The sequence below is a fragment of the Bos indicus genome, chromosome 21 (assembly GCF_029378745.1).
Source record: "Bos indicus isolate NIAB-ARS_2022 breed Sahiwal x Tharparkar chromosome 21, NIAB-ARS_B.indTharparkar_mat_pri_1.0, whole genome shotgun sequence".
Classification (NCBI taxonomy): Eukaryota; Metazoa; Chordata; class Mammalia; order Artiodactyla; family Bovidae; genus Bos; species Bos indicus.
The window spans coordinates 69,254,843-69,390,540 of NC_091780.1; the positions used below are offsets into that span (position 1 = coordinate 69,254,843).

The 135,698-nt window shown below is 62.5% G+C and overlaps 5 protein-coding genes and 2 long non-coding RNA genes across 15 annotated transcripts; 4 read left to right on the forward strand and 3 right to left on the reverse strand.

The window, feature by feature from the left end:
- Positions 1-17,191: 17,191 nt before the first annotated feature.
- Positions 17,192-45,248, forward strand: INF2 (inverted formin 2). Of its 6 annotated transcripts, none has more exons than XM_070775847.1 (23): positions 17,192-17,357; positions 29,180-29,579; positions 30,740-30,855; positions 30,931-31,090; positions 31,537-31,570; positions 32,349-32,490; positions 33,284-33,425; positions 33,588-34,313; positions 34,733-34,878; positions 34,955-35,016; positions 35,616-35,718; positions 35,814-35,899; positions 36,418-36,518; positions 37,462-37,532; positions 37,629-37,736; positions 38,060-38,130; positions 38,786-38,906; positions 39,408-39,572; positions 39,680-39,782; positions 39,906-40,067; positions 40,717-41,361; positions 41,794-41,850; positions 44,355-45,248. In XM_070775847.1, the coding sequence occupies exons 2-22, from the start codon at positions 29,189-29,191 to the stop codon at positions 41,847-41,849; spliced, it is 3,711 nt and encodes a 1,236-aa protein (XP_070631948.1). In that variant the 5' UTR covers positions 17,192-17,357; positions 29,180-29,188; the 3' UTR covers position 41,850; positions 44,355-45,248. The 6 variants fall into 6 exon arrangements, with proteins under 6 accessions (XP_070631948.1, XP_070631944.1, XP_070631945.1 ...); XM_070775843.1 differs by lacking the exon at positions 17,192-17,357 and adding an exon at positions 25,272-26,443; XM_070775844.1 differs by lacking the exon at positions 17,192-17,357 and adding an exon at positions 25,272-26,443 and having other exon boundaries at positions 40,717-41,352; positions 41,791-41,850.
- Positions 36,517-39,615, reverse strand: LOC139178279 (uncharacterized). Its single transcript, XR_011562750.1, has 3 exons — positions 39,486-39,615; positions 38,826-38,992; positions 36,517-37,198 (listed from the first exon to the last, which is right to left on the reverse strand). It is a non-coding gene; the product is annotated as an uncharacterized lncRNA (long non-coding RNA).
- Positions 45,249-45,629: 381 nt separating the features above from the next.
- Positions 45,630-50,197, reverse strand: LOC139178278 (uncharacterized). Its single transcript, XR_011562749.1, has 3 exons — positions 49,590-50,197; positions 46,859-46,993; positions 45,630-46,092 (listed from the first exon to the last, which is right to left on the reverse strand). It is a non-coding gene; the product is annotated as an uncharacterized lncRNA (long non-coding RNA).
- ADSS1 (adenylosuccinate synthase 1) lies at positions 48,216-65,948 on the forward strand. 2 transcript variants are annotated; one of them, XM_070775849.1, is made up of 13 exons: positions 48,218-48,472; positions 54,306-54,408; positions 57,365-57,427; positions 58,138-58,188; positions 58,390-58,456; positions 59,717-59,824; positions 59,911-59,992; positions 60,616-60,742; positions 61,223-61,377; positions 62,106-62,230; positions 62,742-62,839; positions 63,846-63,995; positions 64,067-65,948. In XM_070775849.1, exons 1-13 carry the CDS (start codon positions 48,281-48,283, stop codon positions 64,117-64,119), a joined length of 1,374 nt encoding a protein of 457 aa, XP_070631950.1. In that variant the 5' UTR covers positions 48,218-48,280; the 3' UTR covers positions 64,120-65,948. The 2 variants fall into 2 exon arrangements, with proteins under 2 accessions (XP_070631951.1, XP_070631950.1); XM_070775850.1 differs by lacking the exon at positions 59,717-59,824 and having other exon boundaries at positions 48,216-48,472.
- Positions 65,949-72,070: 6,122 nt separating this feature from the next.
- Positions 72,071-76,428, forward strand: SIVA1 (SIVA1 apoptosis inducing factor). 2 transcript variants are annotated; one of them, XM_070775859.1, is made up of 4 exons: positions 72,071-72,246; positions 74,305-74,499; positions 75,135-75,330; positions 76,238-76,428. In XM_070775859.1, exons 1-3 carry the CDS (start codon positions 72,129-72,131, stop codon positions 75,293-75,295), a joined length of 474 nt encoding a protein of 157 aa, XP_070631960.1. In that variant the 5' UTR covers positions 72,071-72,128; the 3' UTR covers positions 75,296-75,330; positions 76,238-76,428. The 2 variants fall into 2 exon arrangements, with proteins under 2 accessions (XP_070631960.1, XP_070631959.1); XM_070775858.1 differs by having other exon boundaries at positions 75,135-75,291.
- A 3,254-nt stretch (positions 76,429-79,682) lies between these two features.
- Positions 79,683-100,122, reverse strand: AKT1 (AKT serine/threonine kinase 1). The gene is made up of 14 exons (XM_070775857.1): positions 99,900-100,122; positions 97,100-97,239; positions 87,583-87,711; positions 85,136-85,247; positions 84,910-85,057; positions 84,444-84,575; positions 84,295-84,360; positions 83,201-83,269; positions 82,934-83,059; positions 82,565-82,693; positions 82,274-82,488; positions 81,877-81,964; positions 81,007-81,109; positions 79,683-80,635 (listed from the first exon to the last, which is right to left on the reverse strand). The coding sequence occupies exons 2-14, from the start codon at positions 97,143-97,145 to the stop codon at positions 80,556-80,558; spliced, it is 1,443 nt and encodes a 480-aa protein (XP_070631958.1). The 5' UTR covers positions 97,146-97,239; positions 99,900-100,122; the 3' UTR covers positions 79,683-80,555.
- A 4,676-nt stretch (positions 100,123-104,798) lies between these two features.
- Positions 104,799-109,109, forward strand: ZBTB42 (zinc finger and BTB domain containing 42). Of its 2 annotated transcripts, none has more exons than XM_070775860.1 (2): positions 104,799-104,994; positions 105,523-109,109. In XM_070775860.1, the coding sequence occupies exon 2, from the start codon at positions 105,540-105,542 to the stop codon at positions 106,812-106,814; it is 1,275 nt and encodes a 424-aa protein (XP_070631961.1). In that variant the 5' UTR covers positions 104,799-104,994; positions 105,523-105,539; the 3' UTR covers positions 106,815-109,109. The 2 variants fall into 2 exon arrangements, with proteins under 2 accessions (XP_070631961.1, XP_070631962.1); XM_070775861.1 differs by having other exon boundaries at positions 104,801-104,994; positions 105,701-109,109.
- Positions 109,110-135,698: the final 26,589 nt, after the last annotated feature.

Sequence of the window (135,698 nt, forward strand, 5' to 3'; positions counted from 1 at the left end):
TTATTATTCGTAAATCTTGAACTAGTCTCCATTTACCATTTGATTTCTTTATACCCAAAATAGGAGAGTTGCAAGGACTGTTACAGGGAATTAACAGTCCCTGCTCCTTTAAATTTTCGATGATGGGTTTTAACCCTTCTTTAACTTCAGGTTTCAGTGGATACTGCTTCTTATGTGGAAATACGTGTGGGTCTTTGAGCTTAACAACTACCGGAATAGCATTTTGTGTTCGACCCACAGATTTTTCATCAGCCCATACTCTAGGATTTACATTTTGTTTAACTAAAGGGAGAGAAAGGGAGGGCTCCATATTCATGAAAACAGAGGCATGGACCTTGCTCAGTATATCCCTTCCCAAAAGGGGTGAGGGAGATTCTGGCACGATCAGAAACTCGTGTGAAAACAGCACAGAATCCCAGTTGCAAGATAAAGAATAACTGAAATAATACCTTTTGGCTCGTCCAGACAGTCCCATTACGGAAGCGGATCGGGAAGAAAGTGGGCCAGGGGCTTCAGTAAGCACAGAATAAGTTGCCCCAGTATCTAAAAGGAAATCGACGGATTGGCCCCCCCACAACTATTAATACCCGAGGTTCCTCAGGTGTAATTAGGACGGGAGCTTGTGTGGGGACCCCCGGGCACCTTCAGTCCTGATTGTCTTGAGAGTCCGACCCCGGAGACCTACGCCTCTGGGACAGTCTCTCTTCCAGTGTGGTCCTTTGCAGACTGGACATGGAGCCGGGGGCGGCTTAGATGCCTGAGGGCAATCCCGCTTGAGGTGCCCCTCCTTTCCACAGCAGTAGCAAGCCCATCCCTTTTCACCTGGGCCCCTCAGGCTGTTTAAGAACGTTTTTTCATAGCCACGGCGAAGGCTTCCGCCTTTTCCTTTGTCTTTTTTTGCCTTTCTTTCTTTTCCTCATATTCCCTACCATAATAGACTGTCTGAGCCAGTTGTAACAGAGTATCTAAAGACTGATTTGGTCCATACGCCTGTTTTAATAGCTTACGGCGGATATCTGGAGCCGACTGAGAAATCTATCCTTTAAGATCACTTTTCCCTCTTCACTTTCGGGATCAATCTCAGTGAATCTGCGAAGGCCTTCTCTCAGTCTATCTAGGAATTTACCAGGAGCTTCCTTCTCCTCCTGTTCTATGTCTGCCAATTTGCCATAGTTTAAAGGCTTAGAACGCGCCTGCCTAAGTCCCTCAAGAATACATCTAACAAAATGACTCTGATCCCATCTTCCTTTAGCTGTGTTGTAGTCCCAGTCTGGTTCTGTAGTTGGGACCGCCTGATTCCCAGTGGGGAGGGCCGCTATCTCGTTCTCCCTCTTCCCTACTGATTCGTTACCAGGCCACTCATCTCCATAAGCAACCGCTTTTCCCAAAACTCGAGTCTTTGACTCAGGAGTCAGCGTTTGTCCCAAGATATACATCACATCCTTCCAAGTGAGGTCATAAAGCAAAGTAACACCTTTAAAAGCTCTGATATATTTTTCTGGGTCCTCTAAATAGTCTCCCAGATCCTCCTTGATTCTTTGTATTTCTTGATAAGAAAAAGGCTTATTAACTCTCACAGACTGATTATTTCTCCCGGTGGGTGTTTTCATAAAGAGGCAACAGCTTGTGTGGCTGTTCCTCAGTCTCTCTGGCTGCTCTGCGCATATGATCCCAGGGATAGATTGGAGAAACCTGTTTCTCCTCTTCTCTTTGTCTCCTGTCCTCCATCTCATCGCTTACTTCGATGGTCTGAGTTTCTACTGAAACCAGAGTAGTCTGAGGTCGTACTGAGACAGGAGTTGTTTGGACCTCCATGTGGGCAGTTTGAATCTCAGTTTGGATTTCCAGTTATGGGGGCAAAGTAAGAGGACAGGAGGGAGCTGAAGGTTTCACGCCCAAATCTATACCCTTAGGACATAAGTCTGGCATATTTCGCAGAGAGAAAAAGGGCAACACATATGCTACTTCTACCCATTTCCCCTGTTCCTTACAGAACCGGTCTAATTGCAGAACAGTATTATACTTAAGAGACCCTCCAACTGGCCACCGTTCGCCGTCCTCCAATGGATACCGTGGCCATGCAGTATCACATGGGAAGACCAGGTGTGTCTTCTTTAAGCCCTGGGGATCAAATCTATCCCAGTTTTTCAGGATACAGTTCAAAGGAGTGAGGCTGGAATTGTTAGCTCCCATCTGTAAGAGAGAAAAAAAGCGACCAGCGCCATTTTTCTACCGGAGGCGTCCCTCCCTGCTCTAGATGGGGGTGTAGACAGACGTTACACCAAAAGCTTTTCCTTCCTGGTCGGACTTAGTCTGTCCCTTACCAACGCAGGCGCCGTACTCGTCCCTCCCGGTTCTACCACCGGGATGGGGTGGGGATGTACCAGGGGTAGACTTGATAGCATCCCTACTTGACGTCCAGCTCTTCACCCTTAACCTTGCTTGTCTCTGATGTCACCCGGGGTGAATCAGAGTAACCTTCCGGAATGCCTCCCAAGCTAAGACCACTGTAGGAAACATTTGTCACCTGAGTGCCTGTGCACGACCCTGAGTATTTCCTGACTACAATAAGACCGACGCGAACATAAAACTGAGATGTTCTTTCCAAGCATGACCACACCAGTATAACAGCCTCTTCTGATCCACTAAGAGCCGGCGTTACCAAAGAAAAAAAAAAACCCATCGCAGTCCCAATCTGAGTAACCTTTAGCCTCAGAGATGTTCTGGGAGCTAGAGCTCCATCTAGCTTACGAACTTTCGATTCCTAGCGAGGCTAGACACTTTCTTGACTACCAATTCAAGTTTGGGACCTAAGCCACAGTACACAGTAACAGTATAGATCACAAGTCCCTTGAAAGTCTATGATCCGATAGATTAGGTTAGTACTTCTAATTCCCAAGGAGTTATGAAATGGTCAAAGAGACCGAAAAGTTTGACCAAGAAAGGAGAGTTCGGTCCACACGCTTTGCCCATTTCTGGTCGGTTCCCAAAGGAGACATTGGGTGCCTCTTGGCATTGGCAGGTCGGTATAACCCCCCGACAGGTTTCTGCCATAAGCTGTATGAGATCACCGTGGAACCGCAGAGCAGGGCTCCTTACTTGCTTCACGCAGGGCATGCCATTCATTCACACAAGCACACGGTAGAGTTAGTAAAGCACGGCAGAAAACGTGTTCGCTAAGAGAACAAAGAACTAAACCTCCAAGCATCCTTACCTTGTCCTGAAGGATCCCGGACGAGCCCCCAAGATGAAAGGTTGTTGTTGAATCACGCGAATACACCGGGATTCTTGGCCCCCGGAGGAGAAGAATTCAATCCGGGGCCAGAGACGAGGCTTGATCGCTCAGAGCTTTTGTGTAGTAAAGTTTTATTAAAGTATAAAGGAGATAGAGAAAGCTTCTGACATAGGCATCAGAAGGGGGCAGAAAGAGTACCCGCTTGCTAGTGTTAACAATGAGGTTATATACTCTCTAGTGAATCCAAAGAATGTCTGGAGGTTGTAAAGACCTCATCAGACCTACTCCCGTAATTTACATTTTAAGATAACACTGTCCTCAGGCAAGATACATCCTTGTAAAGACCAGGTCTACTTCCATAATTAACATTTTAAAATAACAGAAGGTTGAATCCAAAGACTGTCCTTAGGCAGGATACATTATTGGTATATAATCCTAAGGAATGTGGAGAAAGAAAAAAGTTTGTCCTTTCTTCCTCCTTGAGAATTCCAGACCCCTCTCTCTTTGGGGACCCCTAGACTCCCTATCAACCTGCCTAGGAAATGACTCTCTCAGAACCAGTCTCTTTTGTTAAAATATTTATCTGAAAGTCAGCAAGTCCTTCCACTTAAATCCAAATGAAGTTCAGCATTCTATTTTAGAGCGCTAAAGCTTTAGCCCAAGCTGGTTTTCAGTTATCTCCAACCTTCCGCTGGACAAATTTGTGAAGCAAGGTGTCTGGGATAGGACTGAGCAATGGAATGATGGCTACCTCTAACTGACACGGTTTCGAGTGACTTTCACAAACTTTCTTTTCTGTGGTTTTTGCATTAGTTTATATTTTAATAACAAGCATTTTTCAAAATGATGGATTTGTGCTTTTGTGCTCCTGGTCTGAAGTCCCCAGCTGAGTCACCCTGAGGAAGTTTCTTATTCTCCCTGAGCCTTGGTATTTACAACTTTAAAATGTAGATCATGATATTACCACATTCATAGATTTGTTTAAGGATTTCATTAGATCATTTTTCAAAGTGCCCATAAAGGAGGAGGGCTTCCCCGGTGACTCAGTGGTAAAGAATCTACATGCCAGTGCAGGACCTGAGTTCCACCCCTGGGTCAAGAAGATTCCCCGGAGAAGGAAATGGCAACCTACTCCAGTACTCTTGCCTGGGAAATCCCACAGACAGGGCAGCCTGGCAGGCTACAGTCCACCGGGTCGCAAAGAGTCAGACTGGACTGAGTGTAACAATTTTCAGAGAGGAGAGGCCTGTCCTGCACAGTAGCTGTAGTTCTTGGCTGCCCGGCATGAACAGGTCATAAAGTAACAAAAAGACTGAGCCCCTCCCAAAAGGAGATTATAATCCAGTAGCAAGAGGTGAGGGCAAACACCCAAGCCCAGCCCAATAAACACCTGCTACCTGGGCTGGCCAGCAGTATGAAGGGCAGAGAAAGCAGCGCCAGGAAGGAATGGGGCGGCGGGGTCGGTGGGGGGCGCAGCACGGGCCTCCTGGAGCACGGAGCACTCAGTGCAGGAAGTCAGGAATTCCTGGACCCAAATTCTCCCGGCCTGAGAGAGAGGTAGGGGGATCAGGCCCACTGGAGGGCCCATCCGAGGAAGTCACCGACACCCCCAGAGACTCCCGTGTGGAAATGGGTGCCCTGGACCCGTGCTCTGGCGCATGGATGGCATAATGCGAGACCCGAGCTTACCTCAGAGCTGCCGACAGAGACGCTGTTGGGAGGAGGCACCGAGGTGCAGCCAAGGGGCGGCAGGACTGATGGCTGACGGCTTCTGTGCAGAGGGAAGCGTTCGTCCCCTCAAGGAGCTTTGCCCCAACTCTCAGGGGCAGGAGGAGTCGCCCTCCCACCAGGAACGCTGATGCATCTGTCATCCTGCCTCATCTCACCAGCTCAAAGAGCTCCTCAGGCTGGAACTGCTAGATCACACACAGACCACCCGGTTAAGTCTGAATTTCAGATAGGCAACAAATAAGTATCAGTATAAGTATATCCCACGCAGTATTGGGGACATACTTATATCAGACATTGCATGTTTACATCAAATATTCATGTATGCGCATAAACATTGCATATGTACTTACAGTAAAGTATTCCTTGTTTATCTGAAATTCAAATTGAACTGAGCCTGTGTTTCCCTTTACTTCAGCTGGCAACCCTACCCGAGAGTGATGCTATGCCTCTGTTCACCTGGTATAACCAATATTAACCTCATGCCCAGCACATGGCGAGCTTTCAGTAAATGTCAAGCAGGTGGATGGATGGTAGATCCACAAGTAGATGATGAATGGTAGGTGGATGAATGGATGGATTGACAGACAGGTGATGGATGGGTGGATGAATAGGTGGGGGGATGGGTGGGCAGAAGGAAAGATGAATGGATAGATACATGCATGGGTGATGAATGGACGGATAGATAATGATATACGCATGGATACATGGATGGATACATGGATGGGTGTTGGATTCTATAAAGGGTTTAACACCAATCAGACTTAAGCACCTCATGACAGAGCCAGAGAGCAAAGGACGTGTCTGCTGATGGGACAGCTCTAATGCACCTCCCTGTCTCTGAGACCTCCTAGTCAGATTCTGTATGTATACATGGGAAGCCTCTGTCATGCCCCAGAACCCTGGTGTGCCAGGGCACAGACTGGATGTTCCTGACAAGGGGAGGGGCAACAGGACTTGCCAGCAGGCTTCACAGCCCTGCTGGGGTCCCTGACTTCCCAGCCTCGACCATCACACAAGGTGACCTCTCAACTCCCAAGACCACTGAGCTGCTCCCAGACTGCCGACCACCCTCATGGCCAAGCCCAAGCCCGCCAGTGTCACCCAGCAGCCCTTCTGAGGCCTCCTCCGTCCTGGTGTCCAGAGGGATACACCTCTCCCACCCAGGGGTCAGGAACCAGGGACACGGCACCTTCCCAGAGAGACCCACCTCCACCTGTCAGGAGGGGCCCCGTGGCAGGCGCACCTTGCCAGCTAGCTCTGCCTCCCCTCCTTTGCAGAGTGGGCCCTGCTGAACCCGGGCCTCGAAGAAAAGGTCTCCCATTCGCAGCACCCCATCTCCCACCCTCTTGGTGCCTCAACACAGACTGCCAAGGGCGGGTGTGGAACCCAGGCTGTCCGGAGAGTCCAACCCCAGGATTCTTCCTCTGAGGAATCCAGGCAAGGAGCTGCTGGGGTGGAGCTGAGCCTGGGGATGGAGAGGCCCTCCTGACCCCGCTCTCCCCCACCATGACTCCCGTCCATCAATTCCCATCAATTCCACCTTCTCTCTTCCACCAGGTTGGGGTTCTGACCCAGGCACCCAAAAGGCTCTTGACTATTTCTGCATCCCTGGACAAGAACCACACATGGTCCCTGGGGCCTTTGGGTCCCTGGGTCCCTCAGCTGCCTTAAGGGCCCAGAGCGCCATTTCTGCCTTCTAGCGGCTTTCCCAAGTCAGGCACAGCAAGGATCACCCTGACCGTCCTCTGCCTGGCCAGTCCCCCAAAGCCCAGAGAGGTGAGTGTATTCAGGAAGGGGCCCTACCTGTGCTTGCTCAAGGAGGTGCATGGCCCAGGGTGGGGTGAAGCTCAGCCCCTAGTTGCCGGCACCATCGGACAGAGGGGTCACCGCTGCACCTGTGCCTCATTCCCACGCCTTAGAACCCACTAGCCCAGCCCAGCTCCCACTTTTGCAGCTGGGAGAGACCTGCAGAGAGATGGGGGATCTGGGAGCCCCTTCCCCTCCGATGCCTCAGTTGCCCACCCTGCCCCACACATAACATGACAAAGGAAAATTGCCATAATTCCAGAAGGGTGGGAAAGCAGTGCAGCCTAATGGAGGGGGACGGGGGGCGGGGGGGGGGGTGCGGTGGGAAGCCATAAAGGGTGTCCCCTCCACCCCCGACCCGGGCCCAGGGAAGGGGCTGATGCAGAAGCCAGAGGAGGGCTTCAGGGTCTCCCCACTCTTAGGTTGATGGTCTCAGGGATGAGCTGCATGGGAGGCTGGGGGCTGCTCAAAGGCTCTGAGCGGAGGTTTCCCAGCCTGGGGACAGAAGCCATCGGTCACGGCTGGGGGCGGGGCATGCCTGTGCTGGGCTGGACTCATGAGAGCACTGAAGGCTCTGGGGTCCCTGGACCGAGCTGAGGGTGTCCCTGAAAAGTCCCTGGGCTGGAGCCCCTGGTGTGGCCTGGGTTTGCTGGCTGAGTATCAGATGCCCCTCCGTGCTGGCTTGTGGGGCCCCTCGGGGGAGCTAAGGAAGAGCGGCGTTGGAAAGAACCCGCAGCGTCCCAGGGCCAGGCAGGGAAGAAGGGACCGAAGCCCTTCCGCCTTCTCTCCCCGAGGAGACAGATGGCGGTAGGAGTGGCCTCCCCCGTTTTCCGGAGCATGACTCAGACGCAGCTGCCTCCTCAGCCCCACACAACGGCCTGCCCTCCCTCCCCCTCCCCCAGCAGGGGACCAGGGACCCCCAGCTCCACCTGGGGCACGCAGGGCAGAGGAGCTGGGAAACTCCCACCAAGACCCCCACCCCAGGCCTGGGCAGAGGGAGAGGGAGGCTGCCTGTCCCCAGTCTGCACTGACCCTGCGGAGCCCTCTCCCGCCCCCTGTTGGTACCACTTCCCCAAGCCCAGGTGGTAGGGAGACCGGCTTGTTCTGGGCCCCCCAGGTGTCCGCAGTGCGGGAGGGGTGGGGTGGAGGTGGGGCAGCGAAGACACTGGACCTGGAGCCCGGCTAAGCGGGTTCTCCCGGGGCGGGGCTGAGGGGAGGGCGGGGCTGAGGGGAAAGGGGCGGGGCTGAGACGAGAAGGGGCGGGGATTCGGGGTGGGCGGGGATTCGGGGTGGGCGGGGCTGCGGGACCCCCCCGGGGAGGAGGACGCGAGGTGTCCAGAGGCAGCAGGTGTGATGGGCAGGGGTCCATGAAGAACCGCGCTGTAGCCCCCGTGGAAAGCGGACAGGCCGGCCTCCTCCCAGGAGAATGTGGGCCAGAGGCGCTCAGGTCACCCAGGAATTCCCCCGCGGACACTGAGTTCAGGATAGTGTCCTGCCGCCCACCACGCCCTGCCCCTGGAAGCCTCCAAGGGCACTCCTGGGGGGAGCCTGGAACCTCTGGACCACCGCTAGGAGCCCTGCCAGCCCACCCCTCCTCCCCCGCCTGGCCTGGACGCTGGCGCACACATGTACACACGCACGCACACACGCATGCTCACCCTGAAAACAGAATTCTGTAGTTGGAAGGCCTCTTTCTGGAGCTCCACCCTCACCCCACCCCTCCAGTCCTAGCTGCCAGTGGGCCATGAGGAGGGCAGCTCGCCCTGCCCAGAGCAGCAGACCTGGCCCCAGAGGGGACCACGCGGTTCCCTCCACTGAATGTCCCCGCTTGTCCCCCATCTGCGCTTGTGCCCAGGACCCAGGCCCGTCCAGCCAGGTAAGGCCTCCTCTGGGAGGGCTCGGCACCTGACCTGAGGGTCACCTCCCAACCAGGAACACCAACGGTCACGTGTCCTCCTGGGTCCCTGGGCCTTCCTGCACCCCAAGGGCCCCCAAGAGCTGCGCCAGAGGCCTGCCTCTGCCCACTGGGTATCTCCAGTGCGGTCCTGCAGTCCCTCCCAGGCCTCCCTGACTGGGCTGCTTCCGGCTCCAGCCTCAACGTCTACATCTGTAGGTTGAGGACAACCAGACCTCACCCCTAGGTCCCAACCCAGCCTCTGGGAGGAAGTGGGTGGGGTGAGAATGTGAAGGGGTGCAGGGGAGGGGAGAGGGGTGCACAGAGGGGCATGGTCCTCCCCAGGGTGGGAGATGCCCAACCCAAGGTAGAGCTGGTGCTGGCAGGAGGACCCTGGCTATGGGCTCCAAGTCCGGCCATGGCACCTGCTCTCCATGGCCGTGAGCGCACCCTTAGCATCAAGGACCCCATCAGTCAACAGGTGACAGCTGCCAGCGGAGCCACACGAAGGTGAAGGAGGTGAGCCTCCGCAGGCGCCTGTGTCCAGCGCTCAGGGCCCTGCCAGCCAGGGCTGGCCTCCTGGTCTTCTCTGCCCACTTGGATGCCTGCTTCACTTTCTGGGGCCCTGGGCGCTGGCCCACATCCCTCAGTGAGGTGAACCACGAAGCCAGGCTACACTGAGCCATCCAGAAACAGCCAGAGAGGCACGGAGCTCTTGGGGTCCCAGGCCTGGTGTGTCATCCAGAGACAGCCAGAGAGACACGGAGCTCTTGGGGTCCCAGGCCTGGTGTGTCTCTGTCACTCTGATGGGTTTAAGCCCAGGACCCGTGGAAGAGCTAGCCACCCCAAGGGGCCTTTCTCTAGGCAGTCGGGCTGAACGGGGCCTGAGGCCCCAAAGGAAGGCAGCACTATGATCAAAACAGGTTCTCGAGCGTCCCCAGCCTTTGTAAATTGCCAGCTGTTCCCACAGGCCAAGCTGACTTCATCACCAGCGAATGCCAGGGGGCCTGGCCGCCTTCGCTGCTGGACACTTCAGTTTGCCCCCCTCACCTCATCCCAGTCTTCCCAACACCAGGCGGTGCGCCTTCTCCCCCTGTAGAGTAAAAGCTGACCTCCCAACACTCTCCCACATGTGCACGCCTGTCTAACCCCCACCAGATCCCCCATTACAGCCTCGCCTGGCCCTGCCCCACTGGGATCTTTCATGCCAGAAGTCAGGGTGCCCCACCCCGTCCCTGCTCAAACCTTGAGAAATGGAATATTTCCTGCCATATCTGTAAACAGAGGGTGACACAGTCCCTGGGGTCTGCAGCCCCCCACTGTGAGCTCACGCGCTCTGGGGAAACTCCGAAAAAGAAAACCCAGGAACCTGGCCCGAGACTGCTGCTGTGCTGATCAAAGGAATGGTTGCAGTGAGCCCAGACTCTTGCATGTTCCCATACACAGTAAAGCGCTAAATTCTTTAACTTGGATTATACGGGTTTCTTTAATTAACAATCATCTTTTGACATTCAGACTATCTACCCTTTGTTGCAAAACTTCTAGGTAACCTGGCTCCTCCCCTCATCCCCTCAGAGCAGTTCACTCAGGGTCACTTGAGATGCTGCCTCTCAGGCTTGAAGTCCTAAAGATTCCCACCAAATAAGACATAACTCTCGACTCTCAGGCTGTGAATAATCTTCCAGTCAACAGCCCCTTCGAATCCTTCCTGCTCCCACGTCTTCTTACCCTGCACGATCTCCGCCCTGACTCTGATCTCCACCAGCCAGCCTGGGCGGTGGTGTGAAACGAGATCTTAAGTACCTGCCCAGGAATTGAACCTGGGAATCCTGGGTGAACACCAGGAATCGCAGCCATCAGACCAGCAAAGGCTAGAGGCTAGAAGCTATTTTTCCCTGGATCTTTGTTCCCAGTTAAAAAAAAAAAACAAAAAACCAATGCATTTATCACAGAGGCAGAAACTGTAAACGCAGGCACAAAGTTTATTAGTAGAGACAAAGCCCAACAATACGTGGAAGAGCACACCGAGGAAACTGTGGAGATGAGCTGGCAGCAAGGCAGAGGCGCGCACCCGGACAGAAGGGTGTGAGCGCCCCGCCGTGAGGGGTGCGCCGCACAGAGGCCGTTAGGCCATTTATTTAGGTCAGTTCTTCTGGGTCTTTGCTTACCCTGAGCAAACTCTCTGATTTCTTTTTCCATACCTGACCTACCCTGGGACCCTCCCTGGGTAGGACCCTCACCTCAACCAAGATGGATCTCGAAGTCTCGAAATGAAGGTTTCTGGGAAGAGCAAAACTCATTATGACCTGGCGTTATTCCTTGACTTTTGACCCACAAGGAAACTTTCTGCACGTGTGTGGTGTTTCCCTTGCCCCAAAAAGGGGGGAGCGGAGATCCCGTAATTCTTTACTCAAACAGGGTCTTGCCCTTCTTTGTCCCTGACCTGACTGGTCCCTTGACTCTTGCTGTGACTATTACCTCAGGGTGTTTACAAGAGACAAAGAATGCCTGCTGACCCAGTTTCTATTGTGACTTCTGTTTTGGAGGCCAATCCAGAGGTTGATTGTAAATTCCTCAACTGGAGCCCACCCATTTCTGGTCTCAGGAAATGCTTGCAGCTGTAAGTATCCAGCCTGAAGCGCACTTCTTTGTGCCCATGAAATGCAAACAGGAGCCAGCAGTAAACGTCTAGTCTGGAGCCCATCTACCCGTGCCTCAGGGCTCCCTCTTGCCCGCCTGGCCTGTCTGGAGGAACTGTCCCTGCCCCAGTGAAGCTGCCTGGCACCGCCTCCCCTGGACTTGAGCCAGGGTGCCCCCTCACACTTCATGACACTGACAGAGGCACAGATGGGAAGGGGACCGCTCAGAGGACCCCCCCCCCACCACAGTGGGAATGTCACTGCTTTCCCCCTCAACGGGGGCGGGGGGCCCAGCTCTGAGCAGCCAAGGCCAGGCAGCTTATCAGCAGCAGAAACCAGATCTGGGCCTGGGCCGTCTGGCTACACGGCTCCTGGACTGGATTGCTGGACACCACACCCACCGTCTGCAGCGGTGTGCCTGGCTTCCAGCAGGCCGGCACAGGCCCAGAGCGCTGGAATTCTGCCCACGGGCAGCACACCCTGGCTGCACAGGGCCCAGCCCGCAGGCCCTGCAGGCCCCCAGCCCACACCAAGCCTGCCCATCCGCCACTCCCCTCCCCTTCAGCTGCTCTTCCAGATGACGCGGGCCTGAGTCAGCGGCTGCAGGAGGACATGGCCACTTCTCTGCCAACACGAGGTGGGGGGGTGAGTGGGGGGAACCAGAAAGGCCCAGGCTCTGTTAGCTGGGGTAAGCAGGGACCCTGGCCAGGGGCTGCCCATTCCCAGAGCCCTGTGTCCGTCTTCTGGGGAAAGCTTACACACACACACACACACACACACACACACACCCCACCCTGGGGCGAGCTGCAGCCAGAGGGACCACAGCCCAGCTGTGGAGGAGGAACCAGAGGCAGTGAGGCGGGGTCTTTCTGGGCTCCCCACCCACATGCCAGCCAATCCACACCCAGCTACCTGCCCATCACCCAGCGCCTCATGCCGGGCCCAGGAGCAAATGAGCAAACAGAGCTGTGCCTTGCAGGTGCCAGCCTGGGGAGGGGGGCATGGGTGGTGGGGACCCACAGACGGGAAGAAATAGCAGGGGGGTCAGAGCTCCCCAGATGCTGAAGAAGGGAGGGGGGCGTCTTGCTGCTGCCCTCCCCCTATACAGCCTGGTGAATCTGGTCTTAAGTAATGCGTTCAGGGTTCAGTAAATAAATTGATACAATTTAAAATGTGAAAAGTTAAAAAAAGAACATCCCTTGATAGCCATCAAGGGAAAGCGTGGCGCTGTGGCTGTCCCTCACCTCTGCAGTGCCAGATGTGGTTCTGGCTGCCTCCCCTGGTGTGGCCTGGAGAGGGTTGGGGTAAGACTCGGGGCAGGACGAGAGTGCCGGGCTTAGGGCATGGCTTAGCACCCAGCACCCTGCGCACCGTGAGGTCCCGCCCCCACCCCCCACCCCCCACGGATCCTCCCAGCCCAGGGCGCTCAACCAGCAATTGGCTGTCCCTGAGCGCTGCGAGCCGCGGTGCTCGGTCCGGCGCCGCTCGTCAAGTTACAGCTTGATTTCTAGTTACCTTGGCCAAAGTACCCAAGCATGCCATGTCCGAGGGCACTAAGGCTGTCACAAAGTATACCAGCTCCAAGTAAATATAATATGCCTAGCCGCTGTTAACGGAGAAGGCAATGGCACCCCACTCCAGTACTCTTGCCTGGAAAACCCATGGAGGGAGGGCCTGGTGGGCTGTAGTCCATGGGGTCGCTAAGAGTCAGATGCGACTGAGCGACTTCACTTTCACTTGGCCAAAGTATGGCCAAGGTAATCAGGACCTGATGGACGAAAGGAAATGGTGTGCCACCCAGGCAGCCACAGAGAGGAGGGCTGGGTGCAGAGCTAAGGGGGATGGAGGGCGCGCAGGCACAGAGAGCCTGGCAGGTTCGGAGCTGCACACGCAGTGGGAGCCCCAGAGGCAGAGCACGCAGGATTGGGGGTGGGGAGGCAGCTGGAGCTCACTCCTACCTCCCACCCCCACATCCTGGACACTCGGGGGCTGCTGGCACCCTGAGCCGCAGCCACTCCCCGACTGGAGCTCACAGTCCAGCCAGGGAGCCCGACGGCTGCCCCACAGGACGGGGCACGGAGGGCTGAGGTCCATGGTTCCTGGGAGAGGGGAGCACAGTGATCCTTCCAGGGTGGGGAGGACTGGAGTCGGAGAATCCCTGCAGAGGGGTCCTGGCGGGGGAGTTCTCTGGGAGGTGGGGGAGGGCAGTGCGCAGGAGTGGGAAAGACAGTGGAGTCTTAGACCAGGCACTGAGCAGGCAGGAGAGGTGGGTGCAGAGGATCATACTTGGGTTTGGGGTTATTTCTAACCCTTAAACCTCCCCACTGTTCTGGAGGGAAAAAAGGAGAGTTCTGCTGGGGTCAGGAAGAGGCTGAGCAAGGGGTGGGCCAGAAGGGGCGGAGACCCCCAACGGGGTGGGCAAGGAGGGGCAGGGGCAGAGATGTGTCCCGGGGCCTTCGGGGAGCAGAGCACCTCTGGGTGGCGGAGGGGCCACAGGAGCCCCTTCCTCCGCCCACTTACCCCCATCCCCTGCATGAAATCTATAAACTCTTCCTGCACGGGAAAGCTCAGATGCCAGCGGATTCTTCTCCACAGAGGAGAGGCTCAGAGCCTAATTCAAGGATGGCTGGGAGCCAAATGGAACCAGCTATTCTGGGCCGAGCAGGGGGCTGTGGCGGGGCGGGGCCTGGGGTCTGGAGGCGCGAGGGGTGGCTGCAGCGAGGCAGGCCAGCCGGGATCAGAGACCCGTGAGGCCCCGGCTTGGCCCTGAATCTCTGAAAAAGACAGCCCAGTGGCTAAAGCAGCAGCAAGGATTGCGGGTCTGGTCTGTCATGTTAGCCACTCAGTCGTGCCTGACTCTTTGCAACCCCGTGGACTGCATGCAGCCCACCAGGCTCCTCTGTCCATGGGATTTTCCAGGCAAGAATATTGGAGTGGGTTGCCATTTCCTTCTCGTCTGTAGAGTCACCACAAACACTGAACTATGGAGAACTGAGCCATCGCCCTGGGGGAGCCCAGAGTCAGGGTCCTCAGACCACGGCTGAAATAACAGCCAATCAATACATGACCTTGTTCTGTTTTCCTTACTGTTCAAAGACACTGCATTTGGTACATATTGTATTACTGGTTCAGGAGCCCTGAACCCAAGGCAGCTGCCCTGAAACTCACATGTACAGGAAACTCCTCAAACACACATGTTTTCTCTGTGAAACACACCCAGCCTTCCTGCACTTAGGGACACTGGACACATTTAGAGCTGGGCCAGGGCCACGTGAAACAGGACTGTCTCCCCCAAAAGCACAAAAATGTGGAAGACTGAGTGCTAAACTGGCCGTGTTTGCAGCGTGAGATTGAACAAAAAAGCCCAGAGTGGCTCCTTCTGACCTCAGCTGGGGACTCAGAAATTCTGCTGGTCTATGCATATCAGCAAATGATTGCGAGACAAGTACTGATTTTAGGGTTACAAATAGATTTTAGCGAGTAGGGAAGTTCCCAAATGCAGATCAGCAAATGATGAAAATCTCCTGAGTGTGTGAGTGACCCTCAGAGGAAGAGGCTAGATGTCACTGACCTACCAGAGCCTCTGACTGACAACCCAGCCCACCGTCCCACCAGGGTCCCCCCTCCCCTCCCCAGATCAGGGATGGGCCCTGGTCCATCCTCCTGCATGAGAGGATGTCCACTTCCTGCCCTGAAAGGGTGTTGAGGTTACAGCAGCTGGAGCTGCCGGGCTACAGAGGAAAGGGGCTGAGGCAGAGGAGCGGATCCAGGGCAGAGCCCGCTGCCCCACCAGAGCTGACCTTTCTGGAGATGAGCAGAGTGGTCAGGCCCCGATCAGCAGGACCAGAGGCAGAGCAGCTGCCCGGGGTGCCACGGCCACTCTGCAGCGGGGCTGGGTCCCACCGTTCTTGCTCACCAGGAAGACCTAGTCCTGGATGGATGAGTGGGTGGGTGAGTGGACAGATGGATGGATGGAAGGATGGATAAGTGGATGGGCGTAATGACTGGATGACTTGGTGGCCGATCCGCAGATTCCCAGCCAATGCCAGGCTTCCCTCTTCAGCCTCTGAGAGGGAGGTTCAGGACTCTGCCTGCTCCCCGCCCCCGGGTGGGTAAGAGTTGGGGATCTGGGGCACAGGACACACCCCTGCTCAGCACTGGTCTCACAGCTGGGTCACCCTCCCCAGCCCAGCCTGAAGGCTGGAAGGTCACTCCCCACCGTCTTCCCCTGCCCTCCTCCGTCCTCTGGATCCACAAACACACCCACTGACCACAACCGGCTATAGCCAGGCGCCAGGCTGGGAGACCCATGAGTCAGTGACTAGTGCCAACCCCCCCGCACTCCCCCGGGAGGGGCCAACTGCTGGATCCCAGGGAGCATGGAGAGGCCTGAAACCCAGCCCAGGGGAGCTAGGAAAGCTTCAGGAGGTCGAGGAGAGGCCCAGGGCGCCGGGCGGGGGTGCCAGCCAGCCTTCCAGGCAGCAGCACGTCTGCAGAGCTAGGATTTGCGCATTCCAAGAACGGCTGTCCCAGCACGGGCGGCCGCCACACGCACAGGTCACTGGCTTTACGGTGTCCAGGAGCCAGTGCACCCTCCTTGGTGGCTCACCTGGCACGCCCGGCACTCATTCCACACTGGCCTGTTGCCAGAAGCTGCTCCCACACCAGGGCGGAGCCAAGGAGACTCCGGGGGCTGAGGCCGCTGGACCGGCAGGGGCTGCATCCGCCAGTCTCAGCCCCGCCCCCGCAGGGGCGCGCTGGGCACCAAGGGGTGTGTGCTTGGCCCCAGGGAGAAGACGGAGCAAGGCTGTGAAGCCACCTGGACCCCTATCTGAAGGATCTGCTCCCAGCTGCCCACCCGCTGTGAGCCCTCAGCCCCCAGCCCCACTCCCCCAGGGTCCAAAGGCCGCGGTCTCGGGGGAGATTTGATAAGCCCAAGCCTTCAGTGCAGATGTTTCACCCACTGCGCTCATCTCACCAGTAAGTAACCTTTAGGCCGAACCGTCCATCTCTTTAACAGATGGGGAACTACAGCTCAGCAGTTCAGGTAAGGCCCTGCCAGTGCAGGACCCTGCGGGCAGGGTGGTGTCTCCCCCACCAGGCCTGGGGCTGAAGGCACCCCTGCCCTTCCCCCAAGGGCTGGCCTCCTGCTGTGCCATGCGGGCCTCCCCCCCACACCCTAGTCTGTAGGAGTGATGAGGCAGGACAGAAAGAGGGGGAGGCACTCAGGCCTGCTGCCTGCAGCCAGCAGCGTCCAGGCCCAGAGACCACTCAGACCGCATCTCTGCTGGGGACCAGGGACCAGGTCCTGGGCTGGCCCCCCCTGATGGGGGCGCTCTGGAATCCAGAAGACCAAGCTACCATAAGGGGACCCCAGGCGTCAGTTCGCGGGGTCAACTGGCCCGAGGGGGCTCCCACGCGGGGTTCAGCGAGCACGGCCCGGGAGGCTGGTCAACCTGCCGCCAGGCTTTGACAGGAAGCCTCAGTGGGTAAGCCGGTTACCTGGCGCGCTGCCAGGGGGCCCTGCAGGAGGTTTGTGGGAGGGGGCGGAGCAGCGGAGCCCAGGGAGGGTGGCGGGCAGAGAGGGCTGAGGCTGGGGGTCCACTTTCAGAGCTTTCCCGGGACCCCCACTCCCCGCTCCGAGTGTCCCACCCTCCAGAGCCACCCCCGCCCGGCAGGAGAGAAACTGGGAGGGCCGGGAACAGATCGAGCCCTGGCGTAGGTGGCGCGGGTATTTACGGGCTTGGGGAGAGTCCCTGGGCGCCCCGCCCGGGGGGCAGCGGTGTGCGGGGGCTCGGGCAGCGGTGTGCGGGGCCTCTCTAAGAGCCCCCCAGTAGACTCCGCCCCGGGCCCGCGCCCGCTCCCCACGTGGCCACCAGCGGGCGGGGCTGGGCGGCGCCTCCTCTTCCTCCCGCGCGCCCCTCTGAGCCTGAGCCCCAGCCCGAACCCGAGCCGTGCGGAGCCGCAAGGTGGGCCGGCAGCCCGCGGCCCCCTCATCCGACCCCGACCGAACGCTGGCCCCATCCCCGCCCTCGGCCGCCGTCCCTGTCCGGTAAGTCCGCGCCCTCTGGGCCGGCCGGGAGCCGCGGGGAAACTGAGTCGGGGCCGTGGGGCGCTTGCGGCTCGGGAGCGGAGTTGGGGTAGCGGCGTGTGCAGCCCGGGGGACGGCCCGCAGCCCCGCGGCGCAGGGCAGCTGGGTCCCAGCTCCCGGGCGGGGATCCCGCGGCGCCCCGGCCCCGTCGGCTCGCGCCCCGCCCCAGACTGCCGGCCCCGGCGCGGAGACGCCGCCCGAGCGCGCGCTGCCCGCGAGTGGTGGGCCGAGGGCCGGCCGGGCCGCCGCCCTATCCAGTGCCGGCAGGTTTCCCCCGCCTTGCGGCCGCCACATCCTGACCATGAATCAGCCACAGTTGGGAAAATAAACTTCATTTTCGCGACCGCCGCCCCGGTGACACAGGGCACGCGGTGGCCTGCAGCCCCGGCTGAGCTGCTGGGTCTGTAGGTGCCGGGGAGCAGTGGGCGCAGGGGCCTGGGCACCCCTCAGGCAGGCCTTGGGGGATTGAGCCCCCGGCCCTGCCCTCCGTCCTCCGGAATAGGGCTGGCAGTCTGGCCCCTACTCCTCCAGACCCACCCTGGGACCCCGTTCCTGGGGAAGAACCTGGGGAGTGACCACAACCTCAGGAGGGAATCTGTACCGCCCCCCACCCCCAGCTTGCCCGCCTGACCCCTGAGGCCCCAGGCTGCCCCTCCCCAGCCAGACACACCAGGAGTCAGAGGCCCTGTGATGGCCAAGCCCTTGCCCCAGCCAGGAATCAGGAACAAGGCCAGAGGTCGGGCACACCCATGCAGGATCAGGGGTTGGGAAGTCCCCTCCCCACCAGCCCTTCCCCCTTCTTCCTCTGGCAATGGGAACCGCCAGGACTCTGGCCTTCTCGGGCCTCAGTTTCCCTATCTTCACCCACAGAGTGGGGACAGTGGCTCAGGCCTGGACCTCCTATGTCGCCCAGCAGTGGAGGAGTTGGGGACCCGGAGCAAAGCCCTAAACTCCCTGGCATGGCTGCCCAGGGCAGGGGAGGGGGCAGGGGGGTGGCGTGTATGCTGCGGCCCTCCTGCAGCTGCTGCCAGGGCCTTGGGTCCCAGTCTGGAGTCTGAGACCTCACACCGTTCCCACCCACCCCTGTCCAGCCCAGCACCAACTTTCTGCTCAAAGCCCAGTTGGTACCGTCAGCCCCTCTCAACCACTGCCTAGGTCCACCCTCCCAGGAGCTGCCAGTGCCCAGCTTGGAGCTGACAGGTTATCAGGGCAGGTGTGGGTGGAGGGGGCGCTGGCGTGAACCCTGGTGACTGGTGAGGCTGCCCTCCTGTGACCCACGCAGGTGGCCATTTCCCCGAAGGCTCTGCTCCTTCGTGACAGAGAGTTAACCACCAGGTGAGGCCTCCACTGCGTGGAGGTGCTGACGGGCTGTCGGAGCTAATTGCACACGCCTCCCCCTTAAACCGGGCCCGGGAAGCTGTGCCCTGAATAGACTCCGTTTGCCTTTCGTCAAAGTGCAGTTGTCTCCCTGGTTGGAAAAGTGAGCTGGTTCGTGAAGGTGGCGGGAGGGAGGGATGGATCCTGGGCGGTGAGAGGGGCATGGCCCTGCGTGCAGGCATGACTAGCTGGCCTGGCCTGGACCCAGGCAGCAGTGTGCCCAGAGGTGGGCTCGAGCCCCTGGCTTGTGAGGGCGGCCAGAGGGGGATCCCAGAGGTGAAGTCCCCGCCACAGCCCGAGGGTCTGTGGGCCGAATGAATGGAGGAAAGGAATCGGTGAACTGGCCTGAACGTCCCCACCTGCTCTCTGACTATCACGCCCCCCGGGTGAGGGTTGCTTGTGTTTCACAGAAGAGGAGACCAAGACGGGGTGGTTGGTTGACAGGATCAGTGCCCGCCGTCCTGGAAAGAGGTGCCAATGAAGCCCCTACTGTGTGCACCAGCCTCTACAGGGGCTGGAGCGCGGTGTTCACCATGCTGGGCATGGGGAAACTACTGTCCCGAGGGGGAGAGAAGTGGGCAGCCCGGGGATCCAGAACCCGGAGGCCGGGCTGTCCCCCTGCCCCTCGTCACCCCCGCAGTCCCCACAGGAACAGCAGGCATGTGGGTACAGCCGCCTCAGGGTCCCGCCAGCGACGCTCTGGGAGCTGGGGGAGCTTCGTCCTGGCCGAGCAGCGCCCCCTGCCCCTGGGCCTGCAGTGGGGGGCAGGTGCTGGCCCACCCTCGGGGTACCGCCCTGTGTGACTCCAGAGCACAGCAGCCCTTGCAGACTGATGGCAGCGCTGGACGCCAGGAGCCACATGTTCTTCGAAGCAGCGGACCCTCCTAGGAGTGGGAGAGGGGGCAGACATGGGTGGAGGGCCCCCCTGAGCTGTCTGAGGACCGAGGGGCCAAGGGCGAGGGCGAGGCCACTTTCCTGCAGCCCCCGTCCCCCCACCCCTCCCTCACCCCGACTCTTTCCAGCTGCAGCTCCTGAGGGCCCCGCTCAGGCATCCCCCTGCTCATGGGCTAGTCCTGAACCCTCCAGCCCCCGACTTGGCGAGCTGAGTCCCCATCAGAGCACCCTGGGGCCTGATAGGGAAGGAGGCTGGACTAGGGGACCACCTGTTCCCACGAGGCTGTGCCTGGACCCCAACAGGGAAGGCAGACCCTCGGGAGAGGCTGTGCGGCCTGCACTGCTGGGAGGCCCGCTCGACTGGGGCCATCGAGCGGCGCCCTCCTTAGATGGGAAGCCAGCCTGTAAACATGCTTAGGGAGGTGTGGGAGAGCGTGTTTTGCACCCCTTCTGCAGATGGTGCCACTGAGACCTAGCATCAAAGGTGAGCGCTGTGCGCTGTGGGTCGGGAAGGCGGAGAGGGCCGTTCCGCTCTGGCCGCATGAACAGCCCTGGGTGGTGCTTTCCCAGGCTCCTCGGAGTCCGCACTGGGCTGCTGTGGGCAGAGGCCCAGCCTCTCGCCCCGCAGGCAGTGGTGGGCCCCCCCCCCCACACCCACGTACACACGCTCTCCCAGCAGACCCCGCTGCGGGGCAGGCACTGCTCTGTCCCTCAGCTTGGCCTTGATCCTCGCCCATGCTGGTGGATCCGGGCGTGGATACCAGCGTGGGCCCTGCCCAGCTGGGTGAGGGGGCCTCAGTCTCCCCGTCTGGCCTGGTGCCGGGTCCTCTGGGACCCTGGGACGCAGCCTCAGTGTGGAGCCTGCCTCCCTTCACCCATGCGCCTGGACCAGCGTCCCCGTTTCTGCTCACGCACAGCTCTGCAGGGCCGCCCGCGCAGCAGCCAGGAAGCAGACATCTGCTCTTTCCCAGGCCCCCGGAGCAGGGGGTGTGGGGGGCGCTGGCCATCCCCCTTTCCCGCCTGGCTCTGCCGCCCCACATGCACGAGTGTGAATGGCCTGAGAACACCAGCCCGGGGTGCCCAGATCAGCTGCTGCCCACTTTGGGGACACCCATGCCCACCACCCCGCCCCTGTGCTTCCGGGCTGTTCCCTGGGGGCAGGATCAGGCTGTCCAGATGGAGGCACGGCCAGGACCTGGGCGGTCACCTCTGAGAGGAGCGGGGGAGCTGGCCAGGTGGGCCCGGCCCTCTGTAGGCGGCAGTGACTCAGCCAACCCAGGTCCCTGGACAGCATCCTGGCCATTTTACAGATGCGAAAACCAAGTCCAGGGTGGGCCTGGCCCTTGGTGCCTGGCAAGGAACAGCATGCAGCATCTTGTGCCCAACACTCAGGATCCTGCTCGCCCGGTCCAGTCGGGCTGCTGGCACCGGCCACGTGGGTCGGGAGGCCCAGGAGTGCTGAGTGGGGCCCTGGAAGGCGGTGACCCTCCCGCTCAGCGTCACCCAGTGAGCCAGCCGAGGAGGTGGCAGTGGGCAGGGGCCCGCCCTTTCTGGCAGTGGCGGGCCTGCTTTGCAGCTGGCATCCACGGATCTGTTGGCAGATTAGGGGGTGGGGTGGCATCAACCTGCTTATCCCTGGGTGAAGATAGGAGTCAGGGCCCAGGGGTCCTGACGTCCGTGCCCAAGGGACATGGCTGGTCCGCAGCAGAGCCTGGTCTCAGCTGGAACCTGAGCTGTCCCCTGCCCCCAGGCCCTGGCCACAGCCCCTGGTGGTGCCAGGCTCTGGAGGCTGGGCCCTCCCCCTCCCCACTCTGCAGCTTTGTTCTCCCTCCTCTGGGCAGGCAGCCTGGACCGGGGACACAGGACAGGCGGGGCTGCGGCTGGGGGGACCCTGGGGCAGGCAGTGGGTGGCCTTCATGTCTAACCCCAAGACCCCCAGACAGGCACAGGGTGGTCAGTGACTGAAGCTGGCCTGACCCCCTCCTTTACCCAACTCCGCGGATCCTCCCTGAGCGGCCTTCCCTGCAGGGTGCAGGGGCCAGGGGAGGGACCTACACTTCCTGCCCTGAGCTGTGTCTGCTCTTCGGGGAGAGAACCCGGGCAGAGGGGACGCTGGCAGTGAGCCCCGGGTCTGCGTGCGGCCCAGCAGAGCCTGCAGGTGGACGCTGTGGCCAGACACCTTGCCCCTTGGGGCGCCACCAAGTTCCTCACCCTCTAACCGCAGGCCTGCACACGTCACTTCCCTCAAGCGCCACCGCTGACTCTGCGATAGAGGGTGGCGGTGGTGACCACTGTCCCCATCGGCCCCCGAGCCGCTCCCCATCTTTCCAGCCTCAGGCCCCCGGAAGCTTGACCAGAACCCGAGACTGGCAGAGGTGGCCAGGCCTCTGGGCACTCCCTGTTAGCCCGGCTTGTTGTGCACCCGGAGTGCTGAGCCCAGAGAGGGGGTGACAGCGGAAGGCAAGGACGGACGCGGCCCCTGTGAGCCCGCAGGGCAGGTGGAAGCGAAAGCTGGGCTTCCTGGTGTCAGGTGCCTCCACCCTTCCTGTTCTCTCCCTGCACCCAAACCCGAGCTGGCTCATCCTGGGGGAGGGGGACTCCCAGAGCCCCTCAAGCCCGTTCCCAAAAGCCAGCACCCGCAGTGCCTAGCTCAGGGTGGACCCTCCTCCCAGTGCGCCTAGCGCAGGGGCGGCACCACCCACCGCCCGCAGTGGCAAGTGTCTCCTGTCGAGTCGGTCCCCTACGAGGGGCGCCCTGTGGGGCCCCCACCAACTCCTGCTCCTAACGAGGACGGTGGGGTCCAGAGAGGTCTGTCTGTCACCCCAACCTGACCCAGGTCCTGGGGCACCAGGGACCGAGCCCCGGCCTGGCTCCCCCGACTGCTGGTGCAGCCCGCCCGGGCCCCGATCCTTCTCTGCTCACAGCGCAGGAGAGCCGGCTCCTGGCTCTGGTGACCGAGCTGGGGACAGAGCCGCTCGGAGCCCAGGTCTCCCTGTGAGATGCCGCCGGTCGCCTTCTGCCACTGTGCTTGCGGACTCCCTTCCTCACTGTGAGACGACCGTACGCCCCCTGGATGCAGCCTCTCTTAGCATCTGGCGTGTGTCCTGTGTGACACACGCCATTTCACGTGGTTGGAATCCCACAGTGCAACCAGCCGCCTGGTGGTCGTCTCTGTTTCGTAGTTCGGCCCTGCCCTGGACGTCTTGGTGCCCACCCGCCTCCCCAGTCCCTCTCTCCTGCTGCTGGGTGCCACGGTGGCCAGCCAGCCTCCTCACACAGTGAGGCTCAGGAGGCAGAGTCCTCGCACTCCATCCTGGAGACGTGGGTGGCAGTGGGCAGGAGGGCTGTGTGGACAGGAGATGGGCCAGGGAACCGTGGGACCCTACATGCCTGAGGCCCTGGGGGATGCGCCCAAGCACGGGTGGACGGTGGGCGGACACTCAGTCTCCTCCCTGAGGCCCCCTGTCTGCAGGACTCCCTACCTGGGACAAGCCCAAAGCAGGTGACCAACCCACACAGGTCAGTCGAGATCCCCAGAGGACTCGGGGCCTGGCGAAGATGACACAGAGAAGCAGAGATTCTGGAAAGGAGGGAGACAGGAAGTCACGGCAGGGCAGCCTCAGCTCCCCCTCCCACCGGGCAGGGCCTGGGCTGCCCCTGAGCTCCAGGGAGCTGCCAGGAATGTAATCCAAGAGTTGCCAGGCAGTGGAAAAATTTTGGTTTTGTAGGAGCTAAAAATATTGTGTGGCAGCCCCTGCCTCCCAGTTCCGGAACCCCGCTCCTGCGGGTTTACCGCCCACCCCCGGGGAGACGAGCTCACTCTGTGCGCCCCGCCCCCAGCCTTGCTGGCTCTGGGCACAGAAGCACCCCAGCTCAGTGCTGATGCCAGCAGGGCTGCCCCAAGCTGTCTCGCCAGCTGCTAGCAACCGTTGCCCGTCACAGGTGCCTTCCTTAGCCCTAGTCCCTGCCCCAGTCCCAGCCCCCTCACCCTGCACCCCTCACCAACAGGGACTGCGGAACAGAGAACCCCACCCACTTCCACAAGGTGAGAGGCTCAGTCCCATGGCTGGGCTGCCCACCCACCAGGCTGCCCAAAGCCCAGTGGGCCCTGGACCCCTCCAGGGCCTCCCAGCCGCAGCTCAGTGCCTGTCCAGGACACAGCCCAGTGTGTGCCCGGCTCAGCTTCTCCATCTGCAGGGGCTGGTCTCTGGGGTCTGGGAGGCCAACTTTGACCCTGCCCTCTGCTACACACACACACACACACACACACACACACACACACACACACACACGCAGAGTTTGATTATTGTAGGCAGAGGTAATGGCTTCCTGTTGGTCAGCACCACTGCCCAGGTATGAGGGCACCCAGGTGGAGGGGCCAGCATCACCATGCCAGGCTGGCCATGTGCAGGAGAGCCAGATGGGTGTCTGAGGAGGTGGCACCTGTGTGGGCTGGGTGATGCCAGTGAGCAGGACACCCAGATCAGTGAGTGGACCCTGGGAAAGCTCAGAGGGAGACCCTATCTTCCAGAGCCCCAGTCGGATGGGGAAGGCATGACCCCTTCCCAGAGGACACCCCACATTAATGGAAGAAGAAAGATGAACGCTAAGAATCTGTGGGCAACGTCCCACAAATGTCAGAGCCTCGGGGGCTTTCCCTACAAACGGCCCTTCCCTTTGTCCGCTGTAGATTCGGTGGGGGGTGGGGTGGGCTGCTTGGAGGACAGAAGAGGTGCTGAAGAACCTGACCTTTCAGATGCCCAAGGCACAGGGTCTGGCCTGAGCCTCTTGAACTTGGACCCTGGGAGCTCCAGACTTTTTCAGCCTGCGGTGCTGATTCCAAATTCTGCGCAGGGCCTGCCCTTGGTGGGCTGGCCACGGCCCTCGCCTGAGGGAGCCCTGAACGCCGGGAACACATTCCTGAGCTCGGGGCCCCGCCCGGAACAGAGCTGCGCCCCCGCCCGCTCTGGGCCTCGGCTCCGCCCAGAGCACAGCCGAGGCCCCGCCCCTCGGAGCCCTGGTCTTTGCGCCCGGCCTGGCTGCAGGGTGGGCGCTCAGCCGGTGGACAGGGCAGGCCGAGGCTGAGCACGGCCAGGGCTGAGAGCCGGGCATCCACGGACTGAATGACCACAGCCGTGAGAGCCCGCCAGGCCCAAGTTTCAGTATGAAAACCCGCTGCAGCCCGCCTTCCGGCTCGCTGCCTCCCACGCAGGGTCCCTGCGTTGTCCCCAGGGGCCGTCGCCCACAGCCTGTGCTCCTGAGAGCCGTAAACGTTGGTTCCCTCGAGTCCCTCCAGTGTTCTCTGCAGAGATGCTCAGTCACCACCCAGAAGGGAACAGGCAAAGCTGTTTATTCGGAATTGCAGCAGCCAGGGAATCACCGCCGTGTGGTTACTGTATACATAGAACGCTACCTACACACCCTTGACTATGTAACACGTATTACTATGTTAAACTATTTTCTGTGTACAGGAAGCTTCTTTACAGGACGGGGCTTCCCGGGTCCTGATGGGGGCAGCAGGGCTGGGGGAGCTGGACGGCTGAGGGAGATGAGGGCCCCCACGCGGTGGCTGGGCGATGTCCTGTCCTGTCCAACTTTCTCTGCTTTGTCCTCGCTGGGAAGTGAGGACAAAGCCCAGGAAGCTGTGGGTTACTGATGAAGCCTGTGCCGTCGGGGGATGTCCCAGGGCCGTCGTAGGGCTTCCGGGGCTGTCGCTAGAGATAGGGGTCTGATGTCCTGCAGGTCTGGCCCACAGGGAGCGGGCCGCGTCCTGGGCCGCTTCCTGTGGGGGTGCTGGGTGTTCTGGTCTGGTGGCTGTAGCTGTGGGTCAGGGCTCTGTATGTGGTCTGCTGAGGTCCATTTACGTACTCACTCTTTATCCTGAAAAGTGGTGGGAATGTTTCTAGGAGGATGTCCTTGGCCTCGGGCCTGACCAGGTGGACCCTGGATGAGGCTGGCAACCTGGTAGGCATCAGAGGGAGAAAACTCACCCACCTCAGCCTCTGGGTCCCTAGCTGAGCTCATGCTCCCAGCTGGATGCCCCGTGCTCACTGGGCCGTGTGGGACGCGGCCAGTGGAGCCCTTTGCATCCTCTGACTGGCTCAGTGCCTGTGTGTGGAGGGGGTTGCGGACAGCCAGGGCAGCTCGGCTGCAGGACACAGGGCCTAGGGTCAGGCGGATGGTGGGCAGACCGGGCTGGTCACCAGCGGTGCTTCCCCTCCCCTCAGACCCAGGGGCTCCCCTATGGGGTTCTTTCGGGGCACTGAACCGGTGGCCCTGGGAATTAGGGGTGTGTGGGGAAACCTGGGCGGCACCGGAGGGGCAGCTCTGGTGGCCGGGTGGCCTCTGGGAGCTTGTTTCTCCACGTCAGGGGACTCCTGGGGCTCTTGGCTGGAGACACACTTGGACGCCAGAGTGCTGGCCTGGGAGAGTTCTGCTGTGTCCGCCCAGCCTGTGCCAGGCAGCCGGGGCCTCGGGCCAGGGGAGGCGGGGGCAGGAAGGGAGGGTCAGCTCTGGGTGCTCCTTAAGCAGCGGCACCCACGGCCGGTGGCAGTGTGTGCGGAGATCTGTCTGTCCGCGGGGCTCTTCACGGTGCTGGTGGGAGTGCCCCTCCCCCACACCACGAGGCTGCCCCAGAGGGGCAGCTGGGCGCATCGAGGGGCAACTGGGCGAGTCGGTGGGCAGCAGTGATGAGAAGCCAGGGGAGTGCGGGGGGCGGCCCCAGGCAGGGCCCAGCCTGGGTGGGCAGAGGCAGCCGGAAGGTCCTGCGTGTCTGGGTGAGTGCCTGGGGGCCTGGAGGGTGGGTTAAACCTTGCAGCCGTGGGGCGGGCCAGGTCCAGCACAGGGCCGGGGCCGCAGGGGCCCCTGGGGGAGGGCTGAAGGACACCCCGCATGCCCCCACCCCCACCCCCCCAGCTGCTGCAGCAGCCTGACCTGAGGCTTGGCCAGGGTCTGCTGAGAGGGCTGGAGCTGGGAGCACAGTGGTCAATGTCCCCCGCACCCCCGCCGCCCCAGCCAGTCTGCCTCCTGGGAGGACCCAGGGGTCCTGCAGGGCAGGGGGAAGGATAAGGGATGGGGGTCCCCCTGCAGACAGAGGAGGGGCTGCTCAACTGCCAGGAGGCCCCCAGGGGTAGGGGGAGGCTCTGGAAACTCAGGTGTTGCCAAAATCTTGACTCCTTGTCCACCAATGCCAAACAGAAGAAATGCAGAAACAGAGTTTGGTGGAGAGAAAGGGGCAGGCTCACTATTTGCCAGGCAAGAGGGAAACACTAGGCCAGTGCCTCAGAAGCGCTGCCCCTCTCTCGGGACGGGGGAGGCTTCATGACCTCGTAAAGGCCTTGCCTTTTTTTTTCTTTTCCTTTTCCTTTTCTTTTGCAAAGTTTCAAAATGGTCACAGCTGACATCAGGCAACTCAGCTGACATCACCAAGTCTGGTGTCCCTGAAGTTATCAACTCCTGATCGTCTTTTTGAAATGTAGAATGCTACACGTGTGGGGCTTCCCTGGTGGCTCAGTGATAAAGAATCCACCTGCCAAGGCAGGAGACCAGGGTTCAGTCCCTGGGTTGGGAAGATCCCTTGGAGAAAACAATGGCAACCTACTCTAGTATCCTTGCCTGGAGAATTCCATGGACAGAGGAGCATGGCGGGCTACAGTCCATGGGATCGCAAAGAGTCAGACACGCCGGAGCGACTAAAGCAACAGCAGCAAGTGAGGGTGGGGAGGATGAGGCCCGACACAGAGTACAGTTCGCCTGAAGTCAGAGAGTGATTAGCTCTGCTGAGGACAGGTCTACCTACGGGTGTTTGTTAGTGGCAACAGTTAAAGAATAACTAAGATTTTTAAACTCTTTTCGGCCTGTTTACGCTTTTTCCCCAGCCTGTTCACTGATTTCTTATTCTCCTTGTCTATCAGGAAAGTCTTATTTCTATCTAAGAAAAGCCTCACGTCTATTTTGCTGCTGCAGATTCCCCACTGCTAGCTCATCCCTCCGTATCAATGGAGGAAGGGAAACAGGCATCGTTCCCGTCGAACTGAGGGCAAAGCTTCAGTTCTGCTCCCGTTTGACAAACATCAGCTGCCTGGCCCAGCGGCCGGGCCGTCTCCTAATTCACAGGGGAGGACACCCAAGACCCTCACCCAGGGTGGGAGGGGCCTCCAGGAGTGACCAGCAAGTGCTGGGGACCCCGGGCCCTGCCGGGCAGCCGCACCTGGGCCCTTAGCCCCTTCAGCCTGTCTCCCGCATGACCCCAGCTGGCCTCCGGGGTCTCCCCCGTAACTGGCCAGAGCCAGCAGCCTTTAGGGTGATGCCACAGTGGGTGCCAGCCTCTCAAGGGCCCCAGGCCACCTTCTGGGGGCCAGCCTCGCTCTACCATTTCCATCTCTGGGACTCTGGGCACGTGCGTGACCCTACTTCCCTGGATGCCGCTTCCAGTTCCCTCCTGTGAAGTGGGGGGTGTACCGTGCCCCCCTCCGGGTGGTGGGAGGTCAGAAGTCACAGTGGGCAGTGCCAGCCTGAGGCCCCCCGGATGAGGTGCGGTGGTGTCGCCGTGCCCTGCCCCTCGGGCCTCCAGCCCAGGAGCTCCACGCTGCCCCGCTCACACGCTAAATACAAGACCATACATGGTCACAGAAGAGCCTGGGCTACCTCTGACCCTCTGGGCCAGTCCCAGGGCTCGGGTGGGGGCCCACATCACAGCCCTGGGCCCCAGGAGAGGGGCTCAACCAGTCATAGTGATGACAGAGACTCCCCGCCTGTCCCACTCTTCTGTTCTGAGAAGGGAATGTTTGGGAATGTCCTGACCTGGGCCACCCCCCACCCTCTGGGGGATGTTCTCTGGGCCGCGATCAGACTTCCTGTAGCTGAATCCAGGTCAGTGTCCGAGAGCCCCGGGCCTGGGGGACGCTGGTCCCTGCCCCCTGCACGCTGACTGACAAAGTGAGGCCCGCAGAAGCTGGGGCCTGGCAAGGCTGCTCCCCAAAGGTCCCTGGTTGCGCCTGGAATCGAGTGGGCCTTGCACGTGACCCTGGAGCCAGCCACATTCCTGGTGCCGTGGGCAGTCTGGAAATGCCCCGGGTGTGGAATTGTCCCCGCCCACCCTATTATCCCCATCTGAGCCTGTCCACTGGGCAGGGGAGCACCCTGGGGCCCAGGTGAAGGAGCCCCAGAGACACCATTTCTGCTGCCTGAGCACCACGAGGTCAGTGGCCTTCCTGCCAGTGAGGCCTCCTGGGGTCTTGGTGCCTACCCTGAGGGCAGGGGTGCGGCCTCCTTGGTTGCTATGACGACCGAGACGGGATGGGTGTAAGAGGTGCTTGGCACAGGGGACGCCTGTGGGGAGGAGGCCTGGCGGGATGAGGGATCGCCAGCACGGCGGGTCCCCCGGGCGTCAGCAGGCGAGTCCTCGGTCGGCAGGTGGAGACACCGGGCAGGGGACACTGCCTGCCCCCGCCTCGCTGGGCCGCGGATGCCCTGTAGGCCCCGGGCTCACAGCCGTCTCCTCCCGCCCGCAGTTGAGCAAGATGTCGGTGAAGGAGGGCGCGCAGCGCAAGTGGGCGGCGCTGAAGGAGAAGCTGGGGCCGCAGGACTCGGACCCCACGGAGGCCAACCTGGAGAGCGCCGAGCCCGAGCTCTGCATCCGGCTGCTGCAGGTGCCCTCCGTGGTCAACTACTCGGGGCTGCGCAAGCGGCTGGAGGGCAGCGACGGTGGCTGGATGGTGCAGTTCCTGGAGCAGAGTGGCCTGGATCTGCTGCTGGAGGCCCTGGCGCGCCTGTCGGGCCGCGGCGTCGCTCGTATCGCCGACGCCCTGCTGCAGCTCACGTGCGTCAGCTGCGTGCGCGCCGTCATGAACTCCCAGGAGGGCATCCAGTACATTCTCAGCAACCAGGCCTACGTGCGCCAGCTCTCCCTGGGTGAGGCCCGCGCGCGCGTGCGCGTGCAGGGTGGGCCTGGCCAGGGGCAGGGGGTAGGGCTTCCTGGAGGAGGGGCCAGTTTCCCCGCCCGCCCACTCTGAAGCCGGGACACTGCAACGTGATCCTTTGCCCGCTCCGCTCTGTGACTTCCCCTGCGTTTCCGCCTGGTGCTAGTCCAGGCTTTGCCGCAGCCTGAGGTTTCTCTGGCCTTGAGGGCCCCGTCCACACCGTGGCAATCGGAGTCACCTGGATCAGAAACACATGTCCATCTGAGGGGGCCCCCCTCCACTCTGCCTGGTTCCAAGCTCCTCGGCCTCAGCCGGGGCTCAGCTCCTCAGGTCTGGTCCCCCGCTGGCATCATTCTCCACCCCCACCCCCACCTCTGCACTGGCCTCCTGGGGGCGCCTCCTCCCCCACTCAGGCTGCGGTGCCCACGTCAGTCCTGCTCACTCTCTGAGCTCAGGCTCACTGTCAACCTCTTTTAGGGAGTCTCCCCAGGCTGTGGCCAGACTTAGTCCCCAACCTGGGGGAGACCCCAGGTGGCCTTTGGTGGTCAGTGGTCACTGCATGCTCCGCCCGCAAGACTGTGCTGCCCCCACTGATGCATGGGGCTCCAGGGCAGGCAGGGCGCATGTGGGCGAGTGAACCAGAGAACACCCGGCCCAGGCCCGGCCGTTGGCGTCTGCAGAGTCCTTTGTGCCTTAGTCTCAGCAGGGTCAGCCAGGAGACACCCCCAGAGCTTCCCCAGCTCCAGGAATGTGGTGGGAGGCAGGGGCGCCCGGGGACAAGGAGGCTTCGTGGGCTGTCGGTCATAAACACGGTTGCTCTAAGTTTGGAGAAAACATGGGCTCAGTGCTGCGAGGGGTACCGGTGTGGGCCTTGGGCCAAGAGCCCCCAGTTTAGACCTGAGGGCCGTCGGGATTAGAACCCCAGTGACTGGGGTTGCGCCTGCCTCCACACCCCTTCCGGGGGCCCTGGGGGCAGCCAGCATGTCCAGAGACCAGTGCCTGATGTGGGCAGTGGGCCCTGGTCTATGCCAGCCCAGCAGGTTGGCAGCTGTAGGGTGGGAGCCTGGGCCGGGAAGCGGGTGCAGGCAGGGGGAGGGCAGGACCAGGAGGAGGGGGCCCCAAGCCCCTCTGAGAGGCCCCTTCCCCCGGCAGCTCTGGACACGTCCAACATGATGGTCAAGAAGCAGGTGTTTGAGCTGCTGGCCGCCCTGTGCATCTACTCGCCAGAGGGCCACGCGCTGACCCTGGACGCCCTGGACCATTACAAGGTGAGCCACGTGTGGCGGGGGCTGGGCCAGAGCCCGGGGGCACGCTGACCCCTGCCTGCCCCCGCTACCCTGCAGACAGTGTGCGGCCAGCAGTACCGCTTCAGCGTCATCATGAGTGAGCTCTCAGACAGCGACAACGTGCCCTACGTGGCCACCCTGCTCAGCGTGGTCAACGCCATCATCCTCGGCCCCGAGGACGTCCGCGCCCGCGCCCAGCTGCGCAGCGAGTTCATCGGTAACCTTGACCTCCGCGCCAGGCCCTGGCTACCCGGCCTGTGCTGCCCGCTTCTGGGGCGATGCCCCTCGCCCCTCTCCAGGGCCCCGGGGCAGGCTCTGCTTGGGCCTGGGAAGCCTCCTGCCCTCCTGCACCCTTCAGAGGACACAGGGCCTCAGGACCTCTGGATGGTAGTGCTGGAGGGATCCCGGTGCAAGGCTGCCGCGTGGAGGGAGGCGGGCACGCTGGCTGACGTCCAGGCCTGGCCCTGCTGCTGTGGCGTGCCTGTTCCCCGGGCACCATGCGTGTCCAGTGCGGTCTTCCCAGAGCCCCGTGCCTCCAGCAACCCGGGGAGCGGGCTCCCCTCCTGATCCACAAGCTGGCACTGTGGGTGGTGGGGCTGAGCCCAGGGAAAGGGTCGAGGGGAAAGTGTTCCACGTGCCCGTGATCCGCTTGTCCCTTCCCAGGGCTGCAGCTGCTGGACGTCCTGACGCGGCTGCGGTGAGTCCCCACGCACCTCCCCCCGGCTCCCAGTTAGCACCTCCAGGTGGGCGGGGAGGGGGGCTTCCCGGAGTAGCCCCGACAGGCCCACCCATCCTGGGGCCAGGCCCAGGGAGGACCCAGCCTGCCATCCCTAACTGCACAGGCCATTCTGCGGAATTTCCCCCAGCGGCCAGCAGCTGCCCCAGAACCAGGGTCCCCGGGTTTAATACAGGATGCCCGGTTAAACTGGAGTGTAGCCAGACTGTCAGTGTGTGTCCCAGATGTCGCGTGGGACACTCTCTGTTTATCAGTCAACCTTTAAAGAAGCCCGTGAGGCTAAGAACCCCATCCTGGTCCTAACCAGGACCGCACTCCTCCCAGGGGAGAGGGCGCGGGGCCACCCCGTGAGGAGGCTCCCAGCTGACGTGACTGGTGCTGAATTGGCCTTAGTGGAGAGAGGCCTGCTGGATGTGAGGACCGGTCAGGGCTGGCTTCGGTGGGCACAGCACCCCAGCTCAGGCCAGCGCCTTGGTGCTCCCCTGCCCTCCGCCCCACGCCCCATGCAGCGTGGCTGTGCCGTCTCTACATGCAGGTGTGAGAACTCATGCTTCCTGTCCCAAGGGGCGTGGAGCTGACCGGAGAAGCCCACCCGACAGACCACAGCGTCCCCCGCCCCTGCTGTGGGAACCACAGGCCCTGCTCAGGGTGGTCTGCATGTCTGTCCAGGGAGGGGCAGCTGGCGTGGGGGGGCAGCCAGCTGAACTCTGGCCCCCGCCCTCCCCCACCCCTACCCCAGAGACCTGGAGGATGGGGACCTGCTGATCCAGCTCGAGGCCTTCAGGGAGGCCAGGGCCGAGGACGAGGAGGAGCTGCTGCGGGCCTTCGGCGGCATCGACATCAACAGCCACCAGGAGGTCTTCTCCGCACTCTTCCACAAGGTGCACGCGGCGGGCAGCGCCTCCCAGGACTCGGGGGTCGGGGGGGCCAGGGCTCCGAGGAGCCGCATGTCCTGCCCCGCTCACACCCCACCCTGCTGGGCCTCAGGCAGCTCCAGAGCCACACCCCGAGCCAACCCGGGTAGGGGACTGGAGAGGCGGAGCCTGGGGCGGGGACCCAGCAGGACAGGGTGGCTGCGTGGTCCTGGGCCTAGCAGCCCGGCCGCTGTGGGGTGGTCCGAGGGGACGCTGGGACGAGTGAGAGGCTGAGACGGAGCTGAGCTCCAGTCCAGCCCAGGTCCCGTCTTCCTTGAACCCGGCAGCTCTCAGCCAGGGGCCGGGGTCTGCAGAGGCCGTCCAAAAACAGCTGGAGACATTGGGCTGTCACCCTGGGCAGGGGCGCTTCCAGTGGGCGGGGACCAGGGAACCGCTAACACCCCACACGCTGTCCCCCGGCCCTGGTGTCACCAGCGCGCCCATCGGGGAGCCCTAACTCAGGCTCGTTACCGGGGCTCCCCTTGTAGCTCAGTAGGTAAAGACTCCACCTGCAATGCAGAAGACTTGGGTTCAATTCCTGGGTGAGGAAGATACCCTGGAGAAGGGCATGGCAACCCGCTCCAGTATTCTTGCCTGGGAGATGCCCGTGGACGGAGGAGCCTGGCAGGGCCTACAGTCCATGGGGTTGCAGGGTTGGGCACGACCGAGCGACTCCACCACCACCACCTGGGGCGCAGGGACCCTGGCGGGGAGGCCTGCGGGTGAGGCCCACCGACCCGCACTCCTCGCCCACCCCCAGGTGAGCTGCTCCCCCGCGTCTGCCCACCTGCTGTCTGTGCTGCAGGGCCTCCTGCACCTGGAGCCCAGCCTGCGCTCCAGCCAGCTGCTCTGGGAGGCCCTGGAGAGCCTGGTGAACCGGGCGGTGCTCCTGGCCACGGACGGTGAGCCGGCGGGGCTGGGGGAGGAGCACCGAGCCCGCAGCCCCAGCCTGCGTCCCCCTCCCCGAGCCCAGCCTGGTGGGCAGACAGGGCTCTCGGCCTGCGGGTGGAGGAGGCCATACTTGGCCCCTGACCGCATCCTAAGCCCGGATGTCCCCACCCCAGGCCAGGAGTGCACCCTGGAGGAGATGGTTGAACGCCTCCTGTCCATCAAGGGCCGGCCCCACCCCCGCTCCCTGGACAAGGCCCACAAGAGCACCCAGGCCGACTTTGGCCAAAGCCAAAGGGGCAGCTCCCCGCAAAACTCTGGCACCCCGACGGCAGACCTGGGGGGCCAGCAGCCAGCGGCGGCCCTCGGCAGCCCTCCCGTCGCCAGCGTCCAGGGCGAGCGTGGGCCGGCACCGCAGCCAACAGCCCCGGAGCCGCTGGAGCGCCCCCCGCCCCCACCGGCGCCCCCGCTCCCTGGCCCCACAACCGCGCCCCGGCCGCCGCCCCCTCCCCCACCTCCCCCTCCCCCGCCGCCGCCCCCGCCCCCGCCCCTGCCGGGTATGAGGGCTGCATTCCCCTCGCCCCCGCCGCCCCCGCCACCCCCACTGCCTAACTCTGCTAGGACCATACCGCCCCCACCGCCCCTCCCGGGCCTGGGGGGCCCGCCCCCACCTCCCCCACCTCCCCCACCTCCCCTCCCGGGCCTGGGGGGCCCGCCCCCGCCGCCACCCCTGCCCGGGGTCTCTGGGCCCCCTACCGCGGGCAGCGTGGAGGAGATCATCGTGGCCCAGGTGGACGGCGGCCTGGGCTCGGCCTGGGTCCCCCGCCACCGGCGCGTGAACCCTCCCACCCTGCGCATGAAGAAGCTGAACTGGCAGAAGTTGCCATCCAGTGTGGCCCGCGGTGAGGCCCGGCCCCCACGGCTTTCCTCCTGGAGCAGGGGGCGGGGACAGGTCAGGGGTCGCCCCTCAGGCCCCTGTGCTCCCACACGCCCCCTGGAGGCTGGCAGGTCTCTGCTGCTGGGGCCCTGCACTGCGTGGGCCCAGGGGCTGGGCGTGCTGATGCGAGAGAAGGTCAAAGCCATGGGTGGCTAGAGGCCAGGTCACCGGCCAGCCTGGACACGGGGCCCTGGGCACCCGCACGCACGCACACGACATGGCATCAGCTGGAGGGCTTCTTTGGGCATTTATCAAGTGCCTGCTGTATGCTTGCCCTGGGCCGGGCCCTAGGCAGGGCACTCCTGCCAGCCCTCTAGGCCTGCACCAGCTGCCTCTGGACTTGGGGGTCAGGTGTGAGCCTGATTGGAGCCCCCTCACCCACAGAGGGCAGCTCCATGTGGGCAACGTTGAGCAGCCCCGACACCGAGGTGGTGGAGCCCGACTTCTCCAGCATCGAGCGGCTCTTCTCCTTTCCCACGGCCAAACCCAAGGAGCAGGCCGTGGCCCCGGCCAGGAAGGAGCCCAAGGAGGTAGGGATGGGGCCCGGGCTCAGACAGGGCTCCGTGGCCGCCCTCCAGGTACTGACGGGCTGGGGCTGTTTTACAGATCACTTTTCTGGACTCCAAGAAGAGCCTGAACCTCAACATCTTCCTGAAGCAGTTTAAATGGTGAGCATCCAGGATCTCGATGCCTGGATAAGAAGCCCAGCCTCTGCCTTGGCCCATCTTGGGCTCAGCAGTGCCCTCTGCAGGCCGCCCTGGGAAGTGCACACCCCATCCCTGGGACTGCAGTCAGTCAGATAATAGCAGCAAAGGATTTCTGCTGGGGGCCCTGAAGACCATCAGTCCAGCCTCCCTAGGGAATATGAGACCCAAAGAGTGGCAGGGATCCTCTAAAGCCACAGACGGATGGTGGCAGCGGCAGGCCAAGGACCTGGCCCTGCCTCCCTGCCCTGAGTGCTTCCTAGCGGCAGGTGCCCTGCCCAGGAGCTCACTGGGTACCGCTGAGCCTTTACCCTGTGTCCTGAGCAGCCCCCTGGAAGGAGGCAGGGGGCGCTCGGGCAGCTGGGGAGTGCGTCATTCAGCCGTGACCTGGGCAGGTGGCCTGCCTTCTCTGTGCCCTGAGACTCCCTAGGTGGAGGGAGAAAGCCTGCTGTGACCGGCGTGGGGCTGTGGGCCCAGGGCCATCCCAGGCAGGCAGGGTCCCAGGAGGCTGAGGACCATGGCTCGTGCCGTCCTCGGCCACCCCCACCCTCTTGCCCCTCCAGCTCCAACGAGGAGGTCACCGCCATGATCCGGGCTGGGGACAGCACCAAGTTTGACGTGGAGGTCCTCAAGCAGCTCCTCAAGCTTCTTCCGGAGAAGCACGAGGTGAGTAAGCGGGGCGACAGGTGAGCCCGGGCCCCTCCATGCAGAGCTGCTCCTGTGAGCGGGCTGCAGCGAGCACACGTGGGTGCCTCCCGCAGATCGAGAACCTGCGCTCCTTCACGGAGGATCAGGCCAGGCTCGCCAGCGCCGACCAGTTCTACCTCCTCCTGCTGAACATCCCCTGGTCAGCTGGTAGCCCCCGGGATGGGCAGGGGTCGAGGGCGGCAGCTGGGCCTGGGCCCGGAGCAGACGGCAGGGCTGTGCAGACCCCTCCCTGGGGTTCCATGAAGGGTGGGGGCTGACATCTCTGATGCAGCCCCCAGCCTCGGGGCCCTCTAAGGGGCCCTGTGGGGTCCAGCCCTTCCTCCAGGCCAGGGACGTCGTGGGGGTGGGTGGTGGGCAGAGCTCCGTGGCCTCCTGCAGGCCGGCCCAGGCCCTCCTGTGTGATCCCTCTGCTCTAGGAGGGGACTGTCCCACAGAGGGCGACTGCCCTTGTCCTCGGCACCTGGGGGCTTGTCCAAAGTGCTCTTGCTGAGCCCTCCCGGTCCTGCCAGATCCCATCTGGGGCCTGGCCCGGGAATGTGCATGTTAAACCAGGCCAGGCCATGAGACCCCCGGCAGCTCCGAGCTGAGAGGACCCTGCGGGTCCCAGGCAGGTGGATGGGGGCCACTGGAGCCTGAACTCCTGCTCTGCCGCCCCAGCTACCAGCTTCGGATCGAGTGCATGCTGCTGTGTGAGGGCACGGCCGTCGTGCTGGACATGGTGCGGCCTAAGGCCCAGCTGCTGCTCGCCGCCTGTGAGAGTGAGTGCAGATGCGGGGCTGGGCGGGCTGGCCCTGGACAGCGCCTGTGGGTGCTGAGTTTCCCCTCCCCACAGACCACCGCCCGGTACTGAGGGCCATGCCATGCATGCACAGTCACGTGTGCACACGCCATGTGGGCACGCGCACACACACCCATACACGTGCCCACACACATGTTCCCACACATATATATGTGCACGTACGCACACGTGCATGTGCTCAGAAACACCCACACGCGCTCACATATGTGCACATGCACACGCTCTTGCACACATGCAGACACGTGCATGCACACTCACAGGTGCACACATGCACACATACATGCAGACATGTGTATACATGTGCCATCACACACAGGTGCCCACATGCATGTACACGTGTGCATACGCTCTCACGCGTGCACGTGCTCTTGGACACATGCAGACATCTGTGCGTGCACATGCTCTTGGTACACATGTGCACACTCGCACGCATGCACACATGCATGCACACACATACATGCAGGTATGTACATGCATGTGCTCTCACACATCCACAGGTGCACACATGCATGCACATGCTTTCACACACATGCACACACATATCACTTTCCCTGAGCGAGGAGCCGGGGAGTCACCACAGCCACGTGGCAGGGACATGGACGGGATGGACCGCTGAGGCATAACCCGGTTCTGCTGGGCCTGCATTCAGGGATGATGTCCCTGTCACCTCGACCACAGAGCCGAGAGCCAAGGTGGCCGCAGGTTCCAGAAGGTCCCCTCAGCGTCCTCACCCACAGAACGGGCACTGGGGTTCAGGGAGCACTGCTGGCGGCACGCCCCAAGCTTCCTGGGGTCAGGGCTCCACTGCCCTGCCCCTCCCTCACGCCCCATGCCCCTGTCCCACCCTGGGCGGAGCCTGGGGGCCAGGCCAGGGGGAGGCATGAAGGGACCTTGCCCCGCAGGCCTGCTCACCAGTCACCGGCTGCCCGTCTTCTGCCAGCTGATCCTGAAAATCGGGAACTTCCTCAACTACGTGAGTGGACGGCACCCAGCCCACCCCTGCTCCCAGACCCCCGACCCCCACCCCTCCACCAGCCCAAGGGACTCCCTCCCTGCCCTCCCCTCACAGGGCAGCCACACTGGGGATGCTGATGGCTTCAAGATAAGCACGCTGCTGAAGCTCACGGAGACCAAGTCCCAGCAGAGCCGGGTCACACTGCTGCACCACGTGCTGGAGGTACCAGTGGCGGGGGCGGGGTGCCTCCTGAGTGCAGCACACAGGTCCAGAGGCCCCGGGGGCCCCACCCAGCCCCCCAGGTCTCCCCTTTGCAGCACTGTCCCGCCCTGCAGCCCGCACCCACTCTGACCAGCCCCCGTCCCGCCCCAACCCTGGGACAGCAAAACCGTGAGAATTGCAGTCAGGCCCAAGGGAAGCCCTGGAGGCTCAAGGTGCCAGGGGTTTCCCCGAGGGACGTGGACCAGAGCTGCCGAGGGTGGGGCCTGCATGGCGGCCTTGGGTGTGTCGCCTCAGTGGGCCTCACTGGACACGTCGTGCTGCAGGAAGTGGAGGAGAGCCACCCCGACCTCCTGCAGCTACCCCAGGACCTGGAGCTGCCCGCCCGAGCTGCAGGGTAGGTGCCTCCCCTCCCCTGCCCACTCCCTGGCCGGTGCAGCTGGGCTCAACTGGGCTGCTCCCGTGCTGGGGCCCCACCCTGGGCCCCAGATCTGCTGCCTGACAGTCTCCCCTTTGGCACAGGGCCTTGTGTCCACTGTGGCCTGTCCCTGCACAGCCTAGAGGGACCGGGAGTGACCCAGCCACGGTCACACCAGGGGCTGGTCCGGCACGGCCCCCTCACGAGGCTGACTTTCATGACATGTCCATGCTGCCCCCACTGTACAGTCAGGGGAGCTGAGGCCCCAGGAAGTAGGATCAGGTCTGTGGGATCACATAGCCCAGGGGCGGCTCTGAGGGCAGGGTCCACACTCAGCACTGGCTGGCCCGGCTCCATGCCACCATGGAAGGTTCTCCGGTCCTGGGGAGGCTGAGCCTTGCAGAGAGTCAGGCAAGGAGGGCAGGCTGAGCCGTCGGGGTCACTGTCCTGACACCGCCAGCCCAGCACCTTCTCAGGTGGGCGTTTGACCCCACACTGCTCAGCCCACCCTAGAGCTCTGACATGCCTCTGGCAGCCAGTGTGCTGTCGGGGGCCACTGTCCCTGAGGGTGTGCTGTTCGGGGGCCCCGCTGTCCTAGCAAGGCTGGACAGCAGCTTTTGACTGGCGCCTTCAGGATCAACCTGGATGCCATCCACTCGGAGTCCAGCACTAACCTGAAGAAGCTCCTGGAGATGGAGCGGAAAGTGTCCTCCTCCGTCCCGGAGGTGCAGGAGCAGTACTCGCACCGCCTCCAGGCAAGTGCTCCAGCCTTTCCAGGGCTGGAGTGTCTGCCGGGCCTGGGGTCTACCGTAAAGTGGGAGCGCGAGCAGGGCGGGTGAGCCTGGGGAGGAGAGAGCTAGAGCGAGGGCCCCTGCAGGAGAACAGCCCCTGCTCCTGGCCCCCAGGCGGTTTCCGCAGCTGAGGGGTCTCGCCTGACGTTGGGCTGAAGGGCTCAGCCCCCTGGCCCTCAGAGCCCTGGCGACCGCTGCCTGCAGAGCCTAAGCTAGTGGCCGTCCTGCTGTGGCCGCACCTAGCGCTCCAGAGGCTCCAGAGCAGGCATCTCCTGTGACAGTGGGTGGGACCCTGGCCCCGCCCTAGCCCCGCCCCGGCCAGGCCCCGCCCCCGGCCCACCCCTGACCCTTCGCAGGCCCTGACCCCTCCCACCGCAGGCCCCTGCCCCTCCCACCACAGCCCCGGCCCCGCCCCCTTGCCCCCCAGGCCGTGACCCCCCCTCCCCACGTCTCCCCTCTACACAGGCCAGCATCACAGACTCGCAGGCTCTGGAGGAGGTGTTCCAGGCCATCGAGCAGAAGCAGCTGGAGCTGGCTAGTTACCTGTGTGAGGACACCCAGCAGCTATCCCTGGAGGACACGCTCAGCACCATGAAGACCTTCCGGGATCTCTTCCTCCGTGCCCTGAAGGTGGGTGGGAGGATGTGTGGTGGGCTTGCAGTCCCCGCTGTCCCCGAGCAGGGCAGGTGGAATGGGGTGCCGGAGGCCTGGGGTCACGGGCTGCGTCCGTCCCGCAGGAGAACAAGGATCGGAAGGAGCAGGCAGCCAAGGCTGAGAGGAGGAAGCAGCAGCTGGCAGAGGAGGAGGCCCGCAGGCCGCGGGGCGAGGGTGGCAAGGCCGGTGAGCTGGGCAGCGGGCGGCTGGGGACCACCCAGTCTGGGCTGTGGCCTTTCCTCCCTCCTCGAGAGTTGAGGGGCTCTGGGGACGCTGGGCAGTGTCCCTGATGGTCTCTGGGCTCCTCAGCCAGGAGGGGAGGCGGGAAGCAAGAAGAGGTGTGTGTCATCGACGCCCTGCTGGCTGACATCAGGAAGGGCTTCCAGCTGCGTAAGACGGCCCGCGGCCGAGGGGACGCAGAGGCGGCCAGCAGGGCAGCCGCCACCGACCCCCCGAGGAACAAGGCACCTGGTGAGACCCTCCACCCCCTCCCTCACCCTTCCCTTCCCACCATCCCTGCAGCCTAGTGCCTCCCTTCCTCCAGGAAGCCCTCCTTGCAGCCTAGTGCCTCCCTTCCTCCAGGAAGCCCTCCTTGATTGCACAGGAGAGCCTGCCCCTCTTCCCTGTTGCCCTGAGATAAGGGACACCTCAGTCCCATGATCCTTGCACACATCTCTGCTGCAGCAGAGGGTTCCCTGGTTGCTGTGACAGCCATTCATCCGGCCCCCAGGCAGGCAGGAGAGCTGGGCCAATGAGCTCGTTGACATATGCCCTGGGGCTCAGAGGAGCTCTGAGGTGGCTGGGGGAGGCGGGACGAGGCCTTGGGGTGGGACCCTCCACTCCTGGGCAGGTTGCCTTGGGGGTTCAGGGGGAAGGGGTGACATATGTGATCGCCATGGGCCCAGTGTGCCTTGATCCCCCACGCTGGGTACAGACTGTGGAATCCAGGGCTCAGGCCTGCCCCGTGGGAACCCACTCAACCACCAGGGAAGGCTTCCCAGGGAGGGGGCTTCACAGGACAGGCAGTATTGACTTGGGACATCCTGAGCAGGGCCCTGGGGGTTGGGTTCACTCAGGGGGTGGGGCCTGTGCCCTCCACTGACCAGTAGTTCATCCACAGCCGCCACCAGGGACCCCGTGGGAGGTGCCAGCCCCCCCACCTCTGAGCCTGGTCTGGATGCTGCAGCCGCCAGGGAGCCCCAGGGCTGGGACCTCGCGGATGCCGTTCCCACCAGCCGCCAGCCCACTGGAGACTCATCAGAGACGGGTGGCCCTGGGGCCCTGGAGAGGCGTTCTTCCTGGTACACAGATGCCAGCGATTTCCTGCCCACGGAGGACCCCCAGGGCCCCCAACCCCTTGCAGGGGCTTGGCCAGTGGTACTGGGAGACGCTCAAGCCCTGAAGCCCCTCGACTTCAGTGACCAGCCCCCCAAAGCCATGGATCTGAGCCCAGACGCTGAGGAGCCCCCGGCCACACTGGGTGCCCGCCAGGCTGAGGCCAGCAGTGCAGATGAGGGCCTGGAGGACGCAGCTGCCCACTGCCACCGCGCCGGCCTCCCCGCTGCAGGCCCTGATGAGGATGGGGACGGGGAGCTCACAGCCCCAGACTCTGCGCTGGACACCTCCCTGGACAGGTCCTTCTCCGAGGATGCCGTGACTGACTCGTCGGGGTCCAGCACCCTCCCCAGGGCTCAGGGCCGGACGTCAAAGGGCACAGGCAAACGGAGGAAGAAGCGCTCCTCCAGGAACCAGGAAGGTAACTCAGGTCCTGTCCCTCCCCACCCTGCGGAGCAGGGATGCCGGGAGGGCGAGTCAACGGGGCTGTGTCCCTCCCCACCCTTCGGAGCAGGGGGGCTGGGGGCATCGACACATGGTCCGAGCTCATCCATCCCACGCCGGGGCCTGGACCTCCCCTGAGGCCAGCCGCTGCCCCCGAGAGTGGGCGATTCCCCGCCCCTCCGGACCTGCCGCAGAGGAGACAGCAGTGTCTCTGCACTGGGAGGGCCCCGCCCGGCGGCTGCGCCCCTAACCCACACTATCTCTGCCTGGTGATGCCAGCCCCAGCCGGGCACGGCGGGGGGCCTGGGGCGCGGCTGCACTTCGACTCAGCATCCATGTGGCCCCAGCCCCGACTCTTAAGTCCAGGGTCGCTCGTGAGGGACGAGCTGTTGAACGTGTCTCTTTTATTTGGAAGCAGAGGTTGCCCCCGACCCTGACGATAATAAAACAAAAAGGCTCTGTGTGATCCAGTGAGGTAGGTACCCGCCTGGCGCTCAGCACTAACTGGCGGCAGGGCCAGGCCTGCGCCAGCTCTCCTCAACACTAATCACTTCCCCCAGCCCTCCCCGGGACCCTCCTGGCATCCGGCTTCCCCTCCTGCCCTCTCGGAGCCTTGCTTAGCTGCCTTTTCGTCTCTTCCTGGGGCAGATGGGGCCTCCGCTGCCTGCAGACGGGTGAACGGGGCTCCAGGGCCCTGAGGGTGGGAGCGAGGCCCTCCTGCCTGAGCGGCTGGCTCACTCCCGCCCCCAGGGCCTCCCCTTTCTCCGGGTCTCTCCTCAGGGCACCCTCCTCTGGCCCTGGTGCAAGCCACACGCATCCCCAGGGAGCCAGAGAGGGATAGGCAGGCTGCCCGCCCCTGCAGAGGTGCTCAGGTCTCTTTTCTAGGGGGGAGGAGACCTAGGGACGGGTCTGTAGGTGACTCCCTGGTGATGGGCTCCGGGCCTCCCAGGACCCCTGAAAGTGGGCGGGCCAGTTGGGGTCTTTGACAAGGCTCACAGGTGTGACCAGAGCAACAGGCCTGGGTCCTCGCCGAACACCGGCCTGGGCTGTGGACCATGATCGGATGTGGGGACTGGGAGCCCTGCTGGGTCCGGAGCTGCATGAGGGCAGCCCTGGTTCTCCACGCACCTCCTGCCCGCTGGACTTGAGGCGAGGTCCAGCAGGTGCTGGAGGCTGGGGCAGGGGTGTGGTCCGGGGCAGCTCTGGCCGCCAGGCACAGCCTTTCCCTCTGCTCCAGGGGTCGCCCCTGGGGGGTTGCCAGCTGGGCTCTCTGCTCTGACACACCTGCCTTCACTTTACAGGAGCCCTGCACAGCCCTTGGGGCCAGGATCTGGCCTTGCAGCCCCAGCTGCTGGCCCTGGGTGTGGGGGACCTTGGGGGGTGCCTCTGTGGGTTTGGGGACCGCAGCCACATGTGACCGCTGTCTGGTGAAGATCACTGAGCCTAGTGTGGGGTCTGAGCTCCCTCGAGCTCCCCCCGCCAGCCCCTCGTCCCCGGGTTAGGAGGGAGGGAGGGCCGCTCCTCTTTGTCTCCCCGCTTTTTGTTTGGAAAAAAACTTCAAGTTGAAGGAAATTTTGTAAGGAGGTCCCAGTGAACACCATCTACTCTTCACCTTGAAATTTCAAAAACATGCAAAATATAGGAAAACCACTAACATCTGCTTCCTTCTCCACCCACACCCCCTCCCCACGCACTTCACAGACCAGTTTGAGTCGTCAGGACACGCCACCCCTGGGCTCGTCCCTGGTCCCCAGGTCAGGGCCGTTCCCCGCCACATACCTGGATGGCGAGCCAGCCTCCCCTGCAACCTCAGGGCGGCCCCGCGTCTCCATCTGCCCGTTGTGGCCGTTGCTTTGCTTTTCTGGACCGAGGTCCTACTGGGACCGCACACCCAGTCACCCCCGTCTTGTGTCACGCTGAAGACACAAGTCACTTTGGGGGCATCCTGTTCTTCCCCCGCCGGGTCCAGATTGCGTTGGGGGCAGGACCCACACCCAGTGACAGAAGTCCTCCCCAGAGCACCGCAGGAGAGGCTCACGGGCCCGTCTGCCCCGTGCTCAGCGGCACGGACACCAGTTGAGAGGTCAGCTGGCGGTTTCGGTGGACCCTCTGCTGCCCGAGTGTGGCTTTCACTCTGGGATGAGTGAGCAGCCAGTGGGCGAGGCCAGGGGTGGCTCTCAGTCTGCACTTTGGTTTCTGTCCTGTCCTTCCTCCCACGAGCTTCCCTGCTGCCCTCACCCTGGTGGGCAGTGTCGGGGGCGGGTGGTCTGTGCCCACGGTGCAGTGCTCCCATGCCCACGGGATGAGTGGCCTTAGGCCGCCTCCTCGGGTCCTTTCTTAAGGACAGCCGCACCCCCTCCATCTGCCCACCCCCGCCGGCTGGGCCCTGCCTGCCGGCTCCTCATGGGGCAGGGCCCCAGCGGGAGTGACCGACCATCTGCTTCTGCCCCGGTTGTTCTCGTCTGTCTCTTCTGAGCACTGATGCCCACCCCCCACGAGCTGCCTGGGTCCGTGGGGGCCAGGAGAGCAGGGCCTTTGGGGGAAACAGCCAGGCAAGGGTCCCTGGACTCGAGAGCGTGGAGGGCGCTGGGTGCACACAGGAGCAGGAATTGGGGGCCGGGGGTGCTGGTGCCCTGAGGATGGAGCAGAAAGAGTGCAGGAGGCCCCCACTGAGGGGCTGGTGGGGAAGTGGCCGAGTGAGCCCCAGGGAGAGCCGGCGATAGTGAGCCGGAGAGTGTGGCCGGGGTGGGACTCGGAAACAGGACACCACGGAGACCACGCCCGTCCGTCCGTCTCAGGCGAGAAGCATGCCTGGCGACCCCGGGCCCGATGGGTGGACGGGAGCCAGCCTGCTGGGGGTCAGCTGGCACCTGCCACCTGAGGGCGCCTCGCTGCTCCAGAGAAAGGGCCTCTGGGGTGGGCACCGTGCCGCGGCCCCCAGCCAGGCCGCTCTGACCACGTTCTCTCCTCTCCCCACAGGCCTCAGGCCCAGGTCCAGAGCCAAGTGAGGAGCCACGGCAGGGCTGCCGGGCGAGCTGCTGGGCGGGGCCCCGGGCCAGGCTGGGCCAGCCCCCGGGAAGCCCAGAGTCCGTGCCTTACCTGGCCTCACCGCGGCCTCTCGGAGCCTCGGGCTGTTGAGGCCAGGACCCCCTGGCGCCCCCCTGGCCTGCCTGCACGCTCCTGCCCTCGTGGTCTGCTTTCTAAATGCCGCAGCCTAGCCCTGACCCACACCGCATGCACCACGGCCCCCACCCGGCCACCTGGAGGGGGCGGGTCCAGTGGCTGCGTCCGGGGCGCCCTGAGCTTGTGACCTGGCTCCCAGATTCCCCTGGGGACAGGCCCTCACAGACCTCCCCACCGAAGCGGCGGAGCCAGGGAGGACCGGAGCCCCCGCTCCACAGCTCTGCCCCCAACTCACTCAGTTGGGCTGAAGCAGTCATTTTTAACTGAAATGGGATGATTTGTGGGTTTCTACTGTTTTGTGTGGCCGAGCTGGGGACAAGTAGGTGGGTGAGGGGACCCAGGGCCTTCGGGTAGAGGCAGGCTGTCTGGCCGTGCACAGGAGAGCCAAGGCCCCTCTACTCAGAAGAGGGAAACCCCCATGGAGTTGGCACCCCCGCCATACACCTCCAGCCCTGAGGTGGGGAGGGGGCTGCCCTTGGGGTCCCTTCATCAACAAGACACCCGGCCTACACCTGCTGCCCCTTCCTCCAGGCCCCACTGGGCTGAGGGGAGGCCAGGATCCAGGCCGAGGGGCCAGAGGGGCTGCCATCTCCTCACTGACCCTGTGGGCCCCTTGCACTGCCCCCACCCTGTGTGTGTGTGCTACCAAGACTGGAGAAACTTTGGGCAATAAAGAACAAGGCTAGCCCAGCAGGGACTATGATGTGTTTACAACTCATGGGTGAATGTGGTGTGACCACAATGGCTGTGATGATGTGGGTGGATGGACGGATGATGGACAGATGGGTGGATGGATGGACAGATGGATGGATGATGGGTGGGTGGATGGATGACGGACAGATGGGTGGGTGGATGAATGGATGTGTGGACAGGTGGGTAGAGGAAGGGAGGAATAGACAGGTGGATGGATGGGTGGGGGGCTGCATTGGCAGGAAGGTGGATGGAGGGATGGAGGGGCCTCGCTGCCCCCACAGAGCACCTGGGAGAGCGGCAGGGCGAACGGCAAGCAGACGCCAGCGCCGTGGTGAGACGAGCATAGCCCCATGGGGCCGTAACTTACACGCGTAAACGTTGCCTGTTGTAAGTGTGTGTAATGCAGCTGCCTTTCCAGCAGATTCACAAGGCTGTGCAGTCGTCACGGTGTACTTTTGGAACACTTCCGTCCTCCCCCTGAAGCTCCTGCGTTCCCCCTTCCCACGGCCCCGGCAGCCGCTGCACTGCCTTCTGTTGCTATGGGTTGACCTTCCATGGACATTTCACTTGAGCGGAATCGGACAGCACGTGGCCTCCTGTGACGGGCTCACCTCCCCTGGCGTGACTTGGAGACAGCTGTGCTGTGTGCGCTGTGGAGTGTGTCAGGACGCCATTCCTTCGTGTGGCTGAGTGGCGTTCTGGTGGATGGACACACCACATTCTGTCCGTCCATTCTCCTGTCCGTGGACACTCGGGCAGTCTCCGTGCAAGGCTCTGTGAGCCACGCCGCTGTGAAAGTCTGTGTTCTGCATGTCCATCTTCATTGCTCAGGGACAGATTCCTAGGACAAGAATGGCTGCGTCACATGCCAAGTTTTATATTCAACTTCCTAAGAACCCGCCAAACTCTGTTCCAAAGCGTCTGCACCGGCGCTCATTCCCGCCCTGTCTCAGGTTCAGAGGCGTGTGTCCTGGGGCGTCGTGTGCGCTGTGCAGTGAGGTCACAGGGAGCCCTGTGCTGCCCCGGCTTTGGGGACAGGCCTGCCGCCTACAGGGCTTCTGCTGGGGAGCGTTCTAATTCGGGCTGGGCCGTGTGACTGGCCGGGCCCCAGCTGCCCGGCCTGGACAGGGCTGTTTATAGAAAAGCCCAACTTCCCCCACCCGCAGGCATGCTGGCTATTTATAGACCAGGGCCTGGGGGAGAGGGTGCCTCAGCCAGCACCTGGCTCTGGAGCCTGTCTGAACCCCCATGGCACTCCCCTGGTCCCCCCAGGCCTCCATCTCACACCTGCTGGCCTGGAGCCCCGGGGTCTCCCCAGGGCAGGGCTCGGGGTGGCAGCCCCCGCACGGGTCCTTCAGCACCAGTGACGGACGGGGAAGCACCCCACTGCCTCCCCGCTAAAGGTGACGTCAGCGAAGCCCTCTCCAGGCTCCCGGTGGGCATCCTGAGACAAAGAGGAGACCCCCACCCCTCCTGCCCCGCCCACCCTCGGTCCCGCCCACCACAGTCCCGCCCCTCAGCAGGGACACAGCCCACCTCCCACTCCCGCATTCCCGAAACCCTGCGCCCCCTGCCGTGCCTCCGGTAGGACCCCGCGGCTCACCCACCTTCAGCCTCTGCAGCCTTGCACGCAGCCCGCCTGCAGCTATTCCAGAGGATTCCCAGAGCGGGTGGCCCGGGGGTGGGGGGACAGGAGCATTGCCCATCCTGTCACCGTCACCGAGGGAGGCCTGGCACCCGACCTGTAACCCGTGGTGTCCCCGTGTGAGAGAAGAGGGAGTCGGACACAGGGGCCAAGCGACCTGCCCAGGGTCGGAGCCTGGCTCTGCCCAGGAGCCCAGGGGATGAGGCTGGGGGGCGTGGGGAGGAGGGAGGGGGAGGATGGGGCGCTGGCGCAGCCCCTCTCCCCCCCGGCTTGAATCCCTAATCCCCACGAGGGTGTGAAAAGAGCAGGCAGAGTGTCTGGTCTCCCCCTGCCTCGGGCCTGGGAGCCCAGGGAGCTCGGTGGCTCTCTGAGCCCTGGGCAGAGGCCAGGGGGGAGACTCCAGACTCCTCCGTACCAAGAATGCCCCAGGAAAGGAACTAGAGGTACTAACTCCCAGCCCTGGGGCAGGGGCCGCATAGACCACCCCTACCCCCTGGGGCCTACCCTGGCGTTTCTATGACTTGTAGGGCCAGTCATGTCCAAGCCCGAGTCCACCTAGGGTGTGCTGGGCTACAGTGCACTCAGCCCGAACACGGGAGCCCAGCAGACCACGTGCACCGTCTCTGGGCGCCCAGTCTCTGCACAGGAGGAGCAGGAAGGAAGTTTCGGAGTGGGGTCTCCAAGAGACCCACTGTGGCCAGTGAGCACTGTGGCCACCCTCTCCTGTGTCGGCCAGGTGACCTGAGAACACCGTCGCTACTCCCTGGACCCGCAGCCTGAGAACCGAGGGCAGCTGGAGGGCAGCCTCACTCCTGGATGGATGGAGCCCGCCTGCTGATGCCGGGGTGCCCTGTGACAGCAAGCGGGGGGGGGGGGGTCCCTGCCCGAGCGGGTGGATGAGGGGACGGGCTGTCCTCTCTGTGGCCACCAGAGGGCGCCCACGCCAGGCCGAGGTCCCGAGTTCACCGCGGGGCAGGTGAGTGCCCAGAGCGCCCCGCGTGGAAAGCAGAGACGCAGCTCCCTTTGGGCAAATTGCACGCCCGCCCTGGAGTGGATCTGGACCCCCAAATGTGGCTTCGCCGGGTCCAGGCCCCGCCACGGGGAGGACGAGCGCGATCGCCCCCAGGAGCATGCCCGGGTCGCTCCAGCCTGGCAGCGCGGGAGGGACCCCGGAGCGCGCCTCTGGCCCGCGAGCCTCAGCCCCACCGGGCCCGGGTGGCGGCGGGGGCGGTACCAGCGGCCCCGAGGTGCAGGCGGCGCGTCACGGCGCCCGAGAGCCCGCCCCGGCCCCGCCCCCCGCCCCGGGCCGGCTCCTTTTAATGGCGCGGCGCGCGGGTGCGGCGGGCTCTCGCGCGGCCCAGCGCAGAGGACGAACCGAGCCAGCATGTCCGGGACCCGAGCCTCTAACGATCGGCCCCCCAGCGCGGGCGGCGGCAAGCGGGGGCGGCTACAGCACGAGGCGGCGACCTCCGGCTCCCGGGTGACCGTGGTGCTGGGCGCGCAGTGGGGGGACGAGGGCAAAGGCAAGGTGGTGGACCTGCTGGCCACGGACGCCGACGTCGTCAGCCGCTGCCAGGTGCGGGCCGGGCGCCGGGCCCCTCCCCCACCCCGAGCCAGGCGGACCCTGCCCTCCCTGCCCTCCCGCCCTCCCCAACACGCCCCGTGGACGCCTTCCCTCCGGGGACACCCTCCCCAGCCGCCACCCCCACCCACTCGGGGCAGACCGTCTTCCCTCCCCCACGGGCTCCCCCAGGGACCCCGCCTTCCCCGCCGGCCCCACCCCAGGCCCGTGGGCCAGGGGCCGAGCTATAAATACAAGTCGCTGAGTTGGGGACACTCGATCCTCAGGGGGTTGGGTGTGCCATGGGTGTGACACTGGGGCGGGCACTGTGGGGGGCGAGGCGGGGACCCCAGATCCCCAGTGGCTTGGAGGCCACCCAGACTCCACACTTCCTCCTTCTGTCTAGGGCTGGGACAGGGCTGGCTGACCACAAGGGGTCAGTGTGCGGGAGGAGGCTGCCGGCTGGAGCCCAGAGTGGGAGCGGGCATGGCCTCTCGGAGCCGTGGAGGGTCAGCCAAGTGGGGGCAGAGACCCAGGCAGGACTGCAGGCCAGGGCCCGAAGAAGGAGAGGGAGGAGCCTGGGTCTTCTGGCCAGGGTGACCCCGAGGCTGGGGGTGCCACCCAGGATGCCAGACACAAGCTCTGTCCCCCAAGGGCCCCTGCCCGCTGCGGGCTGCTCTCTGCACCCCGTCTGTTGTCTCCTGCACCCCTCGGGGCCGTGCCGCGCTCGGGGTGCAAGGGGATGGCCTGGAGGGGTACACTGCTCCTGAGGCTCACAGCCCCATGCGGGGAGGCTGCCAGAAGTGAGGAAGGGACACCCCCTGGGCACCTCACACCTGAGCTCCTGCCAGGAGGGGCCCAGGACTCAGCGCCACCGTGGGGTGGGGGGCAGCATGCCCACTGGGGCAGACGCTTCTCGCAGGCCGACTGTGGCCTCCTGGAAGGCGCCTCCTGGAGAAGCGGGAGCCTCCCACCGTCTCAGCCCCTCAGCCGCAGCGAGCAAGTCCACACCCCTTCCCCGGCCCCTGGGGTGCAGCCTTCTGCTGCATGTCCCCTCAGGGGGCCCGCCTGCTCCAGCTGTGATGCCCAGGGCCCTCCGTGTGACCTGCCCACTCTGGGCAGCCTCACCCACCCTCCTCGAAGTGACCTCGGGGCTTGGTAGGTGTCCGTGAGGGCCCTCGCCTCGGAACCGCCGGGCTCCCCGCTGTTGACGCGGTTCTGGAGGAAGGCCCTCCCTGCTCTGCCACCTGGGTTGGCAGGCCGAGCCCTGCCCTCTCCTGTTGCTTGTGAGAGCCGTGGGCGGGACCAAGCAAGGGCAGAGCCGCCTGGAGCCCCCCGCCCAAGCGGGAGCCCACACGGCACCCTCTCCCTGACCCAGCTTCTCCCTGAGATCCAGTCTCCCCCTGCAGGCCTCCAGCTGTCCTGGGAGCCCACCGTGATTTCTCACCTCCAGCCTCCGAACAAGCTGGTGAGGCAGGGATACGGGACCAGAGCCACTGAGCCGTTAGAATAAGACGCACATATGGGTCCTCCCGCGTGCCACACCCGCCTGGCACCAGCGCTGGGCTCCGGTTGGCACAGGGAGAGTCCAGCCCCCACCCTGGGAGGACTGCTTTTGCCTGGAGCCCAGAGTTGTGGCCTTCACACAGCACTTGGCCCCAGAACTGGGTCGATCTCAGAGCTATGGGCCAGGGCAGCGGGCAGCGGGCAGCTGGCCACAGAGTCACGGGTGGGGGGCAGGGTGGGCTGGGGCCCCAGCCCTGCCTGGGTGGCTGTCTAGAAGGGCTGAAGCCAGGCAGCCCGTGACCAGAAGGGTCGCCTGGCCTGTCACCTGGGCCTGGGGTCATCCCGAGCGGCAGCCGCGACCCCCGTGGCCGCCCGGGGACCCTACTTTGGTCCTGCCGCTGCACCGGCTTCCGCCACCCCCTTCCGGCGCCCGCAGGCCCGTCTTCCGTCTGGGCTTCGGTCCACCTGGGAAGCCCTTCAGCGGCCTGGCTCAGGGGAACTCATTTTCCACCTGCCCAGAGGCGCCCCCAGTGGCCACCCTCGGTGCTCCCCATCTCGGGGGTTTGGGGCCCGCGGTCAGCATGCACCGCAAGACCCCCAAGACCTTCCTTAGGGTCCAGAGACCTGGGCCATAGCCCCCTGCTGTTCTGTTTGCCTCCGTCTCCCCGTGTGGATGGGGCCCGACCCTCCCCCGGCGTCGGGAGGCCCCCTGCAGCCTGGGCGCAGGTCCGGAGGCTGCTCCGGGCCCCCATGGCTCAAGGGCTCCCTTCTCCCCTCACTCTCCACCCAACGCCCCCTCCCTCTTCCTGGCCCAGGTCCCGCAGCAGCCCCACGACAGCGACCCCGAGCCGCCTCCGGCTCCCTCCGCCCTTTGCAGGCCGCGCGCTCCGCCCACTCCCTGGGAGACCCCGCCCCTGCGCCGGGCTTTCTCTTGCGGTGCCCGCGGGCATCCTTCCTGCTGTTTGACTTGCCCCACCTCCTAACCCGTCCAGATGGGAACCGGAGAGCCCACGCGCCTGGCCTGCCTGTCAGGGCCCCGGTCACGCCTCCTCCCACGCCGCGTCCTGTCCCCAGGACACGGTGCCAGCCCTCCCTCCGTTTCCAGAGTTGCCTTCAGCAGGCTTTGGGCCCCACAACGGCCCCGAGGCCTCAGGGCGACCCGGGCAGGATTTATATACAATTTCCCCCTCCAAGGGCAGTGAGCCGGCTCGGTGCAGGAGTCCAGCGCGGGATGCCCCTGTGGGCGCCATCAGCTCCCGGGAGCTGTGACCGAGGGCACAGTGGTCTCACTCCTGCGGGGTGAGGGGCCGCGTCCTGTGTCTTGTCGGTGCTCTGGGATCTCTCTCCCAGGGAGGGAGGCCGGGAATGCCCGCCCCCCCTCCCCGAACCCCAGGCTGGTCCAGGGGCCTCCCGGGTCCGGGGCTCTGGGGGAGACGCCCGGTAGTGCCTCCACGTGTGCAGCCTCTGATGACACCTGTCCTCCTCCAGGGGGAGCCTCTCCAGGGGGAGAGCCTCCGCAGGGTCACCTGGGCAGTCGTGGCCCTGAGCAGGGGAGACCTGTGCACCCACCTGGGGCTCCTGCCCTCCCCTCTCCCTCACTCCGGTGCCTCACTCGCAGAGCAGTTCTGTTTGGGGTGAATGGACGGATGGGTGAACCGATGGTAGAGTCCCTGAGAGCAGACACCCAAAAAGAGGCGCGCGAGGACTGCCTGGGCTCGCGACCTCCACGCTTTCACCCAGACCACGGTGGGGGTGGGGGCCAGTTCACAAGGCTCTCCACCCGGAGGGCAGACCCCTGGCTGGGCGGGATTCTGAAAAAACCCGCTTCTCTGTGGCCGCCCAGAGGCTCCGCCTCCGCCCGCGGCCACGCCCAGGGCCGCGAGCAGAGTCACAGCCTCGGAGGCCTGCCGCCCACACCCACCCTCTGTGCCTTGTTCGTCCACTCTGCGGGGGCCCCAGAGAGGGTGGGCTGGAGGACACCTGCAGAGACAGGAAGCGTCGGGGCTGGTCAGATCTCGGAGCGGGCCGGCCTTGGTCCTGTTGCTGTGTCCTTGAGCGAGAAAGCTCCACTTGCGGCACCTGGTGGGGGCATCCACTGGGGACTTTGAGTGGCCGGCCAGGCCGTGGGGGCGGTGTCAGCGTCCCTGGGGACTCTGAGCTGGCTGTTCCTGCCCTGAGGCTCCATCACGGAGGGGAGGACCTGGAGGGAGGCAGAGGCCCCCCCAGGCATGAGAGAGGGGTGAGGCCGGCTCCCGGTCACTACGGATGGGAGCCTCCAGAGCCTGTCCACCTGGGGGGACAGGGAGACAGTGCAGCCCGGGGGCGAAGGCCCTGAGGGGGCCGCCAGGCTGGGCCTGGGACTCTGAACCAGCTGTCCCTTTAGGTGGCTTTTCCCAGCCATGCCCCCAGCTCTCCCAGCCTGTGGACGACAGACGGGTGGTATATCCCTGCCCCGACCTCACCCACGCCCTGGGAGAGGGCAGACGGGGGTCTCTGGGACGTCGCCTGGACCTCTGCAGAGCTGCCAGGAAGGGCGCCCTCAGGTCAGCCGGCCCCGAGCTCAGTGTCCAGGGCTGGCTTACACTCCGGGAGTGGACCGTGGCCTGGTGCCTGGGCCCTGTAGCCAGTGGGGGTCATTTGCCGCCCAGGGACCCACGGCGGTCTGCGCCTGTTCCTAGGCACTGGTGTTTACCCCAAACGAAGGTGGAGTGTGCTCGGCCCAGCTGACGCTGGCACTGGGCACTTGAGAACCAGGGAGAGGGCAGAGTGTCTAGGCCCCCGCCATGGCAGGCAGGACGCAGCTGGGGGCGGGCCTGGCTCACAGGGAGAGTGTCTGCAGGGAGGCCGTTGGCCCGCCACCCAGTCTCGCTGCAAACTCCTTTCCTGGGATCTCGGGTCCCCCCACCCTCCGCCAGGTTGCCCCACCTACGTGGCAAAGGTTACCAGGGGCATGAACTACACAGAGAACCTCGTGTGCAGGGAGGCGCTGCACGTGTCCCAAGGTGAGGGCAGAGTAAGGATGGGGCCTCTGGGGGTCACTGGCCCCAGGACACACACCAGGACCCCAGTGACCCCAGGGGTCAGTTAGAGGCAAACCTGCCCCAGCCCCCCAATCCCAGGGTCATTCCAGACAGGCCTCTGCACATCCACATGACACATGGAACCCTTGGTGTCTGCAGGGCCATCGGGGGCGGCTGGGACGGAGGCTGGGAAAGGGGCGTTGAGGGGCGGTCGGGCTCCGGCTGCTCTCCTTAAATTGCCTGAGTGTGAAGTGAGGGAGGTCCAGGAGAAAGTGCCCCGGCCTGGGTCCCCCCCACCCCCGCCTGGGCCCTTTCCGTAGGGGAGACGGAAGGTGTGTGAACCTCCCCAGCCCTGCTGCAAGGAGCAGGTGCCCCTGGGGGAGGACACGGCCCTCGTTTGGCCAGCCCTGGCCAGGCAGGGAGCGACCACGCGCACGTGTGGGGCTTGTCTCTCTGCTGGGCCCTGAGGGGCGCAGGTGCTGGAACCCTCACAGCCAGTGGCCATCGCCTCCTCTGCCAGCCAGGAGGACAGCGGGGTGTGGGGGGCGGGGGCCCAGCCGTGGAGGGGCCCCAGGGATATGTGAGTGCCTTGCAGGAGGTGAGCTGGTGGGGCTCCGAGGCCTCGGGCAGCAGCCAGGACGTGTCTCCTCCCCGGCCCCTGCTCACTGGCTCCGGGGCCCCGCGTTGGGGCCCGCACTGGCCTCTAGAGCCCAGACCTGAGACTGGAGTCTTGCTTCCCTCCTACGTGGGGCCTCCTCCTGGCTACCCCCACACCCCAGTCGGCCTCAGGATGGTTTTTCCCGCTTTATTCCTAGGTGGGAGGCGCAGGCCCAAGGGAAGGCCTGCTGTTGCACGCCGGCTCCTGGTCCCGGAAAGGCTGTGCTGCCTGCCCGCCCTCTGCCCCCTCGGAGCTCAGGCTGTGTGGCAGCGGGGCCTGAATCCATGCTCCCTGCATCATCTCTGCATCAGAGGAGGAACCCCAGAGGGAGTTGTGGGCGGGCAGGCAGGGCTCTGAACCTATGGAGGCTTCAGGGGCTTCACTGAGCTGGCCTTCCCGGACCGTCAGCCCAAGAGGGTCCTGGGTGTGGGGGCCGGCCTGTCTCTTGGACCCAGTGCCCCAGCCAGGCCCTGGCACCCCAGACATGCATCAGAGCCAGCCACTGGACCAGGCTCCCCACGCCCAAGCAGAGATGGCGTCTCACACTCCTGCCACCCGGGCAGCGCAGAGGGGGCTCCTGAGCGCCTGCGTTTAGAGCTGCCCGAGTGAGCCAGGCGCCAGGCAGTCTTCCCCGGGTGGATGCCGATCAGGTTTCTGTCCCCAGGGAGGCAACAATGCTGGCCACACCGTGGTGGTGGATGGCAAGGAGTACGACTTCCACCTGCTGCCCAGTGGCATCATCAACCCCAAGGCCGTGTCCTTCATCGGTGAGTGCCCACCTGCCCGCCCGCCTGCACCGCAGCCCGGGAACCCATGGATTTGAGTGGAAGAGGCCTGGAGGTCATCGAGCCTGGGGGTCCATACACAGGCTGGACGCAGCAGGGCGCAGGGCTGGGCCCGGAAGGTCAAGGTTCCAGCCCCACCGAGACCCCTTGCAGAGGCCTCTGATCTGGGGACCCCGCCTCGGGGCCCCACTCGGAGCCCAGGACCCCCTCCTCCCCACTCCTGGGATGGAGGGACGGATGGAGGGTGCAGGAGGCTCCCCGAGCGCTCAGACTCCCTGGGTGTGTGTGTGTGTGCAAGCCTATAGGCGTGTGTGTGAGTGAGTGAGGGTGTGGGTGTGCATGCGTGTGTATGGCAAGTGTGGGTGTCACGTGTGTGAGTCTGTGTACATGTGTGCGTGCCTGTGAGTGTGTGTGCGTGTGATGCCCATGGGTGAGTGTGCAAACGTTGTGGGTCTGGCTCCCTGTGGGTCTGTGTGGGGCTCTCCATGGGCAGCTGTCCCCCGCCCCTCCTCTAGCCCCTGGGCAGCCCCCTCCCCCACCCCTTCCCATCGCCCTCTCCTGCCCACCCCTCCAGGACACTCTCCGGGAGCTTCAGGGACTTTTCCTTCTGGCTTTTTCCACCGCTGAGCAGGGCCACACATGTGACTCACTGCCCGGCCCCCCCCCCACCCCAGGAAGCAGGGCTGGCACAGCGAGTGTGTGCCCGCTGGTGGCACGGGTCCAGCCCTGGGTGTGAGCCCAGGGACGCTATGGCAGCAGTGGATCTGGGGGGTGGTGGGCAGTCAGGCTGAGCAGGAAAGGGCGTGGCCCATGGGCTTCTCCATGGGTGTGGACTGGGCCCAGTGGAGGCTGAGGACCCCAGCTCACCAGGGACCCCGCGCCCAGGGGCCAAGTCTCTGCCCCAGGAGGCTGCTGGGCACCACTGGGTGGGAACCGGCCAAGGAAGCACCGCTCGCTGCGAGGAGGGGAGAGGAGTCTGCCCGGTGTCCCGGGAGCCGGGGGTGGATGGGGGCCAGCGGCCCCCAGGAGCATGGGCAGGGGCCAGCCCGCCCAGACACTGATGGGAGTCCTTCAGCAAGGGTGGGACGTGCCAGCGCTCACGCGGCCCCCCCCCGCCAGGCCCCGCCCCGTGGCCATCGCGAGGCTCCTGGCATTTAGATGACCTTTCGAGCTTGGTGTGGCTTGCCGCCTCTGAGCCACTCCCGTCTGGACCTGTGTCCTGTCTCCCTCCGCCAATCCCGGCCCCCCGGGGGACGCACCACCCAGGAAGGCCACGGGGGCCCCAACCAGCAGGCTTTGGTTTCAGAGGAAGGGGCAGCCTTGGCTTCAGCCTGGGCCCCCAGTGAGCTCGTGGCCGTGGTGAGCCCCCTCCTTGGCTGGGCTTGGTGCCTGCCCTCTGCAGACCCCCCTTCACTTTTACGGGGATGAGGAGGCCTGGATCCCGAGACCAAACAGCTGGAGGCTGTGTTTTTCCCCACCTCCTGCTTTCCCGTTTCTGTGTAAATCAAGCACGACAGCTCTGTTGAGGTATAACTTAGGCACCATGAAATGCGCCCCGGGAGGGTAGGATGGTGCATCCGTCCCAGCTCAGACACTTTCTCCCTCCTGAACACCTCCCCCAGCAGCCCTCATCTGCTGTCTCTGTAAATGAAGGTTTTTGTTTGGACCATTTTTTATTGTGATAGAGTACACATAATATAAACTTTCCATCTTTCATAATACAGAATTTATTTTATGTAAATTCATGTATTTTCTTCTAAATTTTATGCCCTACTTCCTTTCTGGGTATTCAGATTCCCTCTATTTGATGAAAGAGTGGCCGCACAGTTTTTTTGTAAATGCCCTTTTGTGGCAAAACAGTTGGCAACCCCAGATCTGTGCACTGATTTTTTTTGAAATGTGGAATCTTCTTAGAAGCCTGGGCAGCTCAGTTGCCTGACAGCCAAGTCTCAGGAGGGGACAGGCAGGTCTGAGTTGACCAGATGTGAGCTGACCACATCTGAGCTGACCCCGACCCACCACACAGCTGACAGCGAGCTATGTGACAATCGGGGAACGTTGGCCCAGCATGCAATTTAACCACTCATTTCTTCCGAACTGCATCTTGGGAATTTAGCATCTTAATGAGAATTATTAAGCTCCTTCTCATGGCAAAAAAAAAAAGTTTCCATCTTAACCACTTTTAACCGTCCAGTTCAGTAGCGTCAAGTACATTAGTATTGTCATGCAGCATCAGCATGTCCATCTGCAGAGCCCTGTCCCCCCTGAGCTCTCCATCCCCTTTCCCTCCCCTCGCCCCTGGCCCCCAGCACCCTGCCCTCTGTCCCTGCGAGTCTGACTCCTCCAGGGACCTCGTACAAGGGGGGACTTCATACAAGGGGGTCATACAGAGAGTGGCCTTTAGTGCCTGACTTACTTCACTTTATTTATTTATTATTTATTTCACAGGGGGCTTCTCTGGTGGCTCAGATGGTAAAGCATCTGCCCTGCCATGCAGGAGACCCAGGTTCCGTCCCTGGGTGGGGAAGATCCCCTGGAGAAAGGAATAGTTACCCACTCCGGTATTCTTGCCTGGAGAATTCCATAGACAGAGGAGCCCAGCTGGCTACCATCCACAGGGTCACAAAGAGTCAGACACGGCTGAGCGACGAGGACTTCCACAGTTACTTCACTTTATGTAGTGTGCTACATCCATCCGTGTGGCAGCCTGTGGCAGCACGCTCTTCCTTTTCACGGCTGTATAATAATCCCGTTGTGTGGCTGTACCACATTTTCTTTATGCATCATTGATGTCCACTAACGGACAGCTGGGCTGTTTCCCCATCTTAGCCATCATGAACGAGGCAGCTGTCAGTGCAAGGGCGTGAGTTTCACGGCGTTTTAAGTGTGGAGTCCCTCTGTCTGTGACCCAATCCAATCTCGTGTCCATGTGTCTCAGGCAATGGAGTGGTCGTCCACTTGCCGGGCTTGTTTGAAGAGGCAGAGAAGAACGAGAAGAAAGGTAGGTCATGTCCCCGCGGAGCCGCGCCGCCTGGGGGCCGTGCATGCTCCCGCGGCCGAGTTGGCGGTGCTCCCCGTGTGGTTTCTGCCGACGGCAGTGGCAGGCGGGCGGGTGGTGCGGCTTCCACACTGGGCCCCGGCCCGGACCTGCTGGCCCTGCTCACACCGGAAGCCTGAGCGCAGGCAGTCAGTCCAGGGGCCCAGCCTTTGGCTTCAGGCCACAGCCTCCCTGTCGCAGGCGAGCTTTCATGACACTGGGCACCGGTGACGCCAGGAGCTGCAGACGCGGGCTCTCCAGGACAGAGCCCTGAGGCTGGGCTACGACCCTGATGTCCCGAGACTGGGGACGGTTGGGCCGACATCCCTGCAGGGAAGGGTGTGGTCCCTGGGGGCTGCTCAGGGGCAGGAGGCGGGCAGGCACTGACCAAGGCCGCTGGCCAGGCGTGCGGGCAGGTGGGCCCCCGGTGGTTGTCTAGAAGCAGGTGGGTGACACGGCAGCCCTGAGGTGCCCTGGACGGAGCAGAGCCTCCGCCTTGGGCCCAGGCTCAGCGCAGGCGCGAAAGGAGCCAGCAGGCCCTGGCCCCGGGATGTGGGCTCTGGGAGGCGCCGGTACGGAGCCCGTGAGGAGACACAGCCGCCCGTGGGGACACGGGTGGATGTCTCCAGGTCCCCGGGGGAGGGCCCGTCACCAACCGCATGCCGTGTCTGCAGGCCTGAAGGACTGGGAGAAGAGGCTCGTCATCTCTGACCGGGCCCACCTTGGTGAGTCCCGGGGCCTCCCTGCCCGCCTGTGAACAAGTGACCCCGGGCTCCCCAGGCCTTCTCCAAGGCCGTGCTGGGTCAGGATGACTGCCAGCACAGGCAGATGGGGAAGCTGAGGCCTGGGGGAGGGGCCTGTGGTGTCCCCAGAGGCCCCGTAACCCTCTCTCTCTCCCGCGATGCTCCCGCCTGCCCGGCCGGCAGTGTTTGACTTTCACCAGGCGGTGGACGGGCTCCAGGAGGTGCAGCGGCAGGCCCAGGAGGGCAAGAAGTGAGTGGCGTCTGCGCTCCCCCCCACCCCAAGTCCGCGGCCGCAGAGCTGGGGGCGTGTTGGGTGCAGGGGTGCGTGCGTCCACCGGGAGCCCTGAGGACAGCGTCCGTCAGTTCACCCCACGCCTCCCCAACCCTGAAGCTCAGGCGAGCCACCTCTCCCAGGGCCATGCGGTCCTCCCCAGGGCAACCCCCAGGAGCGCCCGTGCCGTCCATCACCTGCTGCGCCCCCCGCCCCTGCTGGAATCCCAGGCCAGCCTTGACCGAAGCTCCAGCGGGCGCCAAAGCCTGCCTAGCCGCCTCAATGGCCAGTCACTGGTTCTCCAGAGATGTTCACTGCAGTGGGCCAGGGACAGTGTCAAAGCCGGGATGGGAGCGAAGCAGGCCAGAATCCTGCCTCTCACACACGTGTGCACACACGCACAACCAGTGCATGCACGTGCATAGATTACACACACACGGCCATGTACACTCGTACAGAGGGACACACGCACATACATGACGTGCATAGATTATACACACACGGCCGTGTACACTCGTACAGAGGGACACATGCACACACATGATGTGCATAGATTACACACACGGCCGTGTACACTCGTACAGAGGGACACACACGCACACACATGTAGGCACAGCACACGCTCACACGCAAGTGCACAAATGCTCACATCGGAACACACACGCACACACATGCACACATACGCTCACACGCAGTGCACACATGCTCACATCGGAACATGCACGCACACACATGCACACACACGCTCATGCACAAGTGCACACACAGGGCTTGGCCACACACAGGTGGCAGTGCTGAGCATCCACGCTCGCTGACCTGGGCTGGGCTGTGGTCGGCAGTGGGTACAGGGTGGCACTGACAGGTTCCAGCTCTGAGGAGATGGCAGGTGCCCAGAGCACCAGCCTCGGTGCTGGGCAGAAGGCAGCCGGGCCAGGGAGGGCACCGCCGGGCACTGGGCCTCGGGGGCCACGGCAGGGCCAGGGCCGGGACTTGGACCCACGCGCCGCCCCTGTAGCTCCCAGTCCTGGGGCGTGCTGTCAGAGGCATCCAGGGGTTCCCACGGCAGCCCGGCCCTTGGGGCTGCAGCTCGGAAGGGCCCTCGGGCGTCGCCCGGCTTGACCTTGGTTTAGGGGAGTGGACGCTGAGAGCTGGCTGGGGGCCCCGGTTTCCAGGCTCCCCCCCAGTTCCAGCAGGCCTGCCTGGGCCCCCCAAGCTCACGGCCCTCGGCCTGTCTTACAGCATCGGCACGACCCGGAAGGGGATCGGGCCGGCCTACTCGTCCAAGGCCGCCCGCACCGGCCTCCGCATCTGTGACCTCCTGTCTGACTTCGACGAGTTCTCCTCCCGGTACCTGACCCGTCCCCGGCCCTGGGCCAGGGAGGCGGGCGCGGGGCTCTGGGCAGACGGGGTGGCAGTCACTGTTGCTTCCGCAGATTCAAGAACCTGGCACGCCAGCACCAGTCCATGTTCCCCAGTTTGGAAGTGGACGTTGAAGGTCAACTCAAAAGGCTCAAGGTAGAGCTGAGCACCCCGGCATCGGGCAGGCCCAGCCCCACTGAGGGTCCCTCCACAGCTGTGCACGCTGCCGCGGCACGCCTAGAACGGGGCCTTGTTTCCCGGTGGCTGGGCTCGGGGACCACAGGCCTCCTGTGGGGGACCCCGGTTGGCGGTCTTCTCAGGAGGCCAGGGGCTCACCCGCTGGCCTGGCCCCTTGAGTCCTCTCTGAGGAAACGACCCTGGACATGCCGGGGGCCATAGGCAGACCCTGTCGGTCTGGGGCAGGAGGCAAAGGCATCCCAGCTCACTGCTATAGGGACGGAGCGGGTGGGATGGACATGCTGGGGGACAGAGGCCAGCCCCATCCATCGCGGGCAGGAGCTTGAGGTGTCCCAGCTCAGAGCTAGAGGGACGGAGCAGGCGGGAGACAGGAGGATGTCCACATGGAGCCCTTCTGGAAATCTCCAGGGCCCAGCTCCTCCAGCCTCGTCTGGGGCTCTAGATGTAGACAGGGATGGACCCACAGGGATGCGTGCAGACCAAGGGCCTCGCTGGGCAGGAATTTGCTGGAAGCCAGAGGCTGTGAGGAGGAGGCCAGAGCCGGGTGGACCCCCTTCTTGCATCCTGGCCCCTTCTTCCAGGGCTTCGCCGAGCGGATCCGCCCCATGGTCCGAGATGGCGTTTATTTCATGTATGAGGCGCTCCACGGCCCCCCTAAGAAGATCCTCGTGGAGGGTGCCAACGCGGCCCTCCTTGACATTGACTTCGGTACGTCCCGGCCAGAGCCCCACGGGCCCTGCCTGTTTTGTCTGCCGAGGAGACAGCTGTGGTGGGCTCGCCTTCGTACCAGGCTGCCCTCTGTGCCCGGGAAACAGTGTTACTGCCCTCTTCCTGCAACCTCAGCCAGGAGGGGGAAGGGAGGCTAGGCTGGGGATGAGGGACGGGGATGGGGATGAGGGGTGAGGGACGGGGATGAGGGAGAGACTGGCTGGGCCCGGGAGCCCTGACTGCCCCACCTGGGCCTCTATCCCCGCAGTCCCCGCTGTCCCCACTGTCGCAGGCCCAGGGACACACCAGCCCCGAGGCCACCTGAACTGTCCAAACCCGAGGGGCCCTCCCCCTCCCCACCCCCACCAGCTCGTACACACCCTGTGTTGGCCACGCCCCATGGGTGGTCCCTGGGGCCACTGGGGCGACCCCTCGCCAGGGCTCCTGTGGGGTGGCAGCCCAGCTGGTTCTGTCTCGCAGGGACCTACCCCTTCGTGACGTCCTCCAACTGCACGGTGGGCGGCGTGTGCACCGGCCTGGGCATCCCGCCCCAGAACATAGGCGAGGTCTACGGTGTGGTCAAGGCCTACACCACACGCGTGGGCATCGGCGCCTTCCCCACCGAGCAGATCAACGTGAGTCCCCATCCCCGGGGGACCGCGGGCGCCTGGTGGAGGGACCAGGGAGGCCGCAGAGAAGATGCTGAGGCTGCAGCTCCAGCCGCCCCCCAACTGCCGTGTGGCTGTCCCGCAGATCCCCCAGCTCAGGAAGGACGCTGAGAGCCTTCTCTCTGGCCCCGCCTGGGTGCCCAGGCTGCCTTCCTCCTGGGGCTGAGCGAGCCTGGGTTTGGTCTCAGCTGGATAAGAGCAGGGTGGAGCAGCGCCCACCAGACTCCCCAGCAAACTGCCCTCCAGCCTCTTGGGTGTCTCTGGAAGCTCAGGACGGCCCCCGCCTTCCTCTCCCTGGCCTTGTGCCCACAAGGCTGGAGGGACACGAGGCTCCTGTCCTGAGCAGGCAAGCGAGGGCCAGAGCAGGAAGGGGATGTGCTGGGCAGGGTTATGAACCCCGGAGAAAGAAGCACAAAATAAGCACACAGCCTGCTTGAGGGCAGCTTCGGGGTCTGCAGATCCTCTCTCAGCTGCCCAGGAGGCCAGGGCAGGCCTGGTCACGAGGCTCAGCTGGGGCAGGCGTGCCCAGGGCCTGGGGCAGCGAGCGGGCATGAGGAGGGGTGGTCGTCAGGGGGCCTCAGGAGGGTGGGGTGGGCGTGAGGAGGGGTGGTTGTCAGGGGGCCGCAGGAGGGCGGGGTGGGCAGCTGGCTCAGGCTCCATCCCCACAGCCCCCGGCCCTCCCTGTCGCCCCGCAGGAGATCGGGGACCTGCTGCAGAGCCGCGGCCACGAGTGGGGCGTGACCACGGGCAGGAAGCGGCGCTGCGGCTGGCTGGATCTGATGATCCTGAGATATGCCCACATGGTCAACGGATTCACCGCGTGGGTAGTGCTGAGGCGCCCTCCGCCCCCGGGGCGCCCATCCCCCGGAGGCCCAGACCAACTCCCCAGACGCCACAGGAGCAGGGCAGCCGGGCCTCAGGGCTCAGGGCCACAGTCCTCCCCACACAGGGTGACCTCGCCCCGGGGAAACCCTTCCACACAGCGAGGCCACCGGGGGGTGATGGGGAGGGCCGTCCAGGGTGCCTTGGGGCTGGCCCTGCCTCGGCTCTTGAGCGTAGACAGGGAAGGAGGCCAGAGGGTGGCCCGCCCCCGGAAGCAGTGCAGAGGTTCTCCTGGAGCCGGGGAGCAAGCCCAGAGCAGAGGGCCTGCACTCATCCAGACCCCTGTTCTGCTGGGCCGTGGGGACGGGGCAGTGCTGGGCTCCCGGCCTAACCGTCGGGGCTCTGCCATCCTCTGTCCTAGTCCTGCAAACAGAGGAGCGAGGGGTGGGGCTGGGCGGGAGCAGCGACGGCGGCTGACCGCCCTCGGCTTCTCCCCGTGCTCTGGACAGGCTGGCCTTGACGAAACTGGACATCCTGGACGCCCTGGACGAGATCAAGGTCGGCGTGGCGTACAAGCTTGGCGGGAAGCGGATCCCCTACTTCCCAGGTGCGGGCGCCGCCGCCCCTCTGCCCTTGGCCGCTGGTCTCGGGCGGAAGGGACGATGTGTGTGCGTCGGGCACGCAGGGCAGCCCGTGTCGGAGGCTCTTCCCACTTCTGTCCGTGGCAGATTCTCACCCCGAGCGGAGGCCTGTGCGTCCCCACTCTGGGGAGAGCTCAGAGGGACTCAGGGGCCAGCCTGAACCCAAGACCCTGGGAAACCCCCAGGGTCAAGGGACTCACCTGAAATAGCAGACACGGGCTGTGGACGCTCAAAACTTGGGACAAATAGGATGATGATGTTGACCTAAGAAAACACGTTTTTGGTTAGATTTTTTAAGGTCTCCCTGAAGTTTCTGTGACCAAGCAAGTGTCCCTTCTAAAAAGCGTAAAGGCAGTGACGTTTTCCTGTGTGCCTGGCCTGGGATCACGGATGATCCCACCCGCACCGGCGGCCGTGGGCGAGCTGCCCCCGTAGCCCCCCAGCATGTGTGTGCAGACTCTCGGCTGTGGGAGCCCCACACGTCTTCTCGGCCAGTGTCCCCCAGACCAACTGACTCTGAACTCCAAGAGGACACAGCAGGGCAGCGCTGGGACTCAGGGCATGTACTTGCGGTGGACAGCTCCTTCCAGCAATTTCTGACCACAGGGGTGGTTGGCGTCTGCTGTGAGGCCAGGAGTCCAGACCCAGTGGGATCCTTGCCCTGAGGAGGGGAACATAGATCCTTCAGGAACCCTAACACTGCAGGACCTCAAATCCCCTTAGAAGCGGGGGCCTCAGAATTCCTTAGCTGAGGTGTCCCCTGGAATCCGTGTCCAGGGTGGTGTGTCCCTTGGGCTGGAAGGGGAGCAGGAAGCATCCCAGAACTACCCCCCCAGCCCTGAGAAAACCAGGCAGGGCTGCTTGCCTTCTCTGCCCCCGAACGCTGGGGCAAGCAGACCCTGGGCTGGGGGTCCCAGGCCCGTAGCCATGTGGACATCGGCGGCACGCAGCTCACCCAGCCCATATCCGCAGCCAACCAGGAGATCCTGCAGAAGGTGGAGGTGGAATACGAGACGCTGCCAGGGTGGAAGGCGGACACCACGGGCGCCCGGAAGTGGGAGGACCTCCCCCCGCAGGCCCAGAGCTACATCCGGTTCGTGGAGAACCACGTCGGCGTGGCAGGTGGGTGCCCTGTGTCCAGCCACCCCCTCCGCCGGCCTCGCCCTAGGCTGAGCCTCCCCTTCCCCTTTCAGTGAAATGGGTTGGTGTCGGCAAGTCCAGAGATTCGATGATCCAGCTGTTTTAGACAAAGCCGGAGCTGACCGCAGCGGCGTGGCCCGCGTCGTGTCCTTTCCTCGGCCGGCAGAACCAACGCCATGAACAAAGAGATTTGAAAGCTATTTTCTGTACTTCTGTGTTTTTCTTTAAGCCTTCAGCCCAACTCTCTGATTTCTACAACTTGAAACATCTGAAGGCCAGTGTCATGTACGTTTTTAAAAATCCTGCTATTTCACGTGAGCTCAAACCAGAGCCCTTTTCTGGCTCACGAACTGTCGCATGGCTGCCTGTGCAGCTGGAGCCGCTGAGCAATAAACAAATCCCGCAGCCGCTGAGCAGCAGTAAGCCGTGCAGGTCTTTTTCTGACTTCGTCACCATTGCTACGACTTTTAGCTGCTGAAAGGCCCCACTCGGCAGCATCAGCGGCCGGGGTGACTCACGTTTTCACTGTCAGGAAGCCAAGCTGTTTGTTTGCTCAGACAACAGAATGGGAGCAGCCCAGGGAAGGAGGACCATGGGCGTGAAGCACGTTTTCCAAAATGGAACGTCTCCCCACAGACTCGCTCTAGACCCCAGAGCCCTTCCCCACACGGCAGCCCCTGCCTTTCAGTGGGACAGCCTCTGCCCCGCCCTGTGTCCCCTGGGCAAAGAAGACGCTTCTCAGCTGGCAGAACCTGCAGAGACCCTACTGAGGTCTGTGCTCAACTGGAAGCCGTACTCGGCTCATTCAACGCTTCAGAGTTTGTGGTCAGTTTAGAAAAATAATTGGCCTTTTGGTATCATTTCAGAGAGAGAAGGGTTTGTACACATGGAGAGACTAGGAGTCTGCCAGGCTTAAACCCTCACTTTCTAGAGCCGAGGGTGCCATCTGGGTTCACTGACACTGGGCAGGTGCCAACCCGGCTTGCTTCCCGTGGACCCCGCCAGCCCCAGGAAGTTCTGCAGGGCCCAGTGTCACCGGCTTGCACCCTGGAGCCCAGACTCTTGAGACAGCATATTAGGTGAACAGGCCACATATTGGGAGTATGGCTTCACACATGCTAGTGAGCTCTTCCAAGTGGCCAAGAATGGCCTTCGGTGATTTGAAAGAATGCAGGAGCACATGTGTGGACCAGCTTCCTCGGGCAGCAGGGCTAGAAGTGAGAAACACCAGAAGAAACTGACCTTGGCGTTTCCCGAGAATTGTTTCCCTTCACGACAGAGCAAGGGTGGGGAAGGAGAGAGCCCCGCGGCAGGGTGAGCTCTTAGGGAAGGAGGAGGTGGACCCCAGCTCTCCTCCCTGCCCCCAGGGACTGTGCTTCTCGTGACCAGATGACCGTCTCATCCCATCCTGCTACAACAGAGGGGTGCATGCTCTGGGCAATCAACCAGAGTGGGCATTTTTCAGAAGAAAGAGAAATCACTTTGTTCTGTGTAAAAAGCTGCACTCCCGGCTCAGCAAGCTCCGCCTGCAACTTAGATTAGAAAGCTGCCGCTAAATCCTTCACTCCAGTACAAGTTGTTTTTCCCTTCCAGCTCTGGGTCACATCCTGCGGAGGCAGCCGCAGGCGGTATGTCTGAGTATCTGCAGAAGTTTTACAGAAAAGACACCAAACTCGAGGGGCGCCATTCTCGGCTGCACCGGCGTCCTTGCCCTTGTGTGGCCCAGACAGGAGGCTGGGGGCTGAGGTTAGCCGCCTTCGCTCAGTATCAGGTGCTGTGAGGGTCTGAGCAATTATAACCTGGTGCCCTCTCTCCTTGGCACCAACAGCAGACCCCCAGGGAAGAGGAGCTTACACTGGTCTCAACTGAATGTGTGGGGAAAAGATAAGTAAGTGATTCAAGGATGTTGCTCGATAAATTGTGTTTTTCAAGCCATTTTGCTCAGAAGGTTAATGTTCATTACCCTACCACTGAGCCATTCCACACCTAGGCACTGGAAGAGAATGTTCAGAGCAGCTGCCTTCATCAGCGCGAAACCCGGCACAGCCCATGTGCCCGTCCACAGGGCAACAAAAACTGTGGTCCACCTGCACACGGGCACACTCAGCAACAGGAGGAGGAGACCACGGAGGGGTGCGGGACCCTGGATGGTCTCGGAACCAGCCAGCTGAGGGGGAAAGCCAGACACAAAGGGCTGTGCGCAGAGCGAGCCTGCCCTGCAGGGAGGGATGCAGAGCGACGATCACTTCTGCCGGAGGTGGGGAAGGGCGACGGGTCACCATGGCAACGGGTGGGACTGGACACACTGACCATCCGTGCATTCCAGTGGACGTAAGGACACACAGCGGCACTATACGTAAACTGTTTCCCAATCTAACAGTCACTCAAAGTAGTACAACCATGCTGTGCAACTGAGATGATTAGCACTCAAAACTGTAGGACCCTGGGGGAACTGTGATTAAACATTTTAGCGAAAACACTTCCAGCCGGCCCTGCCCCTCTGCATTTGTCGGAAGGGGAACTTTGCTGCACTTCTGGGAAAACACAAAGCATGTTCCTTCCTCATCTGATGTGTATTCAATTCCAGAACGTCCAACTTTCTAAGATCAAACTATGCCATTCCACAGATGCTTTGCATGAGTTTAGTTCCCGGCCAGCCAGTTTTCCTGGGGTGTCCCCCCACCCTGGGCAAGGTAGGTCTCCTTACTCTACTTCCACAGCCCCTTGTACTTCCCCTTTGGTAACATTTGTCCCACCAGAGGGCAGGGACCCAGTTGGCTCTGCCCAACACCACCCCGAGGGCCTAACACAGAGGGTGGGACCAGTCATGGGCTAGACTGTGTCCCCCTGGAATTCACATGTGGACACCTCAACTCCTAGCACCTCAGACTGTGACTGTGACTGTATTTGGAGGCAAGGACTTAAAAAGAATTAACAATCATGTGATTGCTGTTCTTATTCACTCTAAGTTGTGTCTGACTCTTTGCAACCCCGTGGACTTCAGCACACCAGGCTTCCCTGTCCTTCACCATCTCCTGGGGTTTGAGCAAACTCATGTCCATTGAGTCAGTGATGCCATCCAACCATCTCATCCTCTGCCACCCCCTTCTCCTCCTCTCAATCTTCCCAGCATCAGGGTCTTTTCCAATGAGTCGGCTCTTCGCATCAGGTGGCCAAAGTATTGGAGCTTCAGCATCAGTCCTTCCAATGAATATTCAGGGTTGATTTCCTTTAGGACTGACTGATTTGATGGCCAAGGGACTCTCAAGAGTCTTCTCCAGCATCACAGTTCAAAAGCATCAGTTCTTTATTTATGGTCCAAATCTTGCATCCATACATGACTACTGGAAAAACCATAGTTTTGACTAGACAGACCTTTGTTGGCAAAGTAATGTCTTTGCTTTTTAAGATGCTGTCTAGGTTGGTCATAACTTTTCTTCCAAGGAGAAAGCATCTTTTATTTCATGGCTGCAGTCACCGTCCACTGTGATTTTGGAGCCCAAGTAAATAAAATCTGCTACTGTTTCCATTTTTTCCCATCTGTTTGCCATGAAGTGATGGAACCAGATGCCATGATCTTAGTTTTTTGAATGTTGAGTGTTAAGCCTTTTTCACTCTCTTCTTTAGCCTTCATCAAGAGGCTCTTTAGTTCCCCTTCAATCTCTGCCATAAGGGTGGTATCATCTGCATATCTGAGGTTGTTGATATTTCTCCTGGCAATCTCAATTCCAGTTTGTGCTTCATCCAGCCCAGCGTTTCTCATGATGTACTCTACTAAAAAGCCCCTTGATGACAGTGAAACAGGAGAGTGAAAAAATTGGCTTAAAACTCAACATTCAGAAAACTAAGATCATGGCATCTGGTCCCATTACTTCATGGAAAATAGATGGGGAGTGGAAACAGTGACAGACTTTATTTTGGGGGGCTCCAAAATCACTGCAGATGGTGACTGCACCCATGAAATTAAAAGGTGCTTGCTCCTTGGAAGAAAAGTTATGACCAAGCTAGACAGCATCTTAAAAAGCAAACACATTACTTTGCCAACATAGTCCATCTTGTCAAAGCTATGGTTTTTCCAGTGGTCAAGTATAAATGTGAGAGTTGGACCATAAAGAAAGCTGAGCGCAGAAGAATTGATGCTTTTGAACTGTGGTGTTGGAGAAGACTCTTGAGAGTCCCTTGGACTTCAAGGAGATCCAACCAGTCCATCCTAAAGGAGATCAGTCCTGAATGTTCATTGGAAAGATTGGTGCTGAAGCTGAAACTACAATACTCTGGCCACCTGATGCGAAGAACTGACTCATTTGAAAAGACTCTGATCCTGGGAAAGATTGACGAAAGAGAAGGGGACAACAGAGGATGAGATGGTTGGATGGCATCACCGACTCAGTGGACAGGAGTTTGAGGAAACTCCGGGAGTTGGTGATGGACAGGGAGGCCTGGCGTGCTGCAGTCCATGGGGTCACAAAGAGTTGGACACGACTGAACGACTGAACTGAACTGAACTGAACTCTACATATAAGTTAAATAAGCAGGGTGACAATATACAGCCTTGACGTACTCCTTTTCCTATTTGGAAGCAGTCTGTTGTTCCATTTCCAGTTCTAACTGTTGCTTCTTGACCTGCATACAGGTTTCTCAGGAGGTAAGATGGTCTGGTATTCCCATCTCTTGAAGAATTTTCCAGTTTGTTGTGCTCCACAGAGTCAAAGGCTTTAGTGTAGTCAATGAAGCAGAAGTAGATTTTTTCTGGAATTCTCTTGCTTTTCTTATGATCCAACATATATCAAGATATAGTCGACACAGAACAAGTGATTGGCACATATAATGCACACCTTAATTATACACTGTTGACCTACAACAATAAAAGAGACCAGCAAAATGGGTTTATTCAGAAACAGCCAAGAGTTGCAATTTGGAACATGCAATCTATGGCAAACCACAGGCAAGTCTGGAGAACAAAGAAGAGGCAATTCTTTAATAGAGAAGGGAGAATTAGGAAGGGCCCGTCTAAGCAGAGTCCATTGGTGGAAACTGAGAATTTGGCATGTAAGCGGTCTTTCACCGGCTGGCTTGTTGCCAGGAGTGGAGATATCCTTCCTTTCTCCTTGCAGGAAGATGCCAGAGATATGGGTTTAATTCCTGGGTCGGCAAGATCCTCTGGAGGAGGGCATGGCAACCCGCTCCAGTATTTTTGCCTGGAGAATCCCATGGACAGAGGAGCCTGGTGGGCTACAGTCCATAGGTTGCAGAGTCTGAAGCGACTGAGCACACGGCACACACACAGGGTGTGCTTGCTCCCTCTTCTGGCCTCCTGGCTCCAATTTATTTTTTTAAATTTTTGACCAGGCCGCCTGTGGGATCCTAGTTCCCTGACCCAACCCTCAACCTCGACAGTGAAAGTGCAGAGTCCTGACCCCTGGACCGCCGGGGATTTTCTCTGACTCCATTGTATTTTATTTAAATGTCGATTTGTCTGTCTGGCTGTGCTGGGCCTCAGCTGCAGCACACGAGGTCTTAGTTGCAGCATGCTTGAACTCTTGGTTGCATGTGGGATCTAGTTCTCCAACCAGGGTTCAAACCCAGGCCCCCTACATTGAGAGCCTGGAATCCTAACCACTGGACCACTAGGCAAGTCCCTCTGACTCTTTTTTAAATGAGGTTTCTGTTTCTTAATTTTTATAACATTGAGGTGTACAATGTCATGATTTCATACACATACATATTGCAAACTGTGATAAGGAGATAATACATCCTTCACCTCATATAATTGCCATTTTGCTGTTTTTGTTACTGTGAGTACATTTAGGATCTACTTTTAGCAACTTTCAAGTACATAATACTTGTCAACTAGAGTCACCGTGCTGTACATTATTAGAACCCTGGAACTTCATCTTATAACTGGAAGTCTGTACCCTCAGACCATCAGCTCCCCATTTCCCCCAATGCCAGCGCCCAGCAACCACCATTCTACTCTGCTTCTATGATGATTTTGAATTCCACATGTAAGTGCAATTATACAGTACTTACTATATTTGTCTTTCTCTAACTTAATTAGCAAAATGTCCTCCAGGTTCATTCATGCTGTTCCAGTTGGCAGGGTGGCCTTTTTTATGGCTGAATAATATTTCATTATATGTAATTCCAAATAGCACTCATTTCTTCATTCATTCACCCACACTTGGGACGAACACTTTGGTTGTCTCCATTTCCTGCAAACATGCTGTGGTGAGCACGGGGCACAACCCCTCAGGACACTGGTTTCAGTCCTTTGTATACATCAAAGTGGTATTGCTGGATCACAGGGCAGTCCTATTTTCAACTTTTTGAAAAACCAGGATGTAATTAAGTTTTCAAGAGGTCTTATGGCTTCGCCTTAATCCAGTCTGACTGATATCCTTGCAAGAGAAGGCGATAAGGAAGACGCCTCAGAAGTCAGCTCTGCCTGCCTCGATCTGGGACTTCCAACTCCCAGAACTAAAGAGAAGAAATGTGTATTGTCTAAGCCCCTAGTCTGAGAGCTTTGTTACTAGCACCTCTAGAAAAGGAATCCAACATCGACCAGGCCCTCCACAAATATTTCTTAAAATTAAGTTGAAATAGAAGAGCTATTAAGATTCTCTTTTAATCACAATGTTTTGCACCTATTGAATATTTACTGTGACTGAAAAGAGTCTAAGGCAGTTTCAAATCTGAACCCAAAGAAATTTTTTTTAATTCCCAAGATCTGTAAGATTAAAAACAATATTCCTGGGAATTTCGTCCATTTCTAGGATAAAACCAATCAAGCGTCTCTTCAGTCACAGTTACTGCAGATGGCTAACAGGAATAGTGCCACACGACAGGGGAAACGTTGTCAAAGCCCCCTCCGGACCTGGTCTTCCAGACCCACCGGGCCAGGCGGGAAGGGGCACCTGGACCAGAGGCTGGCCCCGCCCATATTCCTTCCAGGCGGGGTCAGTGTCCAGGGCTGTGAGGGGCGTGTCCTGTAAGATTGAGGCCCTCGGCTTTGTCACCAGAAATCCAGGCTACAGAGGGACATGCTGGATGGCCCCTGGGCCAGCAGGCAGGACGAGGGTCAGGCAGGCAGGCAGCCGGCAGAGGCCTGGGTGGGACGGAGCCTCACTGTCCGGTCAGAGCCCAACGTGACCTCAGCCCTGCTCCAAATGACGTAGCAGGGCCCAGAACGGCCCAGTGTAAGGCACTCCCCACTTGTGAAGGCGAGACGTTCCTCCTAAATAAGAAATAAAGAAAAGTTTGCACATGGAATTCTGCTCCACACTGCGCGCCAGCCTGGACGGGAGCGGGCACCGGGGGAGAGCGGACACACGTGTGCGCATGGCTGAGTCCCTCTGCTGCTGCTGCTGCTGAGTCGCGTCAGTCGTGTCCGACTCTGTGCGACCCCATACTCGGCAGCCCCCCAGGTTCCCCCGTCCCTGGATTCTCCAGGCAAGAGCCCCTTTGCTAGTCGCCTGAAACCGCCGCAACACTGTTCATCAGCCATACCCCAGTACAAAATGTTTCTGGAGTTAAAGAAATACCAAAAAAGTGAACCCTCAGACCACTGGTGATTTAAAGGAAGAAATAAATGAGTGTCCAGAGTTATACCTATGGCTGATTCATGTTGATGTTTGACAGAAAACAACAAAATTCTGTAAAGCAATTATCCTTCAGTTAAAAAAATAGAAAAGAGTTGTTTGGGGACCAAAAAGACAGCCAAAACACTCGCCTTTCTCGCGCCGCCTCATACGAGTCTCGCCCCCTCAGACGAGTCCCGCCCCCATGTCGCCTCTGGCCTATCACGGGCCGCGTGTCTCACGAGTCCCGCCCCCACGTAGTCCCCAGCCTATCCCGCGGCGCTTTCGCACCACACCGCCTTCCTATTTCCCTGCCCGTGGCGCGCCCGCTCTGACCCTTGACCTCTCTCCGGACTTTCCCGCGCCTCTGAGTCCCGCCTCCCAGAGCAAGAGCCCCGCCCCCGCCCTCGCCCTGGGCCTATCCCGCGTCGCGCCGCGTACTAGTCCCGCCCTCGCTCCGCGCCGGGTTGGCGCGCGGCTGTGACGTCACGAGCAAGAGAGGCGCGGCGGCCGAGCTGAGCCGCTGCGGGCCGCGGCCATGCCCAAGCGGGGCTACCCCTTCGCGGATGCGGCCCCGCTGCAGCTCAAAGTGCGTGTCGGCCAGAGAGAGCTGAGTCGCGGCGTGTGCGCCGAGCGCCTCACACGAGAGATTTTCGGTGAGTGCGGCTAAGCGGGGCTGGTCGGGGGGTCCCCACCGGCCGCACCCCCTGGAGCCGGGGCCCGTGTTCCGCGCCGCCTGACCGGGCTTAGGAGCCGCGAGAAGGACGGCGTGAATGCTCCCGCGTCCACGACCTGCCCCTTCCGCACTTCCCGAAACGGACGGCTTCTGCGTGGGGCTGAGTCGGGGCTCCGTCCTGCGGGAATACTGGACTCACCGGAGCCCGCTCTGATCTGACCAGCCCAGCGATACGCCTCCGGGTCCCGCCTCCCGGGACTCGTCCCGGTGGGAAAGCCGGCAGAGGCACCCCTTCAAACCCGAGAGGCCCTCCTTGTCAGGCGGTGCCGCTGCTGAGGGGGCCAGTCGAAGGAGGACTCTCCAGAGGGGCAGGCACGGGTCACCGAAGACTGTCAGGTCTCCTGGAGGAACAGAGTCAAAGCCAGATCCTGCGGGGTTAGACAGGCAGAGAGGGAAAAGAAGGAAATTCCTGGCAGAGGGAACAGCCTGTGCAAAAAACGGGGAGCAGAAGTGTGCTGTCCGGCTCAGCGCGGCTGGACTGTCCAGTTGGAGAAATGTGAGGGCCCTGGCCTACGCCTTCTCCTCTGACTCCCTCATGCACATTTGTGAGTGCATGGATAACACTGATCATCACTCTGGAGAGATGAGCAGGTGATGTAAATGAGTGAAGCCTAGGGTACTTGGGCCAAACTGCGGTTGTTACTCTCTGAGGACATTCCAGAAATGAAAACACTGCAAACAGAAGAAAGGCGGTCCCTGGTGGCTCAGACAGTAAAGAATCCTCCTGCAATGAGGGAGACCTGGGTTTTATCCCTGGATTGGGAAGATCCCCAGGAGGGAGGGTATGGGAACCCACTCCAGTATTCTTGCCTGGAGAATCCCATGGACAGAGGAGCCTGGTGGACTACAGTCCATGGGGTCGCAAAGAGTCAGACACGACTGAGTGACTAACAAACACACACAAGTCAGTCTAGCTCTCGACCACGATGTCCTGTAGCATTTGCAGAGCTTGTCCCATGCAGGGCCCATCAGGGAGGGAGTGCCAGGCTCCCTGGACATTCTCTGAGAAGGGCAGGACATTGTGAGGCCGGTGTGCACTCATGTGTAATGATTTCCAAGTGTTTAACTCTGGCCTTTTTATGTTGAACTGGCCACAGGCCCTTGAAGACAAGTGTTAGTCTTGCCACATGACCTGCCCCCTGCCCCAGTCCCATCCTGTTATGAATGGGGAGACTAGAGGAGGAGGAGCTGGGTGTGGCAGGCTGTCTTCACTGCAGTTGAGTTATCAGCTGTGTGTTTCTGTCGATATCACCCAGCGCCAGCAGCTTCTAAGGTCTCCACCCTGGCTCTGTTGAGACAGGGCAGACAACCACAGAGCATTGCTGGGCTGGCACCTAGCATTTGACCTTCCGAAAGTTGCTGCTCAGGGGTGGGAAGCTGTCCGGGTCCCACAGAGGTCTGGAAACTTCTGGGGTACCTTGTCAGGAGCCAGCTATGGCTGTGCCTTTTGTCAGCAGCTCTGCAGCAGCCGAAAGGCTGCAGGCCTGGGCTTGCAGGCTCAGCTCTGAGTCTCTTGCTGTGCTTTAGTTGGCGATCCACAGTGCAGAAGGAAATGGAGAAGGAAATGGCAACCCACTCCAGTATTCTTGCCTGGAGAATCCCAGGGATGGAGGAGCCTGATGGGCTGCTGTCTGTGGGGTCGCACAGAGTCAGACACAACTGAAGCGACTTAGCAGCAGAAGCACAGAGCTTCCTCTGTCAGAGGAGGCCTACTTGTGGGTTCTGGGGAGGAGGTGAGGCCACACGTGAAAAATGAGCAGAGTGATGGGACAGGGAGCCCAGGTGGGGCTGCAGGGTGCAGAACCGGGCTGGAGGAGGTGCCCGCTGAGCCCGGGCAGGAGGGCAGCCTCGCCAGGGGCAGCTTGGTCCCGGGTGGCTGGAAGACTGCTCAGCAGAGGGCTCAGCACAAACGGCTCCGGAGACAGGCGGCCCCGCTTACACCACAGGGGTGTAAGCGGGCGATGCTTGTCCTCCCCAGAGAAGACCATGCAGCTTCTCTTCCGTGGGGCCCAGGCCTGCATGGACCCTGCATGGGAGGAAGGCTGCGCCATCGTCCACACGCCAGAGTCCCCGAGGCCCGGCCCCACAGAAGCCCCTCGGGCCGCGCGAGGGCAGATGCTGATCGGGCCCGACGGCCGCCTGACCCGGAGTCAAGCGCAGGCCTCCGAGGCTGGTGAGTAAGGCCGCCGGCAGGTGCTTCCCAGGTCTCTGCTGCAGACAGGATGCGGGGGAGCGGGGCCAGAGTCTGACGCTGCAAGCGGGGTGAGCGCCTGGAGGCTCCCACTGCAGGAGGCTGTCCCCGCTCTGATGTGTGGGAGCTGTGAACTGCTCTAACTGTTCCATCAGAAAGGAGAGACGCGCCTCCGGGTGGCCCTCGTGGGTGTCCTGCCTGCTTCCCACCCGTAGCTCTCTGCGGTGTGCTGTAGCCTCAGGCTGTCACGCGCGTCACAGCTAAAACTCCCACCCCGGGGGCCCAGGAACCCCCGTGTTAAGCCAGGACACGGGGACCACACTTTGAGACCCAGCTGTGAGACACACCAGGGGTTGAAGGCCTGGCGAGTCCTGCTGCAGGTGGTCAGGGGAAGAGCTAGCCCGGGCTCCCGACCTCTGGGTGGTGACAGTTCCAGGTGGGCCTCAGCTGGCCGGGAGCCCTGGTGAACGGGTCCAAACGCAGTGCTTCCGCACAGATTGACTGGCGGTGGGTCAGGCGCTGGAGGAGCGCGGCCCGCTGTCCTCCGGGGGCGAGGGGCGGCCCCCGAGCCAGGGCTCCCGGTCACCATTGGACTGACCCGTGTTTCTTCCGCACAGACCCGGCTGGGGTGGCGTCGAGAGCCTGCTCGTCGTGCGTGCGCGCCGTGGACGGGAAGGCGGCGTGCGGCCAGTGCGAGCGGGCCCTGTGTGCGCGCTGCGTGCGCACCTGCTGCAGCTGCGGAGCCGTGGCCTGCGCCCTGTGCGCCCTCGTGGAGTGAGTGCGGGCCCTGGGGCGGGGCCTCCCCCTCGTGGAGTGAGTGCGGGCCCTGGGGCGGGGCCTCCCGCTCGTGGAGTGAGTGCGGGCCCTGGGGCGGGGCCTCCCCCTCGTGGAGTGAGTGCGGGCCCTGGGGCCGGGCCTCCCCCTGGCGGAGTGAGTGCGGGCCCTCCTCGTCCTGCCGCCCGTTCCCCAAACACCCGCAGAGCCCACTGCTCACCTGCCTGGTCTCGTGGCCATGATGGGCCGGGCACCCTGCCCTTTGTGATGAACACGTGACTTGCTCCAGGTCCCCCGGAGGCCGGGCTCTGGCCTCCGAGCTGCACCGTGGCCCGGCCACGGGCGTCCTGCCTGCACCTGGTGGGCCCCCTCGGCCCCCAGCTCTGGCGGGACTGTGGGCGGGGCTGCTGCTGAGAGCCGGGCCTGGGCTCCTGAGTGCTGACGCTGTGGTGCCCGCCTGGGGCAGCTGCTGCCTCCTGGCCCGTCAGCTCCTTCCCCAGGGCGGTCTCCTGCCCTTGGCTGCGTTGCCTCTTCCCTGCCTGGCTGGAGCCCTCGGGGGTTGGTCAGTCCTGCCACACAGCTGGGGGCTGCCCGGGGCGGCAGGCCAGCTTGAGGCCTGAGCTGCGCTCTGGTTGGCAGGGCCGCTCCAGTGAATGCCCCAGACGTTCACCATCACCCCCCGCAGGTGGACTTCCACTGAGGCCTGGTGTCTGGGGGCTGAGGGGGTCTCCTTGGGGCGCCCCTTGTCAGCAGGCTCCGCACTCTGGCCTCACCCTGGGCCCCTGGGCCGCCTCCCTCGAGAGTGTCCATCTCCGAGGGCCTGGCTGTGGGGGCTCGGCCACCTGGGTGCAGGACCCCCTCGTGACTGCCTCTGTCTGGGCTGGGCGGGTACGCAGCTCACGGGGACTCAGCCCTAACGCAGCCCCTCTCCCCGCCTGTCTCTCAGCTACGGGGGCGACCTTCACGAGAAAGTGCTGTGCTCCAGCTGTGCCGCGTTCGAGGCCTGAGCCCGCGAGTCGACCACCGCCCCGCCTCCACCGCCCCGCCACGGTGACTGAGGAACTGAGGGAGGGTGCCTTTTCTCTTTTGTATTTTGTGCTCCTGACGACTGAAGACAATAAATCCTCTATATTTGGACGAGAGGGCTCACTTGGCGGCGCTCCTGGGGCCTGTGACCTGCCGGCTCCACGAGGCAGCACCTTAAGCCCTCTGGGGCGGGGAGTGGGGCGCCAGCAGCTGGAGGGTCAGTGACAGCAATCTGTAGGGTGCTGGACGGTTTCCTCCCATGGGCAGAGCTTGGGACCCCGGAGCAGGGAGACAGAGGGCTGCAAGGAGGCCTTAGGTCTAAGAAAGGGGGTCACAAGTGAGTCCCGGGTCTTCTGAGCTGCGAACACTCAGAGGCTGCCTGGCTCAGCCCTGGGAGTGCAGCTCAAGCCCCTGGTCAGCGGTCGGCCATCCTCCTCGGGGATCACCTCCAGCCCCGCGTCCACCTGCAGACCGTGACCCTGGCGAGCACGGGAAGAGAGGCTCAGCGTTGCTCATCACTGGGGACACAGGTCGCTGTCAGGAGGAGCGGCCTTGCCCCCGTCAGGGTGCCCGCGGGGACATGCAGCCCCGGGAGCCCGTGTGCAGCTGTGGACAGCAGGCAGGGCAGCATCGGGGCAGCGCCGCAGTGACCCGGCGCGCCCACCTCTGGCAAACACCCTGCAGGAAAGCGAGCCTGTGCGCCTGTGCTCACAGCAATGCTGTTCACAAGAGGCCAGAGAGCCGTGTCCATCTGGGGGACAAGCTAAGCCAACACGGCCCATCCCTACAGTGGAATCGGGCCTGGCCTTGAAGGAAGGAAACCCTGACAGATTGCAGGACAGACGGACCCAGAGGATGTCCTGCTGAGGGAAGTAGGCCAGCTGCAACAGGGCGGGCAGCGGAGGGGTGGGGCCAGGGGCGGGGCGGAGGTGGGCCGTGCATGGAAGGAGAACAGGTTCAGTCTGTGAAGGTGAAGGTTTCTGGAGGTGGTGGTGGTGCGACCACGTGGATGCACTGAATGCCACCGGACCGGCCGAAGCAGTAAACTTGACGTGTTTTACCAATTGAGGGTATTTAAAATGTTAAAAAGACAGTTGTTGAAAGCAAAAGTAATGTGTGTTGGGGATTTTGAATGTGATGGGAACAAGCTGTGAGCGCAGCACGGAGCCGGGACATGGAGGTGTGTGATCGGAGGACTGTGTGCATTGCCGGGTCTCAGAGGCAGGCTGGTGAGTCAGTTACAGACAGGTCCGAGCGCAGCCAGGCCACAGCTACGTCCTCCCTGCAGAGAGCACTTGTTCTGAATTCCTCATGGGATCCCGCGTCCTGGAACTGAAAAGTAACAGCAGCGGGAAAGCTGATGAAATAGGAATAAGCCATAAAAGAAAATGGGGTGTTAAAGAACAGTCATTAATCCACAGTGAGGCAGAGAAAGGAAAGACGGCATAAAGAAGCAGCGAGGCGTGCAGGAGAGCAGCACAGGGTGTTCAGGCTCAGCCACGACTAGACCTGCTGCTGGAGGTGGGCCAGGCACCCCCGAGGGGTGAAGACCCTCAGACAGCCCCCTCGTTGACAAGAAGTCCTGTTCAAGTATAGAGAGGCAAACTCAGAGTGAAAGGGTGGGCTGAGTGTCTGTTGAATGATGAGCCATCTTTGAGCAGACATTCCTGGGCTGGCATCTACTTCGGGGAAGGCCCTGACCCTATGCCACCCCAACACCCCAGCCTGGCCGGCCCCTCGCTGGGAGCTGGCCTGACCCGTGGGCAGTCCAGATGCTAAAGGCCTTCTGTTCCCGTCTCCCTGTCCCTCGGGGGGCCAGCCTAGTGAAGGACAGGGTGGGACGTGGGCGGGCATTACAGCCTCCCTTGCAGGCCAGGCTGCCCCGCTGGGCCTCACTGCCCCGGGGCCACGATTCACCAGGCCACCCTGCCAGGGAGGTGCCTCCACAGCCCGCCTCCAGGAAGGTCTGGATGTTCTGGGGTCTTCGCCCCTGGCTCATCCCCTCTTGGCCCGACCCTCCCGGATGGGACAGAGATTAAGGTCACGCTTGTGTCCGTGCCCGTGACCTTGAAGCCTGTCCCAGGCCAAGGAATGTCCCTGGGGCCATCACCCCATCTCCCAAGGGGGTCCTGTGGGAAGGAACGGCTCAAGCCCCTCTCTCTGGCCAGCTGCCCCCACCACGCCCCAGCTTCAGCTTCAAAGGCACCCCCCGGGTTTCCACACAACATAGGCCACGTTGGGCTATCATTTGCTTGAAGTCTGGGGATCATCGGGTACTGCTCCCTTTTTTATGGTGTTAAAATGCACACCTCCCCAAGACCCTGCTTTCCCCTCTCTGGGGCACATACATATTTGCAGGAGTGGGACTGCCGCGTCCCGTGGTGGTTCCAGCTCTGTTCTGAGGAGCCTCGTACTGTGTTCCACGGGCTGTGCCACGGTGCGTTCCACCAGCACACAGGCTTCCAGTCTGAGGCATGTTTGTTTCTGAACTTGGTCCAGAGCATGCTTAGCAGGTAACATTCGGCGTAGTTTGGTTTCCAAGAGAGTTGCTGCATACTAGAGAGAGCCGAGAGTCCGTCAGAACGGGCCCAAGGGACCACCCAGAGAACTGGGTGGCTCCAGAGGCACCCCCAGGCCTGGACTGACCTCCAGCACCCCACACTGCTCAGGCACCCCGTCCAGCACAAGCGGGCAGCCGCCCCACTCCAAGGAATGCCTTGTCAGGGCCACCTGCCCCGGAGCCTGGAGAAGAGATGGCTCCTGCCCCGTCCCCCCGCGCAGGCGCCAGGCCTTGTGACTGTCCAGCCCCCACCTTCAGGGCAGAGCACTGGAGGGGAGAGCGAGGCCCCATCCCTCCCTGCTTGTGCCCCGGTGCTGCGCGGCAACTTCTCTCTGTACCCAGCAGGTGGCGCCCGAGGCTCGTCTTAGACACCCTGGCACCCCCGCCCAGCTGTCCCAGGCTCGCTGTGTGACCCCAGGCAGGCTGCCCTCTGGTCCTCTCAGGTCCCAGGGCCTGGTGGTGGCTGGACTGTCTGTCCTAGCCAGCAGTGGACCCTGCAGGGTCCCGGTCCGTCCTGGTGGTCAGGCCTGCTGCATGGACGGTGCTGCTGGGCAGACAGCTGTGCAGCCTGGATGGCCTGCTTGAGGTGTGGGGCTGGGGTGAAGCCATGGGCACAGGGGCAGCCAAGGCATTTCCTTCGAGTCCCTGGCAAATCCTGCCAGAGGCAGGTGAGGGACACCTTCCCTCTCAGGTCGTCCCCGGGCCTCCAGGCAGGCCACCTTGGGCGCGGGAAGGCCAAGTGCGCCCTGCCAGGGGGTTAGCCACATGCTCTTCCATCCGCCACCCAGCAAAACGAGCCACAGAGTTGAAAAGCAATTTTTATTGAAGAATTTGGAGGGAAAGTCTCATAATAGTAAAAATACTAAAGTTGAGTATAAAAAAACGCCTTGGTGCAGCGCAGCGTCTGGCCAGGAGGCGCACAGGGCGCAGCAACGGCCCCTGCAGAGGGCGCCGGGCAGGGCCGGGGCGACAGCGGGAGTGAAGCTTCTAGAAGGACAAGTGCTACCGGGGGGAGCCATCGGAGAGACGGTCCCAGTGGGAAAGGGGTGCAGGGAGGGCTTTCTCCTGAGATCAGAAACCCCAGTACGCACAGACAGCGATAGGTGGCACCCGGCCCCTCTATCTTGCCAGAGCCCCAGCCCGGCCTGATCGTGGGGGCCACCCTCCTGCAGCCTCCGCTCAGCCCCTCCCCAAGCGAGAGGGGCCTGGGCCAGCACCCCACAGCCAGACGGCTTCCAGGGCTGCGGGGTTGGGGGAAACAGGGACAGCCAGGGACAGCTGACCGGACGGATGGATGGAGGGGCCACGGGCAGGGCCCATGGGGACCCGCGTGCACGCGGCTGCAGAAGTCCTCGTTTTCCTACAGGAATCTAATCATTCCAAAGGCCGAGGCAGCGTCTGGAGAACTGGATGAATAAATTAAGAGAAACCGCAGGACGTCTTCCTCCCGAGCGGGCCGGCCAGGGGCACTCTGCCCCCAGTGCGGGCGGCCCTGCCCACGGCATGGGGTGCCTCCCCATCCGTGTTGGAGGATGGCGTGGTTCCACTCAAACGCATCCAGAAATAAAAAACATTAAATACAGATCCTCCGTGCGAGGCTTCCTCCCAGTCCTCGGAAGCGTCGTCCAGAGCACGTGGCTGCCCGTGGCGGTGTACTGAGCTCGGCCCAGCGGGCCCCTCAGGCCGTGCCGCTGGCCGAGTAGGAGAACTGGGGGAAGTGGGGCCTCCGTTCGCTGTCCACCCCCTCCATGCTGTCGTCTGTGGACAGGAGGGGCAGCTCAGCTCCCGGGCACCGGGGAAACCCAGGCAGGCCCCGAGGGCTCACCCCCAAGACTCCACAACAAGCCTCAGTGACCCCCGCCCCCACGATCCCGGGACCAGGGGACTGCGGCCCTGGTGCCCACCCTGCAGAGGGAAAGTGAAAAGTTAAATCGTTCAGTCGTGTCTGACTTAGCGACCCGATGGACTGCAGCCTACCAGGCTCCTCTGTCCATGGGATTTTCCAGGCAAGAGTACTGGAGTGGGGTGCCACTGCCTTCTCCCCTAACAGGAGAGGGGGCCACCCAGTAAAATGCTGAACAGAATTCTATTGTCTCAAGAGGAGGGGTCGGTGGGAAGGGCACCCTCACCTTGGTCAGGTGGCGTAATGGTGATCATCTGGGCCGTGAACTCCTCATCAAAATACCTGGTGTCCGTTTCAGATGTGACCTGAGGCTTGAAGGGCGGGCTGAGCTGCAGGAGGTAGGGGTGGGTTACAGCCTTGCTCCGTGCTCCCTGGCACACCTGGACCCAGACACAGCTCCCCACCCAGGAGACAAGCCTGTGGCCAGGCCTTCCCCTGCCTGGGTACCCTGGGGGACCTCGCCCTTCAGGGACCCACCTGCAGGGCTGCCCACCTCACTCTCGGCCCTGGGCATCAGTGGCCAGGCAGCGTCAGGCTGCAGAGGACCCACCATGACAGAGGATTCGAGGGCAACAGGCTCATGGGAGGAAGCAAAGACCCCCGTGTGCTCCACCCTGGACTGGGGTCAGGACTGCCTGGGAACTAGCAGCAACTAGCAGGCTGGGTCTTGCTTGGGTCAGGGTTGGCACCAGAGCCCTCAGAAGGCAGGGCCAGGAGGCAAGCAGGCCCTGGGGCAGGATGCTGGCTGGAGAGGGGCAGAGTCAGGGAGCCCCGTCTCGGGGACAGAGGTCCAGCTGGCTGTGTGCAGCCTGCAAAGAAGGGGTGTGCTGGCAACAGGGTGGAAGCAGGCTTGAGGAGAGACAGCTAGCAAGCCTAGGGACCAGCTCCCTGGGTCTGTGAGCCACGTTGCCAGCACGGGCCAGGGCCTGGAGCTCGTGGGTCCCACAGAGGGCAAAAAGCAGAGAACCACGTGTGCAGGAAGCATGCTGCCTCAACCCTCGAAAGCCTCCTCATGTGTGTGGGGGTGTGAGATGTGAGTCAGGTGTGAGCAGGTGCAGGTGAGCGGGTGTGCTGGCTGGGGCACGGCCCCACGCACCTTCTTCTCGTACACGTCCTGCCACACGATGCTGGCGAAGAATCGGTGCTGCATGATCTCCTTGGCGTCCTCAGAGCCCCCACCAAGCCTGGGGGGGAACGGTAGCCACGGTGACCGGTCGTGCCTGGCGGGCCGGGGCCCGGGCTCAGGCTGAGGCCGGCCGCCAGGCAGCAAAGAACAAGAGCAGCCCCTTCCGCGGCAAAGCCCCACAGGTGCGGGCACCAGGTGGGCAGCACCGTGAGCCGGGCAGGCTCTTCCTGGCCGGGTATGAGGGGCCGCCCTGCCTGGGCCAGCCCAGGCCAAGTACATCACACAGAGCCACCAGCAAAGCCTGCTGAGCAGTGCCTGGGGGTGTCGGGGGACAGGCAGCTGGAGGGCGGCTCGGGGCAGGGCTCACCGCTGCTTGGGGTCCTTCTTGAGCAGCCCCGAGAGCAGGGACTTGGCCTCCGGGCTGAGTGTGCGGGGGAAGCGGATCTCCTCCATGAGAATGAGCTCAAAGAGCTTCTCGTGGTCCTGGTTGTAGAAGGGCAGGCGGCCGCACATCATCTCGTACATGACCACGCCCAGCCCCCACCAGTCCACTGCCCGGCCGTAGTCGTTGTCCTCCAGCACCTGGGGGTGCAGGGCACGGGCTCAGAGAGCACAGGGGACATGAGGACCCGGGGGGGGCGGGGGAGGCGGTGCGCACCTCGGGGGCCAGGTACTCGGGGGTCCCGCAGAAAGTCTTCATGGTGGCGCCGTCCTTGATGCCCTCCTTGCACAGTCCGAAGTCGGTGATCTTGATGTGCCCGTCCTTGTCCAGCATGAGGTTCTCCAGCTGCAGGAGTTGGCCTCCAGCTCAGCCCGCCTCCCAGCCACCTGGCGCCCCGGTGCCCGGCGCCCCAGGCCCGCCTCCCCTCCCCCCTCCCCTCCCCCCCTCCCCCCTCCCCCAGCCCTGCCCTGACTCCCCTCCGGGCTCCCGCCCCGCCCCGCTTCTCCTCCCCAAGTCCCGGCCCCACCCCCGCTCGCCTCCCCCCACCCCAGCCCCGCCCCCAGCTTCTTTCCCGGCCCCGCCCACCTTGAGGTCCCTGTACACCACGTTCTTCTCCGAGTGCAGGTAATCCAGGGCCGACACGATCTCGGCGCCGTAGAAGCGGGCCCGGTCCTCGGGAAACACCCGCTCCCGGGACAGGTGGAAGAAAAGCTGCGGGACGAGAAGCCTGAGCTGGGCCAGCCACCCGGGCCAGGGCCGCGGGGCAGAGACCCTAACCCGGCGCGGAGTGGGGAGGGTGGCCCCCCCGAACACCCGGGTCTCAGAGAGGGCCGCTCTGGGGTAGGGCCCTACCTCGCCCCCGTTAGCGTACTCCATGACGAAGCACAGGCGGTCATGTGTCTGGAAGGAGTACTTCAGGGCCTGCGAGGGAAGCAAAGCTGGAACCTGGCCCTGGGCTGGGCAGGGGTCTGCCCTGTGGAGTGGGGGACCCCCGCTGTCCCAAAGGCCACGCCCGAGGACCAGCAGCTGCAGGTCCAGTGACCACGTGGAGACGTGATCACTGCTCTCACGCTTCAAGCCACAGGCAGCCTCACTTCAAAAGAAAGGCTTCTGATGGGATGTCCCGCGGGCTCCCGAAGATACAGACAAGAGACCCTCCCCCACGCCCTGCTCCATCCCCCATTCCCAGGGAGAGCCAGAGGGAGGCAAGCATCCTCAGGGAGAGCAAGTCTGGATCTCTGCAGGACTTGAGGTGACAAAGCCTGGCCTTCTCCTCACAATCCTCTGGCCAGACAAAGGGGAAGGCGCAAAATGAAGCGGAAGAGGCAAAGCCACGCTCCTGCTAAGTCTGGGCGGACAAACACAGTGTCTGCTCTTAACGCCTCACGCTTCTCATGAGAATCTTAGGAACAAAAGCACCAGAAGCCTGACTGCTCCTCGGCTCTCTCCCAGCGTTAGACCAGGCGTCCCCTGGAGAGTAGACACCATGCTGAGCACAGTGGGCCTGGGGACAAGACTCCGGAGGCTGGCCTGGTCGCCTGACTGCTGACCTTCTGGAGCGTGGCCAGCCAGGCCTGGCGGCTACATCCAGCCAACGCCTTGCTGCTCCCGAGGGCTCAGAGGGCTCAGGGCTCAGGGGTTTTCCATACATCCCTCCTGGGCCGAGTTCCCCCAGGACAGGGAGTGCCGTGAGCCTCCCAGGGGAAGCAGAGGGGTGGGCGTGGGGAGTGCAGCCTCCCGGGGTCTCAGCAGGACAGAGGGAGGCCGGGAGCCCCTGCTCACTCTGTGTACCCCCACGCCCCGCACCTGGCACCGCCGTCCGCCCCTCCTGCAAGCCCGCCCACCATCGGCCAAGCTCTGAGCCTGCCGGGTTGGCAAGGAGGACAGGCTGGGGTCCCGGCGCTGCGCATCCACGCCTCCACCCCAGGGGCATGGGGGGCACTCACCGTCAGGAACGGGTGCCGGGAGTTCTGGAGAACGCGGTTCTCTGTGAGCGTGTGGGCCACCTCGTCCTGGAAGACAGGCCCTGCTGAGCCGCCTGCCTGGCCCCACCCGGCCCCCCGCCCCCAGCCCCAGCCCCAGCCCCAGCCCCTACCTTGGCCACGATGACCTCCTTCTTTAGGATCTTCATGGCGTAGTAGCGGCCTGTGGCCTTCTCCTTCACCAGGATCACCTTCCCGAAGGTGCCTTTGCCCAGCAGCTTCAGGTACTCAAACTCATTCATGGTCTGAGGGCAGCATGCAGGCGCCAGGATCAGGGGGCAGCACGGTGACTGCTGGCAGCCCAGCAGCAGAGGGGGGCTGGGGTCTCTGCGGGCAGCCTCGGGGCCAAGCACAGTGAGGCCAGGGCAGCAGGCAGGAGAGATGGTCCTTGCGGGTCCAGGGCTCAAGGGAGATTGCAGGGCTGTGTGCCCTGACTGGGAACGCTGGGGTTTGGGGGACGAGATAACAGTACCCAGGCCTTCCTGCACCCAGCGTTTCTCCCCTGCTTCCATGCAGGGGCTGGGAGGTGGGATGTGGGGGGGCCGTGACTGCAGGGTCCCGGGCAGGGCTGGGACTTACCACGCGGTGCTTGGGCTTGGCCAGCGACACCTCCATCTCCTCGGCCCCCGAGTTCTCGCCGGGTGAGCCCGACCGGAAGTCCATCGTCTCCTCCTCCTGCCTCTTGAGCCCGTCGGCCACCGTCTGGATGGCGGTGGTCCACTCCTCCCTGCAGGACGCTCAGGTGAGACCCGCGGCTCTGCCCAGGGCCCAGGACCTCCCCGGCCGCGGCGCCTGCGCTCCCTACCGCTCCTCAGGCGTCTCCACGTGGAACGTGCGCTCGATGACCGTGGTCCACTGCAGGCAGCGGATGATGAAGGTGTTGGGCCGCGGCCGCTCCGTCTTCATCAGCTGGCATTCTAGGGGCAGGCAGCACCTTCTGCACAGCGTCCCAGCCCACCCACCGCAGGCCAGACCTCTCCAAGCCTCAGTCTCCCGCCCTGTAAAAGGGGGCCAGAGTGCCCCTTCCAGCTGGGACCCTGCTGAGAGCTAGGCAGTGCCCCTGAGGGGGTGTCTGCGACTGGGCGAATCCATCTCCATGGTCTATTCTTTGGTCTCTGAGATCTCCAGTTGCCCAGGACACGGTCCTCAACCAGTAGGAGGGTGGGGGGTCTGGGGGGCCTGAGGAGGGGCTGGCAGGGAGGAGGCCTCTGGGAGAGCAGCTCCCTAGCTTCCCGAGCAGGAATGTCCCACCCCCCAGCCACACGAGGACCAGCGGGCTCCCTGTCTCAGCGCAGGGCCAGACCTGGGACGGAGGCTGATAATGACTCACCCTCTGGAGAGGCCGCCTGTCCGCTCCAGAGGCCACCTGGGCTGACCCTCCCCACACTGCTGCCCGTGACCCCGGGTGCACGCAGGAGCAGAGACAGGCTGGCAGGCCTGGGAACGCACGCACGTCTGGAGCATGCGTGCCCCAAACATGCACACCTGCAGCAAAGGAGCTGTGGGTGTGTCGGGGCCTGGAGCAGGGCTGGGTTCCAGCTCGGCCTGTGTGAGGCAGGAGGGGCCTGGGGCCAGCGCAGGGGCCTCCGACATTCCAGCATCTAGGCCCTGGCAACCGCGAGGGGCCCCGCCAGGCTCAGCCGAGCGCAAAACAAGGAACGGTCTGCCAGGCTAGGGACCAGGGCAGGGGGCTCCCGGGCGGGGTTGGGGGGCGCGGTGCTGGAGGCCCGCGTCTACCCGGGGCAGGGGAGGGAAGAAAATCTGTGTGGCAGCCTTCTGGGTCTGCACACCCCTCCTCCAACTCACTCCGCCCATCGAGACCACCAGGAGTCCCCAGGACCCAGGCGGTCAACCCCCATCCAGGGCCTGACTTCTTGCCCCCACCCCGGGAATCCCTCCCCAGTGAACAGCCCCTGCTCCAGAGGCCCCTGCGGAGCCGCCGGCCCCCCTCTCGGCTCTGCTCCGGAGCTCCTGCTCCTGCACGCCTGTGTCCTGCCTCAAGCCCCGCCTCACCTGCTGCCGGAGGCCCCCTGGGTGGTGCCCGCCTCCCGTGTATCCCGACGGCCCCCACACTCCCGTGCTGGGTTTGGGCAACACTCCTGAGGGACGTCCTCCCCCACGAGGTGGCAGCTGCCCAGCTGAGCATCCTTCCCAGGCCCAAAGCCCCCATCCTGGCCCAGGGGGGACCCGTGGGGAGCCCAGACATGCGGCCACGGGGCTGCCGGGAGGGGGATCTGCCTCCGTGGCCCGCCCGCCTCTGTTCTACCTGCTGCTTTGCTGACACCTGAGGAGCCTGGGAGGAGGGCTCAGGGCTCACGGGAGCCAGGCCCTGGTAAAGCACCCCAGGGGGCCCCCAGCCAGGGCCCCGTCAGGGCCAGGTCCTCTGCTCCCCACGTTGGAAGCCCTGGGGTAGGGTGTGCCGGCTGGGCCTCCTCGCAGCACGGACAGCCAGGGAGCAGGCAGGCCCCACCCGGGATCTGCAGGCACAGAGGCTGGGGGATGGGCCGTGTGCTACCCCCCCGACCCTGCACCACAACCCCGATTCGATGCAGGGTTGGGAGCTGGCAGGCCCCGGGCTCCCAGGGCTCGCGGCAGGGAGGGTGGGGGGCTTACGAGGAGCCGGGGTGGGACTGGGCCTGTGTTCTGTGACCCAGCAGCAGGTGGGCGGGCCCCGGGGCCTGCCAGTCAACAAGCCATCACTCACCCACCCCCAGGCCCACGTCCTGGGCCAGCCCTGGGCACGGCACCCGGGCTGGAGGCCCTGCCAGGCCGCCCGTCCTCACGCCTGGGTCCCCCCCCGCCTCGGGTAGAGTCGCACCTGCCGTCCCCCTACAGGTGCATGAGGCCATGGCAGCACTTGCTTTAGAAAAAACGCGCCCATCCGTTGAGCCTCCTGAGACACCCCGGGCTGCACTGCGGCACCCACCCAGCCTGCGCCCTGCCGAGGTGGGCACACGCGCCCCCACAGGGCCGGGGCCTCTGAGAACCTGTGCTGGGAAGACAGAGGTCCCCAAAGCCGGGCGCTCCGGACTGCCTCGGGCCCAGGCCTTGGGGAGAAGCCCTGGGGGCCCGTCAGCGCCTCCGGGGGGAGCACTCCACCCCCAATAGCCCTGGGCCTCGGCTCAGAGACCCGCGCAGCCAAAACCAGCGACTAACAGTCCCCGAGGGCTGCCGGCCCGACGCAGAGGCCGCGGGGCCCACGAGGGACTGCAGATGTGCAGGGACCCCCGCCCCTGGCTGCCACGCACTTACGGGCCACGGAGAAGTTGTTGAGGGGCGACTCACGCTGCTCCAGGTCCTGCGGCCGCTCCTTGTAGCCGATGAACGTGCCATCGTTCTTCAGGAGGAAGTAACGCGGCCGCCACGTCTTGATGTACTCACCTGCGGACGCGGCGGGCGTGAGGCTGGGCCACTGCGCCGCGCACCGGGCCCACACACCCTCATCCCCAGGTCGAGGGTCAGGCCAGGCCAGGCACGGACCCCGATCCCAGGGTGGAGGGCAGGTGGGCGTGAGGCTGGGCCGCTGGGCGGCGCGCCGGGCCCACACACCCTCATCCCCAGGTCGAGGGACAGGCCAGGTCAGGCGCAGACCCCGATTCCCCTGGGGTGGAGGCTGGGCGGGCAGGCGGGGCTTGCTGTGGGATAGCACCCACCTCTGATGGACAGCCCACCCCAGGCTGTGTTGGAAAGGGGGTCAGGTGGGCGCCTGGACCTGATGGAGGTTGGCCCAGTCCTAAGGGCCCTCCAGGAACCTGGCGTCCAGCGCCGAGCAGCCAGCACCACACTCGAGAGTGAGACGCCCGGGCTCGCCTGGCAGACGCGAGCCCACCCTCAGCAGGTCCCCAGGGTGGGCACTCGGAGCAGAAGCCCCTGCCCACACGATGACCCTCCTGCCGTCCGGGGGAGCCCAGCACGCTATTGTGAAGCCAGGCCTGGAAGGCCCTGCGTCCCACCCATAGGTCGCCCAGGTCCCCGGGAAAGTTGCCCCCCAAGTTCTGCAGCATCAGCCGTACACGCGCCAGAGACCAGAGCAGATGTCCTCCGTGACGTCCCAGCGACTGCCATTTTTCATACTGACACCCAGGAAAAACGTTTCATTTCCATTTTGCCGAGCAAGGAGTTTGAACGACAGAAGAAAACTTACTAATTAGACACCCGCTTCCGCAGAGGGCCACCGGGCAGTGGAGGGGAGGGGGCCAGGCTTTCCTGGACACGGCCACCTGCAGGCCAAGCGGGGACCAGACCCCCTCCCCTCGCCCGCTCCTCCGCCCCAGCCCACTCCCATCCAGGGCCTCTGGGGGATGCGAGGGGCGTCCAGGAACTCCCTGCTATCCGCCAGGGATCGCAGGCAGGGGTCTCCACCAGGCCCAGACACTACTGACCCACCCGGGAGGGCCCAGGAGGCAGCCAGTGACCTGCCCCGACTCCGGCAGCATTTAGCAGGGTCCCCACCCAGTCCTGAGACCCAAACCCCAGGGGAGGTGGCCAGCACGGTGCTTCCTGTCCCAGGACTGGGGGCCCCTCGCCAGCCTGTACCAGCGCTGGGGGAGGAGGGCGGGGGTGGGGGGCAGAGCTGGCTGGGGGCCGCCCGCCCGCCACTCGCCCCACCCGCCTGCGCGCCAGTCTGGAGCTGTCGGCCCCTGATGGAGAGCCTCCCGTCCCGCCAGCTGCCGCTCCCCGGGACGCTAAGTGCGCTGGGAGAGCGATGCACGCCGCATCCAAGCAGCCCCCAGATCCATCTTCATTCACCAAATGCTGCCGCCCCCACAGCGCCCAGCGTGGGCCCCCAGCGCCGTGCCCCACGCGGGCCGCCAGCAATACCCCCCCATGCCCCAGCCCAGGCCTCAGACCCCACCCACTCTCCCCCAACGAGCCCACTGCCAGAGCCACGCGGGGTCTGGGACCCGACCCGGGCAGGTGGGGGTGGCAGGGAGCACGGGCCGAAAGAAGCCGAGGGGCAGGCACTCAATATGGACAGACCCGTGAGGAGGGGTCCCGGGCCGGCCGCAGGCCTGCTGGGCTCCCCGCCAGCCCGCACCCAGGGCACTAGGGGGGCCAGGCAGCCCACAGTGGACACGACGGCCGGAGGAGGTGGCCTCTTGCCGCACCCGCCTCGGGCCCCCGGCAGCCGGCACACAGACCCCCGGAGGAGGAGCAGGAACCCTGCTGCAGTGGGGGGACGGCAGGAGGAGGCCAGGGCTGAGGCTCGGAGACACACAGACCCCGTTCTTCAGTCTCTGGGACACTCCCGCCTGCAGACGTCCAGCCAGGCGGTCACTCGGGGGCCGCCAGCTGCGACCTGGGCTGTGGCCTGCATGTGAATGAGCTTGGCACAGGCAGGGCGTGGGGAGGGCCGCCGGCCCAGGGCCTGGCCACACCATGCTGTCCACCTGGCCGTAACATTGGGGGCCGACGACGGGGGAACGGCAGGACAGACACCCCCAGCCCGTGCTGGGGACAGACAGGGAAGCCCAAGGCGGGGACCCCTCCTCTCCTGCCCCCCAGGTTCCCCTCAGCATCCCCAAGTACGGTCTGCCAGCAGTGCCCTCCCACCGCGCCAGCTCATCCCCAGGAAGCGGCTACAGGACTCCCAGGGAAGGGTCGGCGGGGGGTTCCTCTCCAGCATCTCTGGCCTCCCACAGCCGGGCCAGGGACCAGCTAGGAGACAGGACGAACGCAGGCTGACGGCCAGCCCCCACATCCCCCAGCACATCTCCCAGTGTGAGTCCCAGCACGGGTCCCAGCGCATTGTGGGTCAGGGCACCCGGGCAGGAGACCCAGAGGCTGAGACCCGAGCTGTGGGCCCCGGGGAAGCAGCACGCAGGCTCCCAGAACCCGGGCCTGCCACGGGCACACCCTCCCCCGCCGGGGGTCTGGCCCCTCCGAGCCCCACCCCGAGCCCCCTGCACGGGCCCCTGAGCCGGTCCAGAGTCCCCAGCTCTCGGGGAAACTGCTGGATGAACGTACTGCCACAGCAGTGGTGGGTGGCAGGCAGCGGCTGGCAGGGGGCCAGGCAGCACTACGCTGCTTCTCCAGAGCAGAGCAAGCCCCAGCAGGCCCAGGGAGCGGGCGCCAGCTGACGGCGCTTCCTGTGCGGCGCCCCCACCCCACAGCCATCGGCCACTGACAGCCACCGCGCGCCCCAGCCAGCCAGGCCCACAGCCGGCCATGTCCCCACGTCCGCAGGCCCCATCCCACCAGCAGGACACCCAGCCACGGACGGTCAGCACACGCTGAGAGCCGGTGCCAGGGAGGGGGCACAGCCCACCCCAGCGGAGCCCGGGTCTGCGCGCAAACCACACCGCCGGCTCCTTGCTCCTGGGGACGCAGCATTCACAAGGTCCTCCTGGGGGCACAACGGGCAGTTCGGAGGAGCGGAGAGGATGGGCGTCCAGTCCTGGCCCAGCGGAGGTGATGGGGGGGAGGGGTGCGCCCCCACACGGGCCCTGAGCCGTCCCCGGCGGCCCGCAGGCACAGAAGGGGGAGCATCATGACTAGCCGCTCCCTGGGGAATCCGAGGCCCGAGGCAGGGGCTCTCGAGGTCCCAGAGAGGCGGCTGGGGGCCAGAGTCAAGGTCCTGCTGCCAGGCCGGGCCCGCTTCTGGACAGACTGGGAAGCCGTGCGGTCTCTGGTTCTGACATCGAGTGGGCAGGGCCCAAGGCGCACAGACTGCAGAGGAATGCAGGGAGGCAGGGTGGCAGACAGGGGTGCAGTCGGGGGGCATGCTGGGCCCCCCTACCGAGGCAGAGCAGAAGGCCCCAGGGGCTGCCCTCCCGCTTCCCGCTGCCCCAGGGCAGCACCGGGCCTCCAGGCCTCTTGCCACCCACGAGCCACCACTGCCCTGCCTGCACGCCCACCCAGCCTGGACGTCCACCGGCCTGGCCACCCTCTCTGAAAACCCCGCCTCCGCCTTGGGCACCAGACATCTCCCACTGTACCGGCTAGAGAAAACAGCCGCCCTGACCCCGGCCTGCGCGCATCCGGCCGGCACTGGGCCCCAGGGAACCCCCTCCCCGCGCCCTCGCCTCGGAGCTGCCCCCCTGGCTCTGTCCCGACCCCGGCCTGCACGCATCCGGCTGGCACTGGGCCCCAGGGAGCCCCCCCACCCCGCCCTCACCTTGGAGCTGCCCCCCTGGCTCCATCCCGGGGCCTCTGCCTGGGACATGGGGCCTCCTGCCCAACCCACGGCCCCGCCTCTCATCTCCCTGTCCTCCAGTGGCTGGATGACCCTCACCCGCATCACCGCTCACTCAGAAACCTCGCCCGCCAAACGGCCGCAGCCCCATTGCCCAGGGGCCACCATGGACCCGAAGAGTTCTCCCTACGGCCACCCGCCAGGCCTCATCCGCCGCCCTGGGCCTGCGTGGGCGCCCAGCCTCGCTGCTGCAGGGGCGTCTGGGGGCCTGCGCTTTCGGGATGGGAGGTGGAGGGGCAGCCCACAGGCCTCTCAGTCCACAGCTTCCTCCCTCAGCTGCTGGCCTCTGGGTCACAGGCCCTGGCCCTTGGGCAGGGCTGCCCAAAGTCACATGCACGCACGTGCTGGGTTTCCGCAACGTTCCCCCAGGGACATACCTCTCACCCCGCGCCAAGAGCCCAGGATGGACCCAACCAAACCCAGGAAGGCGCCAGGCTCCACGGGGCAGGGCAGAGGAGATGCGCACGGGGAGGCGAGTGAGCAGATGGGCGGCGCCGGCTCCCGGGGGGCAGCGGGGCCTGCCCTGTGCCCACAGCCCCCACCCGCCGGCCCAGATGCTCAGAGCGGGCATCTAAGTGAGGCTGGCCTCCCCACGGCCAAGAGGCTCTGAGCACCGACGTCCCCCCAGGAGAGAACACCACCCGCACAGCAGAGGAGTCAGCGACCTCGGGACTGTTGGGGCCCCCCACCACCCAGCTGCCCGCCGCCGACTGCTCCCCAGTGTGGAGACCGTCGCAGCGGCCCCTCTCCCGCGGGCCCCCGTGACCGGCCAGCGCCTGGCCCTGCCTCCTCACACTCCCAGCCACACCCACCCTGGCCCTGTCCCCTCCAAGCTCCTCAGAGCCCCCCACTCAGGTTCGCCACGCACCCTGCACCCCAGCCTGGGGCAGAGCAGCACATCCTTGCGGCCACAGGGCTCCTCTGAGGTCACCCCGGTGTGGGGCCCCCGACCCTGTGGATCCCGCTGAGGCCTCGGCGCAGGCAGGCCCAGCCAGGCCCAGAGGGCAAAGCCCAGGGTTCAGGGGGATCGGTCCTGGGCGCACACCCAGTGCCCCCAGCCCCCAGCCCCAGGGTTGGCAGGAGCAACGGCACATGTAACCAGCCCCCCCATCGATTCCAACATTCCTGAGACAGGAGTCTTATTTCTGACGGTTAGGGAGCCGCGTGACACAGGCGAGAAAGCAGGGAGGGTGTGCTGCGTGGGGCACACGCGGGCCCGAGTCGGGGCCCTCTCCCAAGCGGCCACAGGGGTCCAGGTCTGGGCCAGGGACCCCCCCGGGGGGCGCACGGGCAGACACCAAGGGCACCCACCCCGTGGGAGCAGTCACGCGAGGCCCCCGGGGCAGCTGCGGGCCACGAGCCTGGCCGGGGGGGGACGCCCACACCCCCACCACACTTCTAGGAACTGGCCTGACGTGACCCGGCCCAGGCTGCCCCCGAGGACCGCGCCGGGCGGGACGCGCTCCCCGACCCTGTAGGGGCGCTCGCTGTGCTCCCAGGGGCCAGGGCCCTCCCCGCCTGCCAGCGTGGGGCCAGGAAGCAGACAGGGGCAGCGTCTGAGTCTGGGGACCCGGGGCGGGGGCGGGGATGACCCCTCACCCCCAGCGCAAGGACGCCGGAGCTTCCTCTTTTGTTGTTTGTTTTGAAGGGAAAATTCAGCCTGCTCACAAAACAGGAAGCTCGGCCCCACACCGGCCTGCGGGCCTCAGCCTCAGCCACACGCCACGGCCCCAGGTCGCCACCGCCCGCAGGCTGGAGGCGCCCCTCCAGGCACGGCCCGCCCCCACGCGCCGGCCCCCACCCTTGGGGTTGGCTGTCGCTCAGAGCGGCCCAAGGGGACCGCCAGGACCAAAGCCACGGCCCCCGAGACCTGACGCGGAGGGAAGCTGGCACGCCTTGCCGGGCCGGACACCGGAGCCCGGGACCCAGCTCAGTTGGCTTTCCGGGCCGGGGCACACAGCACAGGGAGCACCCCCGCCCCGGGGGTCCCACGAGCCCCGTGTTCTGGCCAGCAGAACCTCGGCCTCCTCGAGAGGAGCAGGGCTTCACCCCCACGGCCCCGCCCTGTGAGAAGCTCAGGCCTGCGGTGGGGGGGAGGCTGTCAGCGCGCGGGACCACCATCCCCCGGGCCTAGAGCCAGCAGAGGGGGTAGGTGAAGCCCAGGGCGGCGGCCAGAAGCAGGAACCGGCCAGGACTGAGGTGGGGGCGGGGGAGGCGCCAGCACGGCCCAGAAGCCCACTCCCCACCAGGAGGGCTGGGAGCAGCTCAGTGAGCTGGCAAGAGCCCGGACCAGGGAAAGGTCCAGGCCAGCCACCGGCTAGGGTCGGGATAGAGGCAGGCCTGAGGCGCCCCCAGGACCAGACCCTGCCCCCCGCCCCGAGCCCGAGGAACGCAGGGCCCCGCCAGGCGGGCCTCACTGGGGGAGTGGGGGCCAGACCCAGGAAGGCTCCTGGGCAGGGAACCCCGTGCCCCCAGGCCGGCTCTCCGCCCGCCTCTCAGCCCCGCGGCATGGGGGCTCCTGCTGGACTGCAGGCCAAGTCCAGACAGCCCTGCCTCCTGGAGGAGGGCTGGTTTTTCGAACTGTCCACCTTCAGAAATCAGACAGCACACATCCAAGACAAGACCTCTTGAAGCTGCCTTTGTGAGCCGCACTGAGCCCGCCGTCCCCAGCACCTGCGGTGGAGCTGAGGGGCGACTGCCCGCCCCTCCGGGTGTCCACCCACGGCTGGGGTGTCTGCCCGCCACTCGCGGCATCCTGCTTTACTCAGGGAGGCCGCCCGCTTCTGGGACATCCACATCCACTTGTACTCGGGACGTGCAGCTGTCTCGCAGGAGCTCTGCCCCCGGTCCCTGCAGCCCCACTTGGTCCAACCCTCGTCCTTCCAAGCCTCTAGCAGCTTGTCCCCGGCTGCTCCCGGGACGCCTGGGGACGCGGAGGCCCGGAGGCCGCGCCTGGGTGCCATGGGGCGGTGACGGATGCTGGCCGCCAGGCGGGCTCTCCTCTGCCCGCTCGGCTGCTCTGGGCCAGAGCACGCGTGTCAGTGATGCAGCCCCTGAAGGGCGGGGGAAGGAGCCGGGCCCGGAGGTCTGTCCTACACAGATCCTGGGTGCCGCCCTTCAGCTCTCAGGCCGGGCCCGGGGGTCTGTCCTACACAGATCCTGGGTGCCGCCCTTCAGCTCTCAGGCCCACACCTGCTCGGCTCCTGAAGTGTCTTTGCCCTTTGCCCACCGGCCCACAGCAGCCCCCTGACCTCCATAACAAGAGGCACCGTGGGGGCACTTGGGGGTCCGTGAGGAGCTGGAGGAGAGTCAGAGCCCCCCCCACTCAGAATCAGACCCCTGGCGGTGGGGGTGGGGAGGGGAAGGTGGAGCCCCCTGCCCACTCCCGGCCCGGGTCCCCACTCCACCCAGAGCCACCCCACGGGGGGCCTTGGCGTCCTCCTCCGGCCGGTCCTGAGAGGTGGGGGCAGGGCAGGTGGGGAGCACACAGGAGCAGCTCACACCGCCCCCTCCCGCCCACTCCAAGGGGCTGGACGCGTACAGCCACCGGACCCCCAGGACGGAAACACAAGTTCCCCCTGCAGCCCAAGAAACGGCACGCCACAGCCCTCCAGCCCCGAATCAGGGTCACCCTGAATCCCCCGACCCTGGCTGTGATCTCTGCCCCTTTTACCCTTTCACCCCAAAGCGCAGCACACAGAAAGAGCCCACACTTGAAGGGAGAACAAATTTGTGGAAGACGCACGGATGTAGCGAACAAGACGGTAGTGACACCGGGTCCCCCAGGGGCACGGGGGGGGGCCGTGGGCGTGGACCCGGGTCGCCCCCTGGGCGAGGCACGGCCCCTCCTGGGCCACACTGCACACAGCCCGGTGAGCACGTGAGCCAGAGACAGGGCGGACGCAGGACCTCTGTCCGGCCTGAGGCTGGCTGCACTCCGCCCAGGTGCTGGGGGCCACCCCTCCAGGCCCGCCCTCCACTGCGCCAACCGTTCAGACGGGCACACAAAGGCCTGAGGACACAACACGCTTGCCCATGGAGACGGGCACAGCGACGGGGCGCTGCCTGGACGCCCCCTGCCCCTCCAGAAGGCACACACCCTGAGTGGCCCTCTAAGACGCACCCAGGCATCAGAGGGGCGCTTCTACCCGAACTGGGCTGGCCAGTGGACACCCCAGGAGCTGGGCTAGGGGCCCCGGCAGCCCTGAAACCCTGGGCATCTCCCAGGTCAGTCCCTGGTCAGTCAGTCGACGAACGCTTGCCAAGGATCAGAGGCCCTGGACCCCAGGGTGTGTCTGTGCTTCCACCAGGTGCAGAGAAGACGACAGGGACCCGGGCTCAGGCCTGACCCCGAGGAGGGCGACGAGGTGAGGAGACAGGGCGGGACCTGGCGGGGGTGGGGGGGTGGGGACCAGGAAAGGGTCAACGCTGGGGGAGGGGACCCAGAAGGCTGGCCGCAGCAGGAAGCCCTGGGGGGGCCGGCCACGGACCACAGGCCCCTGCAGCAGCCCCACCTCCGTCCAGAGGCCGAGCACTGTGCCCCCGACCGCTGCCGGAGCGAGCTCTGAAAGCTCACGCTGACCGCATCCGTGACTCCTGATTCGCCCAGGGTCTCATCTCCGTCTCTCCTGTGCTTCCCAACCTGCTCCGCAGGGCAGCTCCTGTGCATCCCGCAACACGCACTTCCACTGCAGCTCCCCGGCTGCCCGCCTGTGCCTGAGGTCCCCCTCCCAGTGGCCTGTGGGATCCTGAGTTGGAGAGGGGACATGGTCCCCGGAGGGCATGCGTGAGGAGTGGGGGCTAGTGGCTAGCTAGTGTAGGGCGGCCAGAGCTCTGGGAGGGAGCTGGTCTCCAGGAAGGGGAAGTTGGGGGAGCAGGTGGTGACTAACCAGCCCCCGGCCTGGAGCAGGAGAGCACGCCCTGCCTGAATGCCTCGGACACCTCGACCTCCGGCCTGTCCTGCTCCCGGGGCCTGTCCAGCCTCTACGGGACAGGAGGCAGCAGGGCCACAAGGCAAGGGGCCCGGGCCCAAGCTTCCATCCCACCGGCTCCCTGAGAGCCCCTCCCTAGGCACATGGGCGAGCAAGAGGCAGGCTGGGCACGGGCCAGGGCCTGGCAGCACCAGCGTGAGCCTGCCGCACGCCGGGCCCCGGGCAGTGCAGAGCCCCCTCCTGCCCACAGCCCAGCTGAGACTGGCCCCGGGCCAGGCCTACCAGCCCTGCCCTGCCCTCAGGAGCCCTCGGGCAGTGCCCTGGGCCGCCAGCGTGCCAGGCCTTGGACGGGCCCCAGTCCTCGCTGCCTTCCAGGAAAACGGGTAGTTCTCCCCGCCCACAGCCTCGGCCAGGCGGCAGCTCCACGGGCTGCATGCTGGCCTGGGGTGCACGTTCCCACCCAGGAGACCCTGCGGGGCCTGTGTCCCCCAGGCCGCAGGGACGTCAGGCCCCGGACGCACCGCTGGGCTGCTCCCAGAGTCCAGGGAGGCCCTGCTGGTCCAGCAGCCACAGCCCACCCCCAGCCCCTGAGGAGCCATGGGCCCAACTCGGGGCCCTCACGGGCCGGCCCGCGGGCACTGACCTCGCTTGTGCAGCCAGCCCTCCTTCACGATGGCCACGTCGTTCATGCTGCTGTGGCTCCCGCGGGCCAACACGGCCCAGACCTCACTCTCGTGCCTCTCAGAGGGGTCCGCCCCACGCCCAGCGGGCCGCCGACAGCCTCTGGAAGAAGCAAAGGGAAGCGTGAGGCTGTGCTGGGCCTGGGGAACACTCCTCAGAGCCTCAGGGGAGCCCAAGAGGCCCTTGGTGCCTGGGGCCTTGGGCCAGGCACGCCTTCCCACATGACCTGTCCCCCTTAGCCTTCAGAGCTGCCGCCGCCCCCCACACGGCCTTCCCACCCTGGCTCCAGATCCCAAGTCACTCACATGGCTCCCGGGGCCAGGCCTGCCCTCCCCCCAGGCTGTAAGCCCCCCTGCCACCACCCCTCCCTGACCCTGAAGCCCTCAGAGCTCACTGTCCCCCTCTCTGACCATTCCCATCTCCCCTGACCTTTGTACAAATGACCCCTGTCCCCAAAAGGCTCCCCATGGTATACCCCAGCCTCCCTAACCTGCCAACCCAGCAGAGGCCCTCTCTTCCAGGCAGTCCCCCTGACTGCTTCGGCCCACACCTCCTGGCCTCCCCAGTCCCCTGGCGAGGGCACCCAGGTCGCCCTGTCCATGGTGCTCCTGCCCCAAGGCGGGCGTTCCCGAGAAGGACCCAGGCCTCCTCCTCTCCGTCCCAGTGTGGGTTAGAGGAATTCCAGCGTGGAGAAGGCAGGGCCAGTGCAGGCGGCTGCTGCAGACAAGCCGGAGCCCTCCAGGGTGACATGAAACCCCTCACACACCCACCCCAGAGAAACCCCAGGCCCCTCCTAAACCTCAGCCCCCGCCGGCCTGAATCCAGTTCATTCATTCGGCCAACATGGACCAGGCATCTCTGGTTTTGCCAGGCTCAGCACTGGGCACTGGGGACAAAGAGAGGTTCAGACGAGTCCTGTCTGTGAGAAGCACCCAGTCCAGGGTGGTTATAGACCCATAATTACAGCATTCAGGAGGCAACAAATCAGGAATGGGGGGACTGTACAAACACAGAGGCCCGGCACCCGCCCTTCGGAGGCCCACCAGCAGCCTCCTCGTGAGCAGACACTTTGGCCATTGATCCTGTGTGGCCCACCCCTCTGCTCCCCTGTTGGACGAACTCCTAGGCACCCCTCAAAACCCAGCGCCCACATCACTGGTTCTGAGCATCCTGGGAAACAGCATCCTCCCCACAAGCAGTCCTCTCCCCTTCTAGTCGGGCACCCAGGAGGGTAGGCCTGGAAAGACCTCTCTGGGCCCTCAAGCTGGGCAGACACCCCTAAGTATCTCCAACATGGGATATACGTACATATACACTCGTCCTATACACACTTCCTATATGCATCTCCCACAGCCCACCTTACTGGGCTCCTGGAGAAAGCCGCTGTGCACTGTCCATCTTGGGCTAAACCTAGAAGGGTAGGAGGACCCACTCTCTGGTTTGCGTCTGATATAAAGGAAGCCGCTCTTTGACCCCCCTCAGCAGGCCCACGGGCAGGCGTGGCAAGTGAGACTGGAGAAGGGACCACCAGGGCCGGACTCAGCCAGCCTGGCGCACACAGGGGGCTCTAGTGGCACGCGAGTGGGCGTGGCCTGGAGGCAGAGGGCTGGACTCAAAGACCTGTGCACAGGGGGGGCCCCCACCCCCACGGGCCGAGCGGGTCTGCTGCTGACAGGGCCAAACAGCTGTCGAGAGCCCCGCGTGTAAAAATATATCTGCACACACACACAGGACGGCGTGCCTGTCCACAGAAAAGTGCACGCGGAGCCGGAGCCTGGGCTGCCTCCCACAGGGCGGGCGGCTCGAGGGGACCTCTGCTTCCCCGGCTTCGGTCCTGCAAGCGCCTTCACCACGAAGGTGAAGTACTGCTATGGCTGTTCAAGTCACGACCTTCCAAAAATAATACTCTCTGCTCCGAAAGGCCCCTCCCTTGGCCTCCAAAACACCCGCTTATGAACTAGACGTTCAGCTGCGGGGCAGGGAGCAAGCCCCACCAATGCACCCCACTCTTCACGTGAACCAGAGGCCCGGGGCACCTAGGAGTGGCCTGAGCAAGGTGGCAGGGGGCCAGGGGTGAACGTCCGGGGGCTTCTCTGGCCACAGAACACAAGCCCACAACCCCAGCTCTGTCCACCCCAATCCCACCCACCAAGTTCACCAGCTGCCCCGGGACCCCCCCGGCCTGTGGCAGGAGCCCCAGCCTCTGGGATGGGTGGGCAGCACTCGCGAACCCACCCAGCTCCGGAACCGTCTCAGGGCCCAGGAAGGCTGTAGTCCTTTGTGGGAGGGCCTGGGCACCCAGCCACCACGGACAACTTTTTGTCCATGGGAAAATGAAGTCCTTTCCAAGGGCCCACCCACAAACTTGAACGAGAGCCGGGTCAAGTCTTTTCCCCGGGCCCCCGAGCACCCAGTGTGCGCCGGGATCCCGCTGGCCGGAGCCCGGGGAGCCCTCTGCCGCCACGGACCCCCGGCCCCGGCCCCCGGCGCGGGCCGCACCCCTCCGCCCCGGCCCGGGCCTCGCCCGCCGGGGCCGCTTCCCCAAGGTCATGCGGGAGGCCGGGGCCGGAGGCCCGCCGCCCCGCCGCCCGCTCGGCCCGCGCCCTCCCCGCCCAGGCCGCGCTCGGCCACTTCCTGCTCCCGCGCCTCCATTCTGGCCGCGCGCGGCCCGCGCCCCGGCCCGGCGGCCGCGAACAAAGCGGCCCGGCCGCGGGGAGGAAATCCGGGCCCCGGCGGCGGGCGGCGGGCGGGCGGGGACTCACCGGGCGCCGCGTCCGGCGAGAGCGCGGGCCTAGCCGGGCCGCGGCCTCCGGCGCCCGCTGCTCCGCATCCCCGCGGGCCGGCCGGCCGGGGCCGGGCTGGAGGCCGCGGCGGGCGCTGCTCGGGCGGGCCTCGCGCGCCGCCGGGCCCGGAGCTCGTGCGCGGCCGCCGGCTCGCTCCTCGGGATGCGCTGGCTGCGCGGCTGCGCTGGGCCGGCCGCCCGCCCGCCGCGCTCGGCCCCGCCGGCCCGCCCTCTCCCCGCCCCGCGCCCGCCCCGCCCGGCCGCCCGCCCACATCCGCCTCCGCCGCCCGGGGCGCCCCCTCCGCGGGGAGCGGGAGCGCGCGGCGAGAGGCCCTGGGGCCGGGCCGGCCGCCGGCGGAGCCCGGCCGCTCCCGCCCCTCCCCGGGGCCTGTCTCCGGGCCGCGGCCTCCCTGGCCTCGGTTTCCCCGTCTTGTCCGGCCAGCCCGCACTTCTCGGACCAGTCCGGCCCCGACCCTGTTAACAGGGCCTGCGTGGGCTGAGCCGCCTGCTTCTGACTCCCTCCGGCGGGAGCAGGGCTGGAGTGTGGGTTAGTCTGACTTTTAGAATATGCCCCAAGCTGGGGAGCTGTTGACTCCAGGGGCCACGGTGGGCCTAACAGACCCAGTCCAAGGCCCTTTGCCTAGCGCAGGCCCCTTGCGGGTGGGGTGCCGTGCAGGAGGCTGGCTGGAAGGTGGGCAGTCATCTGTCCGTAGGCTGAGGGCTTGCTTGGGTCTGGCCCTGGGCTGGGCCCTCATTCCTGGTGGGGGTCTTCCAGAAGCTCCCCTCCCCAGAAGGAACACACACACATCTGGCAACTACAAAAGCAAACAGGGACCTCACGTGGGGACCAAGGCCCAGAGGAGGGGCGCCATTCAGCACGCCTGGCCTGGAGGGAGCCCCCGAGTCGGTACAGACCCCCAGAGGGGGTGCAGGAGGACAGGCTCCAGGAAAGGGCCGTGACAGCTGGAGGCAGCCCGGGGTCCTCCCTGATGTCCCCGGGGGTCCCGGGCACTCATGGGGCGCCAGGGGCCAGCGAAGGGGCCAGCATGGCGCTGCAGACAAGCCGCCACCCGACCCCTCCCTGGGCCCGCTGAGCACAACCTTTTCCAACAGCTGCCCCTCCCCCCACCCCCCAGGCCTCCAAGTTGACGGCAATCCCTTCGCGAAGGGAAGACTTGGGCTACCTTCCTGGCGTTGGTGTGTATTTGGGGGAGGAGGACATTTTTGTTCTTCCTCCAGAGTCAGAGTTTTAGCCTGGTTGGGAGGGGTGGGGTATAGACACTTCATTTGGGTCAGAGGTAGAAGCAGCTGAGCACCCAGGGCAGCGTCCGCAGCTGTCCCTTCCTCTTGGGTCTGAAAGAGAAGGACCAGGGACACTTGCTCCTTCGGGAGAGGACGCAAACCTCTGAGCCTCTGCCCTCGACACCCCCACCCTTCCACCCCAGCGAGCTGCCCCAGCGCTGAATGTCCACCCCCAGGCCCCTGTCTGCAGGGGCCAGCGGGGAGGCCTGACCGGTCTGGGCTGCTGGGGCGCCTGACAAGCACTCACCCCCCCAAACCCTCCCCTTGGGCCCTCTCTGGGACCATCCCCCCCACCCCCACCCACCATTCTCCCAGGAGGGCTTTCCTCTGCACCCGCCCCCCCATCCTGGGCTGGCAATGCCAAGGAGAAGGCAGGGAAGCCCTGGTGGCCTCGAGGCGGGCACTGGGGGCCCGGGAGGGCGCCCTCTCCTGGGTCCTCTGGTGACTCGCAGCCGCCCTCGCCATCAGAAGACAGACAGTGTCTTGGCCAGGAGTGTCTCTGTGGTGGTCAAGCCTCCTCGGCCTGGCCTGTGTCCACGCGGTGAGCCCCACAGCCATGCCCTGCAGCATAGCTGGGAGCCGGCCCTACGGCTGGAGCCTCTGCGGGCAGGCCCAGCGCCCTCCTCTGGCCTCCGGAGGGTAAGCAGAGCCCCTCTCCTCTAGAACACCTCCTGCCCACTGCCCCCCAAGCCGAATGTTGCTGCCCTGGCTGAGGCTGGGGCCGCTCAGGAGCCCCCGAGGCAGATGTTGGCCACAAAAACTGCTGCACCGGCCTCCGGGGAGGGTGGCCACCTGCCCCTCCTAGAGCTCAGGGTCCTGATGCCCTGTCACCTCTGCAGCTGCCGGCCCTCGGGCAGGACTCGGGGGCCCGAGGCCTGAGCTGCCTGGTTTCCGCAGCAGCTGCAGGGCGGGGCCTCAAGGCAGCTCCCGGGCCAGATGGCCGCCTGGCTGGCCGTGTCCAGCGACGTTCGGCCCCCACCGTTGCGACAGCCTCCTGCCATCCCTGTGCCTCAGGCCTCGCCAGCCACAGCGGGGATACACAGGCTGGGCCTGCTGGCTGCCGGTGCCCTCTCAGGTGGCCTGGTGTGGCCCCTCCCGGGCCCGAAGGAGGATGTGACTCCAGGAAGACTGGAGACCTTCGGACCAGGAAAACGCAGGGGCCTCTCCCCCTGTCCCCTCCCCTGAGTGATGTCCCTCCTCCCTTAGCCACTCCTACCCAGCACACCCCCAGCCTCTCGCTGGCCGCATCGCCTGCTGCTACGTGGACCCCCTCCGTGCCCTACGACCTCCGTCTGGGCCCCAAGGAGCCCTTTGTCCCACCAGCCAGGCAGGGCAGGCCAGGACACTCTGCCCACCCCAGGGCCTTCTCCCTCGGCCTGGCTGGGGAGCTGTGTGCCTGGGCTGGGCAGGTGGGCACGTCAGAGCACTCAGGATCAGGATGGGGCACCTGTGGGCATTGGACAGACACCTCCACCCTGCTTTCACTCAAGAGACACGACTACACCCCCTGCCTTGTGCCAGGCCAAGTCTCAGCAGCAAGGATCCGGTGGAGAGCGCGGGGTGGCAGGGTCACGTGACACGGGAGCTCCTTGGAGAAGGCGAAGGCCCCAAGAGGAGATCGTGGGACTGGGGACACCTGAGTGGGAGTGATCAAGAAGGCCCACTCCCAGGGGGTGCTGCTGGAGCAGAGACAGGACTGGGGAGGAGCCAGGAAGGGCTCTTGGGGAGACTTGTGTGGAACCTGAGGACTCACGAAAGGCCCCAGGGTCTTGCCGTGTGCTGGGCCCTCCAGTTAATCTCCCCCGTTTGCAGATGAGAATATTAAGGTCTGGAGAGGTTAAGGGTCATGCCCAAGGTTGGAAGGGGGTAGAGGCAGGGCTCTGAGCAAGACTCCGAGAGGCAGTCCCCTCTGGGTTCACTCTGACCTGACTTGAAATCAGCTGCCCAAGCTGGGGTGGGGGCGGGGCGTGGAAGTGAAGGAAGGGGCTGACCTCCTCAGGAAGGGGTCCCCAGAGTGCCTGGGCCTTGGGAGCCAGGGCAGTCTTGCTGGCTCTGAGCACAGTGCAAGTCCAGGGTACCAAGCCAAAGACCGCTGAATTTAGGAAATAAAAATGCAAGCTGCCTGGTGAAATCTGAATTTCAGATAAACAAGTAATAGATTTTAGTATAAGAATGTGTCTTTCCTTCCCTCGGACTTTAAGTCCTAACTGTGGTGGGCCCCAGGGCCTCTGGTCACTCTTCAGGCCCCCAGCCCACCAGAGTTTAAATAGGACCCCTGGAGCCCCACCCCTACCCTCATCTCACAGCCAGGAACCCCCCCGCCCAGGGGTCCTGGCCTCCCAAGAGCGTGGCTGGGGGGCTCCCCACCGCGTCTTGCTGCCTCTTTGCCCTTGTGTACCTGGCTGGCGGGGGTCCTGCCTTTGTAATCCAGCACCCCCGACACCACCCCTGCTTCTAGTCAAGGCCTCCTTTCTACTGCGCTGAACCCCACCCCTGCCCACCCTCTATCTCCCGGGGTTCTGGGCTGTGCAGGTGAGAATGCAGGAGACGCTGCCGGACTTGGATCCTGGTTCAACAACTGACTGCCTGCTGTGTGGCCCTGGCGCCTTCGGAACCAAAACCAGTGTGATAATCCGAGTGCCTCACTAAACCAACAGGGCTGCTGGGATAGCTGAGCAGCGGTCCACAGCGCCTCCATCCTGCTCTGTAAAGGCAGCTGGGAAAAGACTGCCAGCCAACAGTCACCCCCGCCCCGGGGGTCCCAGTCTCTCCAAGCTCATTGCTCTGTTTTTCTCAGGCTCCTTCCTTAACCCAGGACCTAGGTGTCCCTCACACCTTCACGTGGCCTTGCGCCTGAAAGGCCAGCTCAACCCCTTCAAGGCGTCGCCTCTCCCTGAGCACTCCCCGCTCCCCCCTCCCAGCCCCCGGCCGGGCTCTGGGCTTTGGGTGCAGTTCCCTCTCTCTCCATCACCGCGATAGTCCCCTCACCCCATCACGCCTTCTGGGACCGACACGGTCCCCAAGGCTCAGAGCTCCGTGCACCTGGCTCCCATCAGAGGCTGCGCTGGGTCTGCTGAGAGGATGAGAGTGCCCAGTTTTGGAATACCAAGGCTGAGAACCCGCCCAAGCGTCTGGAAAAGGGGCCCAGCTAAATTAAATTCAATACGAGGCTTTCAACGAAAGGGGGTGTCATCTTCTGAATATATACGACTCCCCCCGCCCCCTCCTCCATCCCAGGGCGGGCACCCCCCGAGGTGGCGGCGCGTCCCGGCTGCGCCTTCGGGAGACTGGCGCTGGCGCCGGCTGGAAGAGGAGCTGGTCCTCGGAAGGGGTCTCTTAACAGACGGGCGCAGTTGGGACCCCATGGGGGGGACCCCGAGGATGAAGCGGCAAGTATCGCGAGAGAGCCCCCTCCCCCGCCGCGTCCCGCGTCCCCTCCCACCCCAGCGCCCCAGATGGCGGCGCGCGGGGCCCGGCCGGGCGGGGCGGACAGGGAAGGGGCGGCGTGGGTGACCTCAGCGGTTCCGCCGCTCCGGGAAGTCGCCTCGGCCCGCCCCCTCCAGCCCCCGCCCCGAGTTTCGCTCTCTCCGGGGCGGGGCAAGCGGCGAGTGCTGCCGGGCCAGCCAAGTTGGAGCGCGCCCCGCCCGGCGCCCTCCCCGTCCCCGCGCCCTCCCCGCCGGGGCGCGCTGCCCGCAGCTCCGCACGCGCCGGGGCGGCACCGGGGAGGGCGCGCGGCGCGGGAAGCGGCCGGAGAGGAGCTCGGGGTGACGGAGGTGAGCGCGGGGGGCGGGCGCCGGGCATTGCCCGCCCCGCCTGCCGGCCCGCTCCCCGCGGTCGCGCTGCCTTAAATGGGGCCCCGCGGCGGCGGCGGCGGCAGCATCTGGCGGGCCGAGCGGCAGCTGGAGGCGGCGCGGAGGCGCGGACCAGGGGCGGCGGCGGCGGCGCGGCGACTCGGGCGTCGGGGGACGCGGCCGGCGGCCGCCCCAGAGTGAAGTTCAGGGGCGCCCGCGCGGGGAGGGGCGCCCCGGGCGGAGACGCGCGCAGGTTCGCGCGGCTCCGGCCCCCTCCGCTGGCGCCCCGGGACCCGCCCCCGCGGCGGAGCAGCTCCTGTTTACTTTCGATCGAGTTTTTCCTGCTCGGGGCAGGTGCCCAGGGCTGCTCCGGGCGGGCAGTCGCGCGCGGCGCCCCGCGCCCCTCTCCCCGCGCTGCCCGCACTCGGGAAGGGCTGGTCGGGCGCCTGGGGGGCGAGTGGCGGCCGCGGCGTCTCCAGGCGCGCTCACGGGCGTCCCGTTTGTGCCCAGGTGATGACCGCGGCGGCATGGAGTTCCCGGAGCACGGCGGGCGGCTGCTGGGCCGCCTGAGGCAGCAGCGCGAGCTGGGCTTCCTGTGCGACTGCACCGTGCTCGTGGGCGACGCGCGCTTCCCGGCCCACCGCGCTGTGCTGGCCGCGTGCAGCGTCTACTTCCATCTCTTCTACAGGGACCAGCCCTCGGGCAGCCGCGACACGGTGCGGCTCAACGGCGACATCGTTACGGCTCCTGCCTTCGGCCGTCTGCTGGACTTCATGTATGAGGGCCGCTTGGACCTGCGCAGCCTGCCGGTCGAGGACGTCCTGGCCGCCGCCAGCTACCTGCACATGTACGACATCGTCAAGGTCTGCAAGAACAGGCTCCGCGAGAAGGAGCGCGCGCTGCCCCCGGAGACGCCCGCCCCTGGGGCAGAGCCACCGGTTCGGCCTCCGGGCCCTCTGTCTGCCTGGGCCCCCGCGCCCTGTCCAGCCTCTCTGAAGGCCAGGCTCCCTCCCGCTGGGCCAAAGGCCACCCGCCCTCCGCCCGCACCGGGACCTCTCCCCTGGCAGACGCCTGGAGAATCAGACGGGGCCCTGGACCTGTCGCTGAAGCCCGGCCCGAGGCGGCCGCCCGTCCGCCCACCCTGCGCCCTTCAGACCGCCCCCTGCCGCCAGAAGCAGCCTGGGGCCCAGCCGGTGGTGAAGGAGGAGCCAGACTCCGAGTCCGAGCGGGAGGACGGCAGCAGCAGCCCTCGGAGCGCCCACAGCCCCCTGCGGCCCCCCGGTGTTCCCGCGGCGGAGCCCCTGGTCGGGGGCTTGGGGCCGCTGCCGGTCCGCGGGGTGGGCAGCGGGGCGCCGGGGCCCGAGGCGGAGCGGGGGGAGCTGGAGGCCGCGTTGCGGCCGAGCGGGCGCCTCTGCCTCTGCCCGCTGTGCGGCAAGCTGTTCCCCGGCGCCCACGTGCTGCAGCCGCACCTCAGCGCCCACTTCCGCGAGCGGGACGGCGGCCGCGCGCGGCTCTCACCCGACGGGGCGGCACCCACGTGCCCACTCTGCAGGAAGACCTTCTCTTGCACGTACACGCTGAAGAGGCACGAGCGCACGCACTCGGGCGAGAAGCCCTACACGTGTGTGCAGTGCGGCAAGAGCTTCCAGTATTCGCACAACCTGAGCCGCCACGCCGTGGTGCACACACGCGAGAAGCCGCACGCTTGCCGCTGGTGCGAGCGCCGCTTCACGCAGTCGGGGGACCTCTACCGCCACGTCCGCAAGTTCCACTGTGGCCTGGTCAAGTCCCTGCTGGTGTGAGGGCCGGCGGAGGGGCCGACGGAGGGGTCGAGGGAGCGTGAGGGCCGCCGGAGGGGCCGAGTGGGTGTGAGGGCCGCGGAGGGGCCGAGGGACATGACGCCCGGAGCTCAGCAGGAGAAGCCCCCAGGGCTGGGCCGGCCCAGCAGAAGGAACCCTGCTGCCCTGGGAAAATGGCCCCAGACTTGGACAGCCCTCCTCCAGACTTGGCCCTCCGTGCCAGCTCACTCTTGTCCCTGGACCGGCCCTGACCAGACACTGAACTCCATCCAGTCTGTGAGCTCCTCTCTCCAGCCTGTCCCAAGGAGTGTCCGAAGGGCCCAAAGGGCCCAGCCTCCCCAGCGAGAGGAGGCCAGCTGACCCTCCTCCCAGGCTTTCCTGACCACCCCACGGGCAGGCTTGGGGGCACCCTGTGAGCCTGGCACTGCGCTTGGTGAAGGATGCCCACTCACAGATGCTGTCAGTGTGAGTCCCAACGGGAGCTCGGACGGAACAGACCACTCCTGACGGGTGGCAGTGGGAACCCCTGCGGGGCGCCCCTGGGCACAGTGAGCGCCAGCAGGGCCCTCAGGGCACAGCTGGTGTCCCAGGGGTGCGGCCCCAGCAGGAACCCGGATGGCAGCAGCAGAACCAGCTGGGGGCAGAGGGCTGCAGAGTTGCGGGCGCTGGGGAGGGAGGCAGGTCCTCCGGAGCTCTGGTCCTGCCCACACCGCAACGCAGGGCGGAGAGTGGGGTTTGGAAACATTTCTCTAGATACAGGAGCTTCTGGAGGTTGCCAGATGTTGGTGTGTGGTTGCTGGGCCGTGCCACTCCCCTGCCTGAGCACAGGGACCAGTGTGCCTCCTGGCCTCCCCAGGGGGGTGCCGAGGGGGGCTGGGAATGCAGCCCCCCGCCTGGAGTATTCCTGACCCTGAAAGTCACCTCTCCACCTGATCGTGGTCTCCCTGGAGCTACTGGTCATTGCCAGGGTGCTGTAGGGGGACCAGAGGCTGCAGTTTGGATCAGAGCCAGGTGGGCAGAGTTTTCTTTCCCTACGGGGAGTGGGGGGGGTCTGGGTGAAAGCAGGCATTGCTTGGGGCAGGGTGGGGGGAAGGCATGTGGCCTCCAGGCAGCGGCCACAGGACCCCACACACCGCTTGCAGAGGCTGATGCTCCTAAAACACAGAAGGCTGCTGATTTTGTGCTTGGTGGAGGCACTCCGCCTCGTCTGCCTGCTCCCTGGGCAGGTCTCGCTGCTGGGTCCCAGTGGGTGGGCAGAGGTGGGGCCGCCCCAGGTTCTGGGGGTCTTGAAGGCGGCAGAGCCGCCCAAACTCCTAGTTTCCCCAGAGCGTGGGCTCTTTCTGCTGTGACCGGAAGTGGTGCTGAGGTCCGAGTTCAAGTTTTAAATTATTGCTCGGCTCCTGACAACACTTGATGTCGTATTTATTCGTTTGCCTGATCTGGAGTGAGAAGACTGTTGGCTTTTGCAGCAGGTGGGCAGGCGGGGGCCATCCCCCAGCAGGCCCTCAGCCCTCCTGGTGTGTGGGCAAGCTGGCCTGTGGACCAGAGAGAGAACCGGGGGAAGGGGACCCTGCTTCTGAGTGTCCTGGCTCCCGGCCCTGCACCTCTCGAAGGGCTGGTGGGACCGCACGCATGGGTAATGTGCTCCATGATCGGATTTCCATGTGTGAGTGTGTGTGTGTGAGTGTGTGTGCGGTGTGAGACAGAGAGTCTGCCTGTGTGGGCATCTGTGTCCAGCAAAGGCGGGGCCCGAGCCGGACCAGCATCCGAGCCCCCGCCCCAGCGGGCAGTGGGGAGATGAAGCCTCAGCCTTGGTTTTCCCCACGGGGTTTCCACTGGGGAAGAAATTTATTTTCCTGGGGCAGGAAGCCAGCCTGTCCTGAGTTATCAACACTGGATTCATTGTCTTCTGCAAACAGTTACTGTGAAGTTGATGTACAGAGAAGTGGTCAGTTTTATGTTTAACAACTGACACAGTTCAGATAAAATATATATATATATATATATACATACACACACACACATGTATTTAAGACACTAACCGTGTGGGATTGTGTCACGGAGGCGTGTGTAGAGAGACCTTACTGGGGGTGCCTGCTGTGTGGGGCCCTCCTAGATGGCCCAGCCTCCCGCCCCTTGGGCGCCGCTGCCCCTGGGTGGGGGGGGGGTCCTCCGTGTGCCCAGAGGACAGTCGTTGGCGCTCAGCGGGAGGACTTCTGGCATGTGCCCGCCTGCTGTGACAGTCTCCTCCCCGTGCACGTCGTCGTCTCAGTGGTAATAAAGCCCACCCCAGGTGGAGATGGCCGTGGTTGTTCCTGGGGACACCAGTGCGAGTGGGAGTCGGAAGTGCCGCTGGTCTTCAGGAGGACCCAGGTGTGCAGTGGGCACTCTGGGAGCCCTGTCCTGGGTGCCACCTGCCATGTCTCCTGGGCGCAGGGGGCTGCAGCATGCTGTGTACCGGTGATGGACCCTCTTTCCCCAGATTGTGACCTCGCCCCCACCCCGAATCCTGGGGAGCAGGCTGCAGGCTGGGACCTGGTGAGGCGGCTGGTGGCCTCACCTGGTGCGGGCTGCCTCCTGAGGCCCTCAGCCCTCTGGGTCTGGGTCTCGGCCCCTGCTCCAGAGGCGGTCCCCATCTGCCCCCCCTCACCCTGTGCCTCTCCCCTCCCTCCACACCCTGTTTGTACACCCCTGCCTCCCGCTGGGCGGGACCTACCCTCACGAGGCGAGCAAGGCTGGGCGGGGGTCTCGCGCCCGCCACCCCCACCTCCACCCTGTGGCACCCAGCTTGATCTCGGGACGGCTGAGTGGGACCGGGTCGGGCGAGTCAGGCTGGACAGGCTTGACCGCTGGGGTTTCTAGGACCCCTGAGCCAGCTCCAGCTGATGGCAGGGCTGATGGGCAGTCTGCATGGGCATTCCAGCCCCCTCCCCACACAGGGGCCTGAAACTGGCTTCCCTGAGCCCCATCGCCGGGCCTGGGGCACACAGCCTGATGTGTGTCCCTGGCCGTAACACCCAGCAGGAAGAGCTGAGACGGACCCTGGAGGGGGTGGGTCTGGGGGCCTCGCTTGCTGAGAGGACCCCAGAGGCTGGCCGGGTGAACTGGTGCCGGGAGGACTGGGTCCTGGGCCTTCGAGGCCTTCCCAGCCCGGACCCTGAGTGCACGCGTCCTTGCTTCTGGGAGGTGGCACCTGCACCTCCCCTGCCCAGCCCAGCCTGCTTCTCAAGGAGCCTTCCTCCTGGACTGGAGCCACTGTCCTGCAGGGAGGCCCTGCCCTGTTCCCAGCTGGGCCCGTGACTCAGCCCAGGCCTTCTCAGAACCCAGAGGAGGCTGTTGCTGTGCCAACCCGGGCAGGGCAAGAGGGCAGTCAGAAGGTACCTGGAGGGGGATGCTGACCAGGATGGGCTTCCGGGACCCCTCCTGCCAGCCCGGCTCTGCCCAGCTGAGCTCACACTCTGCCCCCGTGCCCATCATTGAAGCTGCTACCCCCATGCCTGGGGGGAGCATCTAGCCTAAAGCACATGAAGGGAGGGGCCTGGCTGGCCTGCAGTCGCAGAGCCAGTGGGTGGCAAACCCAGGCGCTCCTACAAACCTCAGCTGATGCTGCCCTGCTGGTGCTGGGCGCTGCCCCTCCCCCTTGGCGCAGTGGCACTAGAGGCAGTGTCAAGGACAGGACTCTGGGCCAAGAGACGTCCGCACTACCACCAGCGGGGCGGGCACTCAGGACCCTCCAGGAGCGCATGGCACAGGTGCCCCAGGCCGCAGGCCGCCCTGCAGAGGTGGCAGTGTGAGGGACCATGTGTGAGTGGGTGCAGATGTGTGGTGCCCAGGGTGCCCCAGGGAAGCTGCCAGCTTTGAGGCAGGGAGCGCCCAGGACAGGTCCAGCCAGCCTCGGGTCCCCCTCCCCAGCTTCCTCTGCCCCCCGCCCCGGGCTCAGCTATCTCCCTGCCCCAGGCCTCGCCGCTCCCAGCACTCGTTCCCGCTGGTGAGTGAGGTCCACCTTCAGATCCTCAGGACAGATGCACAGGCTTCTGGCCCACCGTCTCCATCCCAGCCTGGGTGGGTGGGCTGTCCAGCCTCTGCCAGGTCCCCTGGCCCGACACTGCTCACGCTTTTCCACAGCCCCGAGCCCGCCCGGCCACCGTCACTGGCATCGTCACAGTGCCTCCCCTCCATGCCCCCTGCTCCGCATCCAAGGTCACCTCCACCCACCCTTAAGGCAGGGCCCCACAGGACCCCCCATCGAGCCCAGTTTCCAAGCGGAGGGCCTGGTGCTGAGCAGCCACAAGCCGAGGAGGGGCGGAGACGGTGCAGCCCCCCAGCGGCATGGCTGTCTGTGCCCCTCCTGTGCTGCCCCCGGCCCGTCGCCTCCCCCCACCTGCTCAGAAGAACAGATGTCTGCGCCCTCCCCACCTGGCCCGGCCACCTGGCCTCCCAGCACCTGCCCCCAGGTCCCGTCCTCTCCTGCCTCTGAACCCTCGCGGGGGAACAGGCACCGTGGCAGACAGCTGCTGAGGGGAGCCTGGGCACGGCCAGCGGGCATGCCAGCGGCACTGCAGCTGACGATGCCAACAGGGAGGAAGGCGCAGGGCTTGGCCCCGGGGCTCCCCAGAGCAGGGGAGCGCGTTCCCAGGGTGCTGGCCGTGGCGGGGGGTGTGGGGCCTGCCGGCACTTGGAGGAGCGTCACTTTCGGGTCCCAGGCCTCCTGGGCCACCATGCCCCCGGCCTGCCTCCTCCCTCCTGCAGCCGCCCCTACCCAGCCCTGGGGGGCTGTGGAGGGTGGGAGGTGGTGGGCAAACCCCAGCAACCGCAGAGGAGTCCAGGGATGGCTGATTGGAGGGCCAGGACCCGGCGGGGACAGTTCAGAGAGGAAACCCACTGCTCTGACTCGATGTCCAGGCTGCCCGGCCCCAGCTCCAGCTGGGCCAGCAGGTAGCCCCGTAGAGAAGTCTGGCTCTGGGGCAACCAGAGCCCGCCTCCCTGAGCTGGGATTCAAATGGGTTCATTTTCACCAGTTGGGACAGAAATCTGTGTGCAGAGAAAGCCCATTTCCTTGCCTTCTTCAGCAGACAGGTGGGGCCTCAAAAACTAGGTTCTGGAGCCAATTCCAGTGTGAGCGCGTGTGCCCATGCGCATGCATGCATGAACGTGCGTTGTGCGGGTGTGCGTGTGTGTGCACGTGTGTGCACCTGTTTATACGTGTGTGCACGTGTGTGTGCACGTGTGTGTGCGTGCGTGTGTGTCTTGGGGGGAAGGTGTTCCCACCCCTCCAACAAGCAGTGCTCCAGTACCAGCTGGGTGGTACAACTCAATCCCATTCTGACACTGTCTACCCAGACAAAGCTCAGACCCACATTTAAGGGCTCAGTCCCACAAGACAGTCCTGCCCCCAATTCTGATGCTAGTCCCAAGCCCGGGTTGTCCCCTGTACCGCTAACACTTGGGTTATGGAGCAGAGGCTCCCCTGACCCCAGGAAAACAGTTTATTACATCCTTGGCTTATAAAGAAAAAGGATATAATTCAGGATCAGCCAGAGGGTTCCTGGGGCGAGCTGTAGGAGCAGGTATGAGCTTCCAAGCCCCCTCTGGTTGAACCACTCGCCCTGAACCTCCATGGGCTGACCAGCCGGGACGCCCCGAACCCCGTCCTGTGGGGGCTTCCTGGAGGCTTTGTGCCTGGGTGCATTGATTAGGTCACTGACCGTGGGTGATCAAGTCTGTCGCTGGCTCCCTGCCCCCGAGAGGTCAGGGGGCGGGGCTGTCACGCCTGGTGGTCCTCCCGGCAGCTGTCCCCACCCTCAGGGGCCTCCAGTCACCTCCTTCACAGGAAACAGGTGACAGCTTGATGGGTTTCTTCACGCAGGAAACGCTGAGGGTTTCGGGGGCTCTGTGCCAGAGACAGGAACGAAGACCAAGTATGTATGTGTGTTTTTTTGGTTGTGCCTGCCATGTGGCTTGTGAGATCTCAGTTCCCTGACCAGGGACTGAACTCGGGCTCCGGGCAGTGAGACCGCAGTCCTAGCCCCTGGCCTGCCTGGGATTCCCTGTATTTCTCACTGTGAATCGTGAACCGCAGCCTGGCGTCTGTCTCTACTGGTACTGCTGGTTGGCTGGCACTGCCCTCACACAGCACCGCGGGGGCCTGGACCACGGGCATCGCCGCTCACCCCTGGAGCCTGGGACCCCGGATCCAGGAGCACAGGCCCGGCTCCCCGTGAGGCCTGTCTCCGTGGGGTGCAGATGCCGTGTCCTCACGTGGGAGCCCCTCTGTGCCTGTCTCTGTCCTCACCTCCTCTTAGAGGGTCTCCAGTCAGACTGGACGAGGGCCCACCCTGGGACCCCAGTTCACGCTCATCACCTCTTCAGAGACGCCGTCTCCAGAAGCAGTGACGCTTGAGCTCTGGGGTCAGGGTCTGCACGATCTGAATTTGGGGGCACAGTCCAGCCCATACCTTTGGTGTTTCAGAGGGGCATGCAGGCTGGCGGACCCTGGCCTAGGAGCGGGGAGGCTCAGACCCCAGCCTGGCCCTGTCTGGATCCAGACGAGCCACCGCAGTCTTCTTGGAGGTGAAGTTTGTTGGTGTTTCCGTTTTGCCCTTCAGCCCACAGGCCGCGGGCTGCAAGGCACTCAGAGCCACAGCTCTGGGCACGCTGCCCTCCCCAGGAGCCCACAGGCCAAACCCTGTTCTGCCCACACCCTCCCCAGGGGCCACAGCCCTTAAACTCCCCCGCCCGAGGTGCCCGCACGGGTTCCATTTCCTCGCAGGGGGCGCAGACGGACCTTTTCTCCTATCAGCCCCCACCAGCCGGCCGGGAATGGAGGCACCTGTCTCCCCATCACTCCTCATAAGACCCCAGCCCGCTCGGGGCGCAGGCGTCCAGGTAAAGCCCCTCCCTTCCTCACGCCTCTGGGCTCTCGGCCCACCTCCCCCCTCCATCTCCCCCTCCAGGTGCCAAGGCCCCGAAGACTCAACCTTGTGCAAGAAATGCAGCCAGCACCCCGCCCTGGGCTCCCAGGCCTCTTCCCTGCCCCCTCAGCCCCACCCCCACCTCCATCACCACCAGTAAGGGCATCTGCTCCCGGACTCCTTCCCTCACCCCTGGCCTGATCCGGCTGCAGTAATAATTCAGCCTTGCAGGTATGAACCCACCAAACGTGTCACCTCCTCACCACGCCTCCCCCTGCCTCCCTCTCTGTTCACTGCCCCTGCCCAGGCCTTGAGCCACTGACCCTCTTTTTTGATCAAAGCCCAGGGTAAAACTGGAACCTGGGCAGCTGTAAGTGTTCCCTTCACTGTGGAGTCCTTCAAAAAGGCAGGGCTGATGGCTCCAGGACTCGTGAGCATCTACCTGACCGCCTCCCGTTTCATAACAGAGATGCCAGCGAGCCTCACGGTCTGCAGCACTGGGGCAGCATGGCTACACTGCCCCTCAGTTCAGTCGCTCAGTCGTGTCCGGCTCTGCGACCATGGACTGCAGCACGCCAGGCCTCCCTGTCCATCACCAACGCCTGGAGCTCACTCAAACTCATGTCCATTGAGTCGGTGATGCCATCCAACCATCTCATCCTCTGTGGTCCCCTTCTCCTCCTGCCTTCAATCTTTCCCGGCATCAGGGTCTTTACCAATGACTCAGTTCTTCACATCAGGTGGCCAAAGTATTAGAGTTTCAGCTTCAGCATTGGTCCTTCCGATGAATATTCAGGACTGATTTCCTTTAGAATTGATTGGTTGGATCTCCTTGCAGTCCAAGGGACTCTCAAGAGTCTTCTCCAACACTGCAGCTCAAAAGCAGCAATTCTTCGGCACTCAGCTTTCTTTGTAGCCCAACTCTCACATCCATACATGACTACTGGAAAAACCACAGTTTGGACTAGACAGATCTTTGTTGGCAAAGTGATGTGTCTACTTCTTAATATGCCGTCCCCTACCCCCATGGAAAGCAGTGAGAAATTCTGGGCCAAAAAAAAAAAAAAAAAGGTGTGTTTAGAGTAACAGTCGGAAGGCACCGGAGAGCGAGTGAAGCAGAGCCTGGGCAGGAGCCTAGCTTTGAACAACAAACACTGCAACCAGCCGGACGTGTGTGTTTGTGGCTGCAGGGACACCAGATACGTCCCAAGGGAAGACACACACATAAATGGCTGAGAAGCTCGTGCAAGAGCGTGAAACTCACAAAACCACAGTGAGCCGTCACCACACCCCGTCCTGAAAGTCGGTGACCGACACCACCGAGTGTGGGTGGAGACGTGGAGCAACCAGAGCACCCCCACACTGCACGGAAGACGGACTGAGCTTCTTACTAAGATCAACATGCGCCCACCATTGGAGGAAGCGATGCCGCTCCAGAGCGTGGCCCAGGAGAGCTGACGCACGAGTGTACAAAGGGGCCTGACTCAGATGTTCACACTGGGGCTTCCCTGGCAGGCCAGGGGATGGGACTCGGCACTTCCACTGCAGAGCGCGTGGCTTCAATCCCTAGTTCGGCAACCTAGAGTCCACATCCCTCGAGGCACAGCCAAAGTATTAAAAATTTTAAAAGCCTTAAAAAAATGTTCACAGTGGCTTTCCCATATTACGTGGAAACTAGATATGGCCTGAACGTCCGTGAATGTGACCGCTGCACACTCACACCACACGGTGAAACAGACCCAAAGGGAACCGGCGAGCAAGGCGCGCCGTGGGTGGACGTCAGCGTTCCCAGGGGAGGAGGCGGATGGGGTGCGCGATGCCTGCCAGGAGCTCCAGGGCAGGCAGAGCTGTCCGGGGGAAGCCGCAGGAGGGCAGCTGGGCAGAGGAGGGCAGGCCAGGCAGGACACCGGGCACGTGCGGTGACAGGCATTTCCAGCTTCATGTGGGGGTGTGCCATGCAGGTGCAGCCATTTGTCAAGATTTACAATTTTTTGTGTGTGTCTTTCCGCGCACGTGCTGTTAAGACTGCAAGACAGTTGTGGGAAAACAAGGGCAGTTGGGGGTCTGGACACGAAGAGAACGGTGGAAGGACGGGTCGCTGAGACCCATGATGGGGCAGGGAGTTCACTGCACCGCTGTATCTGAGACTTCATGAAACAGATGTTTAGGGGGGAAAAAAAGAAAAAACGCAGTACACAGGTACATTCTGCATCAGCCTGGCGAAGCTGACAGCCTGGCTGGACCCAGGCGTTCTAGGAGTCTGCCCTACAGATAAGTGCACACGAGTGCCAGGTGACTGACGTGCGAGTCTTCCTCAGAACCTCGTTCGTGCAGCAAGCTGCTGTAAAAGGCTTCGATGTCCAGGGGCAGGGACCGGGTTAGTGACACCACGGCCCGCACAGTGGACAGAATACGTCACAGCTACGGAGTGGAGGCACCCCGTGTGGGTCAGGGTGATCTCCGCACCGAGAGGTGAACCTAGGAAGTGCGGAGAGGCGCTGGGCCACCCTCTCTGCGTAACTACAGGGCACCTTCTGTGCACGGGGGCATCGCCGGGGCGTGTATAAAATCTCTGGAAGGATACTCAAATAGCTAACTTGGGAGTTTGGATCACTCACGTGGCTGAAAGTTGGTGTCTGGTGTGGGAAGTCAGGGGGTCCTCCCAGGGGGCCCTAGTGGTCAAGAGCCCGCCTGCCAATCCAAGAGACGTGAGAGATATGGGTTCCATCCCTGGGTCAGGAAGATCCCCTGGGGAAGAAAACAGCAACCCACTCCAGTATTCTTGCCTGGAGAATCCCATGGACAGAGGAGCCTGGTGGGCTACAGTCCACCGGGTAGAAAGAGTTAGACACGACTGAAGTGATTTTGCACATGTGGGAAGTGGAGGACCTTTTTAAATTTTTAATCACCTTACCAATCATTTGTTCCCAGATCAAACATTAATTAAAACGTAAACTTCTTTATCCCACACCTCCTTCCACTTTTCATGACTAGTTAGTTCTGTGTACCTTCTATTTCCTTTTCCCCCGAACTACTGTGTTTCATTCTTTATCATTAAAAGACACACAATGGAGTGCTCCCCGGATGTAAATTCCCTGCCCACTCTGTACCCCATCTTTGTTGCTGTTCGGTTGCTAAGCCGTGTCTGACTCTTTGTGACCCCATGGACTGCAGCACATCAGGCTTCCCTGTCCTTCACTATCTCCCAGTTTGCTCAAACTCATGTCCATTGAGTCGCTGATGCCATCCAACCATCTCATCCTCTGTCACCCCCTTCTCCTCCTGCCCTCAATCCTTCCTAGCATCACGATCTTTTCCAGTAAGTCAGCTCAGTTCAGCTGGTAAAGAATCCGTCTGCAATGCAGGAGACCCCGGTTCAATTCCTGGGTAAGGAAGATCTGCTGGAGAAGGGATCGGCTACTCACTCCAGTATTCATGGGCTTCCCTGGTGGCTCAGCTGGTAAAGAATCCGCCTGCAATGCAGGAGACCTGGGTTCTGATCTCTGGGTTGGGAAGATCCCCTGGAGAAGGAAACAACTACCCACTCCAGTATTCTGGCCTGGAGAATTCTATGGGCTGTATAATCCATGGGGTCACAAAGTCAGACACGACTGAGCAAGTTTCACTTTCACATTAGGTGGCCAAAGTATTGGAGCTTCAGCATCAGTCCTTCCAATGAATATTCAGGACTGATTTCCTTTAGGATTGACTGGTTTGATCTCCTTGTGGTCCAAGGGACTCTCAAGAGTCTTCTCCAACACCACAGTTTGAAAGCATCAATTACTTGATGCTCAGCTTTCTTTATGGTACAACTCTCACATCCACACCGTCTTTACCTCCGCCATGATTCACTTCTAGTGTATTCTCTAATGTTTCCTTTTATAAATACAGGCAAATATTGTCTCCCCCATCATCACCCCAAAATGTGGCATACCATACACGATGTTCTGCATGTTGCTTTTTTTTTCACTTAAAAAAAAAACGGACCGTGGAGACCCTCTCCCGTCAGCACATAGAAAATTTCCTGACCCCATTGTTGAGGGCTGCAGTGTTCCCTGGTGTGACTGTCCTGACACGTATTTGGTCCCCTAGAGGGACACCTGGCTGGTTACCACTTTTGCTGTTATAAGCAGCGCCTTGGCTAGTTAACCTTGATCGTGCGTCCTTCTGCACAGGAGGTATTTGGTGTACATCCGCAGTGGGGGAAAGCGCCCGGGATCCAGTCAGGGGTCAAAATGCCTCCTGGGGGCGGCCCCTCCCCTCGCCCCCCGCACCTGCTTCCCCGCCACCTTGGCAGCCCGGCATGGCAGCAGCCTCTGGGACTTACAGGAGGTTTCCCCCCGTCTGTTACGTTTCTCCTGTTGCAGGGGCGCGGTCCCCTCCCCCGGGCGCTCACTCCCAGCCCCGCCCACTTCCCCAGGGGTATCTCCACTCCAGTGCTGACGGTTCACCCGGTTCTTTCTAGCACACTTGGTTTCACTTCTTTCGTATCTTTGTTCGATGCTTTCGTTTTAACTGGTACGTGGTCACACTGAGGACCTGACATTCTCATTACTTGGATGAGCAACACTATTAAAGTGTCCGCCTGCACCTTCGCTGACTGGAGAGTGGGCCCCGAAGTCCCACGTGCGTCCAGGCCTGTTCCCTTCCACTGCTCCCCCAAGTCCCTGCCGCCCAGTTCTGCGCTGGACTCAGTAGGCCTTGAGACGTGTTTTGATCTCTGGCTGGGAGAGCTGCTCCCTTTTCTTTTTTTCTGGGTTCCTTTGGCGGGGGGTTCTTTCGCTTGTCCATCTACATGCCAACTCGAGCATCAGCTCCTCTAGTTCAAGGGGAAGAGTTCTCTTTATTCTGCAATCCTCTCCAGTAAGTTTCTCTCCCAACAGGCCACCAACACTGCAGGTCGCCAAGCCCTGTCGCCCCGCTCTGACTTCTCAGCTGACCACCCTCTGAAAGCCTGCTCCTTAGCATCTCCTAGTTTTCTACCTCACTGGCTTCTCTCCGCCCCTCTCCTCGGCCCCCAGGCCCCACTGCCACCTCCCTAGGGCCTTTCCTCCTTGCCCCCGGGGTGGAGGGTCTTGCTGGGGCCTCCTAACGCGATGCTGCCTGTCGCCAGCTCTCTTCCGGTCACACAGGTGACACCCACACATCTCCTGAGTGCCTTCCAGGAACACAAAGTGAAACCCGGACTTCCCCGCCAACACACACCGTCCGCCCCCACTACAGGAGAGCTTCAGGGAGCCTGCTGATCAAGCCGCCGCCTGGAAGTCACGCCTGCCCCCCGCGGCCCACAGCGGATTCTGGAGCTGCGTGCAGAGCACACCGGGGCTCTGTCCACCTCCACAGCCGGGGCCCTGGTCCGGGCGCCCTCGCCCATCTCCGCCATCCCGGGTCTCATCTCCCAGCATCGTCCGAGCCCTTCCTCTCTGAGGCCCGGCGCCACGGCCCAGCCCAGGGCCCAGGCGCGCCGGCAGGGGCTGTCCCTGGCGGGGAAGGTGGTCCCTGCAGCGGCTCACGGGGCGGGCGCCGGGCCCGGGCCTCTGTGACCAACGCCCTGCCCGTCCTCCTGTGCCGCCCGCGGAGGCTGACAGGAGACAACTTCTCGCGCCCCCTCCCCAGGAGGCTCTGCAGCCAGACGGGCGGCGACAGAAGCCGAAAGCCGGGCGGCCGCTCGCCCAAAAGGACAGCGCAGCACAGCCGGCGCGGGAAGTGGGCCTGGCGGCCACCGCGAATCCACTGCGCTCAGCTCCCGCCCGCAGCTCCGCCGGAAGCGCCGGGCGCGGGTCGCGCATGCGCGTCCCCGCTCCGCCTCGCGCGCGCTCGCACGTCACGTGGGACTACGCGCCGGTCGCTCCGGGAAGTCACCTCCCCCCGCCCCCCGGAAACGCGAGCCGCGCGGCTTCGGGTTCCGGCCCCGCTCGCTGGGCGCCGGGTGACGCGTTGCTGGCGGACGCTGCCCGGCGCCGCGGTGTGTGGCCTGCGCGCGGGGCCCCCGCCGCGCCCAGCACGTCCTGCACGCTCGGTGTGCGCGGCTGCGGGAGCGAAGGCTCGGCGGTTCGCTGGAGTGCGGCGCCTGCGGGCTGGGCGGCGGCCGGCCCTGCCCCCGTGCCCATCAGTGCGTGCGGGATCGCTTCACGTTGGAGGCGAGACCGAGGAGACGTGGGAGATGACATCGGCCGGCGCGCCGCGGCCACCCTGCGGGAAAGCGGGCAGAGACGCGAGGCCGAGAGGGGCAGGGCAGCGCCCGGGTCCCGGGTGACTGAAGGAAACGGGGAAACCTGCCCACGGAGGGCGCCCAACCTGCTTTCTTCAGGTTTCACACTCCCTGTGGGGCCCTCCTGTTTCCCCTGCGCAGCTCCAAGCCTGCCAATAAGGAGCGGCCATAGGGTCCTCGAAACAGGAGGCCACAACCCCTGAAAGACTGATGCAGCCCAAGGGTACAGCATAAACCTGTTAGAGGCAAACGGGCCCACGATGGCAGACGAGTCAACTTTGACTGGACATTCATCCTCGGTCAGCACGCTGAATGACACACCAGGCTTCCCTGGTGGCTCAGAGGGTAAAGAATCTGCCCGCAATGCGGGAGGCCTGGGTTTGATCCCTGAGTTGGGAAGATCCTCTGGAGGAGGGAATGGCAACCCACTCCAGTATTCTGGCCTGGAGAATCCCATGAACAGAGGAGCCTGGCGGGCTACAGTCCATGGGTTGCAGAGAGTCGGACGCGACTGAGCACGTACAGCTGACACCCCCAGAGGCGCCGTGACAGTTCCATCGTAGTGCTAGTCGCTGAGCCGCGTCTGACTCTTGGAGGCCCCACGAACTGTAGTCAGCCAGGATCCTCTGTCCGTGGGATTCTTCAGGCAAGGATGCTGGAGTGGGTTGCCATTCCCCTCTCCAGGGGAGCTTCCTGACTCAGGGATCAAACCCAGGTCTCCTGCATGGCGAGCAGAATCTTTACTGTCTGAGCTACAGGGAAGATCCCTTTCCAAGGCACCATCAAAAGACCAAAAAGCGGTTGGTGGCCCAACTCCTGGAAGTCTCCACCCCTTCCCCAAAGTAGTTGGAATAATCCTCGCACTCATTAACCTGTGAAACTACCCAGCGCGTAAAAGCTAACCAGGCCACACTTGGTGGCTGCTAGACTCGCCTTCTACGATGGCCCACGTTCTGCGGAGTGTGTTTCTCACTGAAGAAATCCACTTCTTATCACTTTGTCTCACACTGAATTCTTTCTGTGATGAAACATCAAACACCTGAGGTTCATTAGGTCTCAAAACCAGACACTGTGGGTTTTGGCTGGGTTTGAGTCCCAGCCACGTGGGTCGCTGTTGTTTAGTCATGTCCGATTCTTTGCGACCCCACAGACTGCAGCACGCCAGGCTTCCCTGTCTTTCACCATCTCCCAGAGCCTGCTCAAACTCATGTCCAATGAGTCGGTGGGTTAGAGTCCCAGACTGGGTTTTGGCTGGGTTTGAGTCCGCCTAAGGTAAACAGTTTCAGTCCTGATGGTCCTTGCTCAGCCCTGGGGCACAAGGCCAGGGCGGCTGGGAACTGACCCTCAGCAAGGCAGTCAGCGTGTCTTCCAGGTTCAAGTCTCTCTAATTAGAAACCCTTCTGTTGCCTGACTGGACTGGGCTTTGGGGAGACATCTTGGTTTTGTCCGAAACCAGGCTCACCCCTGAGCTCACCAAGGAGGTTGGGTAGAAGAGGGTGAAGGGGCCAGACAGCAGGGGGCTCCACGGGTGGGTGTCTCTCCAGGGCGCAGAGGGACGTTGGGGGCAGCAGGGGGATGGAGGGGATTCCGACCCATCTCCAAAGCCTGAGATAAGTGAATTCTAGGAGAAAAGCTCCACTACTTTAGAGGACTATAGTGTACGTGGTATCCCCACTGGACAGCTTCGTTTTGTACAAATCTAGGAAGCCTTCAAAACTGTGCATTTCCCTAATCCTACTTCTAACAGTAAACAACTTGCTACAGAGGACTGGAATAACTCCATATCCATCCCCACTTCTGTCTTCCAATTGGTTTCCGTGCCTTCTCTTCTTTATTCCAAGTCTTCAAGTAAATTTAAAACGTCCCTCATTTCCTTAAAACCACTGTAAATCCGTGCACACTTTCCCTGTAAAAGTCAGTGTTGACCAGAAAGACACACAAGGTGAGAGTTGCGAGTTAAGTTTTTTGGGGGCAAAATGTAGACTGCAGTCCAGGAGACAGCACCTCTCTGGGAGATAGCTCTGAGAGACTGCTCCAAAGAGGCAGTGGGAGGAAGGTCAGTGTATAAGACTTCAGCAAAGGGGGAGTTCAGCGCAATCAAGTGCTTACTTTACAAAGGTTTTCTGCTAGTCACGAGGAGCTGATGTCACCATGAAGGGATTTAGTGATTTTCTAGATAAGAAGAAGTGCAAGGATTGGGATCATGGAATCAGTTACTGAAAATATCTAACTATCTAAAGACCTGTTCCACCAGTTTCCCTGGAGCACAGAGTGCCTCTCTCCACCCTGAATTCTCCTCGAGGGGGTGGGGATGTGCAGCCGCACAGGGTTCAATCTCCACAGAAACTGAAGTCGTTCAGTCGTGTCCAACTCTGCGACTCCATGGACTGTAGCCTACCAGGCTCCTCCGTCCATGGGATTTTCCAGGCGAGAGTACTGGAGTGGGCTGCCACTTCCAGATGGCAAATGCCCTTGTTGTTAAGTCACTGGCAAATACTCTTGGCAAGTGCCCGTTTGTAGTTGACACTAGGGAGATGGATGGACAGTTGGACCTGTTAACCAAAAATAATGAAATAGTTATTTTTACCAGCAAAGCAAGTTTATTCTGGAGCCGTAAAGGATTGAAATTCTAGACTTGCAACTATGGCAAACCATATGAAATTGTGGCAAAGCCAAAGAGAGGAAACTCTTTTATAGAGGAGAAAGGAAGTTGGGAGGGGCTGTTATAAACACAAAGTCTGTTGATGAAACTAGGAGATCAGACTATAGTGGGTTTTCATTGGCCAAATTGTGACTGTCTTATTGAGTGAGCTGTTGCCAGGCAAGGAAAAAATCTTTCTTCCTCCTCCTGATAATAAAACAATGTCACTTCCTGCTGGGGATGTAGGGACCCGTCTTCCTGTCTGAATCGTGTTGCTGTGGTACCTGTACTGAGCGGTACGTGTGTAAGAGCGCCTCCTTCTGGCCTCTTAGCTCCATTTGAGTGAGCTTTGCCTTACTGATTTTCAGATACATGAATGGACAGTTGGATGAATGCATGGCTGGTGTATCCGTTAGAAGCACTCTCGGTTTCAAGTTCCCTGGTGGCTCAGACAGTAAAGCGTCTGCCTACAATGCAGGAGACCTGGGTTCGATCCCTGGGTGGGGAAGAGCCCCTGGACAAGGAAATGGCAACCCACTCCAGTACTCTTGCCTGGAAAATCCCATGGACGGAGGAGCCTGGTAGGCTACAGTCCATGGGGTCACAATGAGTCGGACATGACTGAGCGACTTCACTTCTCTTTCACTTGGTTTCAAGTAGCAGTAATTATGAAAAGTGCAGTGGTTTGGACCAACAGGGGTTTATTTTTCTCCCATAACAAGAGTCCTGGAGGCAGGCACGTCTGCTCAGCAGCCCAGTCATGTCAGACCAGCATCTCTGCAATCATGTTTGGCTTCCGTCGTGCTCACAGAGGGTTGCCACAGCTCCAGACATCACATCCATGTTCCAGGCTAGAAAAAGAGGGGAAAGGATAGTGAAAGGGATGTCTACCTCTTTTATCACAGAAATGAACTCCCCAGAAGCTCCCCAGTAGTCTTCAGTGACATCTCAGTTGTCAGAACCACGTCCCCCGTGACCTACTACAGCAGAGCTGGGGGAGTGGGCACGAAGTCTTTCCAGCGTCTATAGCAGAAGACAGAAAGGGAGAGGAGGCTGGAGGTGTGACTGCGGCGGACGCCAGGCATTGCGGCCTCCCAGCATCTTTTGAATAGCATCTCTGCAGTTGGGTGGTTCCCACATTGTGAATCCTGTCCCTCCAGCTTGGAATCCAGAAGGATTGCGTTGCCCAGCCTCCCCTCCCCACTAGGGGCCGATGTCCAACTTGACCCAGGAGGGGGCAGCGGCACCAGGACCCCAGTGGGCCGCTGTGGCAGCGGTTTTGCTGGACTGGTCCTGGCAGAGGCAACTTGTTTCTGGGGCCGGGGGTGGTGTCCACCTCCTGCTGCCACAACGGCTCGGGCGTGGTGGGGGTAGCAGAGCCCATAGCCAGACCAGTCCTGGCAGGGATTCTGGGCACTGTTCCTGGAAGCTGAGCCAGATCTGCGAGCCCTCTCACAGCTCCTTATAAATCCACACGTGCGTAAACAAGCTAGAGTGGATCCCTTCATCCACAGCTGTTAGGGGCCGGATGTGTCTCCCCAGATGCTGTGTCCTCATCCCATACCTGCGATTGGGACCGTGTCATCAAGTCACCAAGAGGTCCTTGGGTTGGGCCTCGGTCCAGGACGCTGGTGTTCTCATAAGAGGGAAGTGTGGAGACAGACCCCCAGGGGAGAAGGCTGCGTGACTGCAGGGACAGACTTCGAGGGGCTGCGGCTTCGAGCCCTGGAAGGCCAGACTGATGACATCTGGAAGCTGGAGGCCACTCCCCCAGACCTCCAGAGGGAGCACGGTGTGTCCACACCTGGATGCTGGACTTCTGGCCTCCGGAGCCTGAGAGAATAAGCTCCTGTGGTTTTAGGACCCCCGGTCTGCAGATCTTTGCTGCAGCAGCCTCAGAACATGAGTACAACAGCCCATCCCTCAAACAACTGTGAGTGTCAGGGTGAGGGGAGAGCAGGCAGATGGACACGTACCAGACACGAGTTGGGGGGTCTGCTCAGTGGCGAGGCCCGCCCCCCCCCAAGAGAGAGAGCTTCAGCAGGGGCCCAGATGCCCTTTCTTGTGCTTCCAAAGCAAATTCTGTTGAGGGCTTTGCCAGCCAGGGCCGCCAGCCTCCCGCAATGCCCCACCATCCGGCCTGTCCTGCCCCAGCCCAGAGAGGATGGGTGGGGAGAGCCGCCAATGCTCAGGCCGAGGGAGTGCCCCCTCCTGGACCACCCCTCCTCCCCGCCTCGTCATTCTAGAGCTCCATCCACAGGGGTTGGGTTTATCCTCCCTGAAGGTGGCCGCACGTGGGATACAGTGCCCACCCTCCTGGTATTTCCAAGGGCTAGAGGCCTCTTAGAGCAGCAGGCACCCACGGATGAGAGACAGGCTTGGTCCACGGGAGAGCCGGGGAGAAGGGGTGCTGCAGAAAACAGCTTACCCTGTGGATTCAGACACAGAGGCAGCATGAGGGGCCTGTTCACAGAGGTGCGGGCAGGGGAGGGGGGCAGGGCAGGGTGAGGGGCGCCCAGCAGTGCAGCGGCTGGAGGGGTCTAGGGCTCCGGCCCAGCGCGGAGCCTGCGGCCACCGTGCCTGCTGCTGGGAGCACCCTGGGCGAGGGCCGCGGGGTCCTGGTGAGGAGTGTTGGACTCTGCACACGGGGCCTTCCTGTCCACCTGATTGCAAAGCATCCCCTGGGCAGCAGAGGCTTCTGGGAACATCTCCGCGGGACACAGGTGTCGTCACGCTTTGCCCGTTTCAAGAGCCTCCTTAAAAGACCGCTGCCCAGCTCTCCATGCCCCAGCCGCCGCCCTGTGGGCCACCCCCGCTCCCCCTGGGGGCCACACCTCGTGAACCAGGCGGTCACACTCCAGGCGGTCCTTGTGACCACTCCGAGGGTGGCTTGGCCGTGGTCCTCTGGGGCCTCCCCAAGCAGGGCTGTGCACCATGGGGCCAGCTGCCCACTGACACCCCGTGCCAGCTCGTCCCATTCTCCTCTGTTCACCCATCCAAGGTCACCACGTGAGGCTTACCCACATCTGGATGGAGCAGCTGCAGCAGCGGCCTCCGCGTCCGGCAGACATTCAAGGCCCCTGGACCCAGCGGGGCCCGGCCTCATGTCTGCTGTCCTCAGTCAGAGACAGGGGTACATGGGTGGGTTTAACTCTCTGTTTGTGTGGACGGAGGATCAGTAGGGCACCAGGGTGGCTCAGGGTCACCTCCTAACCTGTGGTCTCATCTCCCGGGGCCAGCAGCTCAGCCAGGAGCTGCCTGTCGCTACCAAGGCCACGATGTCATACCCGCCACCTCGGGGTCCAGCAGTTCCCCTGTTAGGGCTGCCAGAGGCTCCCCCCAGAACCCTCTCTTCTCCGGCATCTCAGCAGCACCAGCCCCAATGGGTCGTGGGTCCCAAATGGCAGGGTGGCCTGGCCCCCGCCTGGCCCCAAGCAACAGCTCTCACTCCTCTTGATCCGGCCCCACTCAAGCCTGGAAGCCCTCACGCCACTCAGTAAATGTGTTGGGAACCGTGGTCAGGTAGTGCGTGTTGCCTCCAAAATCCAAGATGGCCCACCGCGGGAGTTACCCGGCAGTCTAGGAGGGCTCCGCAGTTCCACGGCGGGGGCACAGCTTGGGAAACTGAGGTCCTGCATGCCACTGGGCACGGCCGAAAAAAAAAGTTCCAAAATGACTCACCAAGCACGGCGCCCCATTTTTCGAGTGGGCAGCACAAGTTACGGCAACTCATTTTTCACTCTGGGGCGAGGGCTGACCGCCACGGTCCAGATCACGGGACCCTGGAAGTATCAGCACCTGAACTTGCGTGAGGCTCACCTCCCGCCCTCTGCGCACGTCTCCCCGTGGCATCTGGCTCCCTTACCGCTTCCCAATAACTGGGTCTGATAAGCATGATACAGTCAACGCAGGGGCGCAGAGCAGTGTATCAGCTGCCGGCTGTCAAGTGACCAAGTTCCCCGGGAGCCAGGCTGTGGCGGAGGCAGGGTACACTGATAGGCCTGCCAAGGGAAAGCAGAAGGCTTCTGATTTTTTCAGATTAGTCAGAATTGAGGGGGAAGCGAAACGCCAGGCGGGCGACCAGCTGCACGCTGGGCGCAGAGGACGTGGTGTTTGCGCCACAAACGCACAGCGTCCAGGAAAGCTGTAGATGTCTTATCACAGTCTGATTAAACTTATCACAACCTCCCATTGGTCTTCACACCTAACCTGTGGACACACAGGCAAAATAAACTCACGGGACAAGGGAATGTGTTAGTTTCCTGTCGCTGCTGTAGCCGATCACCACAGACTCAGGAACAGCGTTTATTCTCTCTCAGTTCTGGAGGGCAGAAGTCTGATATCGAGGTGTCGGCAGGGCTGAGTCCAGAGAATCATCACCTCTGTGTTTTCAAGTCTTTCATGATGACGTTAATTTCAATCCCCTTGGGGATAGTTTTAGCAAAGTTGGAGGCCTTACCCTTGGGTGTTCTGCTTGGCCCTTCCTCCCCATGATGTAATAAAAAATGAATTTGGTTTTTGTCCCCATCCCTGACACAGAGCTCCTAAAATCCTTGGAATTTTCTGAATGATAGGGAGTGTCTTTTCTTCTTCATAAGGAGGCCTTTTTTGATAACGCCTGGATTTATGCTCGAGTGGTCTGGGTTGGGGCCCCTGGATGGCCTCAGGATGGAGTTGGGCACCAGAAAGGCCCTGTGGTAGAGGACTGGAGTGCCCAGCCCTGCCCACTGAGCTCCTGGGAAGCCAAGGGGGGTGCTGCAGATCAAGCTCTAGGAGAACTCTCTAACAACATGAGTTTCTGGGTTGGGGAGACATCCAGGCGCTGGGAGGGTCCAGTTCAGTTCAGTCACTCAGTTGTGTCCGACTCTTTGTGACCCCATGGACTGCTGCACACCAGGCCTCCCTGTCCATCTCCAACTCCTGGAGCTTGCTCAAACGCATTTCCATCGAGTCAGTGATGCCATCCAACCATCTCGTCACCCCCTTCTCCTCCAGCCGTCAATCTTTCCCAGGATCAGGTCCTTTTCCAGTGGGTTGGCTCTTGGCATCAAGTGGCCAAAATATTGGACCTTCAGCTTCAGCATCAGTCCTTCCAGTGAACATTCAGGACTGATTTAGGATGGACTGGTTTGATCTTTTGGCAGTTCAAGGGACTCTCAAGAGTCTTCTCCAGAACCACAATGCCAAGGCATGAGTTCTTTGGAGCTCAGCCTCCTTCTTTGTGGTCCAACTCTCACATGACTACTGGAAATTAGTAAATGTAAGGAAACATCCCCCTCAGCTTTGTGAGGCAATCTACAAATTATTGAACCTGAAGAGAGCATCATGGGGCCCCTGACATAGAAGCCTCGGAGTCAGAAGCATGGGTGACACGCTGGACTTGCGCTTGGTACACAGGGGATGGGGCCGTCTTGCAAACTGAGCCCTCAACCTGCGGGGTCTGTGCCATTTTGGGCAGACAGTACCAGGACAAAGTTGAATGGTAGGACACCCAGAGGGAGTCCGCCGAAGCCTGGAGGGGACAGCTGGGGTCTGGAGTATTGAGAGAAGACCTGAGTCTCCCTAAGGTGGCTTCTCCGCTCTCCTTCCCAAGAGCAGGAGCCCATCACTCCTGTGCCGTGCCTGCCTGAGCTCAGCACACCCAGGAGTCGGAGGAGTGACCGCGGCCCATTGGCCTCACCCTGAAACGGACTCAGGCCAGACTCTTCCATCACTTGAGCTCCCAAAGCCTGCCCTCTGACACGGCGGCACGTGGAGGCTGGCCAGCATGTGGCCACCCCCAGGACACGTGCCTGTTCTTCCCCAGCTCACGTGGTTGGTGACCCCGGTCCTCTGGGACAGGCCTGGGGAAAGGTCTGTGGTGGACACGTGAGGCCCCACAGCAGCAGCCTTCCTCGGGGGTACCCAGACCCTCCCTATCACGGAGCTTGGGGGTCTACGGCCTGACTCGGAGTGGGGAGCTGGGTGAGGGTCTTGAATCCCCAGCCTGATTCTGCTTCGGCCAACAGCCAACAAGCTGTCAGGGCTTCCCCTCGTCACTCCAACCCCAGCTCTGTCTGCGTGCACCCACCAGGGGGTACACGGCTCCACCAGCCTCACATCCCGCCCTCCGCGGCCGCACCCCCTGGGTCTCATCCTTCCACGGACAGACTGATTGCTGCCCAGGTGAGCAGGTGAGCTCTGGCGACTCGTCTGGTGTCCGGTTAGCTCCTCCTGGACCTTGCCTGCAGGGGTCCCCCTGACATGTGGGGTGGCAGTCACAGTGGTGAGGCAGGGGAGCAGGGGACAGTTCCCCCGGGGACGCCATTGGAGGGCTTCTGGACCGTGGCTCCGGCTGACCCATCTCTGCTGACCGCCTGAGTGGCGGAGGTCGCCATGTGCCATGGAGTTTCGGCCTCTTCACGGGGCTCGGGCTTTCATCAGTCCTGAGACCGATCGGCAGGTCTGTTTCCTGGGGACACTCCTGAGCCAGCACTGATGTCGGCGAGCCGTGTTCATCCCAGACATTTTGGATACAGACTCTTTACCAAAGGCGCTATTTATGGAGAGGTGGAGCCGCCTTGGGGACCAAAGGGGAGATGCAGGGGCACTGGAGGCTTGCAAACAGGACACTCACCGTCTTTCGAGCTGGAAGGACGAGGGTAGCAGCTAATGTTTCTGGAACCCACGAGGAGCTGGGCCCACGGAACAGGACTCCCCAGTGGCCGTGGTCACGGAGGGGCATGGCTGCCGCCAGAGGCTGGGCACTAAGGCTGGGCAGGAGCTCAGAAAGGTGACCTAGACTACCAGGGAGCTCCCTGTCCTGGGCACTTGTTTGTGTCTGCCTCAGGCTGACCCAGCTGGAAACTAGCTGGCATGGGAGCCAGCCTCCCAGGGCACAGGGCAGGGTGGAGGCCTGTGAGGGGGAGGGGAGGCTGGGGAGGAGAGCCTCAGGGGGGCAGGCTGTGACTAGGGGCCGCCAACGTGGAGAAGGGCTGCAGCCAGGGACTGCTGCTGGGGGCTCAGCAGAGGAGGGGTCCAGCTGAGGCTGCCCGCTGCCCCAGGACAGCCACGAATGGCCTCCACTGCTGCAGAGGCATCAGACTGCAGGGATGATGAAACCTGGCCAGAGCCTGGGAGCAGGAACAGGCCTCCGCTACAGTGTTCCTTGCTTCCCCACCTCACCTTCTTGCCCCCAAACAAGAAGGCCGAGGCCCAGGAGAGGGAGGTCAGCGATCTTCTCGTGCCAGTGCTGGAGCGAGTGAGCAGACCCGCCCCCGCCCCAGTTCAGAGCCTGGGAGTCACAGGTGTGGCCAGCAGTGGGATTCGCGAGGGAAAGCGGAGGGCTGAAACTGGCTATGAGATGCACATTTCAAACTGTCTGGGGTGTTTTGATGCCTGAACGTTGTGGCCCCTGCCTAAGCCTGAGATATGATTGTGAGAGAGAAAGGGGGATTGGACAGAGGACAGGGACTGACAGACAGCTCATTACACCCGAATGAGCTGAGACGCCTCAAAATAACCAAACAAACGAGTACAGGTGGATGACTGGATGGATGGACGATGGATGGATGAGTGGCATGGACAGATGTCTGGATGGCTGGATGGATTAGAGTTGGCTGGGTGGGTGGGTGGGTAGATGGATGGATGTTTGGGATTGATGCATGGACAGGAAGATGATTGGATGGATGGATGGATAGAAGGGTGCATGGATGGTTGGTTAGAAGGATGGATGGATAGATGGATGAATGACTGTGTGGGGTGGATGACTGGACAGCAAGATGGTTGGATGGATGGAGAATCAGCAGGGGTGCTTCCTGAGAACTCTGGGAGGCTCAGAAACTGGACCATATCCTCCAGTGGATTACTCTGCTGCTTGTCTGTTCCCCTCTGCTGCTGCTGCTAAGTCGCATCAGTTGTGTCCGACTCTGTGCGATCCCATAGACGGCAGCCCACCAGGCTCCTCTGTCCCTGGGATTCTCCAGGAAAGAGTACTGGAGTGGGGTGCCATTGCCTTCTCTGCTGCTCCCTTCTACCCTCTGCCTATGTTAGTGAAACCCTGACTCAGTCACTTGCTGTGTGGGTTGAGAAGGCAGGGGTGGGGCAGCTTTCTCTCAGCCAGGTTGGGGTCAAGGGGAGGCACAGATCAGAAAAAGGGGCAGGTAGGCGCTGGGGTTTGGTCTGGACTCTGCCGGGGAAGCTCACCTAGGCCCTCCAGATGATTATTGAAGGCCCCAGGGCCCTTGTGGATGGGGCTCATGAGGGCAGGTGGCAGAATTCCGTGGCCCTATCAGCAAATAATAAAGTAAATACTGTGGACCAGCCTACAGAGCATATTGAAAAGCAGAGACATTACTTTGCCAACTAAGGTCCGTCTAGTCAAGGCTATGGTTTTTCCTGTGGTCATGTATGGATGTGAGAGTTGGACTGTGAAGAAGGCTGAGAGCGGAAGAATTGATGCTTTTGAACTGTGGTGTTGGAGAAGACTCTTGAGAGTCCCTTGGACTGCAAGGAGATCCAACCAGTGCATTCTGAAGGAGATCAGCCCTGGGATTTCTTTGGAAGGACTGATGCTAAAGCTGAAACTCCAGTACTTTGGCCACCTCATGCGAAGAGTTGACTCATTGGAAAAGACTCTGAAGTTGGGGGGGATTGGGGGCAGGAGGAGAAGGGGACGACAGAGGATGAGATGGCTGGATGGCATCACTGACTTGATGGACGTGAGTCTGAGTGAACTCCAGGAGTTGGTGATGGACAGGGAGGCCTGGCGTGCTGCGATTCATGGGGTCGCAAGGAGTCGGACACGACTGAGCGACTGAACTGTGGATGCCAGATCTGCATATCGGTGGGCTGGGCGGGGCGGGGCTTCTGGCTGACAGGGATCTGTGAGCAGAGGCTGATCCAGGCAGACATTGCTGGTGCGTTGGGGGCGCAGAGAGTCTGCGGATGAGGGAGAAGAGGAGGGCGGACGGGGCGGGGGTGGGGGCACACAGGCCTGGCGGCCGCAGGGATTTCCAGTTTGAGTGGATTCCATCCCCTGAGTGACAGGATGGGCCCTGGGTTCTGGCCCCTCTCTGGCTGCCGCGTGGACAGCACAAAGCGCAGGGCAGGGGGAGCAGAGGTCAGCCAAGAGGGCACTGCAGTAGCGCGAGCAGAGCAGGGGCTGCGCAAGGGAGAGCTGGGCACCGGGGCTTGAGAGGCCAAGGACGGCGCTTAGGACGCTCGGGCCGGAGTGGGCACCGCCCCTAGGGTGGGCCGCAGCTCGCTCAACTAGTTCTGCGGAGTAAACGGAGAGCCTTGGTGTCTCCACAGGAGGGCTCCGGATCTGGAGGCTGCGGGCACTAGGACGCTTGGGCGGCGCGTCCCACCTAGTCCTCTCGCTCCTCGCCCGGGAACGCCGGCCTCGAGCCGGGTGTCGGCGTGGAGGGCGCCCTTTCTTCCCGCACCCGCGCGCTCCGCGCCCCCGCGCGCTTCGTGGCGCAGCCCAGCCCGCGACCAGCGCGCCCCCTGGCGGCAGCGAGCCGCAACGGCGCCGCGTCCGCGGCTAACGGGCTTCGTCCGCTTCGCAGTCACAGCCCTGCCCCGGGCAAGGGGCTTGCGCGCTCACTGAAGCTATGAGCCACGGCGTCCGGAAAAAAAAACCAAGGTGGGTGGGTTGTAGTGAAGAGTTCTGACAAAACGTGGTCCACTGGAAGAGGAAATGGAAACCCACTCCAGAGCTCTTACCTGGAGAAGCCCATGGACCAGTTCAGTTCAGTTCAGTCGCTCACTTGTGTCCGACTCTTTGCGACCCCATGAATCGCAGCATGCCAGGCCTCCCTGTCCATCTCCAACTCCCGGAGTTCACTCAGACTCACGTCCATCGAGTCAGTGATGCCATCCAGCCATCTCATCTTCTGTCGTCCCTTTCTCCTCCTGCCCCCAATCCCTCCCAGCATCAGACTCTTTTCCAATGAGTCAGCTCTTCGCATGAGGTGGCCAAAGTACTGAGTTTCAGCTTTAGCATCATTCCTTCCAAAGAAATCCCAGGGCTGATCTCCTTCAGAATAGACTGGTTGGATCTCCTTGCAGTCCAAGGGACTCTCAAGAGTCTTCTCCAACACCACAGTTCAAAAGCATCAATTCTTCGGCACTCAGCCTTCTTCACAGTCCAACTCTCACATCCATACATGACCACAGGAAAAACCATAGCCTTGACTAGATGGACCTTAGTTGGCAAAGTAATGTCTCTGCTTTTCAATGTGCTATCTAGGTTGGTCATAACTTTTCTTCCAAGGAGTAAGCATCTTTTAATTTCATGGCTTCAGTCACCATCTGCAGTGATTTTGGAGCCCCAAAAAAGAAAGTCTGACACTGTTTCCACTGTTTCCCCATCTATTTCCCATGAAGTGATGGGGCCAGATGCCATGATCTTCGTTTTCTGAATGTTGAGTTTTAAGCCAACTTTTTCACTCTCCTCTTTGACTTTCATCAACAGGCTCTTTAGTTCCTTTTCACTTTCTGCCATAAGGGTGGTGTCATCTGCATATCTGAGGTTATTGATATTTCTCCCGGCAATCTTGATTCCAGCTTGTGCTTCTTCCAGCCCAGAATGTGGTCCACTGGAGAAGGGAATGGCAAACCACTTCAGTATTCTTGCCTTGAGACCCCATGAACATTATGAAAAGGCAAAACGATAGGATACTGAAAGAGGAACTCCCCGGGTCAGTAGGTGCCCAATATGCTACTGGAGATCAGTGGAGAAATAACTCCAGAAAGAATGAAGGGATGGAGCCAAAGCAAAAACAATACCCAGCTGTGGATATGACTGGTGATAGAAGCAAGGTCCGATGCTGTAAAGAGCAGTATTGCATAGGAACCTGGAATGTGAGGTCCATGAATCAAGGCAAATTGGTAGTGGTCAAACAAGAGATGGCAAGAGAGAACGTTGACATTCTAGGAATCAGCGAACTAAAATGGACTGGAATGGGTGAATTTAACTCAGATGACCGTTATATCTACTACTGCTGGCAGGAATCCCTCAGAAGAAATGGAGTAGTCATCATGGTCAACAAAAGTGTTCGAAATGCAGTACTTGGATGCAATCTCAAAAAACGACAGAATGATCTCTGTTCGTTTCCAAGGCAAACCATTCAACATTACAGTAATCCAAGTCCATGCCCCAACCACTGATGCCAAAGAAGCTGAAGTTGAACAGTTCTATGATGACCTACCTTCTAGAACTAACACCAAAAAAAGATGTCCCTTTCATCATAGGGGACTGGAACACAAAAGTCGGACGTCAAGAGATACCTGGAGTAACAGGCAAGTTTGGCCTTGGCGAACAAAATGAAGCAGGGCAAAGGCTAACAGAGCTTTGTCAAGAGAACACGCTGGTCATAGCAAACATCCTTTTCCAATAACACAAAAGACGATTCTACACATGGACACCATCAGATAGTCAATACCGAAATCAGATTATATTTTTTGCAGCTGAAGATGGAGAAGCTCTATATAGTCAGAAACTGTAGAAACAAGACCTGGAGCTGACTGTGGCTCAGATCATGAGCTCCTTATTGCAAAATTCAGGCTTAAATTGAAGAAAGTAGGGAAAATCACTAGGTCATTCAGGTATGACCTAGATCAAATCCCTTATGATTATACAGTGGAAGTGACAAATAGATTCAAGGGATTAGATCTGGTAGACAGAGTGCCTGAAGAACTATGGACGGAGGCTCAGAACATTGTACAGGAGGCAGCAATCAAAACCTTCCCAAAGGAAAAAAAATGCAAGAAGTCACAGTGGTTATCTGAAGAGGCTTTACAGATAGCTGAGGAAAGAAGAGAAGTGAAAGGCAAGGGAGAAATGGAAAGATATGCCCAACTGAACGCAGAGTTCCAGAGAAGAGCAAGTAGAGATGAGAAGGCCTTCTTCAATGAACAGTGCAAAGAAGTAGAGGAAAGCAATGGAATGGGAAAGACCAGAGATCTCTTCAAGAAAATTGGAGATATCTAGGGAACATTTCAGAGATCAAATTGCCAACATCCGCTGAATCATCGAAAAAGCAAGAGAGTTCCAGAAAAACATCTATTTCTGCTTTATTGACTATGCCAAAGCCTTTGACTGTGTGGATTACAATAAACTGTGGAAAATTCTTCAAGAGATGGGAATACCACACCACCTGACCTGCCTCTTGAGAAACCTATATGCAGGTCAGGAAGCAACAGTTGAAACTGGACATGGAACAACAGACTGGTTCCAAATAGGAAAAGGAGTACGTCAAGGCTGTATATTGTCACCCTGCTTATTTAACTTATATGCAGAGTACATCATGAGAAACGCTGGGCTGGAAGAAGCACAAGCTGGAATCAAAATTGCCGGGAGAAATATCAATAACCTCAGATATGCAGACAACACCACACTTATGGCAGAAAGTGAAGAGGAACTAAAAAGCCTCTTGATGAAAGTGAAAGTAGAGAGTGAAAAAGTTGGCTTAAAGCTCAACATTCAGAAAAAGAAGATCATGACATCTGATCCCATCTCTTCATGGGAAATAGATGGGGAAACAGTGGAAACAGTGTCAGACTTTGTTTTTGGGGGCTCCAAAATCACTGCAGATGGTGACTGCAGCCATGAAATTAAAAGACGCTTACTCCTTGGAAGGAAAGTTATGACCAACCTAGATAGCATATTGAAAAGCAGAGATATTATTTTGCCAAGAAAGGTCCGTCTAGTCAAGGCTATGGTTTTTCCTGTGGTCGTGTATGGATGTGAGAGTTGGACTGTGAAGAAAGCTGAGGGCTGAAGAATTGATGCTTTTGAACTGTGGTGTTGGAGAAGACTCTTGAGAGTCCCTTGGACTGCAAGGAGATCCAACCAGTCCATCCTAAAGGAGACCAGTCCTGGGTGTTCATTGGAAGGACTGATGCTGAGGCTGAAACTCCAATACTTTGGCCACCTGATGCGAAGAGTTGACTCATTGGAAAAGACCCTGATGCTGGGAGGGATTGGGGGCAGGAGGAGAAGGGGATGACAGAGGATGAGATGGCTGGATGGCATCACCGACTCGATGCACATGATCTTGACTGAACTCCGGGAGTTGGTGATGGACAGGGAGGCCTGGCGTGCTGCAATTCATGGGGTCACAAAGAATTGGACACGACTG

What these genes read in the sequence shown, in the direction of transcription:
- INF2 (XM_070775843.1), top strand. Translation starts at nt 26,357, where the DNA reads ATGAGAAGCCAGGGGAGTGCGGGGGGCGGCCCCAGGCAGGGCCCAGCC. An exon ending in GGTGCTCCTGGCCACGGACG is followed by an intron (nt 33,426 to 33,587) that starts GTGAGCCGGCGG and finishes TCCCCACCCCAG; the next exon opens with GCCAGGAGTGCACCCTGGAG. An exon ending in CCCGAGGAACAAGGCACCTG is followed by an intron (nt 40,068 to 40,716) that starts GTGAGACCCTCC and finishes GTTCATCCACAG; the next exon opens with CCGCCACCAGGGACCCCGTG.
- ADSS1 (XM_070775849.1), top strand. Translation starts at nt 48,281, where the DNA reads ATGTCCGGGACCCGAGCCTCTAACGATCGGCCCCCCAGCGCGGGCGGC. An exon ending in CAAGGCCGTGTCCTTCATCG is followed by an intron (nt 54,409 to 57,364) that starts GTGAGTGCCCAC and finishes CATGTGTCTCAG; the next exon opens with GCAATGGAGTGGTCGTCCAC. An exon ending in ATGGTCAACGGATTCACCGC is followed by an intron (nt 62,231 to 62,741) that starts GTGGGTAGTGCT and finishes TGCTCTGGACAG; the next exon opens with GCTGGCCTTGACGAAACTGG.
- SIVA1 (XM_070775858.1), top strand. Translation starts at nt 72,129, where the DNA reads ATGCCCAAGCGGGGCTACCCCTTCGCGGATGCGGCCCCGCTGCAGCTC. An exon ending in AGCGCAGGCCTCCGAGGCTG is followed by an intron (nt 74,500 to 75,134) that starts GTGAGTAAGGCC and finishes TCTTCCGCACAG; the next exon opens with ACCCGGCTGGGGTGGCGTCG. An exon ending in GCCCTGTGCGCCCTCGTGGA is followed by an intron (nt 75,292 to 76,237) that starts GTGAGTGCGGGC and finishes CCTGTCTCTCAG; the next exon opens with CTACGGGGGCGACCTTCACG.
- AKT1 (XM_070775857.1), bottom strand. Translation starts at nt 97,145, where the DNA reads ATGAACGACGTGGCCATCGTGAAGGAGGGCTGGCTGCACAAGCGAG. An exon ending in CCAAGCCCAAGCACCGCGTG is followed by an intron (nt 84,576 to 84,909) that starts GTAAGTCCCAGC and finishes TGCTGCCCTCAG; the next exon opens with ACCATGAATGAGTTTGAGTA. An exon ending in CCGAGTACCTGGCCCCCGAG is followed by an intron (nt 82,489 to 82,564) that starts GTGCGCACCGCC and finishes CTGCACCCCCAG; the next exon opens with GTGCTGGAGGACAACGACTA.
- ZBTB42 (XM_070775860.1), top strand. Translation starts at nt 105,540, where the DNA reads ATGGAGTTCCCGGAGCACGGCGGGCGGCTGCTGGGCCGCCTGAGGCAG.